This window comes from Mytilus edulis, chromosome 6, assembly GCF_963676685.1.
Source record: "Mytilus edulis chromosome 6, xbMytEdul2.2, whole genome shotgun sequence".
Taxonomy (NCBI): Eukaryota; Metazoa; Mollusca; class Bivalvia; order Mytilida; family Mytilidae; genus Mytilus; species Mytilus edulis.
In genome coordinates, this window is record NC_092349.1 from 8,108,953 (window position 1) to 8,236,177 (window position 127,225).

Below are 127,225 nucleotides of genomic sequence, written 5' to 3' on the forward strand. Positions count from 1 at the left end.
TGCAGGAAAACAAGAAATATTTTTTTACAAAATTTCCTTCTAGATACTAGCTTTTCATCATAAACAAGCTTCGTATATAAGAAAGGTATTATTAAAATTTTCAAGACTTTAACCAGAGTGAATGAAATGTTAACAGGCAGAAAATCTAAGTGCATTTAAATGTAAAATACGGATAAACAGGATTTTTTTTTACAAAATTCTTATTTCTGGATACTTTCTTAAAATGATCATAAACAAGCTTCCTCTCCAAGTGTGGTAGACTTATAAGTTCATTTATAAGTAAAATACGGATAAACAAGATTTTTATTTTTTACAAAATTTTCTTCTTGATACTTTCTTATGATCATAAATAAGCTTCTCTCCAAGTTTGGTACAAATCAAGCTTATCAAAATTTCAAGGACGTACAAAAACTTTAACCACAGGGTGAATATTTGTGGAAGCCGCGGCTTCCGACGGAATGTAGAATCGCTTTGTATCGCTTTTCCGACAAAAGTCGCAGGCTCGACAATAAACGGGACACAGATGATGCCCCCCTTTGCATATCATATAAAGTTATAAAGGGACATAACTGAAGAACCGTAAAAGTCTTGTGTACAAGTTTTATAACATTTGGTTTAGGCGAACTAAAATTAAAGAACGAAAACAAAAAATTCCGCAATTTTTCCATTTGTAAAGGGGCATAAAATATAATAACTCTAGAACGGTTGAAGTGACGCCACCAAAATTTAAACTTGATCTGTGTTTTGTGGTAGTTAGCATTGTTTGTAAGTTTTATGACATTTGGTTGAGGCAAACTAACATTAGAGAATGGAAACCAACTTTGGGGCGTACTGACGGACAAGGGTAAAACTTAATGCCGCCTCCCCTAAGGGGAACATACAAATACATTTCAAGTTTTCAACTACACTTGTTATATTCAGGAAATAATGGGTGCAAATATATATAATCATTTGCTAGTCCAGGTTATGGATTATTCTCACCTTTTGAAACATAAAATTTCATACAAAAAAGGTTTACACCAATGCCATTTGTTGCAAGACAAAAAGAATCTATGCATGCTTTGGTAAATTCAATTAGAAATGTCAAAACTGACCAAAAATAACTTGCACCAAATTGCAAGTCTAACTGTCTTATTTTAATGAGCTATTAGACAGAACTTTATATCAAAAACGAAAACTAAGCAACATGGTTTTATTACATAGAGTGTTTTAACAATGCATAACAAAAGTATTTTGAGAGTAATTTTACATTTAGTATTTGTTTATGGTAAATAAATTAAATGTGCTGTGAAATCATAATGCTGTTTAATATACACATCACATTAACAAACAAACAACATTGGTATGATTTTCTCTTCTTATATTTAACATGTTTATAATGATCGCAGGTATTTTTTTTTAATTATAATTAATAAGCAGAATAGTTCTATATATATTGATCTATTTTATTATGTTCGCCGAACTTTTAATGTATATTATTTCTATTTTTTGTAACAAATGTACAATATTGGTATGATTTTTTCTTCTTGCAATATCTAGTGGTGTTAGTCCTCTCCATTTAATGTTACAATCTGCTTCATGTTTTAACAACAATTCAACAACCTTTACATGACCTATATAACAAGCCATAAATATGGGGGAAACTCCTGTTCTAATACACTTATTAATGTCAGCCTTATTGTTTATTAACATCTGTATTACTTCAGTATGTCCATTACAACAAGCAATGTACAGAGGTGATTCACCAGTATCTTGACACTTATTAATGTCAGTATTATTGTTTATTAACATCTGTACTACTTCAGTATGTCCTTCCTGACAAGCCATGAACAGAGGTGATACTCCATCATTATCTCTACACTTATTAATGTCTGTCTTATTGCTAATTAACATCTGTACTACTTCAGTATGTCCTTCCTGACAAGCCATGAACAGAGGTGATACTCCATCATTATCTCTACACTTATTAATGTCTGTCTTATTGTTTATTAACATCTGTACTACTTCAGTATGTCCATTATGACAAGCCATGAACAGAGGTGATACTCCATCATTATCACACTTATTAATGTCTGCCTTATTGTTAATTAGCATCTGTACTACTTCAGTATGTCCATTCTGACAAGCAATGGACAGAGGTGGTACTCCATCATTATCACACTTATTAATGTCTGCCTTATTGTTAATTAATAGCATCTGTACTACTTCAGTACGTCCTTTCTGACAGGCAATGGACAGAGGTGATACTCCATCATTATCTCTACACTTATTAATGTCAGCCTTATTGTTTATTAACATCTGTACTACTTCAGTATGTCCTTCCTGACAGGCAATGAACAGAGGTGATGATCCAGTATCTCTACAATGGTTTACATTACTGTTACAATGATATAAGCACCATGTAACCAGCTCAATATCTCCAATAAAACAACACTGTATTAATGGTGTGTCTTCATTTTGTGTGTTATATAGACTTGCCAATTGTTTCTGTTTTGATATTTCTATTCCATTCAAATGTACAAGGATTCTTTGTCTGAAGATTTGATCATTCATATTGATGTTACAGAAGACATCTTCTATCTTTCCTCTAAACCAGTCATCTATCATTCTATTTATATACATTTGCTGATATCTTTCTGATACATCTATTAAAAATTCATTTCTTTTGTCTTTTTTTTCAAAAACAAACCTTTCACGAATAAAATGACTTGAAGCATTATTAATTAAACAATAAATCATAACACTGCCAAAGTAAAAAGCAAGAAAGTCAAACAGCTTGTCATGAATAGTTCTGTATAAATCACCATCCTTTCTGATAAATGTATTAGTTAGTGAATCCAGCTCATCACGAAGTACCAATCGAGATGTTCCTTTGACTACTTTACAAGCTTCATAGGTGTTCTTTATAATTGTTTTGATATCTTTATCAACATCTTCTGTGAGCCATTCTTCTTTAAAACGATTGTTAAACATGACACAAAGAGCAAGTGCACAGTATTTGACATGTGCTCCCTCTGTTTGTAATTTATCTATCTCTTCTTTGTAAACTGTAAATGGATTCTTAAAGAAATCTTCCATTATCAGATTTTTGTTATTGCTGTATAATTGACATAAAAGAGGAAAACAGTCAAACATGTCATAAAATATCTTGATCTTAGACGCGTTTGATTTCAAGTAAAGTTCAGCAATAGATTGTTTTTCTGTTTCTGATAAGTGTTTATCTTCTGACAAAAGATTACATTCACAGGACTGATTAAAAGATAAAGATTTCATTTTTTCATCCTTAAAAACCTGAAGTCAGTACAAGACATGATTAATTTGACTGTTTTTTTTTCTATTAATGTTTTGATTTTTTCCATCAGATTTTTCCAGCTTTCTAACTTCATAGGATTTATGGTATATGTTCCACAAAAGTCATCAACAACAAACAGGATTTTCTTACTTGGATTGTACCACTTGATGATTTCTTCAGGGCTTGTTACCGGTAAAATAACAAAGCCTTCTTCTTGCATTTGTAGAGCAACATGACGCATCAATGATGATTTTCCTGTTCCCGAACTTCCGGTGACAACAACACAGCCATTTTCTTTAATACATTTTAATACACTCTTTGCTCCATTTGTTTCTATAAACATTTTATCATCTTCTGTCCAAGTTTTTAATTCCTCTTTAATTTGACCTAAAAAGAAAGAATTTGATATTTCTTTAAAATTTACAATTATTTTGAGACTCACTTCTGTGATTTTGTCATACTGATATGTACTCATATACCTTATAAAATTTATAAAACTTTAGGACTTGAGCTTACATGATCAAAGTTATTCCTCAATAAAAGATATAATGGTTTTTATATCCAAACAATATCTTTTTATAGAACAAGCTCTCTGTGAGTATTGCATGGCAAGATATAGTCCACTGCCGGTTAAAAATTTATTGTATTGAAACAAAATTCTAACTTGATCTATAACTTGTCATGGTGTAAACTAAATTATTACAAATATCAAGTTAATATCTTCAAGAATGACCAAAAAAAACGTGCGGAAAACTGATTATTTTAGTGAATTTTAAAGTCCAAGCTCTGCAGAAAATCATCAGGCCGGAACAAAATTCAAATTTGAACTGTAACTTGTCATGACAAGAGTGCACACACTGAAACGTCTCCCCTTCTTTTCTAATCATTGATATTATGTTGATAGTCCTAAATATAAAGCATTACTACAACTACCACATGAACTTAACTTGATCCAATAAAATGAGGTCAAGGTCATATAAACCAGACAAGAAATACATGTACACATTACAATCATTCTTTACACTAAGTATAGTTGACCTATTGCTTATAGTTTCTTAGAAACAGACTTAACCAAGAAAACTAAACATTGACTACTGAACCATGAAATTAAGGTCAAGGTCAGATGAACCATGCCAGGCAGACATGTACAGCTTACAACTCTTCCATACAACAAATATAGTTAACCTACATGTATTGCTTATAGTATAAGAAAAACAGACCAAAACACAATAAAATGCTCTGCTAGGTGCAGCTTAATACGACCACAGAGTTTGAACCCTGAACAGTTTGGGCTAGTATGGACACAACATTCAAGCTTGATACAGCTCTGAATTTGAATTGTGATTAAATATTTGACACAGCATAATTTCTGTCACAGAATGAATGTGGTCTAAGAACTTAAAACATATTAGATTAACCTAGTATGGTCCAATATCCAAAATCAAAATACATTAGATTCAGCATATCAAAGAACCCCAAGAATTAAAATTTTTATGAAATCTACCAAAGTTTAATTTTGGACCCTTTTGACCTCAATGTATACCAATTTGATAACCGGGCCAAAATATAAAAAATCTAAATTCATGGTTAGATTCAGCATATGGAAGAACCCCATATATTCAATTTTTGTTGAAATCAAACAAAGTTTAATTTTGGACCCTGAAATGGACCAACTTGAAAACTGAGCCAATATTCAAAAATCTAAGTACATGTTACGATTCAGCATATCAAATTCAATTTTTGTTAAAATCAAATGAAGTTTAATTTTGGACCCTTGGGACCTTAATGTAGACCAATTTGAAAACGGGACCAAAAATTAAGAATCTAAATGCACGGTTAGATTCTGCATATCAAAGAACCCTAATAATTCAATTTTTGATGAAATCAAACTAAGTTTAATTTTAGACCCTTTGGGCCCCTAATTCCTAAACTGTTGGGACCAAAACTCCCAAAATCAGTCATAATATTTCTTTTGCGGTCATAACCCATGTATTTAAATTTCATAGATTTCTATTTACTAATACTAAAGTTATTGTGCAAAAACCAAGAAAAATGCTTATTTGGGCCTTTTTTGGCCCCTAATTCCTAAACTGTTGGGACCAAAACTCCCAAAATCATTCCATACCTTCCTTTAGTGGTCATAAATCTTGTCTTAAAATTTCATAGATTTCTATTTTCTTATACCAAAGTTATTGTGCGAAAACCAAGAAAAATGCTTATTTGGGCCCTTTTTTGGCCCATAATTCCTAAGCTATTGGGACCATAACTCCAAAAATCAATCCATACCTTGCTTTTGTGGTCATAAACCTTGTGTTTAAATTTTATAGAGATCCATTCACTTAAACTAAAGTTATAGTGCGAAAATCAATGTGTCTTCGGACAACGACGACCACGCCAATGTCATACCAATATACGACCACAAATTTTTTTTGCGGTCGTATATAAACTTAACACTAAGCAATGAACTGTGAAAATGAGGTCAAGGTCAAATAAAACCTGGCAGACTGACATGCACATCAAAAAATATTTCCATACACCAAATTTAGTTGACCTATTGCATATAGTGTTCGAAAAACAGACCAAAACACAAAAACTTAACTTTAACCACTGAACCATGAAAATGAGGTCAAGGTCAGATGACACCTGCCAGTTGGACATGTGCATCTGACAATCATTCCATACACTTAATATAGTAGACCTATTGCATACAGTATTAGAAAAACAGTACAAAACACAAAAACTTAACTATAACCACTGAACCATGAAAATGAGGTCAAGGTCAGATGACACCTGTCAGTTGGACACATGACAATCATTCCATACACCAAATGTAGCAGACATTGCTTATAGTATCTGAGAAATGGACTTGACCACGAAAACTTAACCTTGTTCACTGATCCATGAAATGAGGTCGAGGTCAAGTGAAAACTGTCGGACGGGCATGAGGACCTTGCAAGGTATGAACATACCAAATATAGTTATCCTATTACTCATAATAAGAGAGAAATTAAGAATACTAAAAATCCTTTTTTTTTTTCAAGTAGTCACTGAACCATGAAAAAGAGGTCAACAACAATGTACATATGACAGACGGAAACTTCGTAATATAAGGCATCTATATACAGAGTAGGAACGGTCCAGGTCTTCTACCTACTGAAATATTAAGCTTTCAAGAAGTTAGCTAACGCCCCTGCTGCCACTGGATCACTATCACTATGTCCAGCTTTCTGCGACAGAAATCATAGGCTCGACAAAAATCAACAATTCAGGATTGGGAAAGTAAATTATAAATAGGACAGATTTTTCTAAAATATTCAGGGTAGATAGAGTTTGATATGCTAACCATATTTCCCCTTTCAGTTTATCTCAACTGGCTCTTGTTTTCTAGATACTAATCAAAACTGTAGTGTTCCCCCTATGTTATATTTTTATAGCCATAGTGGCCATGTTGATTGCTCAGACTGGAGGAAAATTTCAAACTATATAGTTGACATCCTTTACACATGATACATGAACAGACAAACTTTGGTTTCAATCAATTGAACAGTTTAACAGAAGGAGAAGAAAAGTTTAGAGACAACAGACTTTAAGATAAAACAAAACTTACATCTATGACAACTAGCCCAGTTGTTAATTTTAGAGTAGAATGTTTTACACTTTACCTGACAACAGACAACAACAACTGACACAAAGTGACAACAATAGCTCCTTTGATGCTTTAGGTCAGGGGAGATAAAAACCCAAAATACAAGAAATATAGTAAATATTGAAGGTAAATTCCCTTGTTTCACATCCTTAGCTATATAACTCTACAACCTTTTCTATATGAGTATAATGTACCTCTGATGTTCCACGGTATTGGGTCTTTCAATAGTTCTGTGACTTCCGTGTGTTCAGTCTGTAAAGCAATGTGGGAAACTTGTAACTTCCTAAGATTATCCGTCACTTCTGAGTGCTCTGTCCCTAATATATCCACTGTTTGTCTAAGTTCTTTTATCTTTTCCTGTGATTGTTTGATTTCCAGCATAATTTCCTGATTTGACTGATCTAAGATTTTCACCTTTAACTCTTGGCACTCTTGATTCATTGGCTGACCACCCAATCTACTTACTGCCTACAAAAATATATGGAAAAAATGGAGAATGTGTCCCCATGGACACAAGAGATGCCCCCACTTGCATACAACATTATTTAATCAAATTGCTTGAAAGCACTGAACAGTAAAGATTGCTTCAATTTATCAGTGGGAAGTAATATTAAATATGGCATTGGTTGTAGTTAATTTGACAGATATTCTAGACAAAGGAAGATAACTCCAATTTAACAATGACATAATTTATATTTTTAGATAAGATACTGTAAATTATTGCATGCATTTATTATTGCGATTTTGTTATTTTACACTAAAATGTGATTTTAATTTTTGCGATATTGAGAAAAAATCTGTTTTATTCATATGAAAAATTTCAAAATGTGAGTTTAAATTATTGCGATTATAACCATGTCGCAATTTTCGCAATAATAAAAATATCGCATTTTGAATTTACAGTATTAGATTCCTGCATCTTGTTATGTAATTTTTTTGTGCCTTGAATATCTGAGCATATATTACATTGATAAATTTCTTGAAAATTTATGGATAGGATGTATATATAGAATGTTATGATCAATGCACTATATTTTGTGTATCAAAAAGGTAGGGATAAGCCTTGGAACATTTATATATCAAGTCAGTCTCATAAGGTTTTGATTGCATTTCATGCAATCTTTACCTAAAAAAAATGCTTTTACAATTCTTAACTTTCTTTGAAACAAGCTATTGGCTTAGGGATATTGGTTTGCAGAAAAACCTAATTAAACCTCCACTTTTGATTTATACTAAAAAGAAATTGAATTCCCTCCATTTGTATATAGCATTTGAAAAAGTGTAGGAATCAATACACAGCTAGTACTATATTAAATTCTATCAAATTACTTCTTCATGCAGAAGATGCTATATTCACTATAAATAATTTATCAGTGGAAGGCAAAATTAAACATTGCATTGTATAAAGCATTGATTGTAGTTGATTGGTGCTCGGCAGGGGGGAGCTTTATACGACCGCAGATGTCGAACCCTGAACAGTTGGGGCAAGTATGGACACAATATTAAAGCTTGATACAGCTCTGAATTTGGATTGCGATCAAATTTTTGACATAATTTGAGTTTATGACACAAAACAAATGTCAAGATCTTACAAATCTATTGCACAATATTGTGCAATTAAAGATTTCTTCTTTTAACTTTTAAAAAATTTGGAATTTGAGAAATTTGAAGAAGAAAAATTGAAAACCATTACCACCCCCACTTTTTTTTCAAGTAGACCAAAACCTGGCATTTCTTTATACAAAATATACAAGTAGTGTAAGGGAGGTAAATCCGAACATACGAAACATTGTATGTTCAATGTTTTAAAATTACCTCCCTTACACTGCTTTTAAATTGTCTAAATCGTCCATTGACCAGAAATTACAAGTTTTTTCCCATTTTTGCCCCTTATTCCGAAACACTTTGAGTCATAAACCCCCAAAATCAATACTAACCATCCCTTCATGGTATGGAAACTTGTGGTTCATTTTCAGAATGATTCATACACTTAAACATAAGTTATTGTTTGAAAACTACAAAAATGCTCATTTTGGGGTTCATTTTTTGCCCCTATTTCCTAAACTCTTGACACTATAACCCCCAAAATCAATCCCAATCTTCCTTAAGTGGTATTGAACCTTCTTGTAAAAGTTTATAGAGATCCATATGCTTAAAACACAAGTTATTGTCTGTAAACTAGAAAAATGCTTGTTTTTTGTCACTTTTTGGCCCTTAGTTCCTCAACTGTTTGCCTAATAACCCCTTAAAATAAATCCAAACCTTCTACTTTTGGTTTTAAACATTGTGGTACAATTTCAGAACAATGAAATGCTAATACACAACTTTTTGTCTTGAAACTAGATAAATGCTGTTTTTTGCCCCTTTGGGCCCCTAATTCCTAAACCTTTGGGATCATAACCCCCAAAATCAATTCCAAGCTTCCTTTTGTGGTTACAAACATTGTGCTAAAATTTTAATGATTTCTTTTTACTTATTCAAAAGTTAGTATCCAGAAAATCCGTCTTTGGACGACACTGCAACGACCATTGATACTTTTAGAAGAAAAAAAATGAAAAATTTAGCAATTTTTCCATTTGTAAAGAGCATATCTCTAGAACAGTAAAAGTGACAGCACCAAAATTCAAATTTTATCTGTTTTTAACGGTAATAAGCATTGTGTATAAGTTAAATAACATTTGGTTGAAGCAAACTAAAGTTAGAGAATGGAAACCAACTTTGGGACGTACATACCGTTCAGATAAACAAGGGTTAAACTTAATGCCCCCTCCGCTTGTAAAGGAGCATAACATAACAACGGTAAATGTGACACCACCAAAATTCAAACTTGATCTGTGTTTTGTGGTAATAAGCATTTAGTACAAGTTTCATAACATTAATTTGGTTGGGGCAAACTTAAGTTTATAGAGAACAGAAACCAACTTTGGGACGTACGGATTGACGGACGTGCAGACGTACAGACAGACAAGGGTTAAACTTAATGACCCCTCCGCTACGGCAGTGGCATAAAAAAAATAGTATTCAATCAAACCTCCATATAATTTCATTGCTCATTGAAATTGTGAAGAAAAACAAATACATGTTGGATCAAGGATTTTACAAGAAGGCACACATTAACATTTTCACTTGTAACAGATCCCCTGTCCCCTCATAACCTGTCAATGCTATGTATAAAATCACTGATACTTATGTAACACTTACATTAGATATATTACTCCATGCTGTATTGAAATCAGCAGTGGCCATTTTGTTACTATCATGATGAGCTAATATATTTCTGTACCATTTAATCCTGGCTAAATCAGCTCCTGGAGTTGTTTCCACTGGTAGTGGAAGTTTGTCAAATCCATTGATTGGCTGAGTAACAGATGTTAAGTTTCTAATCAAGCAAATCATCAATGTTACATCAAATGTTGTGGAAACGGGTGCACCTATAACATCGAAAGAATTATAATTAATAACATCTATAACATAAAAAGTAATAAAATCGGGTACACTGATAACATCAAAAATATTTGAATTAAGTTCACCTGTAACATCAGAAGTATAAATAGAATCAGGTACACCTATAACATAAAAAACATTGAAATTAAAAAGTAAAATCACAAAATTACTAACCTCATATTGGAAAATCCCTAATCACATGGCAAAATCAAATGACAAAACACATCAAAAACAAATTTACAACAACTGTCGTATTCCTGACTTGGTACAGGCATTTTCAAATGTTGAAAATGGTGGATTATTTTCGTCATGTTCCTTGCACTAAATAATTAATTTGTTCAAACTGAGATAAGATTTTTAAATATACCATATATACAACAGTATTTTACCATAGGATGTCAATGGTTTATTGTACAACCAAAGGAAAGAAGCAATATCAATTCTGAGGTGTATTCAATCATACATATACCGGTACTCTCTATATTAACATGATTAACATAAACTCATCATTGATACCAGGACTAAATTTTATACATACGCCAGACGCGCGTTTCATCTACAAAAGACAGTGACACTCGAATCCATGTTAACATGTTAAACTTAAATTCGTTACATTGGGGTTTTCTTAGCCATGTAACATGTATAAACATACCATTTGTTGGAAACAACAGATTCCACTGAGCCTGGTTCAAAACTCTCTTTAATTTCAAGTCATCAAGAGTGTTGTAATTTGTGTTCAGTGTTGAAGGGAGATAAGTAGGTGGAAATTCTCTGTCAAAGTAGGAACGGACTGCTCTTGGTGCCACTCCTTTCAATAACAAAGCTAAGCGTACATAATTCTCTTCTTCTTCCAAGAGGGGTGCCATCATTCTAAAAGTCCTTCTATTTACAATTTAAACCTATACCATTCTTATTTAATGGTTCATGCGGTCCTGAAAAATAAAAAATAAATCTACAAATGATATTTCAAAATAGCAAAACCTTAATCATCAACAGAGCAATAAGCTACATTTCCTTATTTAGAATATTGATAAGAGGGTTTTCGCTCCTGCTGTGTAAATGTATTAGGAACAATGTGGTAATCTATAATACTTAAAAAACGAGGTCCAATTTGTTGCATGACGCAACCAGATGCTCCGCAGGGCGCAGCGTTATACGACCAAAGAGGTTGAACCCTGAACGGTTGGGGCAAGTATTGACACAACATTCAAGCTGGATTCAGCTCTAAATTTGGATTGTGACTAAATAGTTGACACAGACAGCGTAGGTTTCGGACACAGAATGAATGTGGTCTAATGAACTTGAAATATTTTTTTTGCCTTTGAGCAATTCACTATGCTGTTGAATATTAATCCTCTCAAAAAAATGTTTGAAGAAATTTTCTTTTTATTTATGAAATCTGAAATGAGAAAAATTTAACCCCCTCCCCCCATTTTTTTTCACATCCCCCTTTCCCTTTTTCCAAAACTGATCTCAATTCAAATTTCTAATGGAGTTTGCAACAATAACTACTCATTTAAATACATCATAAAATATTAAAATGTAACAAAAGGTGCTTGTTATCACTGAATGGTAAAGATTGTTTTAATTTATCAGTTGGTAATAAAAGTGAATATACATTGTATATTGTATAAAACAATGATTTAAGTTGATTCAACTACTATTCTGGACAAAGAAAGATAACTCCAATCAATTGAAAATTTCTTGCTATTGAGCAATACTGTGCAATTGAAAATATTTGCTATTGCTGAATACTGTGCAATTGAAAATTTCTTGCTATTGCACAATACTTAATATAATAATTTTGGATCCTGATTTGAACCAACTTGAAAATTGGGCCCATAATCAAAAATCTAAGTACATGTTTAGATTCAGCATATCAAAGAACCCCTTTCAGTTTTTGGTAAAATCAAACTAAGTTTAATTTTGGACCCTTTGCCATGGCCCTTAATGTAGACCAATTTGAAAACAGGACCAAAAATTAAGAATGTACATACACAGTTAGATTCGGCATATCAAAGAACCCCAATTATTCAATTTTTGATGAAATCAAAGTTCACTTTTGGACCCTTTGGGCCCCTTATTCCTAAACTGTTGGGACTAAAACTCCCAAATTTTCAATTTTTGAGGTCGTATAAAAATGAAGAATCAAAGAATTCAACTAATACAGGACAATACTGTTGATTAAAAATTACACCATTCCAGGCCCTTTTGTTTTCCAAATAATTAGTATTACCGATAGTTAACAAGTTATGGGTCAAATCCAATACTGAAACAAATAGACCACTTTCGAGTTCATCCGTCACTGGGAAAAAATCGTCAATTATGCGCGCCTTCATGACGTCATTTACCAGATAGAGGGGATTGCCTGTATCCCTGCACTGTTAATGTTCATCAAGTGTCTTTACAAGTGATCATCATTGTGCAGGATAAACTAGAAATAATGTTTGTTTTGTAAGTACCTAATCACAATTCCCTAATGATAGCAGTGCTGATTTTCAATTATGAGAATTTAATTTGTCGAATAATTCGTGCAATTATAGTATTTTAGTATTCCAACCACTTGCTCAACATTGGAACAAAAGTGGTGATGCACCTATAAATGCACGAATGATGTTCACTAAAACCAGAGTTTTTGAAGGAAATGCATGGAACTCGAAAGTTGTCTATAGCCATGTGTCACATGTACATGTAGTTTCAGGTTGTATGTACATGATGTATGTATGTTCTGTATATTCCTCCTCTATTGGGAGCACTACCAAGGGTTATGATGTAAAGGCGGACATTAAGCATGTACACTGTACGGTACAGATTTAATGTGAGCATTTGCCTTCCCAGTTGTAGTAAGAAAATTAGGATGGGCCCAAACAGATAGATCTTGAAACAGAGAAAAATGCACTTTTTTGGGATGTTGTCTCTTTGACTCATTCCTCATTTCTATTCTCAATTTTATTTTAAAACTGTTCACCTTATAATCAGCATGACTTTATCAGATGACAATACAAATACTATAACTCCTGACTAAACATCAGCTATAGTCGTTACGGTATGTACTTTAATTCAGTCATATCCCAGGTGTGTTCTAGTATCATACATTTTACATTCCTGCTTGGATTTAAGACAACAGACTACTGAATTTTCTTAACCATAGATCAACAAAATCAAAACAGTGATGTCAGTTAAGAGATAAAATAGTCCCAAACATGACAAAACAATTCAAACTAAAGAACAATCTATTATATATCCCACATTGCCCTAGCTAGCAGATAACACATTTTTTCATCTTACCACTTTTCCATTTACATGCTGAAGAAGTGAACGAAAACGCAATAAATAATGTTTTAAATTAGCACGGAAGTAAAATATGTTGATTCAAGAAGAAAATTGGATTGTCAACTCTTATTTCTGTTCATATTCTGACTAAAAGAAACATGATATAAGTACCAAATCATGAAAAAGAGGGTACAATTTATTTTTAAATATTTTGACAATACATGGACTAGAATATATCTATACTTTGACACATTCCCCATTTCCATTCTCAATTTTATATAGTACTAGAACACACCAATGATATTGCGGGTGCGTGACTGAATTAATTAAAGTATATAACTATACATGTGTATAAAAAAAATATCTGATACTAAAAGTCATGCCAATTATAAGATGCACAGTTTTCTCTGCTTTCAAAATCTTTCTGTTTGAACCCGTCGACCTGGAACTTATCAATTATTGGTAATATTAATTATTTGGAAAACAAAAGGGTCTGGAATGAAGTATATTCTAATCAACAGCATTGTCCTATATTAGTTATAAATAAAGTTGAATTCTTTGATTCGCTGTTTTATGGCATGCTGGCTAACAAATTGAAAACTGTACCTTATAATACGCCTTAATTTAAGTCCAGATTTTTAGTATTCGTATTGTCATTGAAAGTCATACTGGTGAAAATACTAAAATAGGGAACTATGTGACAAAGATTGAATTTAGTAGTGTCAACCCTGTGGTTATGACCCATGTATATAGCAAAATCCTAAATACACTGTATGGTGGTGCGCCTGTGTCAGATGCGTACAGATAAGGTAATAGGTAACAGGTGAATATACTATTGGTTTCGGTATCAGATTCGACCCTGAACTTGTTAATTATTGGCAATGTTAATTATGTGGACAACAAAAGGGTCTGGAGTGGTGTAATTTTTAATCAACACCTGTCATTGTCCTATATTCATTTGTGACATTACCTATAAATAAAGTTGAATTCTTTGATTTGTCGTTTTTACCCAATGACGGCTGACAAATTGGACCTCGTTATTTTAGTATTATAGCAATGTATAAGTAAGTAAGCTGTTTCTCATGTATGAATTAAGTTAAATTATGTCCCCTTACATAATCAATTTAATAATACCTTTTTGGTTTTTTTCGGGGTCAGAAAATTAAAACAATTCATGACCTTTGCTTCGAAAATAAATAAACTATCTAATCAATCTGACATACAACATTGTACAATGGTAATGACATTCTTTGTCCCAAAAAATGATCTCATGTATGTAAAGAAACCCCTAATGCTAACTCTATTTCTGCAAAATATGGGGGCTCATTGAATAAGTAAAGACCCCTTAACCACTTACTTCTCCACAACCAAATGCCCCGCAGGGCGCACCTTTATACAACCGCGGAGGTTGAACCCTGAACGGTTGGGGCGAGTATGGACACAACATTCAAGCTGGATTCAGCTCTAAATTTGGACTGTGATTAAATAGTTGACACAGCATAGGTTTCTGACACAGAATGAATGTGGTCTAATGAACTTAAAATTTTTGTTTTGCCTTTGAGCAATTCACTATGCTGTTGAATATTAATCCTCTCAAAAAAAATTGAATCAATTTTCTTTTTATTGATGAAATCTGAAATGAGAAAAATTTACCCCCCCCCCCATTTTTTTTCACATCCCCCTTTCCCTTATTCCAAAACTGATCTCAATTCAAATTTCTAATGGCCCCAAGCAATAACTACTCATTTAAATACATCATAAAATATTAAAATGTAAAAAAAGTGCTTGTTATCACTGAATGGTAAAGATTGTTTAAATTTATCAGTTGGTAGTAAAAGTGAATATACATTGTATATTGTATAAAACAATGATTTAAGTTGATTCAACTACTATTCTGGACAAAGAAAGATAACTCAAATTGAAAATTTTTTGCTATTGCACAATATTGTGCAATTAGATATTTCTTGCTATTGCGCAATACTGTGCAATTGAAAATACTTGCCATTGCACAATACTGTGCAATTGAAGATTTCTTGCTATTGTGCAATACTGTGCAATTAAAAATTTCTTGCTATTGCACAACACTGTGCAATTGAAGATTTCTTGCTATTGTGCAATACTGTGCAATTAAAAATTTCTTGCTATTGCACAATACTGTGCAATTGAAGATTTCTTGCTATTGCTGAATACTGTGCAATTGAAAATTTCTTGCTATTGCACAATACTTAATATAATAATTTTGGATCCTGATTTGGACCAACTTGAAAACTGGGCCCATAATCAAAAATCTTAGTACATGTTTAGATTCGGCATATCAAAGAGGCCCAAGAATTCAATTTTTGTTAAAATCATACTTAGTTTAATTTTGGACCCTTTGGACTTTAATTTAGACCAATTTTAAAACGGGACCAAAAATTAAGAATCTACATACACAGTTAGATTTGGCATATCAAAGAACCCCAATTATTCAATTTTTGATGAAATCAAACAAAGTTTAATTTTGGACCTTGATTTGGACCAACTTGAAAACTGGGCCAATAATCAAAAATCTAAGTACATTTTTAGATTCAGCATATCAAAGAACCCCAAGGACTCAATTTTTGTTAAAATCAAACTAAGTTTACTTTTGGACCCTTTGGACCTTAATGTAGACAAATTTGAAAACAGGACCAAAAATTAAGAATCTACATACACAGTTAGATTCGACATACTAAAGAACCCCAATTATTCAATTTTTTATGAAATCAAACAAAGTTTAATTTTGGACCCTTTGGGCCCCTTTTTCCTAAACTGTTGGGACCAAAACTCTCAAAATCAATCCCAACCTTCCTTTTATGGTCATAAACCTTGTGTTTAAATTTCATAGATTTCTATTTAGTTATACTAAAGTTATGGTGCGAAAACCAAGAATAATGCTTATTTTGGCCCCTTTTTGGCCCCTAATTCCTAAACTGTTGGGACTTCAACTCCCAAAATCGATCCCAACCTTCCTTTTATGGTCATAAACCTTGTGATAAAATTTCATTGATTTCTATTTACTTATACTAAAGTTATGGTGCGAAAACCAAGAATAATGCTTATTTGGACCCTTTTTTGGCCCCTAATTCCTAAATTGTTGGAGCCAAAAATCCCAAAATCAATCCCAATCTTCCTTTTGTGGTCATTAACCTTGTGTCAAAATTTCATAGATTTCTATTTACTTAAACTAAAGTTATAGTGCGAAAACCAAGAAAATGCTTATTTGGACCCTTTTTGGCCCCTAATTCCTAAAATGTTGGGACTAAAACTACCAAAACCAATCCCAACCTTCCTTTTGTGGTCATAAACCTTGTGTTAAAATTTTATAGATTTCTTTTCACTTTTACTAAAGTTAGAGTGCGAAAACTAAAAGTATTGGGACAACGACGACGACAAGGACACAGACGACGACGCCAACATGATACCAATATACGACCAAAATTTTTTTAATTTTTGCGGCCGTATAAAAAGCTCATGCTGATGTAATGTTACCAAAGAACTTCCAATTAAACCCATAGAAATCTAATATAGCTGCACTTGTGTGAAGAAAAACTAGAGGCTCTTAAGAGCATGTGTCACTCATCTCAGTCTATGTGCATACATGTATAAAACAAAGGACACAGATGGATTCATGACAAAATTGTGTTTTGATGATGGTGATGTGTTTGTAGATCTTACTTTACTGAACATTCTTGCTACTTACAATTTTCTCTATCCTGCTATCTATAATAAACTTGGCCCTTTAGTTACAGAGGAAAATATTTTGTAAAAATTTACAAAAATTTACCATGTTTACCTATAAGTAATGAAAAATTAAAAATGACTATAAAGGGCTGTATAACTCCTTAAGGGGTCAACTGACCATGTTGGTCAGTGTGACTTATTTGTAGATCTTACTTTGCTGAACATTATTGCTGTTTACAATTTATCTCTATCTATAATAGTATTCAAGATAATAACCAAAAATAGCAAAATTTCTTTAAAAATTACCAATTGGGGGCATCAACCCAACAACTGTTTTTCCAATTCATCTGAAAATTTTAGGGCAGATACTATATTGACTTGATAAACAATTTAACCCTGTCAGACTTGCTCTAAATGTTTTGGTTTCAGAGTTATAAGCCAAAATCTACATTTTACCCCTTCATTGTATGTTCTATTTTTAGCCATGGCACCTATCTTGGTTGGTTGGCTAGGTCACCCCACACATTTTTTAAACAAGATACCCTAATCATGATTGTGGCCAAGTTTGGTGAAATTTGGCCCATTAGTTTCAGAGGAGAAGACTTTGTAAAAGATTAAAAAAATTACAAAAAATAGGTAAAAAATGACTATAAAGGGCAATAACTCCTTAAGGGGTCAACTGACCATTTTGGCCATGTTGACCTATTTGTAAATCTTACTTTGCTGAACATTATTGGCATGTAGATTTTTATTTTAAGGATTCATAATCCTGAGTGTAGGGTAATAAGGGTGCCATCAAATAAATAGGTGAGAATGACAATTTAAGTCATTGAAACATTAAAAATTCAATTGAGTGTATAAGATTCAAAATTCAATTGAGTGTATAAAAGTCTGATTCTTTTTCAATTTATGCTATAGAATTTTTTTAAAGTGACTGAATTTATTGCAAGAATATTTATTGAAAGCGTAAATTTTTATTATTTTGACAACAAATTTGTGAAGAGATATTTTGTATTGTTCTTGTGTGCGTTGAGGCCATATATTTTGTTGACAGTAAAAATATGCATGCGAGTTAAAAACGAGATGTGTTAATCAAAGAGCTGAAAGCTCTGAGGAAAAATGACGCCACTGCCTCATATTGGGATATTTTTATGCAGGCTTGATTTTCACATACCGTAATAAGTTTAACATTGCAACATGTCTCGTAAGCATATAATTGATATTTGTATATGCGTGTGTGAAGTGAAGATGACAACTGACTGGTTTTTTAATACAAATGAACAGATCAAGAGTCAAGACTACCTGAATGATCTACAGTATCCAATGACTACTGGCTGGTTTTTTTTTTTGTACAAATAAATAGGTCAAGACTACCTGAATGATCTACAGTATCCAATGACTACTGGCTGGTTTTTTTTGGTACAAATAAATAGGTGATCAAGAATACTGGAATGATCTACAATATCCAATGATTACTAGCTGTTCTTTTGTACTAATAAAAAGGTCAAGACTATTTAAATGATCTACAATATCAAATGGCTACCGGCTGTTCTTTTGTACATACTAAACAAAGACTACCTGAATGATCTAAAGTACTCTAAGTAATGTGTAATTTTTTTCTTGCAATTACATTTTTCTAAATCAAGAATACATACTATAAAAAATAAAAGAAGATGTGGTATCATTGCTAATGAGACAACTATCCACAAAAGACCAAAATGCCACAGACATTAGTAACTGTAGGTCATCGTACGACCTTCAACTATGAGCAAAGCCCATACTGCATAGTCAGCTATAAAAGGCCCCCATAAGACAATGTAAAACAATTCAAACGAGAAAACTAACGGCCTTATTTATGTAAAAAAATGAACGAAAAACAAATATGTAACACATAAACAAATGACAACCACTGAATTACAGGCTCCTGTCACTTGGGACAGGCACATACATTAATAATGTGGCGGGGTTAACATGTTAGCGGGATCCCAACCCTCCCCCTAGCCTGGGACAGTGGTATAACAGTACAACATAAGAACAAACTATAAAAATTAGTTGAAAAAGGCTTAACTCATCAGACGGACAAATATACAAGTGGATTAGTATCCTTTCAACCCAAATGATTATGAAGAGCCTGTTGTAACAAGCTCTTATACCCCACTAGTCCTATAACATATGACTTCGCATTCTTATTAAATTTTTAACGTTTTTATACTGATATTTTCATTAGTTTTTTTAATTTTGAATGCGAAGTGTGACACATTGATAGTAAAAAAAAAATATCAGAACAGTAAATAGAAATAGTAAATAATGCTCCCGAGGTCATATGTTATAGGACTTAAATTACCCACATACTCATTTAATAAGTTACTAGTGACATAGTTATTTTATGTTACTTGAAGCAAATTCTATTTCTGTAGATTTATACAATAGCATAATATTGTTATACTTGTCTTATTTCACCTTGAAGATTAGACAAATAGGGATACTCCTTTGATTTTTTATTTCATGTCAGTCAGGTCCCTTTATATGAAACTTGAAACCACTTATCTGCCATATTGATATTTTATAACAACTCTGCTCAATTTGATATTCATTCTTTATAACCATATATCATAGTAAGCTAATTTTTAATTTACACTAATCCACAATCTTTCATGTCAAATTTCTGTCTCCATTTAAGTTTATGCTTTTGAACCATCATGGTATTAAATACAATTCCAAGTAATTATGCTGTTATAGTGGGTCATCATATATTCAACTTGGGTGGCATTCCAGTTATTGAAATTTGTGTCAGATTGGATAATGAACTAGACCTTTAGGAATTGATCTCATTATTTAATATGGAACGATAGTATGGGAACCATACCCGGTAACAAAATAAAACATGTCAAGCGGCAAAATTTATCACCAGAGATTACAAGTCAAGAGAGGATGGATAAGTCTCCAAAATGCTTGCCAAACTGGAAATTCAACAAGATCTCCAGACAAGGACGAACAAGGAATTGAAGCCAAAGTTAGTATTTATGTAAAAAGTAGTTGAGGGGCTGATTTACGCTATTGAACCAAACGAATTCCTCAAAAAAGCATGTCCAAAGAGAACCATAACTGCAGAGAAATTCAAAGAATACCACGCAACAATTATTGTGGAAAACAATCGAAAAGCAAGTAAAGAATAACTCTTACTGTGAGTTTATTGACATTCCACTAAGTAAAACACTGTTTTATGCAAACTCATCCTTTGTAAGACAGTGATCAGGTGATCGCGCCGAATCAGCTATGACGACACTGTTGTGCACGCATCAAACGTAGAGAGCTTCAAATCTGTTCTCCCGCCCCGCCAATAAATCGGCGGCGCTCTCTCAAACCGTTGTATTAAAGCCAGCATCTATATCGACAATTTATTCTGTCATACAGATACAGTCTGTTACAGACTCTACAGGTGTAACTTTGTAAACAAAGATGGATTTCCGTCTTATAACTAGTAGAAAGTGGACCAACACGGACATATTATATTTTCTTATAAAAAAGGCAGTTTTTTGTAAAACGAAAAGACTATCAAGTATTCCCCGATTAATTATATATCTTTAATGTTTAAACAATGTTTTAGTTTTACTTCACATAATCAATAAAGTTATAAAAATAGATTTATGAGTATCTTAACTACATTGGTTGGTACACTTCGATCTTTTTGGTAATAAGAAGGACCGGAGGTATGTAAACTGGTTCCCGGTTGATTATATTACTACACATGATAATACAAGCCGATTCCAGTTTGTATGTAAAATAGTAAATACGAAACCAAGGCGGAGAAATGTAATGGGGAAGAAAATATACGAAACCAAGCGCGGAAGGCAGAGAAATGTAATGGAAGTTCAGGTCAGCAGTATTGGAACAAGACGCTGAAAGCGTCATTTTCCAAAAAAAATAAACATATATCACTTATAGCCATAAACGAAAAGGGGGTGGGGTCATGTATGTAGCAGGAGCAATTCTGAAGGGGATGCGGACCACAGCTTGTTCTAGTTTGTGAATTGATATATAAGAACAAGATGGATGCTTAATATAAAAGCGCTATCTAAATAAAAAAAAAACCAAAAAAACAATGAAAACAATATATAATTTATTCAATAAGAACAATGCACTAACCTCATAGGGAGATTTTAGTGCAGTTCAATAATTTAATTTAATATTAAATTCCAAACCACTTATATAAAATGATTAAGTCTCTCAACGAAGGTTATAAATAATATAATTCCAAACCACTTATACATGTTATATAAAATGATAAAGTCTCTCAACGAAGCTCATAAATTATTTATAGCAACAATGCAAATACTAAACTTTAAACATAAATAAATATCTTTAACATGTTTATGTTTTTCTTTGTTGTGATGTTATGCTATTGTTTCAGAAAAAGGGAGAAGGTTTGGATCCATTAAAACGTTTAATCCCGCTGCAAATGTTTGCACCTGTCCTAAGTCAGGAATCTGATGTACAGTAGTTGTCGTTTGTTTATGTAATATATACGTGTTTCTCGTTTCTCGTTTTGTTTATATAGATTAGACCGTTGGTTTTCCCGTTTGAATGGTTTTACACTAGTAATTTTGGGGCCCTTTATAGCTTGTTGTTCGGTGTGAGCCAAGGCTCCGTGTTGAAGGCCGTACTTTAACCTATAATGGTTTACTTTTTAAATTGTTATTTGTATGGAGAGTTGTCTCATTGGCACTCACACCACATCTTCCTATATCTATTAACAAATGAATTCAAAAAAGCAATATCTATTCAATTTACCAAACATGTACTGAAGAAGTATCATGTAAATCGTTAAATATAGAAACAAGCAACTTATATTTTTTTAAACAAGGGACATAACAATTACCTATAATCCTGTCTGGCAAATGTATTTAGAAACAATTACTAATTAAAAAAAAAACACACACTGAAGCTAACATTTTTTTTAGTTGAGACAAATTTATTGTTAATAAACAACTGACAAACTGTACCAGAAACAAACACTGTTTTTGGAACAAACTATACACTAAGAACTACAACTTGAACTAGTGATCATGTTAAGTTAGGTCCGAGTACACAGTACTGGAACGTGCCAAATTCAGGCATTTTTAAGAAAAGGGTTTACTAAATGTGTTCAGTAAAATTTCAGCATCGAGTTAAGAAAAAATTCAGAAAAATATTTTCATGAGGGTATCGTCCTTTGATTTTCGTTGTCCACGAGTATAGTCCTTATTATCCCCGGCTTAGTATATATCTAGGATTTTGATTGGTTAACGCACGTCGTTACAAAACCCATAGCCCCTGGGTGTTGCTAACCCATATCCCCGGACGTTGCTAACCATTATCCCGGGGAACTTCACGCAAGTTTTCCTTAGTTCCATGATTGTTCCTTGTGAAATATTGAAATCTGTAGATTATCTATGATGTTTGTAATTAAATATTTAATTCATTAACGATTTTGTCCTATTATGCCGATCATTTACACTCATTTCATTAAATGCATCACTTGACTGCCACATTTTCAAGGAATGGGACTACTGACATGCTATGCAAATTACCCACGTTGACGTCACACCATCTATGGCGTAACGCTCACAACATTGAGCGCCAAATTTGACTCATTCCAGTTTCTCTGTCTCCGTATTAAAAACGTCTTATATTTGACTACCTGTAGGGTTCTACCAAAGGTAGTACCCTACACCCTGTAAAAAATATGTAAAATTTCCAAATTTCAATAAAACTTTTTTAGATAATGAAAAAAACGTTGTTTTCGCGTTACACTTTGTACCCGAATTTCCATAAAACTCGCCCGATTCGGACTAAGACCGGGGATAAATTCGTTATCTACGTTCATATCCGTAGATATGGATATTTTAACACCCTTCAGTACCCTGTACACCCTTCGGCTACGCCTCATGGTGTACTGGGGTACTTCAGGGTGTTAAAATATCCATATCTACGGATATGAACGTAGATAACTTATAGTGTGGACAGTGTGTTACTTGCCAAATTTTGTTATACCCCTTCCAAATTTATTTCTCCATGTTTTATGCCTCATATAGCAAGTTGGGGGGTTAAATTACACTGTAAAAAAAATTGGGTCATAAATATTAATGTAAAGTAGTGATTAGGTCCAGTTGAAAAAGGTAAAAAATTAGCACTTCGGAAGCTGTCAAAAGATTTCAAGACCCCCTTAACATAAAATTGTCCATATTTTGAGTTAGAGCTGATGAAGTTTTCTATAATTTTGATATAATTTATCCCAAAAGTGGTACAACACACTGTAAAAATATTATTGAGAAAGCGCAGGTGGGATTTTTTTAATTTTCATTTATTGTCTAAAAGAAATGCACTACGAAATAACTGTGTACTCGGACCAGTAAACTCTTACAATGTCTTATTTGTTGATAATATAAACAAAAATTGATTTAAAACAAGAATGTGTCCTCAGTACACGAATGCCCCACTCGCACTATCATTTTCTATGTTCAGTGGACCGTGAAATTGGGGTAAAATCTCTAATTTGGCATTAAAATTAGAAAGATCATATCATAGGGAACATGTGTACCAAGTTTGATGTCGATTGGACTTCAACTTCATCAAAAACTACCTCGACCAAAAACTTTAACCTGAAGCGGGACAGACAGACGGACGGACGAACGAACAGACGGACGGACGAACAGACAGAGGGACGGACAGACCAGAAAACATAATGCCCCTCTACTATCGTAGGTGGGGGCATAAAAAGTGGTAATATGTAGCATATAATAAAAATCAGAATGTTGTAGTAAAAATAATTAGGAATTTGATCTGCTTTGCATCCCAGAGATGCCGAAAAGTGAACTTGTACAAAATCATGTTTTCCGGGGAAGTGATGATGTACTTGCCAAAATAACAATTAATTCAGGTATCTAACATTGCTAACATATGTTGATGTCATGATAACACATTGATAATACTGTCTTGTTAAATATACCTTATTGTCAAAGAATGCAGCAATAGTGTCGTTATGATGGCCAAAGAAAAATGGTGATGATGAAGCATGAAATTCTGGAAATTGACCGTCTCCGAAAATATAAAATTCTTAAATTAAGTTATCGGCCTTTTCGCGCCAGACAACTATCATGACTATTGAAAAGACTAAACATTCACTTTAAATGTGTTTGGATTACCTCCCTTACACTGCTTTTAAATTGTCCATTAACCAGGAAACCCTTGTTTTCCCCCTTTTTTGCCCCTAAATCCTTAACGGTTTGAGCCATAACCACCCAAAGTCAATCCTAACCATCCCTTTGTGGTATGGAAACTTGTGGTATAATTTCAGAGAGATTTATACACCGTTTCAAGTTATTAGATGTAAACTAGAAAAATGCTTATTTGGACCCTTTTTTTACCCCTAATTCATAAACTGTTAGGATCATAACCCCAAAAATTAATCCCAACCTTCCTTTTGTGGATATAAACTTGTGTTTAAATTTCATAGATTTCTATTTACTTCTACTAAAGTTATTGTCCGGAAACCAACTGTCTTTGGAAGACGAAGACGTGATATCAATATACGACCTCATTTTTTTGTTGCTGTCGTATAAAAATTTAGTACTATATGAAAAAGGACGAGTTGGCGAAGGTAAGAGTTGACATCCATCCGATGACGAGGACATGTGAAATCGAAAGTAGACTTAATTTTTACTGTGTTTTGTGTTTTATGTATACCTTACCATCTGTTTCAGTCTGGTTAAATTATATTTATTAAACTGCTGCTGCTGTAAATCTTTACTTTGACTGTTCACACTGTGACAGTTAAAATTCTACTTCACACAGGTTGAGTGGGACGATTACCAAACAAACAAATCAGATAATTGTGCGACCTCTAACGGTCTATTTCTTTAACTGGTACCCGAACGTTATTGACAAGCAAGATTGACAATTTTAAAAAGTAGCCATACTCACTGAATATTTTACGCAGGGAACCAACACAAGCGCTGACTGACCTAAGGGGGGCCCGCTCCAGTCATGCTTCAATGATTCCCTATATAACCAACCAAATTTTTCCCACGAAAGGGGGGGGGGGGGCGGGCCCCCCAGCTCCCCCCCCCCCCCTTGGATCCGCATATAATTGGTAACGGTCTGTCTGTTAAGTGATCGATTATAAACACGTGTTTGAGGGTAAATTATATGGCCTTCCAAATGTACCGTTTCGATCCCTAACATCATTTATTGTCGAAATCAAGATCTGGTGTACAAACAAAATAATTGACACCTTGTGCATCATAAGGCATATGCATGTATAAAGAAAATTGCAAAAGATTTATATATTTTTTATTAGATACTATAATCAATAACAAATAAGAATAACAATACATTGAAATCATTTGATTTCTCTGAATCAAATTTCATTTTTTCATCTCTATACATGCTATATGTTTACATGTTCAATAAATGTTCAATATATGTTCAAACTGTTCAATCACACAATGAATAAATTAAATATACAAATTTATTATTAGCACAAACTCATCAACAATAAATGGTTAAGGCTCATCCCAGTTAACACAAAAATATTTTGTTTATGTTTTTAAAACATTTTGAAAAATGTTGTGAAAATATCGTAGAAAATATTAAAATAACGTGCCATTGTATGGTTTCACAAATATTTTCAAAACATTTTCTATAACATTTCCAGAATATTTTTAAGACATCATTAAAACGTTTCTAAATTTTGTTGACAATGTTTGTAAAATGTTTTATAAATGTTTGTTTTATATTAAAATATCCTTGAAACATTTTTAAAACATAAAACAAAAATGTTTTGCAGGAAATAATGTTGTGAAAATGTTCAAAAAACATTTTACAAAATGTTTTAATAATGTTCATATTCTCAAAACATCATTTAAATGTTATATGAATATCATTAGAAAAATGTTTTCTAACATCATTATTCAAACGTTTTATAAAATATTATAAAACAGTTGATCGTGTTTGAATATGGGGAGATCCTGGGTCCCCGCATGGAGCTATAATTATGGTTTATCTAATTCCAACTATTTCACTTCAACTTTGTCTAGTTTAGAGCATGTGGCCACTTTTCTCATAATCCTAGATCTGCATCTGAAAAACAACTGCTGTCATACTGATCTTTACCCAACATCTCATTTTACAATTGTTTGTTGATTACAGTTGAATCAGCATATATTTTATTTACTTTTGTCATATTTAGATTGATATCTCATTGACATAACCCTATTTTTTGTATTTATTGAACACGTAATATTATATAGTTTGTCATGGTTTTACTTACAGAAAGGTATTCTTTTTTTCTGATTTTAAATATCTTTGCGCATTTTTTTTAAAAGTATTTCTTGATCTCATGTTTGATCACAGGTACCCTCAGACATTTTTCTGCTTCTGCATAGTTTTTTAACTGTTTTCTCTGCTACCTTATAAGTAATTAGTCAACACTATACAAGATAGAACTACAATTATAAATGCAAAACATTTATTCAATATTTTCATATCACTGTTCTTTTTCAAAGTTTCCTTTGTTCCATTCTTTTTATTTCCTTTGACATCTGCTGGCTTCTGTAAAATAAAGTGTAAGCAAATTAGTCCTTCAGTTTAGTGATTAAACAAGTGGCTGAAATTTCAGTTAATTTAATCAAAATTACACTATAAACTATTTCTCTTCATTAAATCCAGCGGTTTTACAAAAATATATTGAAAAGTGTCAACTTATCAGTGTTAATTGATTGTGAAGCAACAATTGTAGCTATTTTAAACATCTAGAGGTTTTTATTATTATTAAACAAGTGTAACGGTAGATTTCACCAGTTTTTAAAATAAGACACTATAGTTTTCTCAACTATAAAGAGTAGCCAGCCATGAAGAACCTGTAACATTTTCTTGGTCTTCCATAAAAAAAAATATTTTGTAATGGTTATTGTATATTTTTGTGCAAATACATGCAATGTAGATTGAGGATTTAAAATAATAAATACCTTCAAAAAATTTGCTCTTCCAGGATATTTGTAGTCATTTCTAAGCTTATATTCTTCTTTAAAATCCCCATAAAAATTTCCATTCTCCATTTTAATCTGCATTTCAGAAAATTTATCATAAATTTTGGAACGTCTAATTGATCCTACAAAAGTTAAAATAAACAAATGAATAAAATATAAGTTAGAAAAAGTCACAGTGTAATAGTCAGCTACAAAGGCCACAACATTTAAAAGTGAACAGCTGCTCCATGTATATAAACAATCCAGTGTTATTCAAATTAGTTAAAGCTTTTTTGAGTTAGTGTCGGACATGTTGACGCAACAGATAGAGGAACGAACAGGCCGACCGACAGACGGACACAGTATACATTACCATAATACGTCCTGTAAAGTCGTATAATTTAAACAATTCTAACAATGAAAGGAATGGCATAATTTATAAAGTTTAACGAAAAAACAAATTTGTCAGAAATGAACCGGCAACTACTGAATCAAACTCCTGTCTTGGGATCGGCACATAAATAATTATCTGGCTGGGTGATAGGTTGTTACTTGTAGGGCTCAACACAAAAGTACAAGTTACAAAAACATAAAACAATATATTATAGAGGCAACAACACTCGCTTTGTCAAATAGCAAAAGCTTTGATAATCATTGCGTATTTGAGATTCCCTTGATAAGTAGATGTGTAGCCAGCGATGGAGCAAATAAAGTATTGCCCTGTCTGTTAAAGCAAATAATGGGCTGACTTGTAATGCTTATAACAGAACTTTTCAGACATGCTCAGTGGTTACAAGTGATTGCATTTATAGACTTTAAAATAATATAAAAAAAGCCTTAAGTTTAACCCTGTTTGTATAATTCTAATGTTCACTGGACATACACATCACAACATCAAGGCAGACTAAATTATCATCATCCCCCCTTTTTGTATTATACTTGCTTACACTCGTATTTATTGTTTGAATATATTAAACAAATTAACCAAGATATTTTTAGAAGCATAACAATGATTTATAAATGTGAACTAGTGTCATATCTTACCAGTTTTAACGCATGATAAGGTTATTCTTTATTTTGTACGTTTCCTTTGTCTTTGTTTACAGCATGGCAATAATTAAAACTTCCGGTTACTGGTTTCAAAATTCCTTTGGATCATGTCCGTTGATCATCGGGAACAGTTAGATTTTAAATGTGTAAACGTTTGATGTCGGTAGTGGAATATAAAATCCGGAAAATAGCAGTGCGTGCACTATATAATGCTATATGTATATGGGATCGAGGTACAGCTCCAATCTCTGTCATTTATTAAATAAAATAAAGTATTTTACATAACCTAAATCAATGTTTGTAAAATATTGTTAAAACATTTTCTATTAAATATTTTTTTGTAAATGTATTCATAATATTATTTTAGAATGTTGTTAAAATATAAGCAACAAAATGTTTTATAGAGTCATTTTCTCAATATTAAATGCGAAACGTTTTTAAAATGTTTTGGGGTAAATGTGTTCATAATATTATTTTAAAATGTTGTCAAAATATTAGCAACAAAATGTTTTATAAATTCATTTTCTCAATATTAAAAGCGTAACGTTTTCAAAATGTTTTCATCAAATATTATGAAGAAATGTTGTTAAAATATCTCAAAGGCATGTTATTTAAACATTTCATGAAACATTTTTAGAAAATATTTTTAAAACATCGGAGTGATATTGTTAAGAATGTTCTACTTATATACTTTTAAAATGTTTTTCAGAGGTAGAACCTACATATCTTCTGAACATTTATAAAACATTCATACAAAATATCTTAAAAAATATTATCGAAAACATTTTTATGAATATTCTTACATCATTGTAAAAATATTTTCAAAAAATGTTTTAAATAAATGTTTTAAAAATCAAAGAAAAAATATTCACATAACATCACGAAAATATTTGTTTGACAACGTTTTGATAAGACATTTATACAACCTTATAAAAATGTTTTGAAAATGTTTTGTGCTACCTGGGATGGTATATGAATTACATAGTTGGTCAAACATAATAAGTATTGCAAATAATGACTTTATTAATATGTAATATTATAATTATAAACAATGATTATGAATTAGACATATTGACAATTTTATAGAGTTTGTTCTGCTTTACAAAGGTTCAAAGTGTCTGAGATGAAAGAGGAAGTCAATTTTAGGATTGTGTATGAATTATTATTTAATAAAAAGATTATATTATTTTCATGTTTTTGAAATTTTGTAGGATCAACGATTATATTTAAAACTTTATGGTTAAATATGGCCCTTTTAGTTGAGTACAACTGACCACTGAGCGTTTTTCATTCAGATAACGAAATGTCTTTTAATCAGCTGACGGACCGCACATACGGATAAGCTGACTAGCGGTTAATTCCCCGTCTCTATACTGGTCCCACAACTGGAAATACTTGGCTTGTAGGTACTTGGAGGTGGACCTCTGTTGACGAGTCAACTTACACTCTGTAACCATCTTCAGCTGATTAGGGAGAAGTTCAGCTTCTTCTTTCAGTTTTGGAAGCAGTAAGTAGAAGGGCTTCTTCTCTTCTGATGATTTCTTCTACATACTTAACAAGACGCTGAAGTGGGTCTGTCTGTAGGTCTTTCAGGCGCCTGAAAGCTGGTCTGATGTGATCTGCTGGAAGGAAAGACAACGCCATCAGCTTGCGGACATACTTGAAAATGCAGTCTTGCTGGCGGTAGGCAGACTGGAAAAAAAATAGACATAAAATATGTACATAAGCTGATGGACCTGTTTGTATTATCATTATACGGGGGTCCGCTCGACAGTCCGACGGTTCGATAGTCCGACGGTTCAATAGTCCGACGGTTCGATAATCCGACAGTTCGATAGTCCGACGGTTCTTTAGTCCGACGGTTCGATAGTCCGACATATCACACCGAATATGATATAAATAGGTTACACTACAGACCTGAAAATGGTCCCTTCATTAAACTAAAATTTAATTATTTTTAGGAAATCCATTGAAGAATTAAAAAGTTACTTTAATTTTAATATATCGACACATATACGGGCCCAGGTCATTTCATGTCCACTTTCAGGTCTTTGGTGTATCCCGATATGGACTACTATAGCCCCTAAGAAAGACCGTATACAATAAAGATCGACTTGTTTTGGAAGAGAAAGTCGCTTGATTACACCACATTCGCCAATTAGTTGAAGCGTTAAATAAAGAAAGATGCTTATTAAACACAGGGTACATTTTATATTTTAAAAACCTTTACAGTTAGGTATATGTAACCGGGAGACTGGCTACTGGTTTGAAGTTGAGAACGAGCTGCAACCCACGACCGGTTGCAGATGTTGGCGATGCCAACATTAGATAATGACTAGGATCTAGTCACTTCCATGTGAATACTCGCTTTAACTCCACTTGTAGAATTAGACACAAGTCCTATGCAGTAGTTAACAGTTTAATAATTCAGGATGGAATACATGTAGTTTTACAAAATGATGTACTTTAACACATTGAACAAATTGATACAAATTGACAAATAGAGCGGATGTTGCCAGTACGAATGCCCGACTCTCACTGAAGTTACAAACTTCAGAAAACATATTTAAATCAAGAAATTACATGGTGACAATTTCATAATAGAAAGGAGATAACTAAATGACAATGAAATAATACGATAAGAATTAACAAAAGATTATAACAAAAATCTGTCGTTTGAGCTTTAGGCTAAATAGCGCCGTAATTGAAATTACTAAAGGATTAATTATTCTTTACGTAAGAAAACTTAAGAACTATGTAAAGCTGTGACTTTATCTATTATTTACAAAAAGAATTATCTTGAAACAAATTTCTGACTTTGTGAAAATATACTTGACACTTAATTATTACTTATAATACAACAAGCTTTATAAAGAAAAATCGTTACATCATAATGAAATTACTTTGACGGACAAACATTGCAAATAAAATGATTACGATAAAATAATGAATAGTTTAACAATATATGACCGAACAGTTTGTCAGTGAAAGTTCAAAAGTATCAGATTTATGAAGAATACACTTTTTAAATAGTTCCAAATGAAGATGCATAATTTACACAAATTATCCCTATGACAGATTCCCTCCCCTTTGAAATTCAAAGCGTCCCCGCTTTGTGGTTGAATTAAACTATCTTCTGCGGTAATGTCTGTTTCCTCGAAAAAGTTTGTTGTTATTAGATGATTGACCATTTGTCTGTTGTTGGATTGATTTTAAGCGATAATTTTCATCCGATAATATTTGAATAGTTTTATAAAGTTCATCATGACGCCAAATGAGTCGGTCCTTTTCGGTTTTGTGTTTTTCTTCCTGTTCTGTTATCCATGTTTGAGTTTGCTTGTTAAGACCTGTTATTATGTTAACAAAATTTTCACTATCACTGAGTTTAGATTTAAGTTGAGAAACTTCGTCTGAATATTGTTTGGCAGTTTTTGATTCTTGAATTGCTGAGTCTTCTATTTGCTTCTCTAGACTGGTGTTTTTACGCTTGAACTCTGATAGTTGGTCTTGCAATTTTATGATATCCTTTCTGTGTGTGACTTTACATTCTTGGAGTTGACTTTTTACAGACTTAAGTTCGGAACGAAGAATAAAAGTAACGTCCAAACAATTTTGAAAAGATGTAGATCTTATGCCTGAGAATGGCAACACGCACATTGCATTTTTTCTTTCAAAATATTCATTAAGTCTTTTGGTATCGCGTTCTTTTTTTCGATGTGATTTCTGGACGCGCTGTAACTTGTTTGAAGATTGATTCGATTTATTCCAACACTGCCTTGAATAATGTCCGAATTTGGTGCATTTGAAGCATTGTTTATCGATTGCTGAACATATTCCAAAGTGATGATTTTGTAATCCACATCTGACACACAGTAGATTTTGACTGGGATAAAATGTCCGCGTTGTCCACTGAGGTCGAAAACTATATTCCATCGCTGAATTAACGAAGATGACGGGAACTAGCGATCATAATGTCACTTGCTGCTTGAGATACTGGTACCGTGTGTCGAACTAAAAAGTCGACACGCCTCTGGGTTTGCTCCACCATTAATGTAACCGGGAACGAGCTGCAACCCACGACCGGTTGCAGATGTTGGCGATGCCAACATTAGATGATGACTAGGATCTAGTCACTTCCATGTGAATACTCGCTTTAACTCCACTTGTAGAATTAGACACAAGTCCTATGCAGTAGTTAACAGTTTAATAATTCAGGATGGAATACATGTAGTTTTACAAAATGATGTACTTTAACACATTGAACAAATTGATACAAATTGACAAATAGAGCGGATGTTGCCAGTACGAATGCCCGACTCTCACTGAAGTTACAAACTTCAGAAAACATATTTAAATCAAGAAATTACATGGTGACAATTTCATAATAGAAAGGAGATAACTAAATGACAATGAAATAATACGATAAGAATTAACAAAAGATTATAACAAAAATCTGTCGTTTGAGCTTTAGGCTAAATAGCGCCGTAATTGAAATTACTAAAGGATTAATTATTCTTTACGTAAGAAAACTTAAGAACTATGTAAAGCTGTGACTTTATCTATTATTTACAAAAAGAATTATCTTGAAACAAATTTCTGACTTTGTGAAAATATACTTGACACTTAATTATTACTTATAATACAACAAGCTTTATAAAGAAAAATCGTTACATCATAATGAAATTACTTTGACGGACAAACATTGCAAATAAAATGATTACGATAAAATAATGAATAGTTTAACAATATATGACCGAACAGTTTGTCAGTGAAAGTTCAAAAGTATCAGATTTATGAAGAATACACTTTTTAAATAGTTCCAAATGAAGATGCATAATTTACACAAATTATCCCTATGACATATATTCGACGTTCCGAATCCTCTAGTCCTATTATATAAACCTTCGTAGGTATACATCGTCTTCATTCGACGTTTTTAATCGGATCTTTTTTACTAACTATTCTGAACCACGAGACTTTTGATTGTTAAAAAAAAAATTCCGATTAAAAAAACGTCGTATAAAGACGATATGAACCTACGAAGGCTTATATTATAGGACTAAGAATTGTCAGGCGTTAGCCATATGTGCAATTGTGCAATTTTTAAACTATGATAAAAAATTAACTGATAAAGATTAATGGTTGGATTTTAACTTCATATTCTTGCTTTAATACATCAAAAATGCGTCGCATATGTTTATAAAGAGGGGGGGCAAGGGGGGTCCCCATAACAGCAAAACAGTGAATTGATTTGGTGGAAAACAGATAACAAGGAATTGAAAAGGGATAATAACAGATAACAGTAAATGAAATATGAAAATAAATCTGCCCAGGACCAATCCAGTAGATGACTCGTAGATCTTAGTATATAACTTGTGGTATGGACCTAGAAAATTTTAATTTGTGTAAACAAGACGTTTCGGCCGTTGAGTCAGTTCTGCCTTGGTTGATTTTTTCCCGTAACTTGTGCAATAAGTTATAGTATGATTGTTGAATTTTTCTGAACGAAATTACTAGTTTCTGTTTTTGATATAGGGATATTTTTAATCTAGGGCATTTGAGGGACCAATTGTTAATGATTTAGGTTTTTTTATTTAATTTTTGAAAATAGTGCAGCCAGTGAATTTATTATCAATTTGATTTTTAGATTTTTTCCTTCTGAAAAGCAATATATATACTTTACAAGTTTTAATGACCTCCTGATAAAACTTACTTATAAAATAAAAAAAATACCCAGATCAGTTGAGACAGGACATGTAACTGAAACAAGCATACCAGTTATGGTTCTTCTGATAATAGAAATTGCCCCAAGTGACAATTCTGATAGTATAATAGAATTTGGACCTAGTGAAAATTTGGATGACACCAAGTGAAACACCAATCATGCCTCTTATGTGAAATTATAGAATATGGAAAATTTGGGTACAGCATGGGAGAAGCTGTAGGATTTTAAAAAGGGTATTTATCGAAAAATTAAACTGAAGACACATCTTTATTTGCATCAATGGTTTCAGAGCTTCAATTTTCGCCATGTGAAGCAGTTAAAAAACTTTTAAAAATATGGTGGTAGGGTTCTCTTTCATGTAAATGAAAAGAGAGGGAGTAGCACTTATAATATAAATGCTAAAAGAAAAAGATGTTGTATAATTTCAAAAGCCATAATTCAAACCCATACCACTTAGTAATGTAAAATAATTCAAAGGAGAAAACTAACTGCCTAATTTATCCACAAAATAGTGAATGAGAAACTTAGTAACACAGTAACAAACTATACAACCACTGAATCCAGGCTCCTGACTTGGAAGTAGGCACATACAGAATGTGATTGCGTCAACGTTAGCATGCTAGTTGGTGTCCAATCCTCCCCTAATCAGGGACAGTGGTGTAACAGTACATCATAAAGATTATTATGTGGTCATTGAATAAAAATAATCTATAGGGTGTACCAATGCTTTTTTATAACAAAATCCATACTATAAGTTATTGTACAAGTAATAAGTGAATTATGATTTGTACAAAATGCTACATGTTCACAGACAATGGAATTTAATACAAAGTATAATAATAATATATACTGGAATGGTCCTGGGTCCAATTGCTTTTAATATGTTTATGTGAAGTATGTTACTGAAATTCTTCTGCAAATACAGGGCCACCCGATATTACCAGTAGAAAGACCCCAATAGATATACATTGTAAGAAGATGTGGTAAGCGTGCCAATGAGACTATCATCCATTCAAATCACAATTTTCAATTATCTTCAAATTCTACGGAAGATTGGCTGTCAAAATGCTAACATTCCAATTTTCAATAACAGTAACAGCAAATACATTCTCACAATAACAGATAACAAAATAGATAATAGTCCTATAACAGCTAACAAAGAATAAGTCAATAACATCTAACAATAAATATATTTTCAGAATAACAGATAACAAAGAATTAAAATGCCCCATAACAGCATAACAGTTAAACCCCTTGCCCCCCCTCTATAAAGATATAACTTGTTTAAAAAAAACCGAATATTGATACTTAAATTATCATAAAAGCGATTACAATTGCAGACACGTGTGCCGCGGATTCCCCTTTTTTATTTATTTTTTATAAGAAAATATTCTTTCATATTTCAACCTATTTTAAGCTATTCAAGAATTTCTCACTTTGCACGTGTGTAAAAACGGTGATGCGCGTTACCACGTTGATGATGCAAGCACAGGAAGTGTCAAAATATGGCACTGCATTGGCCCCTATTCCTTATATAGAAATATCAATTTTGTTTTGAAATTGACATCTTTGAGTAAATTGAAAGTTCCCATGAAAAGAAGGTATATAAAGGACTCTGCTGCCCTTTACCATTACATCTCTATTGGGACCGTTCAATATTTATCAGATGGATGGGCCGGTGCAAAATGGGACGGGGCAAGCACTTTTTTGTGGAAATATTTGGATTGGCAAGAACTTTTTTTTAAATATTTAGTGGATGGGCCAGAACATATTTTATAGGAAAAATGTTGCTATCAATTTTATTGGTTTGTAGGATATTTCTTTTGCGGGCACTCAAAACATGTCGCAACAAACTGGTAGCTTGGCTCATTTCTGTCAATTTTAAGGATTTAATTAAGGAATAAAAAGCTAGAATTTTCTGTTCAGACCATATTGTTTAATAGTTTGGTGTATTGCGATAAAATTTATGGATTTAAGTAATAGGTGTTAAATGGCTATAAATGACTGAAGTGTTCTTTGTACAATTTTAATCTAAACCCACCAAGTCACTGTAAATACAAAGATACATACAAATAGAACTAAAGACTATATAGACTAAACTATGATATCTAAACTACTAAACTAAATAGTTAACAATAGGTAAGAAAAAAAAACTCAAATTTTTAGATAAGGCTAAATTCAGATAGTAAACTTTAAATTTTTTTCTAACTTTTTCAAATCAACTTGGATTTTCCTAAAACTCTACAGCTATCTCATTTATATATTGATCTTATAGAAAGCCAGGTTGCTTGGTAGTTAGGTGTATTGCTGGTAAATTTATAGATTTAATTAATAGGTAAGAAAGAAAAAACTCAAATTTTAAGTTTAGGCTGAATCTAGATAGTCATCTTTGATTTTTTTTATAACTTTTTTAAATCAACATGGACTTTCATAAAACTCTACAGCTATTTCATTTATATATTGATCTTACAGAATGTCAGGTTGAATGGTAGTTTGGTGTATTGCTGTCATTCTTATGGATTTAATAAAAAGGTTAAAAAAAAAAGCTCAAATTTTCAGTTTAGGCTAAATCCAGATAGTCATCTTTAAAAAAAATTATAACTTTTTCAAATCAACATGGATTTTCATAAAACTTGACAGCTATTTCATTTATATACATGTATTGATCTTATAGAATGCCTAGTTGTTTGGTAGTTTGGTGTGTTGCTGTTATTCTTATGGATTTAATAAAAAGGTTTAAGAAAAAGCTTAAATTTTCAGTTTTTGGTTATTTCAAGATAGTCATCTTTAATTTTTTTCATAACTTTTTCAAATCAACTTGCATTTTCATAAAACTCTACTGCTATATCATTTTTATATTGATCTTACTGAATGCCAGGCTGTTTAGTATTTTGGTTTTTTGCTGTCATTTTATGGATTTAGTTAATAGGTTGAAAAAAAGCTACAATTTTAAGTTTAGACTAAGTTCAGATGGTCACCTTTCATTTTTTTTATAACTTTTTCAAATCAACTTAGATTTTTCATATAACTGTACAGCTATCTCATTTATATATTGATCTTAAAGAATGCCAGGTTGTTTTATAGTTTTGTGTTAAGCTGTCAAATTTAGGGAATTAATTAATAGGCAAAAAAGGCTGCATCATTAAAGTCAAAAACATGTCTGCCTATATTTGCTTAAAAAGACCATATTAAATTTCTTTTTTGAAAAGTAGAATAGATAAAGGGACATTGATATTTGAACTATAAACATGTTCTGTTAGGGGACAATAATTAGTAATTCAGTATATGATAATATGTTTACTAGTCCAAGAGTTATTGTCCCTTAATTTAAATCATTTCCTTTATTTTAAATCAATATTGTATTTGAGGCTGTACATATAAAATCAAATCTGTACATGTATATTCATACTGGTTTTGAAAATCGATAAAATGTATGGTTCTGATACACACATAGATATATACATATATAATTAACTAGCACATTTTAAATTTTGTATAAAGTCTATTCTTTGATTTCAAGACATAAAAATTTAAAAACTTAAAAATAGAAAAAGAACCTAAATAATTTTTGATTGTCTTTATAGAGTTTTAGAGGGGCAAGGACTTTTTTTATAGATTTTTTTAGATGGGCAAGGCCTTTTTTTCAGAATTTAAAAGGATGGGCAATAACTTTTTTAATGAAACAATATTAAGAATGCACCGGCCCATCCATCTGATAAATATTGAACGGTCCCTTAAAAATGGCAGCTAGGGTCATTGCTGGAAATCGCGGAGGAAAAGTGTTAATATACAACGGTTTCAAATACCAGAAAAACCGACAGAGGATTCATGCTATATACTGGCGATGTTGCAGGAGTGCAGGGCCAATCTTCAAACAAATATGTAGGACTCAAATCTATGGTGGGTTCCAAATCTATGGCAGATTCCTAATCTATGGCAAATGTGACGTCATGTCATCCCAAATCTATGGCAGATTTTTTACAATCCTAATCTATGGCAAGTTTTGTAATTTCCTAATCTATGGCGGATTTATGTTCACGGATTCCAAATCTATTGCAAATGGAAAATAATGCAGTACCTATACGACCAATGATTTGTCTTAAACAAGTGGACATGTACAACAACGGGAGCATGTCTATAAACATTTGTGAAATAAACATTCCATAATGGTCAACCAAATCGTAATGGTAAAAATCAAACGTAAATGACGAATTCATATACATTGTACCTTAATACAGACTTCAAGATTGAAATGATGTGCTCCTTAAAAATAAACATTTTCTAATCTTTGCATGTTACCTGTTTATCCCTTAAATTAAACCATGTCAACTAATCTAGTTAGTCCATTAACAAACAAGAAGGTTTTTTTTTTTTTATAAAACAGAAATGATAAATAAAAATGAACAGTTTCAATTTTCAAGTACATGTAATATTTATTTCTTCGTTAATACATCTTTTTTTTTTAATTTAATGACGATTTAAATCAAATTGATATTCGTTTTTTTTTATCTTTCACTTTATAAACTTTGCCAGCCGTAGGCAGTAAAATGTTTTCTATAACTCCTTTCTTTAAAAATTTGATGAAAAAAGCGGTGCCGTTGTTCATCGCGGGCTTTGGCCGGTACAGCACATTTCGCCTGCCTTCCGGATACTAGTAATAGGTCACATCTTCCTTGAGACTATCCGCAAATTTTTGTCGAGGGAAATGCCTATATCTGGAATGGTGTTCAAATCTATGGGTTCCGCCAACGTTTGCAGGGGCGACGATGTAATATGGCGTTATTTAATTGTGACGCATTTCAAAGATCTGCCATAGATTTGAGTTGTTTGGCGTTTGTAACGTCACATTTGCCATAGATTAGGAATCTGCCATAGATTTGAGTCCTACAAATATATTCAACTTAGATGACCAAGCACCTAATATAACTATTTTGCAAGAAGGTCCCCATACACACGAAGAAGACGACACGGTTATAGGAGTCGATACAACATTACAGTCTTTGCGTAGTGCAATTCAACAAGACCCAAGCGTCCCAATAAAGCGGGTATACAACAACTTTGCGAGAAATGTGGCACAAGGAGGCGGGGATCGAGAACATATTCCTGAATTCCACAGAGTCCGTTCCGCAATGACACGAACTCGACTAGCTCACGTCCCCGCTGTGCCTCATGATATTGAAAACGAACATGGTCGGAAGATAGATTTCTGTTGTACAAAAACAATGATTGGGGTGTTCTGATATATGCAACACATGAAAACTTATTGAATCTTAGACAATGTAAAGAGATATATTGCGACGGGACCTTCAGAACTTGTCCAAGGCCATATTCACAATATTTTACCATTCACGGCCGGTACCGTAATAGGGTGATGTGTTTTGTAAACTGTCTAATGACTGATCGCAGTATTGGTGACTATAGACATATTTTAGAAACACTGAAAGTCAAAATTCGACAAATCACACGGCACAGATGGCGCCCAAGAAAAGTCATCTGTGATTTTGAGCTCGCATTGATATCAGCAGTAGAAATTAACTGAGCTTCCACGCGCTCAAATTAGTGGTTGCTATTTTCACTTCAATCAGAGTTTGTGGCGAAAAGTCCAGAACTTAGGTCTTGCGGCAAGTTACCGACGACGACCAGCAGTAAAAAGCCTAGTCCGTAAAGTTATGGCCATTGGATACCTATCAATTGCTGTTGTGCGCCAGAAATTTCGTTTGTTGAGAACATCCCGTAGAACTCAGAGACTCTGCAGGCGGTATAATGGACTAAGGGACTTTCTTGACTACTTCGAAAGGAACTATTTGAACGGGTTGTTCCCTCCCCAGATGTGAAATGTTTATGAAAGAGATATGAACAACAGAACAAACAACAGCGTTGAAAGTAAGTGTTATCTGTTTATTTCAAAAGTTAATCTGACGAGAAAAAGGTCTCAATTTAATAAACTTCACATTCAGAATATTTTTTACTTAAAACGATTTAGATTTAAATTTTCGCTTGGTATATATATAAATGCACTTATACAGTTAAACTGATATGAAGGGGTTCGGGGGGCTTTAGTATAAGGTTAAAAATTTCGTAATTTTATTTAATACACAATTTTTCGTTTATTCTTTAATTATTAAACATTCTTTTTCTAAAATAGTGGAGACCATTTTACCCCCCCCCCTTTTCCGGCTACCGAAGGTGTTAAATGATTTGATTTATTATGTATAAAATCACGTCAGTACAAGTATGTATAGCTGTAGCGTTTGCTTCTCCGTTCCATATTACGAATTTGGTTTTATGTTTAAGAAAATCTTAAAAAATATGAACATAAGTGCCACCAATACGTCTATATAAACATAAGAATATGTGATATGGTTGCAAACGGGACAACTCTATCTAAAACCTAATTAGGTAGTAAATTTAAGCAATTTAAGCCTTGACTCACACAGCAAAGTAAACTTTCAAGGGCTACAAAATGACAAGTGTAAAACAGTCATGTCAAACACAAAGACGTATTTAATTATGTATCACATATTTTTACTTGATATTAATAACACTGTTTCGGTTAGACACCCTTCTTTGTGGACTTTCATAAAGACCAACAAGCAACTTTGGAGAACTCCGTGGAGGCTGTCGATAGGGTATAGGGCGATCCAGCGCCGAAAAGAAAAAGAAAATGGCGAAATCTAGAAGCACGGATGATGAGATTGAAAGAGGAATATAATAATGGAACGAGAAATTTAGACCAATACTGGAACGCAGTGTGCTATGGAGTGGTTCAGTTTTGACACTTTGTTGTATTTTCTTTAAACATTGTGTAAATTTAAAAGTGAACTTTTTGATAAAACTATTTAGTTATGAAAACTACTGAATTTTTGCTGACAATTTGTGATATTTTTCAAAGATAAATAATTCCAAATTTGATTAAAGTGTTTTGCATATTTGATGAATGAAATGCATCACCAACAAATGCAAAAAAAAGAAGCACACACAGATTAGTAACACATTCTTCTTCTAATGCAAATACAAGAACTAAATGCCGTTACCCCCCCCCCCCCCCCCCCCAAAAGCAAAGAACAAAAGAAATGTTTGCGGTAACGCTATACCACTAAATTACACCAGGAAACGGACTAATTGGTACTGTATGTTTTTATTGTGTAATTTTTATCAAATCATTTGATTTATATTATAATTATTAAATGTTTATTTGGCCTATATCAATTTGATGATTTTGGTCGTTTTCAACTGATTTTTATCGTGCTTACACCACTGCTGTCTGAGGGAATCTTGGATCCAGAAAAAATGTTTAACCCGGCTGTGGATGAAATGAAAGACGATATGAAACCTGGGGATATTACTATCGATACAAATATTCACACTAATGCTTTTTATCGTTCTTTTTCAAAGATTTTCAGAAAATTGTGCTCTTTATATGCGACGTCATCAGGCAAGGTCGCCTTTTTTCATGACGTCACAATAGGAAAATTGAGAAGAAAACAAAACATTTTGACACAATTTTCTGAAAATCTTTGAAAAAGAACGATAAAAAGCATTAGTGTGAATATTTGTAAAACTAAAGTGATGGTTTTTAGCAAGAGAAAATCGAAAATGGATTTTGATTTTAAACTTGATGGTACATCTCTTGAAATTGTAGATAGCTATACATATCTTGGTCTTTTGCTTAATTATAATGGGTCATTTGTTTGTGCAAAGAAAAAGCTTGTAGAACAGTCGCAAAAAGCACTTTTTGCTGTTTATACAAAGATTAGAAATTTACATTTACAACTTAAATTGTTTGATTATCTTGTCGAACCTATTTTATTGTATGGATCAGAAATATGGGGATTTGAAAACATTGATATAATTGAAAAAGTTCATCTACAATTTTGCAAGAGAATTTTAAATGTGAGATCAAGTACTCCAAATGTCATGGTATATGGAGAATTAGGAAGGTTTCCACTAGAAATTAAAGTAAAATTAAGAATGTTATCGTTTTGGAGTAGAATGGCTAAAAATGAAAACAAACTTAGTAGTTCTATGTATAAGCTTATTTTCAAATTACATGCTGATGGTATTTGTGAATTTAAATGGGTGTCATTTGTAAAATCTATATTTGACAACTCAGGATTAGGTTATATGTTTTTTCAACCAATACATTGATTATTCAACTTTCAAACCCGTTATAAAACAGATTCTTCAAGATCAGTTTCTTCAAAAGTGGTCCAGTAATATTGATAACTCGTCTCGTGGCGAATATTATAAGTTATTTAAATCTCAGTTTGGTCTGGAAAATTATCTATTACGTCTTCCAGAGGATAAAAGAATCTGGATTTCAAAACAGGATTAGGGAAAAAATATTCTTGAGATACACAATTTATATATATCAAAAGTATTCATGGAACATGTGGAATACAACATTATACATGATAATACGAAATACGAGAGGAGAATGATTATACTTTTTCTGTTTAAATTTGACGACATTTTTAAAAGGATATATATAAAATGACAATTATGCTTCAATTTTAAAAAGATAAAAGATATGATAACATTTAGGAAAGGGCCCTTGTTAATTTGCAAATAAACGGCACAATTACGATGGTTAAACAATGTTTGAGGTAGTGGGCTTAATTTCTACAGAAGAATAAAACATAAATCAACTTACCAGTTTCACAAAGACGATGCTGCCAGTTGTCACATGTGTCACATTGAAGAGCATCTTGTCGAATCGTAACCGTCTTCTTGAACATTACAACGTGGACGAACCATGATTGCAATTGAAGATGATCATACATTTCACCATAGTTTATATATTTTTTCTCAAAGCTTGATTTTTACAACGTTTAAGCCATGCATTTTCTTTTCGGTGAGGATGGTGATTGTTTAAGTATAACTCAATGGCCTTTGATGTTCATAGTGCCGCACTCATACCGAATTTTTGTTTTCATTTACTTCTCTATGTTTATTCTACTTTTAACAAATCCATTCTATTTTTGTAGGTATGTTATCCACTAATGAGCACTGATTAGTATATTGTGTACTCATAATTATTTTAATGTGCATATCAAATGAATTGCCGTCTAAACAATTTCAAACAATCAATTCTAAGGAATACTAATGATTATAACGATTAGCATTTGATAAGCTTATTTAAAACAATTATAATTGCATTTTATTAACAATGAAAAGTTTATTTATATGTTGCTATATAATGATATATACGAAAGAAAGTTACAATAACTATGCATATAAACATGATAAATAATATCAAATAAAGCATGGGTAAGAGTTGGTAAAAATAGGGTACGAGTTGCCGAAAGTACGAGTTGTCGTGTACCCGACTAAAAAATCTAAACTGAGTGGTCTCCCTTTGCCATGGCGTCAAATATGTTTGGGACAAAGACATTTGGTGAAAAACCTCAAAAGTTTCAGATAGAGGAAGGCGAAGAATATTATTATGTCGGATCAGAAGTATGAAATTACATGTTGTTAAAGATCTCAGTCGAGAAAATTTCAGATTTAGTGTAAAAAAATCGTTTTTCTATCGAGAATCGTAGAGTACCCATGGCATAATTTATTTCTGTAACTGTTAGTGTTACTAAATTTGTGGCCTTCCTTATCTAAATTTCATTTATGGTTAGAGTTCGTTTAAGGGTAGGCATTTTGTCAGGGTTAGCACCCGTTAGACCCAAATTTGAATATTCTTGTTCTGTTTGTGACCCTCTGACACACAACCAATCCGTATGCAAAATTGAGATGGTCCAACAACAAGCTGCTCAGTATGTCTGCAAAACCAACATGAGTAGTGTTACAAACATGCTCACAACATGGAATTTACCATCACTAGCAGAATGGAATGTAAACTACACATAAGATTAGTTATGATGTACAAAAATCATGTTGCAATACAATGAGTTCGTGGTCTAGTGGTTAAGACCGATGGCTACAGTGCTGAAGGTCCATAGTTCGATTCTCACTCGGGGCGCTAAAAATATCAGTACGTCAGAAGGGTAATTTTCACCCTCTCACACACATCACTGGTACCCAGACCGGAGTTTAAACTAAAATGGGTACTTTGGGGGCCTCGGTTGGTCAAAGTTGTTCCCTGCTTGACTTCGAGATCAATCTTCTGATATCTCTCTGGTTTGTCTGTTTCCACCGAGTGGCCCGGTGGTTCTCTCCGAGTACTTCGGCTTCTTCCACCATAATAACAGACTTCCTGGTGTCCTAGCACTCCCTCGGTGTTGGATGGGGATTGAGTTGTCCTTGTAAAAATAATTGTCGTATAAATTATACGTTAGTGACACATCTCCATTAATCCCGATAGGGAGTGTACATGGATGCCACTGTACCCTCACATGTAAACCAGTCAGGGGACTTACTGAAATAAGTGATTTTTAAATCACTTATTTGAGTAGCAAATTCGAGGTTTTGTCACAAATTGGGATTATGTAGTTTTTTCAAAATTTGAAACACATAGGTTTAAATAATATCTTTTAATTAGTAAAATTTAAAAAAAATGAACTTTTTGCTTCTTTTAAGTAGCAAGGTTTATGCCTTTGATGCTATCATTTAGCTGAAAATTCTATTTTAGTTGAAAAAATGCTATAATAATGGCTTTACATAATGAACTGATACTTTCTTAAAAGATTTTTCCCAGCAGTGGGAGTATTTTTCCTGTGAAGTTCAAGGTTTCATCTTTCAGATTATGTAATAAAATTCTACTGTTCGCAATAAAAATTTCACTGTTTGGGGATGTTTAAATTAGTGGGGGTTATTAAAAGAATGATACTTAAAGAAGTGATTTTTGGGAAGGAAATTGAGGTCTGATACTTAAACAAGTGATTTTTATGTCATTATCCTAGATTCAGGACAAGGTCATCACCTGAAATGACCTGGTCATCCTAGACAACACAGATGTTGGTTCTGATAAGTTTAGAAACATAATTAGTCCCTGGATCATTAGTATTCTATATTTAAAGCTACAATAAAATTAAATCACTTCTTCTAGTGATTAATTTGTACTACTTAAATAGGTGATTATTAAAGAAAGACAACTCTAACTTCCAATCTTTATGGAAATAATGTTACTTGAATCAGTGATTTAGAAAATCATTTATTTAAGTAAGTTCCCTGACTGTAAACATGTAGAACATGCCTCATATCATAATTTCTCTTGCTGAGTTGCTGAGATTATATTAATGCTGTAAATAAACAAAACAGAGAACAGCTAAAGTGAGCTGTTCCCTGATGCTTTCAATGGATTGTGCCTGAACCAGTACCAGAGGGAGATCGTTCCACTGTGGTATTGTCATGAACTGAAATTATGAACATCTGTACAAGTATTTTGATGTATGAATATGCCTATATGAAAGTGGATGTTTTTTTTTCTAGTTCTTGGGTCTGCTTTTATGGGGGTTGCCCGGATATTCCGACACCCTGTTAGTCTGATGGAATACACCTTATTGCTTTTCCAACTTGACAATAGAGTGAGTCCCGCTTGAACATGTTGAACTTTTGACATCATACAAACAACCATTTTTTTCATTGTGGCATCAGATATTTCCTATAATGACATCTAAACTTTATGGGAACTAGTGTGAAGTCGAGAAATAAACGTATTTAAACTTTTGGTATTTAGCTGTATCTTGCCTCCGAATGACCTTAGATCGACTCAGAATCACCTTTTGACATCAAGCAACAATTACTTTATTTCAAATTGTGACGTCAAATATTTTAAATTATGATGTCAAAGTTTATTGGAACCTGTGTGATTTTACGTAATGGTGGACAAATTCATTTTGCATACAAGTGTAAATATGTCTATGGCGGACAAATAGCAATAAGGTGTATGTATGTATGTACTGGTAAATGCCTCCGATATCCGAAGAATCGAGGGGTTCTTCGGATATCGGAGGCATTTACCAGTACATACATACATACACCTTATTATGGAAAGCCAACGGGGTCAAAATTCTTAATTCGTAACTTGTCAATTCGTAACCGTTGTAACTGTGTAATTTCTAAATTGTTAATTCGTAAATTGTTAATTTGTAACTTGTTACTGTGAAATTCATAATGCTTAATTCGTAAATTGTCAATTTGTAACTTGCACCTTTGTAGTTTCAACATTCTTAATCGGTAAATTGTCAGTTTGTTACTTGTAACTGTGCAATTTCATAATGCTTCATTCGTAAATTGTCGATTTGTAACTTGTATCTTTGTATCAAAATTCAACATTCTTCATTAATTGTCAATTTGTAACCTGTAGATTTCAAAATTCTTTATTCATGTTATTGGTAAATTGTCTTTTTGTATATTGATGTTTTGTAACTTGTAACATGTGACTTGTCGATTCGTGAATTGTCGATGTGTGAAATGTAGAAGTGTTAAATGTCATCGTTGTATTATGCTAACGATCATTATGACGACAGATGGCGCTCGGGTTCTTCTTCGGTGTATAATCCTCCTGTAAGTCGGAGTACCTCCATGTGGAATATATACCTAAGTAATTTTAATCCATTAATTACAGCAAATGCGTCTAAAAAAAAGCAAAACAAAAATTGCATGTTTACAGGATCCCAGTTTTATTTTTATTACTGACGTGGACTTTCGCTAGGAAACTATATAAAATAAACATCCCGACTAGTTCAGTCCCTCAAAATAATTGATCTCTCCTAATTACGAGGTTAACATGGTTAATGAAATAGTCGTTGGTCAGTGGAATATTACGACTGGATTATTCAGGTATATACAATAAGGAGATGTGGTAATAAACCGTATGATTGCCAATGAGACAACTACCCACCAACGCGAAGTACAATTAAAGTCCATGTAAGCAACTATAGGCAACCTACTGCCTTCATCAATGACAAAACCGTATACCATATAGTCGGCTTTAAAAGGCTACATCATTACTGAAAACCCCAGGTACTAGTAATAAACGATTTCTATTAATCATAAAATGCTATTATCGGACCATTTTATTCTGACAGGAAGGGCTGACATATATATTCTATTCTGCTGTTGTCGGTTATATGGTCGGGTTGTTGTCTCTTTGACACATTTCCCATTTCCATTCTCAATTTTATGTATTAATATATATATGCCTACTGAATTTTCTGGACAAGAAGCTTAAAAATTGCCGCTACCAGATTTCCTACAATAAAAATGTACAACCAAAAAGACTAAAATATTCATGAGTCCCTCGATCTCAAAAGCTGCTTAATGCCCCGTACTCCCGATATGAACCCCATCTGGTGCCACACCTCCTTATAGCCCGGCAACCTTACTAAATCTAACATGTTGTCAATCGTTAATTAACTGAAATGATTCACGATGTTAATCAATATATCTATTTTTTTTTTAAGTTGCATGTCAAATATAAAATAAAAAATCATTTGCAATGAATTCGTAACATCCTAATATCCTATTGACAAACCAGGTTGTATTCCGCCTGGCTCTTCTGTCGAGCAGTCAGCCAGGATCCCAGGCTATCATTTTACTCTAAAAATTACCAAATACATACTCCTTTGGCCAAACCCCAAATAATGTGCAAATATTTTCGTGGAGAAATAAAATTAAAGAGCGCGCTCACATGCCCCACGTCCCCACATTGTCACTGGAGGAATAAAATAACTGTAAGAAAAAAATGTTGTATAAGAAGAAAAAAATGAATCATAATTTCCTGTCGATATGTACATCTACATAGTATGTCCTTATTGTCTACAAGGTTTCATGAAATTCTGTGGTGTGGTTTCAGAGGAGTTGCGACGACAAACTATTGCAGAGGTATATCGAAGCACATAAGTTCAAAGGGGCGTAACTTCTAGAAAAAAAATGAATTGTAATTTCTTGCCGATATGCAAATCTACTTAGTATGTCCTTATTATCATGAAATTCTGTTGTGTGGTTTGAGAGGAGTTGCGATGACAAGAAACAGGACCGATGGACTGACGTACGGACGGACAGGCAGACAGACAGACGGACGGGTCAAAACATTACACCCTCCGCAACTTCGGGGTATAATTAGTGTAAGCATATAAGAGATAATCACGGAGTGCCTCTTTCATGCAAATAGCGATATGGCAAGCTCTTTTCTCTGACAAGTCAGAGGGAGAGGGCGTCAATTTGTTTAAAAGTGGGAGTATTAAGAAGGGGGGTTTGAGATTTCAAAAAAACACTGGCCTTTGTTAGTCTTGTATGATTTTTAATTTTTGTTTCTTGTGTATAATTCGGAGTTCAGTATGACGTCCGGTATCACTGAACTAGTATACATATTTGTTAAGGGGCCAGCTGAAGGAATCCTCCGGGTGCGGGAGTTTCTCGTTACATTGAAGACCCATTGGTTGCCTTCGGTTGTGGTTTGCTCTATGGTCAGGTTGTTGTCTCTTTGACACATTCCCCATCTCCATTCTCAAATTTATGTAGGTGACGCGTGTAGTAAAAAATAAACAGTTTCATAGTTTAACGATCATGGTCATTAAAAAATATAGAGGGGACACCTCCTAGTATATTTCGATCTTGTACCATGATCCTTTTAGATCTGTATCTGTAGGAGAACGTTTTGGATACAAATACCGGCTTCAATACAACGGTAGAGAGAGCGCCGTCGATGTATTGACGATGCACGAGAGTAGTTTCATAACGGCTGTCAACGCTCGGTGTACGCACTACGCTTCTTCAATGTGGTCCTATATTCGAATACTGTTTATACGAGAATATTGTTGTATTTTACTCGTTGAAATCTCAAAACACTTCGTGTAGTTTTTTATCTGCATGTTTGTTCACAACATTTCTTGACTGATAATTGTCAAATCGGGCCCTTGACAGCAATTTAGTGTTCTTTTTGGACGAGCTTTTTTTTTTTAAATTGTCTGGTTCTATAGCACTGCGACCATCTCGTACAGAAATATTAGCTTCTGACTTGAACGTCCTTGTACTCTCCTGTTATAAATCTCACAGGTTGTCGCTGTATTCTTTCAAGCTTATTGATGATTGTAGATGTGAACTGGTCCCATACTATTGACGATATGATATCCCATTATTGACCTGACCATAAAAATATATGCGGTTTTCTCGCATTCCGGTTGACAATATCTCAAATTTTAGGGCCTAGATTAGTTTTTCTGGTTCCTTTAGATTTTATTACAAAATAGTGCATATTCAACACAGTTTTGATATATAGTATACATTAACTAAGTGGCTCATTTAAAATATTTTTTCATTCAGTTTGTTTTACAAAAAACTGATATGATATCATTAAACATTTTTTATAGATATAGGAAGATGTGGTATGAGCGCCAATGAGACAACTCTCCATCCAAATAACAATTTATAAAAGTAACCCATTATAGGTCAAGATATGGCCTTCAACAAGGAGCCTTGGCTCACACCGAACAACAAGCTATAAAGGGCCCCAAAATTACTTGTGTAAAACCATTCAAACGGGAAAACCAACAGTCTAATCTATATAAAAAAAACCAAGAAACGAGAAACACGTATAAATTACATAAACAAACGATAACTACTGTACATCAGATTCCTGATTTATGTTCATTACTCAGGAGCCAAATAAATAAAGACTGTTCGTCCATTTGTTTCTTGTAGTAAAACATATCATTAGAATAAATTATATTCTTTTCTGAAATTTTAATATTGAGATTATAATATTAATGAATGATGGTTGTCAAACCATTTCTGCCATTATACATTGAGTCCTAATTTGCGGGCCCAGGACAATATTAGTATTTTTCCAGCACCGTCTTATATTTCATATTTTTAGTCTTGTTTTGACCCGGTTAAATATTAATATTTGCGAAGTTGATAAGGAAGCCCGTTCCAGCGACACATCTATATACCTTAATAAAGGAAGTGACACACCTAGCTCATTGCAGGTTTGGTGACAAGTACAGTAAACAAACATGTTTATACGAGGTTACCTCAATATAAAACCGAGTCCCTTTTATACATGCCATATAAAACAAACAATGTATTTATAAGGGTTTGGATGGGGTTAAATGATTAAAGAATAATGCCTTTAAAAAATTAAGATTAGAGAATAATTGGCAAAAAAATAGAAGATTAGAGAAAAAAGGGGTTGATTTTTTGAAGATTAGAGAAAAAAAGGGGTGAAAATTAAATGTTTACAGAATAACAGACCCCCCATTCAGACCCTCATTTATCTATTTGTTATCTTTTATATGTATGCGCTGTACATAATTGATTTATACTCCTTTGGTATGTATTCCATATGGCGGTGCTCCTACTTACAGGAGGCTTATACACCGAAGAAGAACCCGAGCGCCATCTGTCGTCATAATGATCGTTAGCATAATACAACGATGACATTTAACACTTCTACATTTCACACATCGACAATTCACGAATCGACAAGTCACATGTTACAAGTTACAAAACATCAATATACAAAAAGACAATTTACCAATAAAGAATTTTGAAATCTACAAGTTACAAATTGAAAATTAACAAATGAAGAATGTTGAATTTTGATACTCAGATACAAGTTACAAAGCGACAATTTACGAATGAAGCATTATGATGAAATCGCACAGTTACAAGTAACAAACTGACAATTTACCGATTAAGAATGTTGAAACTACAAAGGTGCAAGTTACAAATTGACAATTTACGAACTTTAACAATTTAGAAATTGCACAGTTACAAGTTACGAATTGACATGTTACGAATTAAGAATTTTGACCCCGTTGGCTTTCCATACCTTATTGCTATTTGTCCACCATTACGTAAAATCACACAGGTTCCAATAAACTTTGACATCATAATTTAAAATATTTGACGTCACAATTTGAAATAAAGTAATTGTTGCTTGATGTCAAAAGGTGATTCTGAGTCGATCTAAGGTCATTCGGAGGCAAGATACAGCTAAATACCAAAAGTTTAAATACGTTTATTTCTCGACTTCACACTAGTTCCCATAAAGTTTAGATGTCATTCAGTCAGAGCTCAGACATAAACAAGTCGATTTTTGTTTTTGACTTAAAGAAGTCAAAACATGTATTTATCATAAAAATGTGTTTTCAATTTTAGACTTATCTAAGTCAGAAAATGAAAGACTTGTTTAGGTCTATTTATGTTGATGAAAAAACTTAATTTCACTTGGTGGCCAAACTACACCCCCTATGACAGCAAAAACCTGTCTGAGAGTTCACAAGGACTTGAGCTATCTATATTTAATTGTCTAATTGAACATCCTTACTAAACACAGATGTTTTACCTCATTAAGTGAGGTTCCAGGTGGTTGCATTGTAAGGTTAATTAACATTATCTCCGATTTTTTAGACTCTCATTCATATTTTTCTTTAGAAGACAAAGCATTGTCTTTCAATGTTGTCATTATTTGATCTAGATGCATGACCTTTTTATTAATATGCGTGGGTCTTGAAGTTCACCAATTTTGATCACTTATCGACTTGTAGGAGTCGATATTTGCAACTTTTTGATTCTGGTCAATTATTTCTTGCTTAACAATATTTGACTTATTAAAGTTGTATTTTGTCTTGCATTAAAGGGAGACAAATCCTAAAACTTACAAATTTAGACCTTTATGAGTCAAAAGCAGATTCAGACTTATTTATGTCTGAGCTCTGACTGTCATTATAGGAAATATCTGATGCCACAATGAAAAAAATGGTTGTTTGTATGATGTCAAAAGTTCAACATGTTCAAGCGGGACTCACTCTATTGTCAAGTTGGAAAAGCAATAAGGTGTATTCCATCAGACTAACAGGGTGTCGGAATATCCGGGCACCCCCCATAAAAGCAGACCCAAGAACTAGAAAAAAAAACATCCACTTTCATATAGGCATATTCATACATCAAAATACTTGTACAGATGTTCATAATTTCAGTTCATGACAATACCACAGTGGAACGATCTCCCTCTGGTACTGGTTCAGGCACCATCCATTGAAAGCATCGTGGAACAGGTCACTTTAGCTGTTCTCTGTTTTGTTTATTTACAGCATTAATATAATCTCAGCAACTCAGCAAGAGAAATTATGATATGAGGCATGTTCTACATGTTTCTTACAAGCTCTAAAGTCTATTGATTTTACACAAGTGGATTTTGCATTTTTGCTCTTCTTGAGAGGTTTTCAGTCTCAAACATGTCAAAGTCACATGACTAACCATGCTAACCATGTGTTCACCTCTCGCTTTAGTGGGAAAGGGATAGAAACAGATCAACAAGCTAAGCTCCATAAAGAGTTAATTGCAAGGGTTAACTTCCTTTAATTACATGTAGGTGTATGTTAAATATATAGAAAGCTGAGTGCTCTTCCAAACACAGGCCTCAAATTCAACATGAAATTGATAAATGACAAAATTGTATACTTTTTACAGGTTGGAAACTATTTGCGTATGTTCCGTGGATCCCTTTATAAACGCTATCCCTCCTTATGGAGAAGACTTATGACAGTGGAAGAAAGGAAGAAAGTTTCCACCTTAGGTAATTATAATTCTTCTGGACATGCCTACAGCAAAGTCCAATGAAATCGTTGTGAAGCTCACAGTTAAAGCTGTAAAATTTTCCTGAAAAAAGTTTCAGAATTGTCTGAAATAATAATACCCATTTTCATTTAATATGTTTAAAATTGTTTGTTTTTTCTCTCATATAGATCTAGACTGCAAATAAATATAACTGTCTTAAATAAATTTGTTTGTATAAATTTGTGTTTGAGTAAATTCAATACCTACTAGTACTGTACATTTCAAATTAATTTATCTATTTATTTTGATGATGTTTTGTTTTTCTTAAAATCAACAGTTTGCTCCACCTACATGTAGTTATATATATATAAGATTACATAGAAGACATTATAAGTATGGCTTTTTGCTATCACTCAGGGTAAAATATTTGTCATAAAGGGCCAACGCATGGTAAAATCACGATATATTCAAGCCCCCATGAATTATTTTGGATCGAAGAGCTCTAGGTGGAGGCAAATATTTGCTGTTCCCATAAATAAAGGCACAATTGGCGTAAAAGAATAGAGCAAACTAAATTAGTGAAAAATTGTTTGTTTTAAGAAATAATTCAGGGGGGCTTGAATATATAGTGATTTTACCACAGGTTGTCCCTTTATGCCGATATTTTACCCCTCGCTATCGAAAAATTAAATATTTGTCATAAAGGGATGAATTTAAATGATAATTTACTTATAATGTCTTATATGTTTAAAAAATCAACATATTGAAACAAATGTATTACAAGGTTTCTATGTTGTTTTCTGCTTTATTCTTGATTTTAGGAAGTGGACAGCCTGCATTGGCTACAAATATAACTCTGTTGAAGGGGTCAGAAGTGGACCAGATATTTGAAGGCAATGATGAAAAATTTAAATCATTGTCAATCAACAGTGACACTGCTTTTAATACGTGAGTAATGATTTAAAAGCTAGATGGATACCTACCAAAATGAAGATGTTTAACATTCAAACATTAAAATTATTTTTAAAGATATTGATGGCACGAAACAACACATTTACACAAACAAGTTGGTTGTCTATTTTAAACACAATTGGAAGTCAAGCGTTTAGAAAATATAAGTTTTGCATGATTGATTTTATGTAGAAGTTGAGTTTTTCCCAGCGTCAAGAGATATCCTGAAAGTATTGCATTTGTTGTCACATGTCACTTTTGGCGGGGGAAATACTTGGGGAAACACCTACTGGTAAATAACAGACAACCGTGTCTGGATATTTATAGATATTTATAATATACAGCTGATAAAGCAGTGCCAAGAAAAAGTTAAAATTGGTATATTTTTGTATATAATTTAACCTACACCAACTAATTGGGAAAAGGGTGTAAAGGGGAAGGGGTTAATTTGTAGTTATTATTATTTTTTTTAAATTTTGATAACTAAAAATCACCAGACAAATTCTTTTACTAAGTTTATTATTAAATAGTCCATTCATATATTTTTTTAAAACAAGGACAAAAAAAAAACCTATCGGCTTAATCTATTTGATGGCTCTCTGACTTAGGCAAACAAACATTTTTTTAAATGTGGCCTCACACCAAGAATTGATAGACCCAGAAAAAAATCTGTTACATGTATATGTTTTGAAATGAACAATAAGTATAATTTAGAGATCATAATTTTTATTGATATGATAAAAACTACCAATCCAACACGTATTGTTTAAGTTTTCATTTCGTCATATTTCATTATATTAAGACATAAAAAAATACATGCATCCTGGACTCATCAAAATCTATTGGGATTCACCATTTCTCAAAATGATGAGTCCCAGGGTTCACCATGAAAAATTCCTATTGAGAACCCTGATATATGTCATAGTGCCATATAAATTTTAACTTGTCAGGTGAAAATTTTTTGATTGGGCAATCAAAAACAATAATCATGTTAATTGAAAGAAAAACAAGACAGTAATTTAGCCAAAATGAAAATTAATGAAAAGACAATCAACAGTCCACAAAATAGTACACATAAACCTAAATACCTACATGTAGCAACACAAAACCCACCATAAATGAATGCTCTGGAAGAGAAACATATAACATATATACTCAATTTTTGAATTATTTCATTTCAGAAGTGGGTTGAAACAGAAAAGGGGAAGTAACTGGGTCCCAACAGTACCAAGTAGTTCTCATCATCTTGATGCTGTTCCCTGTTCTACTCCTATAAATAGAAACAGACTTGGAAAATCTAAAGTACGGACATTCCCTACATGGTAAGTTTTGTCCTATAAATAGAAACAGACTTGGAAAATCTAAAGTACGGACATTTCCTACATGGTAAGTTTTGTCCTATAAATAGAAACAGACTTGAAATCTAAAGTATGGACATTCCCTACATGGTAAGTTTTGTCCTATAAATCGAAACCGACTTGGTAAATCTAAAGTATGGACATTCCCTACATGGTAAGTTTTGTCCTATAAATCGAAACCGACTTGGTAAATCTAAAGTATGGACATTCCCTACATGGTAAGTTTTGTCCTATTAATATAAAATCTAAAGTACGGACATTCCCTACATGGTAAGTTTCGTTCTATAAATAGAAACAGACTTCGAAAATCTTAAGTACAGACATTTTTTACATGGTAAGTTTTGTTCTATGAATAGAAACAGAAGATTTCAGTTGTTCATACTGTAGGTCAGTTTCTTATAATAATCTGTCAGTATGGGAAAACATTCTATATACCCTAAAAACAATTTATTTTTGTGGATATTTTTTTCATTTCAGAACATATTCATTACAATCTATAATAACATTTTTTTTCTGCTTGCTAAAGAAACGTAAATAAATCACAGAAGAAAAAAATAAATGGTTTATAGTTATTAGGTAAGTCTTAAATCTAATTTACTAATAATTTTGATTTGATTTTAGTTTTGACGACTCTGATCCTGCTCAGATCCATGATAATTCTAATCAACCAGAACAGCTGATACCAATCAGACTTGACATGGAAATTGATGGACAGAAACTTAGAGATTGCTTCACTTGGAATAAAAATGGTATGTTACTATGGGAAGAAAGAGAACTTGTGTGGTTTGATCATAAGGATAAAAAAGAAACGTTCTAATTTAAAGTTAATTAAGAATTACATGCACTTTTGTATATTGTACAGAAAAAGTAGACAAAAATGATATTTGTATATTTCCTGAGCATAATCTTGAACCTTTAGACATTTATTTCTGACTAGTAAGTCTAACTGTGTATAAAGGCAGAAAATGGTTGGAAAGTTTAAATCCCATATTATACAAACAATTGTTACAAGTATTGTTGAAATGATTTGAAACGGTAAATTAACTACTTACACCACTCTGCAACCAATTGGCATACTGAATAGATTACATAACAATAGAAATGTGTACCAAATCAGGATTGAAATTGAATTGAAATATTTGTTACATGGCTATAATTACCAAGTGCTGTTCCAAAATTTATTGAGTTATGGGATTGTAGGCAACTATCTCCTTAGATATTAAGTACAGGGGTTTCACTTCATTTTGTTTGAAGGGGCCAATTAGAGATTTAAGCAGGCCCAAACCTAAAAGGGGGGGGTTTGGGGGGGCTTGCCCCCCATCGATTTTTTTAAAATTAGACGCAAAATCCTGCATTCTGGCGCATTCTGGGCATTAAATTATAGTTCTGAAAATGTCACTTTTACCACTAGCCCCCTTGTTTTTTAAACAAAAAGGCTTAAAAACCTGCATTCCTGGCATAAAACTATAGTTCTGAAAATGTCATTTCTACCCCTCAAAGATTTAAAAAAAAAATTAGACACAAAATCCTGAATTCTGGCCATGGCATAAAATTATTATTGTTCTTAAAATGTCACTTTTACAGTACTACTGTTAATGTAGGCAACCTAAAGTTTTTCTAAGTCAATGAATGAATTATTATCTAACATCACCAAGTCAGAAAGTATAATATTGAAATATTTTCATTTTTATCACTTTAATAAGAGATTAATTATTATAATGATTGATGGATACAATTCAATGACACTTATGTATAACAACTTGTTATCCATGCCAAAATAGAGTTCACCAGCAACAATCGTCCTCAAAATCTGATTCATCCTCAGAATAAAAAAATACTACATTGAGCATCATAATTTATTTCTGGCTTTATATTGTTGATAAAAGGTTACATGTACATGAAGTAGCAAAAACTCTGAACCTGACAAGAGGTTAATTTTATTTAGATAGGGACTTGGGACAATAAGAAAATTATGGTGCTATTTACATTTAAAACCAGATTCTTGTCCTACCTTTGAGGACCCCTAAAAAATTTGGACAGCACTTCCCCTACACGCAGCAGTTTTAAATATCCCCCTTCCCATTATCCCGGTGGTATGAAAAGATGTGTAAAGAAAGAAGAAGAAGAAGTGCTGGCCAGGCTCATTTATAAGAAAACATGAGCTTCCACTTCTTCTTAATTTCATTTGATAGCTTTTAAAAGGGTTACATACCTCACAACTGAAAGTATTATGACCAGAAATATATCTATGATTTGGAACGGGACCTGTCAATGCAACTTTTCATCGATGTACCCTGCCCCCTTTTCGGATGCTCTGTAGTTGCCGGCAGATCGACGGGGCCAGTTGTAGACATCAATTAAACAGTAAAACTATAACGTCATTAAAACTGTTCCAAATCTTGTCAAACTACATAGTAATCCAAACCTTGTTACTCTTTGACGTGGTAGTTGTTAAAGTGAAAAAAATCATGTAGTGTTCTGGGTGCTCCGTAAACGGAGGGATCTACGTACATACATACATAACGAAGACTCTAGAGCTGCGAGGGTACATACTATTCATTCAATCATAACAACGATAAACACGTGTGTCAAACAGGAAGTCTGAAATAACAGCCAATGAAAATCGTCGTTGCAACCGCATGTCGGTTTAAAATATAAACACAAATCTTCGAACTCCCTCGAACTCTGTTGTCATGATTTTAATATAAAAAGATCTCATAAAAAAAAAAATAGGACTTTTTTTTTTTTTTATTCAGGACAACTGAACCGGCCAGAAATTGAATTGAACAGGTCAAAATGGCCGGCGGCCGGTTCTTAATGAAAACACTGAAGTAAGAATTAAATTCTGTAATTTCTACTATTATTTTTTTTTTTTTTAATATAGAAATTCTGACTTGGAAATTTAAAACTAGAAAACTTAAATACTGACTAATTATAATTGTCTTTTTCAGAGGGTTTGGTCTCGCCTGAACAGTTTGCCGAGATCCTATGTGATGATTTAGATCTAAACCCTATTAATTTTGTGCCTGCTATATCCCAAGCTATCAGACAACAGATTGATGCCTATCCCACAGATAATTTGTTAGATCAGCAGTGTGACCAGAGAGTTATATTAAAGGTATATTATCAAATAACAAGAATGTGTCCATAGTAAACAAATGCCACACTCGCACTAACTATCATTTTCTATGTTCATTGGACAGTGAAATTGGGTTCAAAACTCTAATTTGGCATTAAAATTAAAAAGAACATTTCATAGTTAACATGTGTACCAAGTTTCAAGTTGATTGGACTTCAACTTTATCTTGACCAAAAACTTTATTCTAATGTGAGGCAGACAGACGGACAAATGGACAGACGCACAGACCAGAAAGCATAATGCCCCTCTACTAATGTAGGTGGGGCATAAAAACATAATCTTATTGCATTATTATTTCAATGTGTGTGTCATTGGAAATTCATAATAAATTCTCCGTTAAAATTTGAAAATAGTCATCCAAAGTTTTAAGTAACAGTTATATACTACATTTAAATGTTAAATCACAAATATATCCAACTTTGTATCAGAGCTCCAGATAAGAATTCACAAATTGAGTTTTTTACCCACCATTTTCTTATATAATTGGGTGATAATGTTTTTTAATTGCATTATCAATTCCAATTCACCCCTCATGTTAATATCAAATTGGGTTTTTCACCACCAAGCTCCTTATTGTATTGGGTTTTTTCATCAACACAATATTGAATATTTAGGCAATATCAACCCCAGATTTTTTTCCATCTTAAATATGTTTCTTTCTTTGATTAGCTGTTTTATTTGGTTTAGGGTTAGGATTATTTGATAGCTGTTTTATTTGGTTTATTCACTGAGGAGCAATTGTAGGTTTAATTTTTGTTCCGTTTCAAACCTTCTGCCAGTTTTGTATTTTCTCATATATACTGTATAAAACGGATATGTGTATTCGCAGGCACTTGTCTTATACCTTTATATAATAAATTCTGAGACCAGTGTAAAATGAAACAAAAAATAGTTTATAAACTCTAATTATACTTGAATGTTTTTGTTTTATTCCAATTTTCATAAATCTGGGTTTAGTTGTCTTTTATTAGAACTTTTGGTTTCTGATGCTTTATCATGTCATAATTGATTTGGCCTCACGTGTTTGGCCTTTCACTTTTTCCAACTGATTTCTTTTTGAGGAAACCCTGTTTTTATTAGCAATGTTCTCGTTAAGGTCCGCACACACGCCCGTGTGTTCGACGGCTTCCTAAAAACACTGGCTGAGTCTTGTTATCATCATAACTTTCCCTCAGCTTTTCAAAAGAAGCAGAAAACATGCTTCTATTCAATATTTTAACCGAACATTCACTTTCGTTTTAATTCAATGTATGTTGTGATACATCCCGAGCAATGCGAAAGAAATATGACTACATGACACATGCTAATTGGATAAACGTCGAGAAGATCGAAATGTTTTCAAAAACACGTGTACCTATTGAGCAACGGCAAACTCTAACAGGGATCTATTTTTAGAACTAAAGGAAATTCCAATTATAAAATATTATGAAAAATAAAAATAGTTTACGCGACGAAGGTAAACAGATAAGGGTAAACACCGCAAATGGTAGCCGATAAAAGGGTGGAGAACTCATGGTTTTGGAATATAATTGGGTTTTCCTTTGAATTAGTTGGGTTATTGAACCCTGCAATGGGCAATTGCATTGGGTTTTTTATTATTTGTATTGCGTGATCACGCAAATACGCAGCTTATCTGGAGATCTGTTTGTATGGTTTCAGATGAGTTGCGTCTCAATGAATTGGTCTCTTCCTTTAGTAGCATAGATTTTGATTCTTTACCAGGCAGAAAAATTTGTATTACTTAAGAAGGAAAAAATTAACATACCATATACATGTAACGTCAGCAACTTTGTGATGGTGTCAATAAAGTCAACGAAAAGGTGTTGGTTGAGTAAAGATCAATTTGGATAAATTCTATTAGCATAACTTGTGTATAATTCCAAAAATAGCACTAATAGATTTCACGCTTTTGGCTCTATTTGAAAATTCTTATCAATAAATGCACATAAATATTTCTGAATTAACATGATTAACAGTAAAACGTTATTTTGTATTTTTAGCTAAATATCCATGTAGGTAATATATCCCTGGTAGATCAATTTGAATGGGATATGTCTGAACCAGATAACTCACCAGAAGAATTTGCCAATAAATTATGTGCTGAATTAGGTAAGATATTAGAACTGCTGAACCGGATCTGGGATTTTCAGAAAGGTTTCTAGCGGTACCTAACAAAAAAGTCAGTAAAAATCAAAGGTGTACAAAAAAAATTCTAAACAAATCGGGGGCTGGGCCTCCTCCTCCAGAACAGTATACATCTATAATTAAAATGAAAGAAGCCACCAAACGACACAACTATGACTAACAAGAGAAATAGGTATATTATATATCAGTCAAATTCCATGGTCTGTTTTCACATATGTAATATAAATGTTTTTTTTTATTATTAGAGTATCAAAATTATGCAGTTTTCTAACAATTTGTGATGTTAGTGCTATTGTGACTTTGAAGAGGGAAAATTCTAAAATTTTGTTAGAAAAGTTTAGTACTAAGAATTCAGAAATCTGTGAAACCTTTTTTTGAAAATAAAGATAGAATTATTGTCACACAAATTAGTTGTATATAAATAAGACATAGCTGAGAGGGTGATAGAGAAGCTTGTTACCCTGAGACATTGTCAACAGAGGTGAAGCCAAGGTCTTATTAAGGGGTAACAATCTGTTCTATCACCCTCTCAGCTATGTGTTATTTAATTTATGATTCTGAATGATCAGTTATTCCTGTCAATCAAATTTCAAATTCAAAGTAATAAACTATGATGTCTTGTACATATTTACAACCATCCATATTTAATAAAACACCAACTTGATCAAACATCTCCATGAAAGTTAATAGAACTTTGCCTGGGAAAGAGTAAATTATCTCCCTTGTATTAACCAATCAAAATCGTTCATTATTACATAAAGTATTATAAAACTAGATATTACATTCTGGCATTTAATGCAGCATTTCCATATGTGTCATTAACAGAACAGTTTAAAAAATAATGTTTAACTATTGGTACATCATTTTAACCATACATTTTTGGTTTTAGGTCTAGGCGGTGAATTTGTTACAGCAATCTCATATAGTATAAGAGGACAGTTAAGTTGGCATCAAAGAACTTATGCTTTCAGGTAATTTTAAAAACACTTCTAGTACTGTAAATTCAGAAATTCTTGCAATGTTTTTAATATTGTGAAATATACGACAGGGTTATAATCACAAAAGTTCAAACTCGCATTTTGAAATTTTTCAAATGAATTAAACAACATTTTCCTCAATATCTTAAATGACAAAATCACAATAATAAATGCACACAATAATTTCTGAATTTACAGTATTGTGCTAGGATGATTTACAATATATATTTTTTTTCAAAATCCATCAAATACAGTGCTCTAGCTAGAAATCAAAAGGGGCAGGGTGCCAGTGGAGGGCAGGGCACTTTTTATGATAAGACAAGGCACTGCTCATTTTTTTGTCTACGTTTCTGTGTGTATCACGAGTTAACGAATCTCTTTTTTTTTTTACTGTATATGGTTTTTTTTTTAAATAAAGATGCTTTTCAACTATAGTCTTTATTTCATTGTTTGTGTAGTTATGAATGATATAGTACATCTTCATCAACATATTATGTTTTTACAGTTTAACTTCACTCTACCCATTATCAAAGAATATGTGTTTTTTTTTTATCTATAGAGGAATTATAGCTTTTAATAAATCTTATGATCAGAATCAAAGAGCATTACTAATTTAACAATGTTTAGAACATGGATTGCTAAAAGTATAATTATCAAATAGAAATTGCAATATATATTTTTTAATATGTTCAAAGACAGTTAATATCTTTAAGGTAACATTATTATGTTATTATATATTCAATTGGTAATTTATTCCTTTTTTTGATACCAGATAATATTTTTAGAGCACAAATTTGTAATAAGCTAAAACAGGGGAAGTAACTCCAAAATCAATTTCCACCACGTTTGGGTTAATTAAAAACTGCGCTTGTCGCTAACAAGTTGAGATGGAAGGCATTTCTGTAAAGGCATAGTTTTATTTTGATGACTTAAATTCAATTCTAAAGTCATGAAAGCAAGGCCGTAACTACCCTTGAGGCAAGTGAGGCAATTGCCTCACTAAAATTTCGACACTGATTTTTTTTTTATACATATATATAAATATAATAGTCGTTTGTTGTTCTGTCTCAACCCTGATTTCTATAACTTGTCATCATTCCTTTTAAACTATTCTTCCTGGATATAACTCAGCATCTCAACGAGTGATGTTTCTCGATTACATTAACCTAGTAACGATAATCATAATGGATCTCTAGTTAAAAACAGGCTCTTGCAGAAAAAGGAAAAGCGACACTGAAGGTAAATAAGGAATAATTCTAGTAAACTAGTTTTTTGGTGAACAGAGTCTGAGTATTGCATATAACTTCATTATTGCAATCCAAAAACGATAAGTAGACTAACAAATGAAGTACTGGTCTTCGGAAGGGGGCAGTCCTGTCTGCGTATTCATTTCTCCGTTTCACCAACTTTGACAAATCAAGTACTGGGCATCGCAAGGGAGCAGTCCTGTCTGCGTATTCATTTCACGAACTTTAATCTTTCTCTTTACAGATAAATAAAATATAAATAATATGAAACATCCATGGATTAGTTTTTATCCATGTTTCTTTAACCTTAAAAATTGAAAGAATATCCCATATTCCAATTTGATATTATTGAGGATCGAATGGTAGAATCTTTAACACAGGATTTTGTCTTTACTTATTCGGGACTACGGTATTTCGTTTCTTTATATTCGGGGTTTCGGAATCGGACACCCCAGACCCTAACCCCTAAATTTATAGATTCTGGAACTAAAATACCACCAACTATTTCCAGAAATAATTGGAAATTACGGACCTACATGTAAACGTCAAAAACTCCAGTCGAATTTCCCCTGTACCCATACCAGATATACTTACTCTATAGATAGAATCATATACCTGTATCTTATCTCATTCTATCCCTAGTTTGTCTACTCTTTGTCAGCATAAAAGCGAGTTGAATATTTTGAAACTGCGACTGTATGATGGTTCTTACAGGAAAGCTTAATTCCCTTTTGCAAACAAAACTGTTACTACCGATGCTGCTACCGAATTGCTGATTGAGAAGGAATTGGAAGAAGACATTGATCATTGTGTTGATGATAATGTGCTACCTTTAGAAACACAGACTGCCCTGAAACGACTGAAAACTTGGAAAAGAGCATGCATGAGTGGCGAGAGATTGTGCGGTCTTGCCATGCTCCATGTTCATCGCGATAAGGATACCAGTAGACCAAATTATGATTCTGAAACGATTTGACTGAACCGGCAATAGAAAAATTTGGCAAACTCTACTGAATCGATGTTTGTTCTATGTTCTGGCAGCAGACTCAAATCAGTGATATTTGGATGATTATCTTACATATAAATTTAAATAAAGTTGTTGGTGTTAGTAAAAGTCTTAAAATATGAAAAATTTATATAAAAAGTGTCCAAATTCAAAACATTATCAAACTCTCTAAAAATGCCTAGAATGCAGGATTTTACACCATTCATTTCATACCCTTAAAAAAAATTTTTCGCCTCGCTTCGCTCGGCTCAATTATTTTGCCTCACTAAAATAAAATGCCTAGTTACGGCCTTGGAAAGTCTTCATTTATATACCTCTTCCACAAGCTAAACACACTCGCTGACACATTCATCAAAAGTATGACAAAAAGATACATTGTCCTAATTAAATTACCTAGTTATTTTAAACACCTTTGAAGTCTTTATCATTGTAATTGATTGTGATGTCATGATTAACCTGGGGGCAATCACACAGGTGTCATATATGTAATTAACTTGGAGATCAGAAATCGATGAAACAAAATTTTACCAAAACGGCACAAGATAATTTTGGAAAAAGACGTCAGGGCAGAAGGTGCGCGGATGAAGGCACCCAGGGCGCGGCTGAGGGCACCCAGGGCGCGGCGCCCTTCTATTTTAGGCTAGCGAGACCACTGAAATAGATACGTGTGTTTTGAATTGTTTCATGTCAAATAACATGACTGTATGTACTCCATGATAGTGCTTTAACAATTGTGCACAAATATTAAAAGACTAGAGAAGCTTTAATTAGACTCCTACCAATGAAGTCGAAGGGGACTTTAGGTTTGCACTCTGTCTGTCTGTCTGTCCATCCGTCAGTCCAGCAAATCAGTTTTCTAGACTTTTTTTCTTCATGCTTGTTAATTCTATATTTCCTATTTTAAACTTTAAAAATGTATCTTTGAGCATGTTGAGAATTGAATGCTTCTTTTTATTAATTCTAATTTATAGGCTTGTAAAGGTATTTATCACACATATATTTATAGTACAAGAACTGTTATGCTTCATGCAGAAAAGGCAAATAAAGAAACAAGAACTATCTTTAAAAAAGATATCCGACGTATTTAAATTTGAGTATATGTTTAAAACTATCATTTCGATAACCTTCAGAAGCACAAAGATACCATTTAAATAACGTTTTCTCTGTTTGTGTTCAGTATTCTCGGTCCTCGTATCTTTCTGTTTACATTCACCAAAACCCTGCGGAAATCTCACATGCGTAGGTGCGTTCTAAAAGTCATGTACGTTCGTACAACAAAGTTTACCTTAAAAATTATATAATTGTCCCGAATAAACAGCTGTCATGGATGCAAAGAGCTATTGGAGAAACAATTATTTTAATAAAAATATAAATCTTTGTAAGATCTAGTTCAAATATTTATAGTTTTTCACTTGCTTTCCATCACGATATAATTAATGAGACATTTTTTTTTACACAACCAAATCACCCATCATGACAGCATTTTGTCCAATCACAGAAAGGATTTTCGAGCATGCGTATTCTGTTGCCATAGTTAAGCGTCCTTAACTTCAAAGGGCACAAACCAAAACTATACCAACTACGTGGGAAAAAGTATTCAATTCTTAAAACCCCTCAATATTGTTACACAGGAAAATGAAATTTATTCAAATAACAATGTATATGTATTGTTCATCATCAGCAATATAATTATTTTATGATTTTTTTTTTATTTAAGTGAAGCACCATTACCAACAGTGGAAGTAGCCATTAGAAACCAGAATGAGGCTGATTCTTGGTGTCCATTTCTAGAAACATTAACTGATGCTGAGATGGAGAAAAAGATCAGAGATCAAGACAGAAACACAAGGTCATTAAACATTTATAAATAGTACAAAACATTATACTGAAATATCAGCCCACTCTGTAAAAGGGCAGGGATGTTTCTACTATATCTTCTTGAACAGCCTAGCAGCCCTAAAATTTGCAAACAGCCCAAAATGAAAAGATCCCAACCAGAACAAAGGAGTAGGTTCAGTAAGACCCTTTTTGGCCCAAAAATATAGCAGTTTTCGAAATATTTAAAATGTAAACTTTGTGCTACTTATTAGAAAGTAGAATACCTCTGTTACATAAATATAGGCTTTTTTTATAATACAATGCACATGTGTCAGGTACTAGCATCATGAAGTCATGCTAAATTACTGAAATCTTCACAATTTTAGCATTTGAGTTAATTTTTAGACAGAAACACAAGGTCATTAAACAGTTAAAAATAGAAACATGGGACAAATATAATAAATAACACAACAGAATTGTTTCCCAAACGCACATTATTCTATTCTTTCCTAAAACAAAAATAGTATTGTTAATAAGATTCAAATACTTGTGCAAAAAACAAACTTAGAAAGAGTTTAGTTCCAATATTTGTTTTGGTTTTTGGCTGTTTTGTATACTGTAGAAATATCACATAATTTCATATGTACAGTTATGTTTGCATATTGAAATGTCAGGTTTTAGGATAAATTGTTCAGAATGCTGTTTGTGTTTTGGTGGAGATAATACTACTAGTCAAGGTCAGCAATAGTGGTGATTTACTTGATATAATTAAACTTCACAAAAAAATAAAGAAAGTAAATGCAAAATCCAAAAAATAAATTATCAATCATCTTCATTGTTTCTTTTTTGATTGCAGGAGAATGAGAAGATTAGCCAACACAGCTCCAGCATGGTAGAGAGAGCATTGAACAAAGAAGTGTTTATCATCATCATTATCACCACTACACAATAGCTTCTGCTACCCACCAAATGTGTTTGACATTGTACATTACAAATAAATGTGTGGATGCACATTTGAACAATATGTTTCATAGATGTCAGATTTGATTCAAACTTGTGTGTATAAGTGTGTTTGAGAATAGTATGAAGAGGTCCATTTTACATATGTATGTAAATTTAGTTAGATATTTGAATATCTGAACACCGATTTTCTCAGCAGCTACAAACAGTAATGTTATATCTTTTTGTGGTGTAATAGGTCAACAGTTAAATGATTCACATCAAATTTCTATAATATTTTTCACTCACTGCTTCACTATTTGAAGGCATTAAATATTCATCCATGTTATAAACTAGTCCTTAAATCAAAATATCATAAAATTGTGCAGGAAACTCATGATATCAAATATTTAAGATTTTCAAATAAGATTTGAAAGATCTGCAGAACCTCATGAAATTTACTAGCCATAAAACCTTTAGCTATTATTTGTAAAGACTTGGAAAAGTATGTTCAATAAAATTAATAATTTTATGTCAATATGTAATGGATTATCTCCCTTACACTGGTATGTTCTAGATTTTCATGAACATCAAATATTTGTATACATGTACCAGAGTAAATATCAAATAAATATATAGGAATTTAAAACTTATAAGATATACAGAATCACATTGAATTTTTATAGCTATAAAACCTTAACTATTATTTGTAATGACTTGGAAAAGAAGGTTCAATAAAAACATAAAATTTCAGTAAATATCTAATGGATTATCTCCCTTACACTGTAATGTGTTCTGGTCACTGGAATGAATGTTGAATGTTATGATTTGTGTGTATTATAATGTGCAATAAAAATAATTAATCTCTCACTTATCTCGTTTTACATTGTTTTACATTGTCATATCGGGGCCTATTATAGCTGACTATGCGGTATGGGCTTTGCTCATTGTTGAAGGCCTTACGGTGACCTATAGGTTTTAATGCCGTGTCATTTTGGTCTTTTGTGGATAGTTGTCTCATTGGCAATCATACCACATCTTCTTTTTTATATTAACTTTTTATTTAAGTTGGGGGAGCAACACACTAATTGAAACATCCAAGTGGGTTTAAAGGAGGTTTTTCATTTCTGCATTTTGTCTCGCCTTGACAGAGTCAAAAAGCGAGACATAGGTATACTGTTTATGGAGCAGGCGTCAACAATGTATTAGTTTGTGATAAGGTCTAGTTTATGGTGAACCACTAGTGGTAGGTCAATGATATTTGGTATGCAGTTGTATTAGCACTGGCACATCTCATTACCATTGAGATTATTTGACCCCACCCCCTCAGTCATGGCATGGTCTATTGACTTTGAAACTGTTGTTTATTTTACATGTATTAGCTTGTGATTAGATCAGTGTATGGGGAACCACTATTGGTAGGTCAATGATATTTGGTATGCAGATGTATAATTATTGGCATATCTCATTTCCATGGAGATTATATGACTCCGCCCCCTTAGTCATGGTCTATTGTTTTAAAAAATCTGCACAAATTAGCCAATACTGTTTAAAGTGGCGTTCAAAACCGAATAATCATTCAATATTAAGCTGTATCCCCTCCCTATCAGATGATTCCTTAGCACTGTGTGAGTGTTATACAGCTGTGGGATTGCCCTTGAAAAGAGCATTGACTTTAGTTATGAAAGTTCAAGATATCAGACACCTGATCAACATCCCTTTCCAGTTGCACTTGATCAATACAGACACATGCAATAAACAAATTTGTGGGTAAAATGTTAAAAGTGAACCAGGAATTAAATTATTTGGTCAAAGGCATGTCCTAGTATGCAGATTTTGGAAAAGCAGAAAAAAACATATTCAGCAAACATACAATCCAAAATAATTAGCCTAAAAATAATTTTAAATTATCTGAATTATTCTATTAACTGAATGTGATAATGATTTTTAGGTGTATAACATTATAATTAGTATACCATGTATAACTAGCTCACTTTGTAATGCAATGAATGTGTGTGTGCTTTCTTCTAGACCACAAAGAAAGTCATATAATGTGAGACAGGAATTAATATTTGTCTGCAGCATAAACTTCTAGTATAAAGGTTATATTTCAGAAGGTTAAAGGCATTAATGATTAACACCTTATATGCAGATTCAAAAAAATTTAGTTGTGAATTACTCACTTATTTATATCCCATGCAGAGGAGGCATTAAGTTTTACCCATGTCTGTCCATCCGTATGTCCAAAAATTGGTTTCCATTATCTAACTTTATTTCGCCTTAGCCAAATGTTATTAAAATTAAACACAATGCTCATTACCACAAAACAAAGGTCAAGTTTGAATTTTGGTGGCGTCACTTTTACAATTCAAGAGTCATGTCCTTTTTCAAAAGAAAAAGTTGCTGTTCTAAAAATATAAATGAAGTCATTCTTAAAATCTTTTTTGAAAATTAGAGTTATCTTTCTTTGTCTAGAATGGTAGTTGAATCAACCACAACCAATGCTTTATACAATGCAATATTCAATTTTATTTCCCATTGATAAATTAAAGCAATCTGTACCATTCAGTGCTTAAATTACCATTCTAAGGTTATATTTTTTATTTTCTGTTCTCTAACTAAAATTTTGTTCAACTCGTCCCTATGGACACATTCCCCATTTATTTAAATAATGGGATAATTTTATTTGAAATATGGGATCCGTGTAAGGTCTATATGTCTGTCCCAAAAGATTCACTTGACCTCAACCTCATTTCATTGGTCCGTGATCATGCTAAGTTTTCGTGGTCAAGTCTGTTTCCCAGATGCTATAAGCAATAGATCAATTATATGATGGTGTATGGAATTATTTAGTCCGAGATTACTCTGACGTTCAACAGCAGTTTTGCCAGACAAGCTGGGGCCGTGTCCGAGATTACTCTAACGTTCAACGGCTGTTTTGCCAGACAAGCTGGGGCCGTGTCCGAGATTACTCTGACGTTCAACAGCTGTTTTGCCAGACAAGCTGGGGCCGTGTCCGAGATTACTCTGACGTTCAACAGCTGTTTTGCCAGACAAGCTGGGGCCGTGTCCGAGATAACTCTGACGTTCAACGGCTGTTTTGCCAGACAAGCTGGGGCCGTGTCCGAGATTACTCTGACGTTCAACGGCTGTTTTGCCAGACAAGCTTGGGCCGTGTCCGAGATTACTCTGACGTTCAACGGCTGTTTTGCCAGACAAGCTGGGGCCGTGTCCGAGATTACTCTGACGTTCAACGGCTGTTTTGCCAGACAAGCTGGGGCCGTGTCCGAGATTACTCTGACGTTCAACGACTGTTTTGCCAGACAAACTGGGGCCGTGTCCGAGATTACTCTGACGTTCAACGGCTGTTTTGCCAGACAAGCTGGGGCTGTGTCCGAGATTACTCTGACGTTCAACGGCTGTTTTGCCAGACAAGCTGGGGCCGTGTCCGAGATTACTCTGACGTTCAACGGCTGTTTTGCCAGACAAGCTGGGGCCGTGGGACCGAATTATTTTAAGGTGAACATATCGGACAGGCAAGTTTCATTAACAGTGACCTCATTGTCATGGTTCATTGGTTCATTCATCGAGACAAGATTTCGTAGTTTTGACTCTCAAACAAAATCGTAAGATTGCTTATGACGTTTTTGGTATACTTAAACAGTTTTTTGGGTATTTTACAAAAACACCTGATCAAAAGATTGTCTAGAGGTTTTAATTGGTACATATAGAATATTCTGTAATGGTTTTTGCTCTACTGCAATAATTTATATAGCTAGATTGGCCACACAGGTTAACATATTTGAATGCAAACTAGTAGTCATTATATGTGGATCCAAGGGATTAACTGGAGCTACCCCATGTCCATTTTCCGACTGCCAGTAAAAACTTTTCAAAATTCTTTTAGGCTGTATGGGCTGTGTAAATTTCCAGACACGTCCAGTCATAATGGGAAGTTAAATACAATATCTAGTTTAGAGGATGTGTGCAGATTAATAAAGTTTGCAACAACTCTTTAAGGGGTCCGTCTGCAGCATGGAGCAATGCTTAATATCTATACCCAACCCATCCAATATACCCTCTTTTATCAGTGGTATTTCAAATATCCCTCCCTTCTTCTCGGTCTATCCTTTATTGACCTGCATATAGTATTTTTTGTTTGTGTCTTGAACATTCATTTTTTTTTTACATAAATAAGGCCGACGTTAGTTTTCTCATTTCTTATCGGGGTCTATTATAGCTGACTATGCGGTATGGGCTTTGCTCATTGTTGAAGGCCGTACGGTGACCTATAGTTGTTAATGTCTGTGTCATTTTGGTCTTTTGTGGATAGTTGTCCCATTGGCAATCATACCACATCTTTTTTATATGAAATATTTGACACTGTCTGGAGGTTAAGCAATCCTGTTTCAACTTAAAATTTGCTTTGCATATAAATGGTTATCACACCATTGTCCAATTGTTAGTCATGGGTAAATATTGAATACTTTTTTAATTAAAGATCAGAGGTAAAAGTCATGATCTCGAGATACGGATTCAGGACTTGAAATGGGGCGGGGCGCGGGACCCCGAACTAGACAGTTTGGAGGGGAACCGGTAAAAAAACCGGATTAACAATCCATAAGGGTGGGCATTATTGTCCGCCTTAATCCACCTCTGATCTCAACTGATAATATGACTAGAATCCCGGTATTGAAATTGAAAACGTACCCTGTGCATCCAATCTTTATGAAAGCTGTTGATTATGTAAAGGAGTAGGTTCAGTAAGACCCCTTTTTGGCCCCAAAATATAGCAGTTTTACAAAATTATGAAATTGTTATCTTTTAGCTATTTATTGGAAAGTAGAATGCTTTTGCTACATAAATATATGCTGTTTTTGACAATACAATGTACATATATCGGGTACTTGTATCATCGAATCGTGCTAAATTACTGAAATCTTCACAATTTTAGCATTTTAGTTAAATTTTAGACGGTTTCCGTCTGAAATGAAAGTGGCCGCATTCGTGTTCATTCATAATATTGAAATGTAAGTTGTATTTGATGATACTACATAACATATATAAAGGTTGAGGATGAACACGGATGCGGCCACTTTCAATTTTGACCAAAACCATCTGAAAAGTGACGTTTTTTGGCATATTTGCTAGATTTTTCATATTTATGCTTGAATCGGAGCGTTTTTTATGACTAAATCAGTTAAAAACTTTCACAAAAACTAATCAAATCAATTAAAATAGACACTTAAGTGTTTAAAAAGTGTCCAAAATCTTTCGTCAGATGAACCTGAAATTTGAGGCCAAAATCGGCCCTTACCGGACCTACTCCTTTCAAAATTCAAGGTAACAAGGGGTCAATCTGTAGGTATTATAAAGCGCAGTTACAAGATTACTAATATATGGAGGGTAAAATTTATATAACCAGTACAGACCATGTGGAATAGTCTCTATAATTATGAAATAAAAACAGCGTAAAATTTTGAAGAAAAACATATGTTCATGTGTACATTTTTTTTTTATCAAAATTGACAGAATATTGTTATTGGTAATTGAAGCTATCAAGTTTTTTGGGGGTATTTTTTGTAGAAACGTTTGTAAAATAAAAAGAAACCAACAATATAGTATTCGTTTAATGATGAAGCATATGTACTTGGGACAATGATTTGCCCTCCCCCTTGTTTCTGAAATCTGCTTTTTGTTTCTTTTAATTTCAATGATTTTCGATTATTTTTTACTCTACTTATTAGAATTTATTAGAAATACTATTTTTTTTTCTATGAAATGCAAGTAAACTATTTACAGCGGCCATTGTTGATATCATAGTTATGTCATTCTAGCTCTATAACAAAAAAAATGCGAAAATAGTGGAAATTTAAAAAAAAAAATACGGTTTTCAACAAAAGTTGGAATGGCGGGTAAAAATTGTCTTGTCCACAATTATCTTTGCAGTGAAGTTGTTGTTCCGCGACTTAAATCGTTTTTAACAGATGCACTCTACACAACTGAAACGCATTTTACTGCACACGCAAAACAATTCAACTTTTGTTTTTTTTTCCACTTTAAAATAATTAGATAGAATTTGCACAATTAATCTTACATGTTAATTCAGATTAAAGCATCCAAGAGAGAAAGAGGGGGGATTAAACTAAACTCTTAGCTTTGTATAACTGACAATCACTGACATCAATTTCCTGTGCCAATTTCAGATGTGAAATCGAACAGGTCAAAAGTACATTTAACCTTTTTAAAAGTGCATGAAAAGTACATCATAAACAAAACATTTGATTGGTCATTTAATGTGTAAAGATCTCAGAAACAAAGGTCAACTTTCATTCATTTTTTTTTGGACAATAATTACATGCGGCATTAATTTTACCTGTTCAAAGGTACGAAAAACTTGTCGATTTCATGCTTATCTTTTGCTTTGAAGATGACCGAAAACTACATCAATTTATTTGAAAGATTGTCGAACACTGAAAACGACAATTTTATTGAAATTGTCCCGTTACTCGGAGAAGTTGCTTCTACGCTGATCATAAATTGTCTTTTTGATGAATTTGGTAAAATTCTGATGAATTTAGATGTTTCGAAATTAAATATTTTGAAAGATAATGAGAAGTTTCTTCGGGCAATGATAGCATTCTACTATGAAAAGAAAATGTATAGACAAGTCTTCGAAATGTTGGCGGTAAGTAGAATAACACAACTTCATTTCAGTTATGAAGGTTTTTTTAGATGTGAAAAAGATTTGAAAATATTGTGGAAATGGTATTTTTATCTTTACACATTGCCGGGGTCACTTGTTTAATTCTCAGTGGATTAAGATTCAAAAAGACTTTTTTGTAATTTTAGAAAATTTATATTATCTTTAATTTACTTGTCTAGTTATAATTAATATTGAAAAAAAATATTTATGTAGTAAGCTGCTTTATAGTGTACGTTTTTTCGTTGAAATACAATAAGATGAATAATTTCATTTCATTACATATTAAATTATGTAAGGCTTTATAAAAAGGCTTGCTGTTTTCATTGAGTTTTCAGAATAGTAATTGCGATCAAAATATGTTTGTATTGTGGATAATCAAAACAAGTCCAAATGAGGAAACAAAATACATTCTTTGCTATTTTTTTTTATAATTATTTAACATCTACTTAGATTTATATTCATTTTACAAAGTAAAAAGGGAAAAGAATTAACCAGAGTGGTTGTTAGCAATTGTTTATTTAGTAAAAAAAAAATGAATTTTAATTTTATTTATTACATACAAGTGGCGTTTTTAAAACAAATGTGGACCCTTCACCAAATTTAATTTGTACGGTAGCTAAAATATTTGACTGAATAACATAAATGATATTTTTGTTATCTCTATAGTTTTGTTTTTATCTCTAGTGGTGGGGTGTGTTTATAATTGGGAAGCAGTTCTTTTGCGCCAATTACTGTTTTTCAGGGGTATAATTTGCGCCAAATTTTGTTTTCCAAATGTATCAATTGCGCCAATATTCGGTACTCATTTGCGCCTATTAACCTGTACACATATCTATCATAAATATTAGTGAGTAATATACAACAGGCTATTATTTGAACTTGGAATTATTTTCAATTATGGAATTTGCATAATTTCTTGTGTTTAAAATTTTTAATAAATTCCATGTTTATTTGGTATTATAATCTTTTGAGCGGTTAATAACACTTTCCATACAATGTATTTTGGTTAGGTAGTGTTGTGCGCGGCACAGTACATTTTATTGAAAATATACTATTTTCTTAGTAATAGAAAGTGATGTGCTCAGCACAGAACCTTTCAGTACAGAATAAACATGGAATTTATTAAAAAATTCAAAAACAAGAAATCAAGCAAATTCCATAATTAAAAATAATTCCAAGTTCAAATAATAGCCTGTTATATATATTTATTCTTATGTTTTGGCTTAAAAAGTATCATATGTTCGAATATTTCACCATAAAGAAGAGCATCTGGAGAGAAACGACCAAAAGTAATATGGACAAAATGTTTCCAATAATATAATAAGCTTTTTTTTAATTAGAAGATAAATATAAGTTTAAGAAAACATTGCTTAAATATGTAAATTATATTTTTTATGGTAAATATCCTCCAAAGTTACTCGTCAAAATTGTCCTCACAATTATAAAATTTACTTGAAAAAAATCGGAATTAAAACTTGAAGTCTTGAACTTATATTCATGCCAAAGTTAGACTCGAATGTATTTTGCCTAAAATATCCCTTAATTTGTGTTAACACATTTATGAATATTTAATTATTATCATATTTAACCAATAAATTACTAGGAAGAAACTGATTTCGGTTAAATAAAAGATAAAAGTTAACAAAGAAATTATTTTCATTTCTTAAAACAGATTTATAATACAGTACCAAGAAAAGATATTCGTGGCGTGGTTAGTGCTATAATATATAAACTCGGAAGCATTATTTTCTATTTGTGTTTTCTTCTGAATTTGCTATTTTTCTTTCTTCTTTTTATTATCAATGTACACATTTAAAAAAAAATGAAAAATATCAGCATGAAAACGTTAAATAGTGAAATTAATTTACTTGTTTTGTTCAAGGTCAGTTATTTAAAAAAAAAAATCATGTAACTTTCACTTATTTTTGAGTACAAAACGGGGTTTTTTGTGACGAAAGAAGAAAAAAATATCACTCCCCAAAAAATATTGTAAGGCTTTTTGAATAATTTTATAACTCAGACTGGTTATATTCAAAATATTCCAACACCAAGAGTAGTAAATGATCTTTCCAATAACATTTTTGTCTGTAAAATAATTCCATTTTTATTTTGTACGAGGTTAGGGTTAGTGGACATGGTTCCATATTTCAGGCAGTTTAGAAATAATATTTTTAGAAAAGAAATGATAACTTGTAATTTGCTTAATTTGAAAAATTAAGGATAAGTTTTGATTATTTATTTGTTTGAAATATCATAAAATTCGACAAAAAAGTTTGTCCGTATAAAGCGCTTTTAATTCTTGAAATTTATTTAAGTATGGATTATTATAATATGCAAACGAACTACGCTGAGACCGAATTTAGGTGCAGTGTTAAACTAACAGAGAGGGGAGATAATTATTGCTCCGTATTGAAGGCCTCAGTGTACCTTTAAAATACTAAGAACAACGAAATAAAGCGCTGTCCCTAAATTGCTGTTTGTGTTGTTTTTCTTTGTACTGTGCATGTTGCTGTTAGGTTTCAAGTTTGGATTGTTTTATGTTTGTCATTTGGAGCCATTTTTAAGCTAAATATATGGTTTGGGCTTTGCTCATTGTTGAAGGCCATACGGTGACCTATAGTGTGTTATTTGGTCTCTTGTGGAAAGCTCTCTCATTGGCTTAGGTTTGTTTGAATATCCATACCAAGGCGGATCCAGGGGGGCGTCTGTCGTCGTCGTTGTCAAAACTATATATATTCGGAATCATCTCCTCTGAAACTACTGGACCAAAATTAAAATACTTCAAACTTAAACTAAATGTTCCTCAGGGTATCTAGTTTATAAATTGCATTCACTGTTTTGATCCATCAACAAACATGGCCGCCATGGCTAAAAAAATTGAACATAGGGGGTCAAATGCAGGTTTTGGCTTATAACGCAAAAACTAAAGCATTTAAAGTAAATTTGACAAGAGGTATACTTTGCTCAAGCATTGTAATTAAGATTTGCGTATGCTATCATTTTCCCAAAGAGGCGATTTGCGTATGCTATCATTTTCCCAAAGAGGCAACAAGCAAGCCAACCACACCTTCAACTAACTAGCATTTATTTAGGATAACAGCTTCAGATGTTATTGTCCGTTAAGTATAATGCAGAGTTAATTGTAACATAAAAAAAATCATAATTAAAGACCATACATGCTACTCTGTTGTCAAACTCATTACGTTATCTTGACCGATGTTTATATTCACTTGTATTTTGGTCTTTCTCAATGGTTTAATGGATTGAAAATTGTTTCACATCTGTTTTCTTATTCAATGAAAATAGTGTATTGTTGTATTCTGTTGAAACAGTGAATTGCGATGCAAAAAAAACATAACATATTTTGCAGAAGTGCAACTAAAGAAAACCAAAAGCATAACAGCTTGAAATAGTTACGGTAGTGTTTGGAGCAGTTTAATCTTGTTTTAAACACTGATGTAGTGGAGCAGGTTTGTTAAGAGTCTGCTTTAGTGCCAAATATAGCTAATTTCTTTAACTTTGTCCAATTATCTTTAAATAATAAAAGTTCAACGAAATCATAAGTCGATTCCATATATAGGACTTTCAGCTCCCTTATTATCATTTGTTTTTAGTCTAGGCCTATTATTTTAAAAACTATAATCTATGCAGAGAAACTAAAATTGTAAAAATTACTAGCAGGACAAGATAATTATACAAATATGTCGAATTGCCGAAATTCCTTGTCGACTCATTATAGGAATTATTGACCTTTATTAATGGTTTTACTTATTTTGTTTTGCATATTTTACCAAAACACTTGTTGTAACATAATAAAAATGCTTGAGCAAACATTTATAAAACCAAAGCAAGCAAGCAAACCAAAAATTTAAATTACAAGCATTAGTAAAATAGCTCTAACAAAAAATTCATGTAGGTGCGTAGTTTGAAATAAAATTGGCATAATGACAAAAAAAAAGATTTTGTTATAAAAAAAAATAATAGATTCAATACCCCCAAGAGAGGAAAGCCAGGTACTGTCTTACAGATACAAATTGATTCATTTTCTAATTCCATCAACACCAACAGCAATTAAAACTGTAGAAAGTGGAGGAGAATACCAATTTTACTGTTTATATAATCTGTTGTTTATATCTTTTGTCCTATCAGTTTATTTGGATGTTTATATCTTTAATCAGAAATAATTTGCATCAATACAGACTTTTTTTGATTCAGACTATATTATAATCAAATTCCAATATTTCTTTTTATTTTTGTAGACTGGTAAATTTTCAGATAATTCTGGTTTAATCGAAATCTGGGACAATGCACAATACGCACTGAAAGAAGAACAAGTGGGAAAACCTCTCACATCTCTGATGAAATTCCGCACACGACAAAAGTAAGTAATCAGAACAAAATTGGCTAAGAAATTACAGCAAAATGCCTTGAGCGTGTATAGGTAAAGGTGAAATGTTTGGTGAGCTTGCTTGCTAGTTGAACCGTGAAGTTATTATTAGGCCAAACAAAAACGTATGTGTGTTTACAGTAAACAGGGTAGGTAGGTAGGTTTTTTGTTTGTTTTTTTTTTAAATATTTTTTTACATTGAGTTTCTGGGAGTAACATTGTGACCTTAACAGTGCTTAATCAAAAGTTGTAAAAAAACTTTAGGATAGGGGAGAAAATGTAGGGTAGGTAGAGATACAGTAAACACACATACTTTTTTGTTTGGCCTTAGGTTAGGTTTACTACACTCCTTCAAAGTAGACTGGTCCGACAGATCGCCAATCTATCTGTCTGTTAGGACTAGACTACTCCGGAAGAAGGGTAGTATAGTTAACCTTATAGGTAATGATTTCACGGTTCAGCTAATAGGCAAGCTAGCCAAAGATATGACACATAGCTACACACTCAATGCATTTTGGTTTAAAATTCAAATCTATGAATCAAGTTAAACAAATTGATGACTGTCCAGATGTGTTGGAAAATCGTTTTGGGAGTAATGAATATCCACTTTTTGGAGGGACTGATTTTTCTAAGGACGTTATAAAACGATTTGATCGGACACTCCCATGCACTATCATATTGTGTCCATGCAGTTCCTAATTACTATCAAAATAAAGAATAGAAAAAATGACAGGGCCAAAAAATCAAGAATACAGAATTATTGAGTGCAAACAGACATTTATAAAGAATAGTGAATAAAGAATAAAATGAAGAATAAAGAAAAAACAGGCGTGGCCAAAATACGCTAAAGAATTCAGAAATGAAAAGCCTCTCTCCCATATTAAGACCCTTGTATAAGTACTGTGGAACTTTCAGCTCTACTTTATCTAAACATTGGTTTGAATATATGTGTGGTCGAGTTGAGTTTGAATTGGAATTGAAAATGTAAATAAGCAGCCGGATGCAATTTCCTTGATAACGACTTAAAATATTGAAACAATGTTCTTGTATATCTATAGATATCCACCACCTACTAATATCAGCCCTGGAGGTAGATCTACGGCAAAACTTTCTGATCAGGCAAAAGCTGTACTGAAATCATGGTGGTCAGAAAACTCACAAAACCCTTATCCTACACAAGCAACAAGAGAGGAGATTGCAAATCGAGCAGGACTTACACATTATCAGGTAAAGTCAACTGGACTTTATATCAATTGCACTTAAGGTTCATGTGGACCCTATGGCTAAAATGGCAGTATTTTCACCTCAAAATTTACTCTGAGTATAGACAAACCTGTGCATCTGTAAAAAATTTCAGGCATAGCATGCCCTAGATAAATAAATTTCAAATATGTTGTATGTTTTAGAAAAATAAAAACTTACCAGGATTTTGCCGTGCACTTTTTTTCATTCCTCCAGAAGATGCCAAAATAAACTAAGTTGGGAAACAGGTTTGAGAACTTCCCCACAGGTTATTATTGAAGTGAGCTGTATTGCTTGACATGGACATGAGATGGACAATAGATACCTGACAATAATTTGTTATTTAAACTGTGTACCTGAGTGGACCATATCAAGGTAAACTCAACTGTTTGTTAATTTTATCATCTTCTGCAGGGACGAAAAAAAGTGTACGGTAAAATCCAGTTAAGTTATGAATTTTCTAAATCATACAATGCGTTTGAATTCTATTTATCTAGGGCATGCTATGCTTTAAAACTTTTCCAAATGCACAGGTTTGCCTGTACTCAGAGTAAATTTTGAGGTGAAAATACGGCCATTTTAGCCATAGGGTCCACATGAACCTTAAGGATTGTATACCCTTGTGTTGATTCATATCAATGCTATAAAACATGTGGAAATTTTAAAGAAAATCCATAGCCTTTCCCCTTGTACTCTCATATTTGACAATTCGGTACATGCTAGATCGAGGATTATAATATTGCATGCAGTGCTAGCAATGATTTCCTTAAAACAAGTTTACAAATTTAGATATTGGTTAAAACAAATGTAAATATGGACCAATTCAAGTACACCTTCTAAGGTGCACTCGACTTAAGTGACTCAGCACGAGGTTTTTTGAAATTTGAAGGTTGTTTAGGACTTTTTGTAAAAAAAAACCGCTAGTACATCATAGAAAAACCAGTGAGAATCTTTGTTTAAAATTTTATTACAAAAACCTCTGTATTAAAATTTTTATTTTCACCAAATTCTCTTTTTCTATTAAAAATGCAATGAAACTGTAAATAATTTTGCTTTGCACGAAGTTTCCCCTTGGCATATGTACAAAATGGCCCATCTCTATTAGTCATTATCTACTATTGCAGTTTGAAAAGTTTATAATTCACAGGCCACAGAAAGGGGGCATAAGCCTAAAAAAAACCTTGTTAAAGTTTTTATTAATTTAAATTTCTCTTATGGTTGTAAAGATTGAGAGAAAGAAATGTTTTTTGAAATTATTGTGAATATGTTCCGATTTAAATTTGTTTCCCAAGTATGTGCCTTCTTTTAATCTTCAACATATTGAAGTTAAGAAGTATTATGTAGATGTAGATTTAGAAATGTCTGATGTTAAAGTTTGACACCGGAACCTGACATATGATGTCACATTGGTATGTACAAAGACAGTAGGTCAAGGAATCGTGGAATTTTCTTTTTAACACAAAAAAAAATTACAACATAAATATAAGAGATAAATATTTGAATTGTAACAATAAACTCGCCACAGACTCTTTTTTACTATGAAATTAAAGAACTCAATTTGATATCACGCGATATCTTATTCTCACTCATATAAAAATCGTTCCATCATTATTTCATATTATGAAAGTTAGGAGTTGGGTTAAGATTGCCAATGATACAATATCATATGCGAATCAAATATTTTGAGAAAGTATCGGCAAGTAAAAAGTGTATGCATTAACCATAAATGTAGCTTCATAAAGGGGCCGATCGGGCTCAAGGGGATAATCTACCAGTTGCCAAATGAAATACAGATCCTGGGTTCACGCTAAGGTTCAGTTTGACAAATAATTTGAATGTCAGTAACTTTAGGTCTCTGTATGACCTTCACAATGAGCAAATATCATAATGTATGAAATGTAAAATAATTAAACGAGAATGAGAACGTCCTGATTCATATTTAAACAGTATACGTGAAAAAAACGTGAGAGACAGCAATCAACGACTATCACTAAAAAATACAAACCACCAAAAGACAAAAAACATCGATGTAAAACAAAAAGTATTCGCAGTTACTGAAAGCTAGTTCAAAGTCAATTACGACTTATATGTTTTAACAGTCTTGAAAAATACAAATCGATACATATCCAATGGATTCAGTGTAAATATTTCATAAATAGCCTGAGAAAAGTTATTTATCATCAAGCAAATCTGCATTCTAAAACAGAACATGGGATGTTAATTAAAATAATTTAGTGGTTAAGACCGATTTTTTACTACAGGCATTAAAGAAAATAAAACATCCAGCCTTTTTTGACTAATAAATTAATTTCTGACAAATTTGAGCACTGCGCAGATAGATTGAAAAACAATTATACAATTCAAATACTGATTGACCATTATTTCGTAATATTTTCTTTAATTAGTATGAACTAATCGCACTGGATTGTCATCTTTTCATATAAACTATTTGACACTGGATTGTCTTTTATAAGAATGAACTATTTGACACGTGATTTTTCGTACGGGTATGGATAGTAAATCCCATATTGACAGAAACAAGTGCCTGTGTTTCTTATGACTTTAATAACAGATGTGACAGAAAGTTATCATCAAGCGCAGTTCTCTCTAGGGGAAGCGGTAAAGACCAATAATAGCACAATAAGCAGATTATCGGATTTTCTGCGCAAAGATATCGTAAGATATAGGACGCTCGACACAATGTGAAGCTTTTAATCTCGTTTCCTGAACTCACTCGCCGAATGGGTCAGTTTTAGACTGATATCTTAAGATACACAGAGAAAACCCGATGTCGCGGATAGAAATAATACTTGGGCAAATCTGCGATTGCCGTATTTCAAATGCAATATCTAATGTTTTCGTGACAAATATGCGTAAGATATAAATATTGCTTTTTTAATTTTAGGTCAAAACTTGGTTTGCAAATGCTAGACGTCGACAGAAAATGAGCGCAGAGAAAAACCAATTGAACTATGAACTGTACATGAAAAAGAAACGTGAACTTTTGAGTAAAAATGGTACACAAGCAATGACTAGAAACACTAAAATAGATGAATCAAGTGGATCAACAGAAATGCATTCCACTGACAACGTCAATCCACATGATACAAACACAATTGTTATACCACAATGCGCAACGAGCAATCCACATCAAGATTTTCAAGAAACTTTTCAGAGCAACATTCAAGATCGACATCCGTCACAACCTTTCAAGTATTTTGTTACCATTCCAAAGTTGGTGCCATTAGACTATAACAATAATTTTTCGTACGGTAATATACCATCAGTTTCTCGACCGAATTTTAACGAGTCTGTAAGCACAAACTGTATTCAAAACTTAACACAACTATGTCGACACATTGATTCTAACGCTGACGCCGACATCAGTGTATACAAAGACTTCCAATCAAGAAATCCTGTTTCACCCAATAGTGGACTTCTACCATTTGTCAACGTTCAGAATAACTACCATCATGCATTTCGGTATCAGAATATTGACGTTCAGAATAACTACCATCATGCATTTCGGTATCAGAATATTGACGATACGCGTGTATCATTCGGACCAGAAAATCAGTTGAGTCAAGTACCTAACTACAGGCCACATGTACGAAACCCTGTTCAGAAATGCGCACAAGTAACCGATCCTTGTGGGATAAATTACATTGATGGTAGAAATAGTTTACAAATGTGTAACCATAGTGATAACAGACAGCCTTCTGACCTTTTTAACACAAGGACAGTTGTAAGCGATCAGACATTCAGTAATCCTGTGTGTTCATCTCAAAATAGAAGTCCAAGAGTACCAACATTTACATTCCAACAGGAGAATTGTGCAACATTTGATCCGGACCAAAGTGTAATAAATACACCCATGTTAATTTCATGTGCAATAGATATCTCTAGCAAAGGACTAATAGGTAAGCAACAATTAAAGTAACTGAAAGGAATAGAGAGGGGGTGTGATTGTCAATATGTAAATCAGCATCAGGCTTGCAGAATTGCGTTATTCGAAACCTTTTTCTGGGTGAATATTATGTGGAAAGTTGTTGCATAATTGGCAATCAAACCCCCATTTAAGTAGTTGCTCTATGTCTTTTCTTTAATCACTCTTTTTATTTGTCCTTGTGCATAATTTCTATCTGAATAGTTAAGTTCATTTCTTCTAATTTTTACAGTTAATGGTAATTGTTCATAGCTGTGTTCTTTGGTCATAGTGGATAGTTGTCACATCGGCAATCATACCATGTCTTCTTTATATAGGTTTAATTTGTTGTCCATCTGAAAAATCATAATACATGAACTATTTGTCACTGGACAAACAATTAAGTACAGCATTTCCCGCGATACCAGGTTAAACTTAGTTTAGAATTTGGATATGTATATTTGAGGAAATAAAAGGCTTCCCATAACGCTTAGAAGATTGTTTGTTCGAGTTTGCAATATTTGATTCATTGTTTTCTTTAACATGTTTAAGGTTTTGGTTTTCAAATATTTGGTCACGAGCATCGTCGATGTGGAATTTTCATCTGATACTGTTTAATATTAATTCAAAAATATTTGATTAACCCCTAAACTTAGCCATGCAATGATTGTCTTTAGTCGTGTCCAAACATGTTGTCCTTACGAATTTTATGTCAACGGCGTGCCTTTGACATTCTTAGGTCATATTCGCCGACTATGTACACGCGAGCTATTTGTAATTCAAAATGTTATCATTTTATATGCATATTTCATTAAATACTTGTGTAAAAAAAAAGAGAAATAACATACTGTAATAATATATTACTCTTTTTATGTCTATTTTGTTGAACTCAACTTTGGGTATGCCTCATCATATTTCTTGACTCTGTTTTGTAGGAAGCAAACAAATCAATAACTCTAATGATGGACTTCGAGTAGAAAATGGCAGCAGCCCGATGCTTCTTTCTCGGCCTAGCTCCTGTCCACTACCGACCACAGAAAAGTTACGATATTTATTGACCAGCGAACAAACAACAAAATCTCACTATCAAATTAAAGAAGCATCTTATAACAGAAGGTAATAAGAACTCTAATGCCTAATCAAGGTTAAAGATACGAAAAAAACCCGTAAAATGTGAACAGCATACACAGAAATATACATGGGAGTAAAAAAACAACGTTTAAGCATATTTGGTACATGCTTTTGTATATCAACATATTGAACCTATCTCTTTGACAAAATAATTTTACCTCATGTTTTAGGAAACGAGGTTCGGAATATATTTCGCTGAAACAATGAATAAAAAACATGAAAGCCAAAAAGAAACGATATAGAGGTGCTTGAACGATATTGAATTAAAGACAGCGTCCACGAGACCCAAGATTATTGATAGAAAATCTGTTTTCTTCAAGCGCTCTGCAGTTTTTTGTTTTTTTCTATTATTATTTATTAAAGTCAAACCCGTAGTGAAAGAGTGCCATGATAGACAAACCAATCATTGATACCAGTGTTAATATTTTTACGCCAGAAGCACGTGTGTACACACAATGACAATGTAGCATATGACATATATAATAATGTTTTCTTCTTCTTTAGATACCCAGAGCAACCGGAGAAACAAATTCAAACTAATTATGAAATAAAACAGGTTTGTAAATAATAACTAATATGAAAATTAAATAAATGTGGTATATGATTGCCAATTATAGATTTCTCCAACAAAGACCAAATGATCGGAAGCAAGGTATAAAAAATGACAAAAGCAAAATAATTCAAACGAAAAACTTTACGGTCTGATAAATGTACAAAATGATAAAAGAAAAAAAAATTGATTTAAACAACAACAACTGAAACATGTATGATGGTATATTTTGCACGAGATACATGTAGGCCGAAATCTGATTGAAATACATTGTACTTACCATGTATCTAGACACTATACTGTTCGATAACAAACAGTGGTCAATTTCGATCAGAATTCGTAGAAAACAGCAATTTAATAGTTATTTATTCATGGAATAATCAATCTTTCTTGGAGGTTGCTAAGAATTGTTAACTGTTTTCTGTAAGGATTTTTCATCTGACACGTTGAAACATCTTTTTCTAAATACGGGTGTTTTTTTATTTTTTTATTGATTGGTAGTCTAACGCGACCTCAGAACACATAAAACATGTCGAGGCGAGAATACATTTGCAAAATTCCTCAATTTAATTTTTTAACTTGTTGCCAGTCTGCATTCATTTGCAAATGAAACGAAACCAACTATTGTGGTTTTGTCATAAAATTTTGATAGGGACTTTCCGATGGAATTTTCCTCGGAGTTGAGTATTTTTGTGATTTTACTTTTGAAAATGACGTAACATTTTTAACCCTTACAGGGATAGCAGTTTTATTATTTCCTGATAACAGGAAATTCATCAATCTTTTAAATATTACAACTATGAATAAATGGATCACTCTACACTTACAAATCAATTTAATTTCAGGGTAATGAAGAAAATGATATTGCCAAAGTCCTACTCGACTTCTCCAGTCAGTCGGTCGATTCCTCTCAAGACAGTAGCTGATTTGAAACCACTAGATGCCAATTATTGACATTACAAACAGGCTACATTTTGTAGTTGTGCTGCTCTGTAGATATTGCGTACGAGGGATTGTGCCACCTTTGTGTTAAGGTAGACACTACCTCCATTATATGACTATGCTTTCTTTCGAATTCGTATTGATATCACAACTTATAACATTTGCAGAGATTATATGCCAAATAATTTTGTAGCTTTTTATGCTCCATTTATGGGCATTATGTTTTCTGATCTGTGCGTCCGTCCGTTCGTTCGTCCGTTTGTTATTCTGTCAGTCTGTCCGCTTCAGGTTAAAGTTTTTGGTGGAGGTAGTTTTTGACGAAGTTGAAGTCAAATCTACTTGAAACGTAGTACACATGTTCCCTTTGATATGATCTTTCTAATGTTAGTGCCAAATTAGAGATTTTCCCACATTTTCACGGTCCATTGAACATAGAAAATGATAGTGCTGGATGGGGCATCCGTGTACTGGGGACACATTCTTGTTTTCCTTTGTTATTGAAAAAAATGTGTCTTACTGTCTTAACGTTAGTAGAATATTAAGAATAGTTAATTGCAATCTTTATTTTCAAGTTCTGAATGTATTACAGCCGATTGCATTGAGTGTGTAGGTAAAGGTAATATCTTTGGTTAGCTTACTTGCTAGCTGAACCTTGAAGTCATTCAAAGGGGGATAGTTTACTTAATCTAACAATGGCTTCAAGGTTCAGCTAGCAAGCAAGCTAATTATAACCAACGATATTACCTTTACCTACACACTCAATGCAATCGGCTGTAAACATTTTTGTAGATAAGTGAATGCAAATGTTATAGTTTTTGGTCTTTGGACTTGGTTCACAGTACACAACATGCATTCATAGCTGTTTTGTTTGTTAAGAATGAACTCCAAGCCAAGGAACGAAGTATTGAATTGGTGTATCCTTTACAATATTGTTTGCTTGTTTCAATTTTTAATGCATTAAAGCTAAATATTTTTAAATGTTGTAGACTTGTTATTGAAAAGAGAAACTTCTTATGATTTTGTAACTTTGCATTGTTAGATAGCTATCGGTTTTTTGTGTTCCTGTTGCTCTCTTCACGGATAAAAAGAAATTGACATTTGTGACTTGCAGGTACGGTACTAAAAAATGTACAGCGGAAAGAATAATGGAGAGAAACAATACGGTGTTGGTTTGCTCGTTGTTAAGGCCGTACCGTGACCTAAAGTTGTTCATTTCTGTGTCATTTGGTCTCTTTTTGGCAATCATACCACATCTTCTTTTTCATAATTATCAGGATGATGAACTGGTCTCCCCTTTCTCTTGTCATCCAAACCGCTTAAGAATTCCGCTATAAATCTTAAAATTTGAAAAATGTCCACCAATTGCGCATGCAAACAACACTGTGTTTATTAAGGTCGTTCGCTCTCTTACAGAATTCCACAACCTTGGTTAACTTGATTAACTATGACGAAGTGAAAGTGTTTTGTAACCTGTATAACTCTCAGGTATAACTTATTTAAGTACAAACGTACTACTAATTTTTTTTACTATAGTAGGGTTGCAACCATCCCTGTAGTCACATGCACAGGAAAGATCTTAAGAGAATTTGTCACATATAAGAGGACTAGGGGGTTCTTCCTTTCTTTATTCTTCAACTTTCCAGACCATTTTCATCTATTCTTAATTAATCTTATTCTTATTCTCTTTTCATTTTATTTCAGCACCTTACTATTCTTTGTTCTTTATTTTAACGTCCTATTTTTCTTGATTCTTTTTAGTCTACCTCTTTATTCTACGCTCTTTATAAATACATTAATCTCTTTTCTATAACCCCCAAACAGACCCTTATAGACCTCATATATATATATAACTACAAATTTCTTATACATGAATTTCATATTGAAAAAAGAGAATGTCCATTGACTGTTTAAATTGCACCCGACAACTTTAAAATGTTATTCTTTCAATCACAAAAACTATATTTGTCAGATTTATCACACCCGGTTAATGTTGTTTACATAATTAAATGACACGTACAATGATAAATAAAATCACACACCCGCTTCATCAGACCCGGATTCAAATAAAAATATTTAAAATATACTGTTCGAAAAGGGTGCGTACCCGGAAGTTTGGTATACACAAATATTTTCTTAATATTAATTTAATCAAATTATCAAACATTTAACACCACTTGTAATAACTTTGAGGACGACCAAATATTTCGGTGAGGTAGCTGTTCATAAATAATCCACATTTGTCTATTCCTGAATCAAATTTCAGTTGATTAAATTTCTCTAGATTGTCACCATAGGTCTCTTTAATGACATCAACAATCCCTGGTATATCTGTATGTCGCTTTGCCCAATGGGGACGTATTTTCTCTTGTCGAAATTGCTGGACAAACTAAAAAAGTAAAGAAATAAAACTTGGTGATAAGCATTTTCTCCTGTATATTCTAGGTGAATAATTTTTTCATGTTTTGTATTTAAAATCATAAAATCAGAGTGCTATTACCATGATTACCAATATGGAATAGTATGCACTTCACTTTTTATGAATTTAAGATATTTTGTTTTTCACCGACATTATTTATCCTCCAAATGTGTAGAGTATTTCTTCATCCTACACATGACGCAAGTGACATTAAAACGTAATCTCTACTTTAGCTACGGAACCCGCATATCTCGTATAGTTCTGATATTATTTTTTTTATTTTTTTGAGACTGTCATATAGTCAAATTATATAGTAAGGGCTGCGATTCCGCAGCCATGTCTATCCAATCTACTCTTGTCAGTGAAGATGTTTGTAATATTTGCCACTGACTGTTAACCATCTAAAATTACACTCGGTCTTAAATCTTTTGCTTTTGGTCAACAAGTGAAATAAAAGTTTTTATCTTTCCCTTGACAAAGAATTATAACTTGGAGGAAGGAAATACGTGTGAATATATCGATACTTTTTTTTCGATTTTTATTTCAAAAGGTATATCATGTTAATGCTGAAATACATAAATATTCTGTTATATATCTTAATGCCACAAAAATATCAATTCACCACAATGATGATTCCGATATACCATTTAAATCATACCTTGCAAAGTTACAAGATATTGTTTAGTATATGATGGCTAGTGAAATGATTTACTATGAGGTTCTGGATTTACTATGAGGTTGTGGATGGCGTCTACTTCCAGAATTTCATAGCAGGGACCGTCAAAAATTTAAGAATACAAAATGAACGACCTACCTCCCTAACTAACCAGACACTTGTTTATAATTTTGGCCAAAAAAAAGAAGAAAAATAAGTTTGCCACAAAACTTACGGATTTTTTGACACGGATCTATGAATAACATCCACGACAATACATCGAACGTACCATTTTTCTATGCATATTTCATTCGGATATTCAGATTTATCTTCATCATAAAAATAAAGCCCAAGTAAATCATACTATACGGTATTTATATAGTACTTACATCTGCTGCTGTATCATAAAATCCGAACTGTGTGGGCGGAGCTAGAAAGTCGATCACCATAGAACGTCCAGAATCGTCGTCTTGCCTAATCCCGTTGTTCCCAAAACACAACAAACAATCCATGTTTTGTAGAAATCGTGGAAGGAAAGCGTTCATTGGAGAGGATCCTAAAGATTTGATTTGGTTTTCTACTTTTTCTGCCATAAACTGCAATAAAGAATATCATGTTTCTTCTTAGTCAGTCTTTTATGAAAAATATTATATGGCACGTTAACTGATGTTTTTTTGTTTTTTTTGTTTTAAATAATAAATCTACTGAGAACTTTCGTATACCTCGGTGTGGTCTAAGTTGTCGAACGTAACTACCTCTGGCCAAAAAACTGATGTTGTGAGTTCGAATCCCGCACGTGACAGGTGAGTTTGACTTTAATATCTTTGACTAAGGTTGTCAGTTTTTTTAACTAAAATCTGTGTTTTTTCTGGCACTCAGGCGTCCTCAACCACTGACAACTGACCGCCACAAAATAGTACTGATAGTGGCGTTAAACACAAACCAATCAATTGTTTACCTTTTACATGCAGGGAAAACGTGGCAATACATTTGCAACTTAAAAATAATTTCAAAATTGAATTGTATGAGTTGCTTGATCTTTTTTGACTGAAAGGATAAATCTCTATACACACAACATCCTAAATAATTTGGATGAAAGATTGACATTAAAACTAATTTAAAAGCTTTCTAAATATTGACATACAAAGTATTCTTCGAAATTAAAAAAAAAGTTTCGTCTTCAAATTATGTTTTGCATCGCTACGCTCGCCCGTCTTTATTTTGAGAATAACGCTACTTTACCATCAGCCTTGGACCAAAACATGTTTGTGTTTCAGTATACTTCCAAGCCTACTCTCTCAAATTTACCTTGAATGCTCGGAGTGGACGTGAAAATGAATTATCAATATTCAATACAAAAGCGGCACTGGTTTCCGATCCATGCTTTGGTGGTAAAATTGTTGGAAATGCATCTACCAAGTAATGATAACTCACAGACGGAAGCAGCTTTGCTATGTTCAATGCACCCTGCAATTAAAGCAAAACGTATATCAGGTTGCCAAGTATTTGTATTATTCTCTTAATTTTTATTGTCATAATTACCAAATGTTTTTGCCCTTCGAGTCCCCTGTAATTGGAATAAATATTCTTCTGTTGGCTTGCATTTAAGTAAAGAAATCGAAAGAAAAAACAAACTTTTTTTTCTTTTTTTTTGTAAATATTTTGTATGGTTTAGTTGTTTTATTTGGTAGAACTATGTTAGGATTGCTTACTAATACCAATCTTCTTGCTATCTTGGCACCGTCCTGACAATCATAATGTGTAGGTTACGCCTTGTAGATTTAAAATTAAGAAACTGAATCATGAATTAAACAAGATAAGAAGTCAATGGTGTATCTTGGTCATCAAAGACTTTTCTCGTTGTGTTGAAGACCCATTGGTGGCCTTTGGCCGTTTTCTGTCTTTGGTCAGGGTTTTGTCTGTTTGACACTTCATTCCCCGTTCCCATTCTCAGTTTTATTTAACTGACCTTTCCTCTCAATATTCCTGTTTCATTTCCGCCAGATATTGATCCCCCGGTTGGCAAATAGACTGGACCTTGTATCACGTGGTCATCAGGTACAGCATCAACCAATACAATTGTTCTGTTGAAGATAAATCATCTTATTAGTTCCTGGTACATGTACGAAAAATAAAAATATCGGTCAGAGTCGCGGTAATATATATTTGTAAATCGAGGCGAAGCCGAGTTTACTATAGTTTAAGGAACTAAAACTAAAAAAAAAAAGTTTATTCGATAGTTGAACTTATTTATTTGTTTCTTTTTTATGATCATGCAATTTTTGTCTAGTCTGTTGAAATAAATTCGTCGAACCATTATTATTTGTTACCATTCAGCAATCATCTTATTTAAAAAAAAATAAGACAAAGGAGATCTCATGAAATAATATGATAATATGCAATTATAAGATTCAACGATGAAAAGTTCATGATACCTATAGAAGTGTGATGTTCATATCAGTTTTTAAAGACACTAAAACCCTACCTTAGCCACACAAGGTCTCTTCTTACGGTCCACGAATTAAGAACTGTTTTATTGTGTCTAAAAACTGCCTCCTCTTCTGGATTCACAGAATTGAATGGATACCAAGATATTTCTGTTAGGAAATGTGACGTCACTACGTTTTTTAAGTTAGTTTGATTATAGAACAAATCTTCCAACGGTACATATTGATTTTGAACTTTAGCAATAAGCGTCCCGTTGACTTGGATTATGATGTCATACATGACTCCCATCATTCCTAGATTACACATAAGTGCCTCCATAAGTTCTGGGTGTTTTTCTTTGGAAAAACGTCGCAATCGACCGCGAGCGTTTACTAAGCGCATCTCCACCACATAACCACTCCAAGTTGGAGCACTCCAGGATGAACCCTAGCGATAGAAAAAAATGAAACTTTATATAAAAAGGCAAGGGAACTTTTACCTGTAGTAATATGTATCGATCGAGAAACAATCTTTTAATAGACAAAACCCAAATAAAAGAAAGGTCAGCACAAATGTTTCTGTTATTAAAAGTAAAAATGTAAGTGAGCCCGCTTAGCTTTACTGTCATTAAAACTGAAAACACGTAGATATTTAACTATGAGGTATAATACTGCACCCATATGATGCAATTATAATGTGTCTGTTACTTGTACTTACATGAGTAGATGAGGCTACCATTCCACCGACTGTGGCGTTGACAATGAGGGGCTGTGACAACATGGAGAGACCATTCTTGACCAGAAATTCATTCAATTCATATTCTAATACTCCAGTTATTACAGTGACGGTCTGATACGGCCTTTCTGAGTTCTAAAATAACATACAAACATGAATTATGTTAATGAAAGTACGAAAAAGAAATGTTTGTGAATACAGAAGAACTCGGACACATGAGCTACATCATGCCATCTTGTTCCAGACTGAGTGTCAGTCAACTTTCCTCCTTTCGACACTCCAATTTGTAAAAATCTGACTACAGGGGCACTAGCTAGGAGAATCATGAAAAAAACTTATATACTATTTTTTGGCTCAATCATTAATGAAATGCAAATAGTGAGATAATAATTCTCTTTTAGCAGCCAGTATGGTTTAATTTTGTCAAAATAAGCTAAAAAAATATTGATTAAGAATTAATCACTTGCAAGTGAATAATTCGACCTCATTGATTCCGTATTCATGTGAACTTCAATTCAACCCCTTAGCTTGAGATGGACAACACGTGAATTGTATGTGTATATAAAGTTATCTAAAGGAAAAGAATGTCAACATTGAAAGTGAAACACAGGAAAATCATTTGATTGACTGATTCGATCCACAAAATGTTTTTCTTATACAGGTAAAAACGATGATAAACATTTATTTTTCATCTATAATATGAAATTAAATAGACCTAGCAAAATCTAACAGCACGAGTTTGCTAAATCTATTTATATCTTTATTTATGCTTACATCGCTTATATTGCCATCGGATGACTTAAAGAGTTCAACTCGATAGTTAATTAGATGGCATCTAGACTAAAATACACACGCAACGAAGCTATTTTTTTTCACGACCGTACCCTGTTAATTGATTATTTTAGACTTTTATAATTTGGATAAATGTTTTACATTGTTATAAATCAAATATGAGAATTTGATTAAAATCGATGAACATGAATTGGACAGCTATAATAGTGCCCCTTTAATTCATAAGTTGTAATTTTTTCTCGTCCGAGTTAAATTGAGCTTGCACGAATGCTTTTGAATATACATGTATGAATCGAATACTAAATATGCATCAATCGTAGAATGAATTAGAATGAATATGTATGAATCGTAAACTGAGTATGTATGAATCGTAAAACAACTATACTTTGTATGCATGAATAGTATATACTGAATAATTATGATACGTATATAATACTGGATATGCTTGAACCGTATACTAGACTAGGATTGCATATGTATGAATCGTATACTGAATACAAATCAATCGTTATTAGTATGCATGAAATGATTGCCAGTGGCGGATCCAGAACTTTTCCTAAAGGGGGGGGGGGGGGGCGCTGACCCCCCCCCCCCCAGGTCCCCCCCTGGGTCCGCCTATGATTGCCTCACCAAAAGATTCATGATAGGTAAATTACCTACATAAATCGTATAGGACATATTTTATAAAATAAGATACAAATGTGGACCATTATTATTTATCGTCAAGACAGTAAATTTGGTCCGGTAGTAAAATTTTATCCTAGTTAATCAAGTCCATGTCCATGATTTTACTAGGAATATAAGTCCTAGGACAAATGTTCCAAGGAAAATAAGTCCATAGCTAGTAAAATATGTCTGGCACTTATATTCCTAAGAAAAATTGTCCCAAGACTTGTTTTTCTAATAGTTTTATTACATCATAAAAAAACAGTCAAAATAGAAAAAAAAACTATTAAAACAAAGGACATTTCCTTCATAACCTAATTAAAACATGAATATTGAGTTTCCATTGCTTATAACATTTTCCTTTTATAATAAAACACATGGACATTTTTACCTAGGAATACTCATGACATGGACATGATTTCCTAGGAAAATAAGTCTGGGAACATAAATAATATTTAAAAAATTGATACACAACTCTTTAACAATATCAAAATATAACATTTATATTCACCTTTTAAAATTAAGGGCATGCACATTTTAACCAAGAACTATTATTAATGACATGGACATGATTTCCTAGGAAAATTGGTTTGGAGACAAATTTTATTAAAAATATTGATACACAACTCTTTCATTTTGTCCTTTAACAATTTTAAAACATACATTTATCAGCTGGGGACATAAATTTTATTAAAAATGTAACTATGGAACTTTTAAAACATTACTAAAACATAACATGAAACATAAAATTTTCATGGTTTAAATTATTTGAATTTATTTTGGATTATAGGACATGATTACCTAGGAAACTTAGTCTGGGGACATATATTACTAACATCGGACTAAATTTACTAGTAAATTCTGTAACCTTGGACTTTTTATACTAGTAATATTTGTCCGCCCAGACATATTTTACCAGGACAAATTTATCACTTACATTTACTGGTGCTATAGATTTAGATTGGACGAAATTCTGAATTAAACGTATCGACGTATAGTAATACTAAACATTGCTTCACTAACATGTACTCTCTGTAAATATTTATTAAAATTGTTTGCAAAATAGAATCTACGGAACATCAATCGAAAAAATTTACACTTGCAAATCTTGTTTTGACCGTTACGGAGAACTAATATGATATAGCCAAGAATATATTACGTTTGTGTTTAACAGACATCTATCATTTTTCGTTTTTAATTTTTTGATTTATAGTTAGTGTTAGTATCTTGGTTTTTTATTTTGATTATAAGTAAATTAAATACATAATATTCACCGGTTTGTGAAGTTCGATTCGAGGACCATCATGACGTTCTAGCTCTCTGACATCCATAGATATCTGACCTTCATCTGGGTACAATGGAGAACGTGTATGACCGCCTCCTGTTGCCCGTATGTGAATTCCTGTCAGGGCCGCTGCATTTACAACTCTTTGGACTTCCCAGATTGTTTTAGGTTTGACATAGAATAAATGGTCAATGATGATAGTTTTGTCCCAGTTAACAAACTGTCTTATATCTACCCTTGGACCTTTAGGCCCAATGAAATAGTCCAACAGTCTTAACTGACTTCTCATCCGGGCGTAAACGGCTGAAATAAACACGAAAATACTGAAAATCTCAAAATGTTTGAGTCTATTTAAAATTCTCAAACAAGTAATATCTTTAAAAAACAAAAAAGATATTTGACAGATGTGAGCAAAGAGTTTACAACAAATCACCGATCTTTATCAGTTACTTTTATCGGCATAGTTTTAAAAAAACAAAATTTCTCACAATTTGACGGCTAAAGCCTGGCGATTCTAAAATTTGGGTATATGCTCTTCAATCTTAAGATTTATAATATATATTTTTGCGTGGTACTGGCAATAAATATATGTAAAGGTATTTTTAAAGAGATTGACACGATTAGGAATTTCAAAACAAGCTTAACCCCCTCCTCCCTCTCCCCAACCATGCAATATCGGATCGGTCTTTTTACTGAATTTTGGTTTGCGATCGAAGGACGCTGAACTTTGATATCGGCATGCATGATGTCACAAATCTTTACTTTGATTAGAAGAAATTACGGAATTTTACAAAATGCTCAAGTGCTATAAATTTATCCTATAGATTTTGTGTACTTGCAGTCTAAAACTTCAAAAGTATAAGAATTATCTCAAAAGAGTACAAAATATTATACTTGAAATGAAAAATGCCAAAATACTTATTCTGCAAATTCAATGACTTGTCAAAAGCTGTATTCTAGATATTAATCTCACATTGGCGTCCATCTGGGCCCGATATACACTCCTAAATAGGTTTGAAGCACGCCTCCGAGTGCGAGATTTTCTCGCTGTATTTAAGACCCATTGGTGGCCTTCGACTGTTTTTTGCTCCTTGGTCGGGTTGTTGTCTCTTTGACATATTACCATATTTGTATCTCTAACTTATTAAGTTATGTTTGACATATTATAGTAATATTATTGATATGCATGGTTCTAAATTGTTTCAAGTTTGTAATTCATTACAGATTATAACGTATACAGTAATATCTTATGTTTATGTCTATTTCACAGGTAGGTGAGAACAGCTTTAAATGTATGCAATTTCAATTAGAAGTTGAATAAAAAGCTTACCGTCACTTCTTGCAATTTCGTCCATCTCGGCAACATTGTCCCCGGCTGCTCTATGATTTCTGGTGTGGTAATTTTCTTTTAGTTTATTCCCTGATGAAAGCAACACAAATAAAAGCAGAAGCAGTAATTTCAGAGCATTCATATTGTATATTTCAATTTCAGAGATATACAAATGTTTTTGTAAAATGAATCTGTATTTGATGGTCTCAATAAAAACGCAAATAATAGCAAAAATTAAATTTTGAATATTCCTACTGGCCAGTTTCAATTTTATCCTTATATTTATTTCTAAGCTCAGAATAAAATGGTCTATGATGCTTTTATTTATATTGAAATAACTCAATTATCCGGTTCGCCGTGTCACGTTACATGTGTATGTCTGATAAAAAAGGGGTGCACACATCCTTGTTTGGCGCCACACTAACCACAATAACTTTGACCCAGGAAATTCAGAAACAAATTAAAATCTGAGTGTTAATTGCTTGGAGCACTTCAGTCTATCAGCCAAATGTACAGAAAAACAGACGCAACAAATACATAATAGAACAAGAATGTGTCCAAAGTACACGGATGCCCCACTCGCATTATCATTTTCCATGTACAATGGACCGTGAAATTGGGTAAAAAATCCAATTTGGCCTTAAAAGTAAAAAGATCAACCAATAGGGAACATGTGTACTAAGTTTCAAGTTGATTGGACTTTAACTTCATCAAAAACTACCTTGACCAAAAACTTTAACCTATAGTGGGACGAACGGACGGTGTGACAAACGAACGGACGCATAGACAAGAAAAAATAATTGCCATAAATGGGTCATAAAAACAGAGAATAACAAGAATGTGTTCCCAGTACACGAATGCCCCACTCGCACTATCATTTTCTATGTTCAGTGGACCGTGAAATTGGGGTAAACCCTCTAATTTGGCATTAAAATTAAAAAGATCATATCATAGGGAACATGTATACTAAGTTTGAAGTCGATTGGACTTCAACTTCATCAAAAACTACCTTGACCAAAAACTTTAACCTGAAGCGGGACAGACGGGCGGACGAACGGACGAACAGACGCACAGACCAGAAAACATAATGCCCCTCTACTATCGTACGTGGGGCATAATCAGCAAAAAATATAACGAATGGAGAAAAACGACATACAAAATTTAAGAATACTGAAAGGTGAACATTATTAGAGTGCATTGTCTCTCTGAATACTTCTTCATATTAAGAAATGATATTTCTCTGTTTGTGTGGCTAATAGACATTTACGGAAAGTCTCGGTACCGACTGTTGACACCGACTCTGACAGGTAAAATGTCAGGGGTCGTCTCAAAATAATAAAAGGTACTAGTAAATTTTTCGATGTAAAATTTAGTTAAACGAGAATTTATATTACGATTTTTTTTTTGTCCTCTGTTTACAAATCCTGGAACAGTCTCCACAATTTGTCTGAGTTTTTCTCTTGGGTGCCTTCCACAAAGAGTTACTGAATATTCGACAATAATTCATATTCGGCAACGATTCTATTTAACTTTGACCCTTGCATTTCTGGTGATCATGTTTTGTGTTGATTTGCTGTCGCGTAAATGGTGTAATTACAGGATAAAATTGAGAATGGATGCTGATTTGGATAAATGTTATCCATTGAAGAATGATCTGAATCATTTTTTTAGAAACTCCGTTAAATCAGGAGGGTGAAGATTTAAAACAGGAAAAATCTGAAGAAACTTTTGTTTTCTAACAGGATCCATTAATTGTTATCTTCAACTTAATTTTAGAAATTTAATTTCAAATAGCTAAGTGAGCATGTTCATGTACACGTCGTTTGAAGCGAAATTCTGACCCCCTCCCCCCTCCCCCCCCCCCCAATTCAGATCCATACATTTAAAAAAAAGGGCCGGCTACATTTGTTTCTTGTAAAAAAGACCGGACCATACTCTTTTTAAATTTCCGTTACCGTTAACGGGTACCGGGATCACTGGTATACTTTTAAATCTGCTTCTGCCACTTTTTTCCGTAAATTTGTAATTGTAAATCAAATTGAGCTTCTTTTGCTTTGAACTTTTGGAGTTATGATTTACAAAACATGCCTAAGTACCTAACCTTTTAAATATTGTACATGCGAGCTGATTTTTTTTTTTTGGAGAGGGGGGACGACAATCGAGCGCACCCTTTTCCGTTAAATTAAAATTTACTTTAATTCCACGTGTTATCGGCATACAAATTGTCAACACGGAAGACTGATAACAAGTCATTTTGGGATAAATTAAACAAAGCAAACATTTTAAAATATCTTTGCCACAATTATTTTATCTCAGAATTTAAAAAACAAATTGATATTCTAATTGAGTAAATCGTTTTGATTGAAAGATTGAGATATGAAAGATTTTTTTTTGTATATCAAAGATAAGTTTAAATACATTTATATAAACCTATGGCCGCATAAATGAAGAAAAAGAAATCAATCAAAATAACGTGCCAGGGTTAATGTGTAGGAGCTAGAAGACTTATCCGATTGAAATGTGCTGTTACGAAACTCTTGATTCAAATTTTGATTCTTATTTTCGGTGGAGCAATAGTATGCTCCGCTTATGGACAACTTATGAATCTAGTGTACCTCTAAATTAATTTTTAAGACAACCCATGTATTTTTTCCTGTCAGAGTCGGAGTCAACAGTCGGAACCGAGACTTTCCGTAAATCTCTATTTACAGCATGACATATGATACAATTAAATAGTTTGGAAGAATTGTGACCGTAGCCACATTTAAATTTTGCCAAATCACAATCATTGAAAAAAAAAGAATTATTCAGTATAATCTGAACTTGGAATAAGCTATGTAATTTTGTTTTTGCTTAGTTTGTTTTCAATGTTTCTTGTTGGACAATAAAGTGAAGTTGCAAGGTACTACATACATTAAATTGGGAAGTATCCATGCAGCAGCAGTAAAAAGAAGATATGTTTCAGAAAAGGAAACATTTGCCGTGTAAACTGCTGATTCCCAGTCCGAATAAAGGAGGAGGGGAATCATTTTCTTCTAATTGGCGCAATCGTATATATTTTTGGCGCAAATGATACCATGTAATTTTAAAACAGGTGGCGCAAACGTAGCATTCTAATGCAACAACGTTTGTAACGTTCATTTTGATTGGATAACGTCACTTTCTTACATGGCATCAATTGACAATTGATGCTATGGGACGTTCGCGCAAGCGCAGACGGCATATGACAGATTTTAAATACATGTTTTAACGTTGTTTTCTGTCAGTTTCATTAGAATGGAGATAACAATATTGTATTCTAAGCTCCGACGGCATCAATTTGGGATTTGATGGTCGCAAATACCCGTTTACTGTCTCCGCTAACGCGTCGCCAGTAAACTTAATTTGCGACCATCAAATCCCCAATTGATGCCGTCGGAGCTTAAAATACAATACAGTTATCTCCTAATTGGAGAAAAAAGTTGTGGCGCAAAAGGACGCATTTTTGGCACAAACGGATCTCTCCCGTGTAATCAGGGGTGTACATAATATTACACCGTTGTTCAAAATTCATACACCCTGAGGTTCAGCCGAATGGGTGAATGAATTTTCAACAACGGTGTAAATCCGAACATCCCGGATTACACCAAGAATACGAATTTATTTCTTATGAACAATTCCTTTACTCATTTTTAAACTGGGATGTAAAAATGAAATATGATAACGAAAAATTTCAAGTGTAACATTTTTTCAACGTCGATGTTGCTGCGCACTGTCAAATACTTTTTAGGAAATTCAGAAAAAAAACTTTTGTTCTTTTGAATTTTCGGGAAATAAAAAAAAATGAAAAAAAACTTTTACAAATGGTTGTCCTTAATTTTTTTTGTTTTTTACATTTTATTATTTTATTTTGCCAATTTTTTTATTTTTCATATTTGGCAAACATTATACTTATGATAGGTGAACAAGGTCGGGGTGTTATTTACACCGGGATAATTAACCAATTAGATTGCAGTATTTTTGCTGCATAAGAAATACAAATGATTACTTTCGACAAACAACAAAAGATTATAATTTTTTTTAAGGGGTCGTCTCAACAGACGTTTAGTTTTTTTTCTATTGTAAGCATAATGCATTATGTAAAGACAAATACCTATGGATACCTATGGATCTTCAGAACGCTGGCACTGTTGCACCAATATATTCTGCTCTACTTCATCGTTATATTTAATTGTTCGTTTCTCACTTCCGGATAGAATTTCGTATTCTGCTTCGAAAGCATACATTAATGGTTGGTTGGCCCAAAATTTATCTAATCTGTTTTTGAAAGTGTTTAAAGTTTTTGCTGAAATAACTTCTTCAGGGAGGCTGTTCCATATATCTACTACTCTGTTGGTGAAAAAGTACTTCCTGAGATCCAGACGACTTCGTTGTTTCATAAGTTTCTTCGAGTGGCCTCTTGTTGTGTTTGTTGTGTTGTGCATCTCTAGCAGACCACTTGTGATTCTAGTGTCATATAACCCGGTCAATAATTTGTACGTCTCTATCATGTCACCTTGCAAGCGGCGGAAACGGAGGGTTGGAAGCTTGAGTTTTCGTAAGCGGTCTTCGTATGGTAAGTCTCTCATTGTAGGCAGCATTTTGGTCGCTCTCTTTTGCACATTCTCAATACTAGTAATGTCAGCCTTCCTGTAGGGTGACCATATACTGTTTGCGTACTCCAGATTCGGTCTTACTAGTGCCTTGAATAATAAGGTAAATGTATGATTGTCTAGGTGGACAAAGGAACGGCGAGTAAGGCCTACGATCTGGTTAGCTTTATTGACTTGGTTTTGGATATGTTTTGCAAATGTCAGATTTGTGTCAATAGTTACACCAATATCCTTTTCTGATTCCACATTTTCAAGGTTAGTGCGTCCGCCTTCATACTTTTTCATAGTGTAGTTTGGGTGTTCATGTATTGTATTCCTTCCACTAATCGGTAGAACTTTACACTTGTCTGGGTGGAATTTCAGTAGCCAAGTTTTGCTCCAATCAAATAGGATGTCGAGGTCTTCCTGAATAAGGTTTTGATCGCTCTGATCGACTATTTCTCTAAATAGTTTGGTATCGTCTGCAAACATGAATACATCGGATATAACATTGTTTGGCAAGTCATTAATAAAAAGAACGAACAAAATTGGTCCCAATACAGAGCCTTGTGGAATTCCACTGGTTACGTTCCTCCAACTTGATCTTGACCCATTGACCTGTACGCACTGTTGTCTATTACTGAGGAAACTTTTTATCCAGTTTGTAGTTTGCTCACTTATACCATAGTGTTTAATCTTGTGTAGTAGTCTCATATGTGGCACCTTGTCAAACGCTTTCATGAAGTCCATATAGATAGAGTGTAATATACCTCCTTTGTCAAGTACCTTTGTCCACTTGTCTAGGACTTTTAGCAACTGAAGTGAAGTTGATCTACCACCCATGAAGCCAAACTGTTGATTGCTAAATAAATTCTGTCTATCCATGTGTTCAATTATTCTCTTTCGGATAAGTTTCTCCATAATTTTACATAGAATGCTGGTGAGACTAACTGGACGGTAGTTTGAAGCTGATTTCTTATCTCCCTTCTTAAATAAAGCAGTTATTATAGCGATCTTCCAATCCCCAGGTACCTCCCCATTTACAAATGAGCTGTTGAAAATCATACATTACGGTTTGTCAACAACAGAAGCTAATTCAAATAGTAGTTTTGGATGGACTCTATCTGGTCCTGGTGATTTTGTTATATTCAGATTTAGTAACAATTTTCTCACTTCTTCTTTATTAAATAAATCATCACTTGACTGATGGCTATAATCTACCTTTTCCATTGCCGGCATATTATTGTCATTTTCATTAGTAAACACACTACTTAAAAAATCAGCAAGAACTTCTGCTTTGTCTGAGTCACTACTTGCCACTGTTAATGTGTTGTTCTCTGTTTTATGTAGTTCTGATACACCAGATTTGGATTTCCTTTTCGCGTTAACATATTTCCAAAAGTTTTTACTATTAGTTTTTGCTGTTTCTGCAACTTCTCTTTCCTTATCCTTTCTCTCTTTTCTTGATAATTTTTTAACCTTGTTTCTTGCCTTGCAAAATTCCCTATGGCTCTCTTCACTCTTTTTTTTCCATATATCTTTCCCAAAGTCTATGTTTACGTCTAACACTACTAAGAGTCTCTTTACTAAGTGTTGTATTACCTTTGGAATTTTTAGGTCGGCTCTTTGGTACATGTTTACTCACGGCCTGGTTGAACTTATCCATAAAAGTTTTTAGCATATCATTTATATTTTTATGTTCTAGTTCTTTTTCCCAATCTATATTTAGCTCTTGCCGCAAAGCAACGTAGTCTGCTTTATAGTAATTTAATCTTTCTATAGCATATAGAAGCATGATAAAGTAAAGATTTCATTATTTTCAGCCAATTAAATCGGGAACTCTTAGTACCAACCCAGCACACAGTTTAACACTCTGATTTACTTAAACATGCTTCTTTCGCTTTGTGAATAAATCCGTGCTCCAAATCCAATAAAATGTGTTTTCACATGCGTATATTGACTACTGCGGAATAATGTATTTTATCAAATGTGCATGCATTTAATATATTTCATTAACTTAAAACACTTTCAAACTCTTTTAAAAATAATGCACATGTTGTTACTAATTCATTTATCATGACTGTAATGTGTTGCAATTATCGCTCGGGCAAAAATAATCACGAATGTAATGCCTACGGTACCTATGTTGCATCAGTAATTTCTTAATTTAAGTCTGCGAATAGGGGTAAAATCAGTAAATAAATATACGTCATCAGGGACCGCCCATTAGGAGGAGCTTTCTGTACAAAACTGAAGTCATGTGCTCTTCTGATTGGTAGATAATGATTGTAATAAATATGTTTTAGTAGATGGATCGAAACTAGAGTTGAAAAAAGATCAAAAAATAAATGCTGAATGTACTAATTTTTTTCCCTACAGGGTTGAAAAGTTATGAGGGGTCAGTATAGGAATTCAGTGCGAATCTACATTGTTTGTAAACAAGGTCATGTGAATGCCCAAAATGCCGCATGACTCTATGGTTTTATTGTTGCAAAAGATTTGTACTTTCATGAATGGTATATGAAAGTTTTTAATTTCTAAAGGTAAATCAGGTATAAATTTATTTCCATACATAGATTAGCATTAAAGTCAATGGGAGATTTTTTACTGAATTTACCCCAATAGCATGGTTCGACATTAGCTCGTCATTATTGGATAATGGTTAGCATATTATATTTTATCAGGTTTATATAAACTGGTTCTCTATGAGTTCAGGTTGACGTCCGTGTTCCTATTTCGAGTATCGAGTTGAATTATTGTGCATCATTTTGTTGGCCTAGGAAACCGCTGTGTATCGATTTGATGAGTTTAGCCATTTTCAACTGATTTTTATAGTTTGTTCTTATTTTGTGATTTAACACCACTGTCTCAGGTAAGAGGGAGAACTGAGCGCTCACAAACATGCATAACCCAGCCAAATGCATTATGTGCCTGTCCTGAGTCTGAAACCTGTAGTTCAGTGGTTGTCGTTGGTTTTATGTCTGTCATATTTGTTTTTAGCTTATTGTTATGTTATAAATTAGGCTGTTAGTTTTCTTAATTGAATGGTTTTATATTTTTCCTGTCGTGGCCTTTTAAATTCGACTATACATTATGTTTTTTCTCATTGTTGAAGGCCGTACGGTTGCCTAAAATTGCTTACATTCACTGTACTAGTATTTGAACTTTAGTGCATAGTTGTCTCATTGGCAATCATACCTCATCTCGTTATTTTTAAACTGGGTGTGAATATAGTCCATATGTCTGTGTATGGAATAAAAATGTTCCTGTGGCTCATTTTGCGGCGATAAATTGCATGAGATGTACCGTCTATTGCCGCCACTGCGTTTGAAAGTCTTGCAAGGACAACCACTCGACGACCAATCCAATAGAGAAAAATATCTCCCACAACAACGGTATTATACCACCAACTGTATATGACGTAGTGAATAAAAAAAACATCAAACTACAAAAACGAAATCGAATAAGAAGAATAGAATTAAGTACTCAGCAACAAAATTACCACCAAAAGGCGATTTCTGGGGGACCAGTTGCATATGACCGATTCATAATGAGGCAAGTTCCAAAAATTTTAAAGGCTTTTGGTATTGACTTAGAATCTGCTTCTGCTTCTTATCCAAATAAACGCAATGTCATTTTTTTTTGTTAATATATCGCTATGTCATAACACAAAAAAAACATATAAGGACGTTCGTTTTCATTTGCCTCTATCCACTGAACTGCAAAACGTTATCGTCGAGTGAGATACCATTGGCGGATCTAGGGGCTTGTAACTCAAATTTGTCTTCCGATATTTTTTATATTAACGGGCTTTATTAACAACATCACCGTGTAGCTCGAAGATTATGATCTGATATCTTGTTTTTGTCAAGAACTCTACAGGTACACATGTTTGAATTTAGCTTTTGAAATTTCATAATTTGATATACTTAGTACCCGATTTATTCTTTTCAGTGCTTAATTGAACAAGGAATGTTTGACCACTTTATGTCTTGACTACATCATTAAATATGACGATCAAAGTTTTCTCGAAAAGAGAATTATAAATGATATACATATTTATAGGTCCTTATATATAATGAAAGAACTAGGTGTGTGCAGTTTTTTTTAAAGATTTCTTTCTGGGCTCTTTTGTGTCAATGAGTTCTTGTCGCAATTCATACTGTGCCATTCAGACGAAAAACTGTTTGTTTATTTGTTTGTTTGTTTTGCTGAGCATGACTTGTACTGAATTTTGTCGTTTTTCTTTGATGTGATAATTAAGATACGAAGTGAAATACCCTCTCTCACTCTGCCGTGGAAAGTTAACTTGGAATTTATAGTACAAAAATAAAACACAATAGGCCTAAGTACATTGTTCATACACTTTTATCCGGGAATAATTACATTAGGTGTATGCTTCATTATAATACTTTATTCTGATTGGCTAACTGCACATCACGTGTTATTCCTTAAGCAATTGCATCACTCAATAAAAAATATCATTCATGATAACACGTGGTCCCACAATAAAGTGCACAGGTGAATTAAACTAAAAAAAATTATAAAATTCGTGTTTTCATGATCATAGCTAAAAAATGTAATTATAAGTATTGAACATGTTGAATGCTTCTTTTTGTAACTTCATTGGGATGTAAAAGCGTTGACTCCGTGTGCACATTTTTAGAATGGCTACCGCGCTTCATACAAAATGTACTTCGGTCAACGCTTTTACATCCCAATGAAGTTACAAAAAGAAGCATTCAATTTATAAATGGCTATTTTGTAACTATTCATATTACGTAAATTACATGTTACATGTGTCAAAAAAACCAATGGCAATCATATCCCTCAGAGCATTCTGCTCTTTGGTTATTCTAGGTATTAACATCACTTTTTACAAGTATAATATTGTTGTTGGAAAAGATAAATTTGTTGGTAACAGCGAAGACTAAATATCTTGAATTTTCAATTCTGTACACTGTTATGCAATAAACTTTGCTGTGTTTCATTCTTAGGATAATTTGTACTTTTAAAACATCACTAATTACAGTGGCGGATCCAGAACTTTTCATAAAAGGGGGGACCAGTCATGCTTCAGTGATTCCCAAAATAATCAACCAAATTTTTCCAACAAAAAGGGGGAGGGGCAGGACCCGTTTTTGAATATTCATAGGGAGAAAAAAATATAATGGTTGACCTAGAAGCAGATAGACATGCATTACATGTACACGCCGATTAAAATCAGCTTGTACCAAAATGCTACATATCATGATAAAGAAACTGTGACTGTTCGTTCGAATTATCAATGGATTCTTAAATACTAGTAATTCATTTTTCAGATTTTAATGCAATCAGAAAACAGGATAACAACCATTTAAAACATTTTGATGCAACTGCATTTTCTACTAAAGATTAAAAAAAAACTTAGCAAAGGTGGACGGAAAAAAATATTTTTAGAAAGCGGCACATACCCGCCGAAAGATGCACGCTAACGCAAAAAGTATTAAATTCTTCAGAATATTTTTTTACTTAATAAAATTATATATATACTGTAAGTTTGCTTTTACAGAAATTTTATTTAGGATTGCACTCGATAAGTTTCAAATGTTATCTATTTTAAAGATGTTATCATAAATAAGCAAAACAGATCGTTTTGAGCTTCGACACATATTAGACCCTTTTACTAAAGTTTAAACTACCACTATGAATGAATTCTTCCCGGATTTGCATATTTGAAGAAACTTCAAACGGGTATGAACCAGGAACTGAATCACACAGTTAAGGATACTTGTTTATTTAAGTCCATTGACAAGTATCTAAAGGAGTGTATCAAAGTGATTTAAATAAACATAACGCAATATCTTTACAAGAATTTCTTTTTCAAACCACTCCTTCCAGACGTATTTGTTTTAAACAAGGAAGTTTCGAACTCTTGCAGTTTAAATATTGCAAAATTCTACCAATATTAATTATACTAGTCAGCAGTTTCAAGTTATATTTATATTTTACTACTATTGCTTTTTTTCAACACGCTATTTACAGATGCACATTTACCAGAATGAACTAGTAAACCTTACCACAAGAATAATCTGTATGAAATTACTCAAGTATCTTACACTTTACAAACGTTTTACTGTACAGTGTATAATGATTAACCATATAGGAGAATTTGCGATTAAAAGATTAGTACAATATGTTTAGGGTTCAAATCATTGAGTGTTAATGGTAAAAGATCTCTTTTTTTTCTAATATGAACGAAATTTATGATTTGTATAGTAAGATTATACTATACAAAACCTTGACAAAATGGAACGAAAAAAGTTTTACATATTATGATTATCGCTATTTTACGAAATTTCCTTTAATTTACTGACTGATATATTCCTTTCTCGGCACAGTAGATCTGGAGTGATATGAAAAATTATCGCTAGAAACTAAGGGAGCACGTACCCGTTGTTAATAAAATAAAATTAACAACGTCGTCATAAGTCAAATAGCGATATTCGTAATCTCAACCCGATTGCTTTTCTAACTTTCACCGTACCGGCTCAAGCGAGAAAATCAATCTGTTCAGATGATCGATAATCTATAAGTATAGATCAAAAAGAGAGAAAAACAATTGTAAGAAAATAAATTTAAAATCACTAAATTCTATATCAAAATCTTTGTTAAAAACCAACAAATTAACGCTAACACCATTTGAAATAATTCTGAGGACGTCCGAAAATTTCCATTAAATATTTGTTCATGAAGATCCCACATCGATCTATTCCAGAATCAAATTTTAGTTTAGTGAACTTGTTTATGTTGTCTCCGTATGTCTCTTTTATTATATCCACTATCCCAGGAATATCTGTGTGACGTTTTGCCCAGTGTGGTCTAATTTTCTCTTGACGGAATTTGTGAACAAACTGAAATACCATGATAGAATATAGCAGAAATTGTTATGATTATTAACAAATACTAGTATAATACATACCATGACAGTTGAAACAATTTGGTCTATTTGAGTAATATGTTTGGTCATCCATTAAAATTGAAAAAACTCTGTCTATTTAGTAAACGATTTGGTCATTCTGCTGTTCTTATTAGAGTTTCACTGATTGATTCTCAGACGACGAATATCGTTACTGGCGTAGCGTTATGATTTTTCAGTGGGTTTTTTTTACCCGCGGCTGCGTATTTATGTATTTGTCTTTAGATAGGGTTTGAGTGCCAGATGGTTGACAGCTAGGGAAGACCATATGTATGTACCACACAGCTAGGGAAGACCATATGTATGTACCACACAGCTAGGGAAGACCATATGTATGTACCACACAGCTAGGGAAGACCATATGTATGTACCACACAGCTAGGGAAGACCATATGTATGTACCACACAGCTAGGGAAGACCATATGTATGTACCACACAGCTAGGGAAGACCATATGTATGTACCACACAGCTAGGGAAGACCATATGTATGTACCACACAGCTAGGGAAGACCATATGTATGTACCACACAGCTAGGGAAGACCATATGTATGTACCACACAGCTAGGGAAGACCATATGTATGTACCACACAGCTAGGGAAGACCATATGTATGTACCACACAGCTAGGGAAGACCATATGTATGTACCACACAGCTAGGGAAGACCATATGTATGTACCACACAGCTAGGGAAGACCATATGTATGTACCACACAGCTAGGGAAGACCATATGTATGTACCACACAGCTAGGGAAGACCATATGTATGTACCACACAGCTAGGGAAGACCATATGTATGTACCACACAGCTAGGGAAGACCATATGTATGTACCACACAGCTAGGGAAGACCATATGTATGTACCACACAGCTAGGGAAGACCATATGTATGTACCACACAGCTAGGGAAGACCATATGTATGTACCACACAGCTAGGGAAGACCATATGTATGTACCACACAGCTAGGGAAGACCATATGTATGTACCACAATCAACATTTGCATACAGAATTTCGGTGTTGGTGGCTGTTTTTCTGTGATCTGTATGATTTTTGTACACCTTGTATAGATTTGGTGTATTTAGAATTTGACATAGTCGTATACTCCTTTATCTAGATGTACACTTTGTTTCATTATGGTATATGCTCGTTGAAATTTTGATTTAACATTGTAATTTTTAGAGTAGGCGAAATTGTGTTTTGTTTTACTTTTGCCTCAATTTTTTCTACTTTTAAAGATTTGAATTCCTTATCTGAATAAAATGAGTAAATTTCAGTTGCCGATCCCGAGAATTTTAATAAGGTGTTTGGAATGTCCACTATGAAAAGAGACTTGTTCCTGTCTGACCTTTTTCGATTTTCCGACGTGATTCTAAAAAAAATCAAATAAATATTCCAACCCCCGTTACTTAATTAGACAACTTCATCCGCAGATATAAAATTGTGAATCATTTGAAAGTTTAGAATCTAAAGTCGATGGGTAATCTCATTGTTCACACACCAAATGAAAATAACTTCGCGTCATTGGTTGAATTTCCACTGTTTATGATGTTTTAAACCAATGACAACGTTTTGGTGTATGCTTTTTGAGTATATTTCCCAGAATGCAATAGATTCTAAAACAGCAAATTGCTTCAGGTAAAGGAAAATTACGTCTGCTGCTGTGTCATAAAATCCAAACTGTGTGGGCGGAGCTAGGAAGTCAATCACCATTGAACGTCCAGAATCGTCGTCCTGCTGGATTCCGTTGTTTCCAAAACACAACAAACAGTCCATGTTTTGGAGAAATCTTGGTAAAAAGGCGTTTAGAGGTGACGAACCCATAGTTTTAATCTGACGTTCCACCTTTTCTGTCATGAACTATGAAAGAGAAATTATCATCACAGATACAAGATACATCACATTTTCACATCCGTGTTATATTTATGTAAAATTGCCCCACTTTTTGCAATGGCGTATGCACAAATCTTTATTTTTTAATCAATCTATCAATGTTTTATTTGCAAAAACTAGATTAAGGTAGCACATGTTTCATTTTAGTTTAAGGAATCACCATGATTGTATGTCTGCAAAATGTAGCTGTTTCTTAATTTTTGTTTTTCATATTACCCATATCGAGATTGTGTCGCAAGTTTCAAACAATTAGAACTCAAGACAAAGGATGTTTTTATGTAAAATAGTTGTATATAAAGCATACATTAACTTTACCTGAAATGCTCTAAATGGCCGTGAAAACTGGTTATCAATGTTGAGTACAAATGCTGCGCTGGTTTCTGAACCGTGTATTGGTATATTCAGGGTAGGAAAGGCATCCACTAAATAATGGTAACTAACAGATGGAAGTTCCTTGGCTATAGCCAAAGCTCCCTGAAATAAATTATATATATATATATATAAATTGGTAAGATACTGAAATATGCAATTAACGCAAAAAACTAGTAAAACTGACATAAAAGATCTCAGTGATTGATTTTATACTTAAATCGAAAAAAACCTGTGATGGATTTATATAAGTTCTTCTTGTTTCTGAATCCCCGTGGTTTTGTTTTTATTATATAATTGTAATTTGTGCACTTTTGAAACAATCAAATATTGTTTAAACTTAATAAAATGTGGTAGTTTCTTACATCAGGCCAAATAAAACAATATGTGTGTTTCCTTTTTCGTCCTACCTACTCTTTATTTTAAGCTTAAAAATAGCCTACCTTAAAGTATTTTTTGTCATTTTGCTATAAGCACTGTTAAAGTCAGAACGTCTCTCTCATAGATATAGACTCAATGTGAAAAAAATTATAAAATAAAAAAAAATCCCTACCTTCCTACCCTTTTGTTTTCAAAGATGTAATAGAAAACACACATATTTTTTTTTATTTGTCATCAAAATCATTTGTATTATAGAAAAAAATATCCACTCGCCTTTCCTCGGAGAATTCCTGTTATGTTTCCTCCAGACAGAGATCCGCCAGTTGGTAAAAACCCGGGACCTTTAATAGTATAACCATCTGGTACACTGTCAGCTAAAACAATTGTTCTGAAAATAATATAACAATTAAAAAAATTGGGTAACGAAGAAATTCAGAGACATTACGATTTGAATGAACACTTCACTGTGATCGTTTCGTCTTTAAACGTTAAAATACAATTGACCCTGTAGAATTAGCTATTCTTCGTAAAATACAAAAATATTTTTTCTAGCATGCAAAAAGTCTATATATATGGAAAGAATAATTGCTGTTATCTTTATCAAGTATCATTCTAATTATGTTATCGACCATGATAAAATCAAAAGTGTGGACACAGATCAGTGTGGATGGTAATTGTTTTATTTGAGATACTGATTGCAATGCTGACCAGCTATGCCGTTCGTTCTGTAAATCATCCGTCTAATTGATTATACACTGAGGAAGCACTGGATTATCATACTTAACTATTTACCTTAGCCATACGAGGTCTCTTCCGACTCTCCACGAATCAAGAACTGTGTTGTTATGGAGAAATACCTCTTCTTCCTCTGGTGTGACGGAATTGAATGGGTACCACGATATTTCTGTCAAAAAGTGAGACGTCACAGTTTCTCGAAGATTTGTCTGATTGTAGAACAAATCTTCTAAAGGTATAAACTGGTTCTGTACTTTGGCAATTAGAGTTCCATTTACTTGAATTGTGATGTCATACATTATTCCCATCATCCCTAAATTACACATGAGAGCTTTCATTAATTCTGTGTGACTCTCAATGGTAAATCTACGCAGACGACCACGCGCATCCATAAGCCTCATTTCTACAACATAGCCACTCCAAGTCGGAGCATTCCAAGTTGATCCCTAAAACAATCAGTTAAGAAAATGAAACTAAAATCGATTCGTTTATGTCAATTTTTTATTCATTTATTTGTGTCAGACACATTATATCATAGAGTGGTAACATATCTCTCCAGTTTCAATTCAAAATATGTGGGAGATGGCTCTTCCTCGTGCTTTTATCATATCATTATAAACAGGTGGACTATCTGTCAAAACTACTAACCTTAGATGGATTGGACTATGTTTTTATAGACAATATAGCTCTTCAATGTTTTCGGTACTTATACATCCGTGGCTTTCAAATATTCGGCTTTGAGCATTCCTGGAGAAGGTAAATCTAGAAAAGTGCGTGGGACGCATGAAATTTTTAACGTGTTGTTTTTATATTTAACATTGCAGCACTTTCATTTTGAATGCAATTCGACTATTCACTTCCGTTGTTGCGTATAAACAAGGAATAAAAAATAAAGTGGTAAACATTGATTAAGGTATATAACTCTTTACATCAGTAATGCGTTTGTACAAGCCAATTTCATCATTGTCTTTTTTAATCGCACTTGTGTGAAAAAAAGTAAAATATTTTTTGTTAGTTAGAATCTTAGAATATGTTAATCAGAAAGGGTTTTTGTAGAGTTGTGTCCCCTAACTTTTAAATAACCTATCGTTTTATCAAACCTACATGTGTAGACAATGCCAACATTCCACCAACGGTTTCGTTTACATTGAGTGGTTGTGATAACATTGATAAACCATTCTTCACTAGGAATTCGTTTAAATCATATTCATAGACACCAGTTATAGCTGTGACTGTGTAATATGGCCTCACTTGGTTCTGAAAAGATATGTTACTTTGGGTGCATTTCATTCTTACACTAACGATACAAACGACTAAGCGCGCTAATGTTTTGATCATTCGTTTCTAACATACGTTTGCAAAGTTTACATAAACTTTGACAAACTATGCAATCGCTGAAGATGCGCCTATAGTTTGTCGTTCGTCGTTTGTTAGTACAAACTCGTATCGGCATTTTGTTTTCTAACCGCTCAGATAAAACAGAATGTACGATGTTAAAACGTTAAAAGAATGAGCTACTGTGCGTTGAGAAAATATGTATTGTCGTGGATAACTCATTTGGTTAGCTTAGTCTTCTTACAAGCCTGTAGAAAATTTATACTTCGTTTTAAAACATTTAAATTCATTGTACACCTTTACACACGAAATGAACGAAATTTGTATTTAGCGAATAATTATGAATCTACAGAATGTAATAATATAATAAAGTTTATTTAATTATTTAATATCCTTACAGGTTTGTGAAGTTCCATGTCCGGGCCATCGTGACGCTTGAGGGCTCGGACGTCCATCATTATATGACCTTCGTCGGGGTATAACGGTGACCTCGTGTGTCCGGCACCCGTTGCGCGTACATGAATACCTGTCATAGAAGCAGCTTTTATCACTCGTGCAACTTCCCAGATAGTTGCTGGTTTAACATAAAACAAATTGTCAATAACTATGGTTTTATCCCAGTTGATAAATTGTCGTATATGAATTCGAGGTCCTCTCTGACTGATCAAATATTCCAACAAACTCAGCTGACTTCTCATCCTCTTGTAAACTTCTGAAAAAATGCAATGGTGTTTTTATGTTGATTGTATTGTGTATAAGTTTTATATACTCATGACTATTAATAACTTGACCACTGTAAAAAAAAAAAAAAAGAGAAACATACATGTACAAAAGGGTATTCAAACTCACAAGTCGAAAACAAACTGACAACTTCTTTTTCAGTGAAGGCAGCCGTGTAGAAATTCTTGTCCTATTAAAGGTTGAAGCTGAATTTTCTCCATTTGACGAACGAAATTGTTAAAAATTTATAATGAAAAGCACTCGCACTATCATTTCCTATGTACACTGGACCGTTAAATTGGGGTCAGCACTCCAACTTCATCAAAAACTACCTTCACCAAAAACTCTAACCTGAAGCGAGACAGACGGACGAACGAACGGACAGACGAACGAAAGAACGAACGGACGAACGAACAAAAAGTCAGACTGACGAATGAACCAACGTACATGTACAAATAGACGAGCAAACGGACACACAGGCCGAAAAACATAATGCCCCTATTTGGAGCCTAAAATAAAACTGAATATGGGAATGCTTGTGTCAAAAAGACGTCAAAACAACCCGACCAAAGAGCAAAAAATGAAATACTTTTAAAATTAGGTGGTGAAGTCATCATGGTCATAGAAGGATAGGTAACAACAGCAATACGAGAAAGGAAGGAGCCTAATTAAGAAATGTTTATCTTGAACAATCCTTTGATTGCTCGAAAGATTGATGCAGATATAATGTCTAACAAAAAATGATTTAGGACATCAACATTATATATCAAGGTCACTGGTGTATAGAATCTAAAATATGGATTTATAATGTATTGTCAAACGGGATAAAAAAAAAAAGATCGTCTTCTCCGGACTTATTTCACTTAATAGGTGGTTTAGGATAAAATGTGAAAAAATACTATAAATGAAAACTAATTATAACACAATGAGAGGGAACTAAATGTATGAAGATGATATGAATATTTAATTTCTGTCTAAATGAAAAAGAAATGCATTTTACATGAGGGGGGGGGGGGGGGGGGTCGGAGGGGTCCTGATCCCGAAATCCCGGGCGTGAAAACACGAAATCACAAAGTCCCGAATTTAAATAAATATAATTCCCGACATCCCGAAATTCGGAAATAGAATTCCTGGATTCCGAAAGGGTCAATCCCGAAATCCCGAGCTTAAAAACACCCGATCCCGGAGTCCCGATAAAGGTCCTATTCTCCCTCTTTCATGTACAATTAAGCTTACCGTTGCTTCTTTCAATTTCGTCCATCTCGGCAACATTGTCCCCTGCAGCTCTACGATGTCTTGAATGTTCATCTTTGTTTACTTCAATCCCTGATACAAGTAGAATAAATGAAAGCAAAAACACTAATTGTAATGCTTTCATATTGTATCTCTTATTTTCAGAATCTATATTGTAAAACTAATCTGTATAGGTAGATGTTCTAAAAACCTCAAACGAGAACTCTAATTAGGAGATCTTTAACGAACAACCTAACAAAAGACTCCCGGTTTTTTCTACAACCTTTCTGCGTATTTTAAACATATAAATTAAATGGTATATGATTCAGTTTTATATAGCTAAAACCACAAGATCATTAAATCCCGTTCTTAGGTGAAAGAAAATGTAAAAAGAACACACATCCTGGTACTGTCATGACTGTATCACAGATATGACCCAGGAAGTTCAGAAACAAAGTACTAGTAAGAGGCCTTTAAACTGACAGTTGGCTTTTTTTTTCGGTCAAGTCAAAATTGTCTCACCTGTGGGAAATTCCCCAATTGTTTAATATAAAAACACATTTTTCATCAAAATTCTACTGAAACTATTCCCAGCCTAAATTAAAAGATTTTTTCAATTAATACAGAAATGTCCTCAGTTTCTTGCAAAAATTATGAAATATGAAATATGTTTATGATTTATATTTTTAATGAAATCACTGTTTAAAGACAAATATGAATTTCTGCACACATTCTCTGGATGCCTACATCTTTTAATCTTCCGACAAAATACAAGTAAAATGTTTTGGCATTCAAGACATAGTATATTATACGATTAAGGTGTCTTCAACATATGAAAAAAAACCATTTGAAAAAGAACGCAAGACATTTGGGTTAAATCATAAGCCGGGTGACTATGGTATCATTTGGGCCAAAATATTTGAAGCCAAATATTCTTTTGGGTAATTATTTTCTTAACCTTTACCCGTTAAAGGTTTTAATTACAGGCCTAGGTAAAGTTTATCAATATCAATGTTTGATATGAACAGGATGTGATTCACTGTCCACAACACCATGCAGTTATACTTTTACTTTCTGTACGTGACTTTACACCGACGAAGGTTATGTACCAAGTCAGGAATATAAATCAGATATAGATTCAATATTTTATTATTATAGTCTCACCACAAACAATTACATTTATTCACACAATAAAATATTCATTCAGGTACCACATAAAACATACATGCATATGATAACAACAAACTTAAAATTAACATTGTATGTGCCAATCTTAAGGATTATGTACCCTTGTGTTGATTCAATGTTAAACATATGGAAATTTTATAGAAAATCCACAGCCTTCATCCTTGTAATCTCATATTTGGCAATTTAATGACTGATAGATATAGGATTGTTGCATCATTGCTAGCATTGATTTCCTTAAAACAAGTTTATTAATGTAGTTATTGGTTAAAACAAATACAAATATGGCCCAAATCAAGTACATCTTTTAGGGTGCGCTCGACTTTAGTGACTCAGCACGAGGTGTTTTGGAATTTACAGGTTGTTTAGAACTTTTTGTAAAAAATAAACACTAGCCGATCATAGAAAAGCAAGTGAGTAATCTATGCTTCAAAATTTATAACAAAAATATCTGTATTAAATGCTGTGGATTTTCTATAAAAATCTTGGTTTATTTGCCACAAAAGCCTCTTTTTCTTTTAAATGCAATGAAACAGTAAATAGTAGTCTTTGCATCAAGTTTCCCCTTGGTATATGCACAAAATGGCATATCCCTATTATTCATTATATCTGTAGTTTTGATATAATTGAAGTTTGAAAAGTTCGTACAAAAATTGCTACAGAAGGGGTCATAAACCTTAAAAGATTTATGAGACTGTACAATTTTATAATGCAATATTAGAAAAACAATTCGTTATTGTACATATGACAGTTGTTATCCATTTGTTTGATGTGTTTGAGCTTTTGATTTTGCCATTTGTTTACGGATTTCAGTGGCGGATCCAGAAATTTTCATAAGTGGGGGCCCACTGACTGACCTAAGAGGGGGCCCGCTCCAGTCACGCTTCAGTGATTCCCTATATAAGCAACCAAATTTTTTCCAAAAAAAGGGGGGGCCCGGGCCCCCTGCCCCCCCCCCCCCCCCCCTAAATCCGCCTCTGGATTTTCCGTTTGGTATTTTCCTCGGAGTTCGGTATATTTGTTATTTTACTTTTTACAGCGATGACAGTGAGGGCATTCCGGTGTATCGAGAGCTTTTTCCATTACGTAACTTTCTTGTTTGACTGGTAACCGATCTATAATCTATAAATACGCGATAAATCATCGAGTGAAAAATGACATTCCTTATGAAATCGCTTGTTATAAATTCATTTCTTCAATGAATACTCATAAAATATTTTTTTAGAACATAAATTAATATACTAGTCAACAAAAGAAACGATACACGGCAATGTTTTTTTCCATATATAATGAAATTGAATACACTGTACCGAGGTAAATAATTGCCCTATTGGTCTAATTTTTACAGAGTATTATCTTCTCATCAAAACCATTGATTTAAGGCAAAAAATGAGAATTTTTTTTTAAAGAATTTTAGTTATTTCAAAAATCGTATTTTCACCCAAAAATTCAAAAATCGATATTAAAACTTAAAACTTTTAAACTTAGACGTGGCCTCCTTAAAATTTTGAACGCCTTTGCAAATATTTGAATACTTAATTTTCATCTTCGAAATTAATTTTGTCATCATTTTCCGCAAAATAAATTTGATCCCTGTGTTCAATAACTAGGAACTTTCAAATTTGGTCAAATTCTTTTAACCATATGCATTTGCTCTGTAAATAAATGTTTTTATTGTATAATTTGACAGTTTTTCCTATGTATTATACTTTATGATAAATTTAAGTTTAAAGTTGTGTATCGTTTCTTTTGTTGCCAAGTATAATATGAAAATGTTTTGTTATATAGTAAAATAATAAATATATGCACATGCACAGAAAAGTTGTGTTAACGCATGAGGAAGAATATCTCAAGAACGTTTGCAATCTTCTATGCAGAGTTATCGGTCCTTGCTCTCTCTCTCGGACCGCCGATAACTCTGCGTGGGAGATTGAACGTTTTGCTGGAAAATATGAATGCCTTCTCAAATCCTGTTTACTGATTTGTATCACTACAATATAATAGTTTAATATTAGGACGAGGTTGAATTTCCTGTCATTTATTTATCATCCACGCACGAACTTGTCTCAGATTTTTTTTTATATCTGTACATTAACCTCACTTTCAGGTAAAGAGATGTGATTTTTTTTCCTGAGACAAGTTACCATCCACAAGAACTTGCGGTCATCCTATATTCAGTACTTCAGTACTTAGGTTGCATTAGTCACGAATTAGTCCGTTGTTTTCATTTCAATACATTATAGCTTCAAACTCATACTTACTTGGACGAATACGGCAAAGATTCGCTCGAAAACGAACTTCATGAAAATTTTCATTTCGGTTACTTGATAATGTTTAATTCCCTTTGTTTATAAACATAGTTTGAGGTATTGTTAACGGAACATAATAAGACGTGTTATACAATAGCAAGTGTAAAATTTAAATAATGTATTTACTCAACCCTGTGACACTTTGCTCTGAAGAAAACTCAAGAAAAATGAAAAATTCGTAAGGGTTCCGCGGAACCCAGTGTCTCGCTTCCTTTGACATATATTATTTTTTTCCTCTAGATAGTATCTTTCGATTGTAAAAAGCTTCTGCCCATTTTAGTAAAAATCCAAGATGGTTTATGAATCTAATAAATAAGTCCATTTATAAGAAATATACGGATACATAGAAAATATTTTTTTACAAAATTTTCTTCTAGATACTATTAACTTGTGATCATAAACAAGCTTTTGTCCAAGTTTGGTAAAAATCAAGAATAGTTTAAGAAAGTTATTTAAGTTTTAAAACTTTAACCACAGAGTGAATGTAATGTTAACTGGCAGAAAAACTAAGTCCATTTATAAGTAAAATACGGATAAACAGGAATTTTTTTACAAAATTTTCTTCTGGATACTATCTTATGACCATAAACAACCTTCTGTCCAAGCTTGATAGAAATTCTGGATAGTTTAAGAAATTTATCAAAATTTTAAAAACTTTAACTACAGAGTGAATATTTGTGGACGCCGCCGACGACGACGACACCGACGACGGAATGTAGGATCGCTATGTCTCGCTTTTGCAACAAAAGTCATAGGCTCGACAAACAGTTGTTTCAGTGATTTCTGTTGTGTTATATTTTCGTTATATTTTTTCTCGATCTTATAGCATCTTACAATTGTCCTCCGACATGATGTGATATTTCTTTCTTTGATCGCGAATATTATGCATAAGATTTATTATTTATATATTTTTCTTTTTAATAGTTTACCCGCAGTCGAAAAGTTGAGAGACATTTAGAGTCGTATATACATACGAGATCTTGACTAAGTTAACAGTTTTACATTAGACTCAATTTTATAATAGATCTTCGCATAAGGACTCGCTTGTATTATAGTTCTTTGCTTATTTAACTGTCATAATATTAGTTGTGTGTTAGTTCTTCACATAAGGACTCACTAATATTAGTTTTTACCTTATACGGTGGCTCACTATAATTTCTCATACATGCTCACTTTTACAACTAGTACACGAGTGTCTTAATATTTCACGTACTACACATACGTATATATTACTCTAGTGTGTTTTCATATTTGTTTGAACTTTTTGGATGCTATTTAGAGCAAAAAATGTCGATACTAAATCATGCCCCATAATTAGTGTTGTTTTGCTATGTTTATTTAAATGATAATTTAAACATCAAATTTTAAAATTGCATTTGTGGTTCGTGAAGTCATCAACGAAAATCTTTAACGTGTTAACCCAAAGTATGATGGACTTCAAATCTAAACACAAATGCCTACAGTGCGCGAAATGATGCTCAACCAATTCTTGGCTGTGGTACCATAACACATGCAAACCTTCAGATTGTCTTCAGAAGTTGAACAGTATGTTTAACTAACGGTCGGGTGATTGTTATTTGCAATGCATGCAATATAAAAATGGCGAATTTATTTTCAGGAAAGCCACCACGTAAAGGACAAAAAACAACCAACCCAGACACTTGTCAGATATGTGTAAAAATCGGACAACATAACGGTGATAACCTTGAAATATATGAAATGTCCAAGTTTTTAGAAGTGATGGAGGAGCATCTTATTGAGTCGCCAAGGCTAATCCCACCACAGTTTTTCTTTGCGAATTGCGTTGTATACGATCGCGGGACAGGAGACATTTCGTCTCAATAACATATAGTATGCCACATTGCTCTAAGGAAAATCGCCCGCCAACGCGATCTTCGTCAAATTCCCGACTTTTGTGTTAATATTTCCTTGCCAATCAAGAGCAGGAATACCTTCCACTATCCAAAGAAAGCTACGTCTGTAAAACATGCAACAATACTATATCAAAGCTCGTCAGGAAACAATCCCTCAATTAGGAAGCAACCATTTAACTTCTAAAAACGGGGGTGGGGGGGGGGGGGGTATAGTTTTCTTGTCTGAGATCGAACATTCTTTTTTTATTTCCGACTCTTATCAATCAATTATTCTTGTAAATTTAACACTATAAGGTATGGGGAAAATCTGTATTTATAATACATTTTTTTTGTCATTTGCTTGACAACATCATTTTTTTCCATCGAATTGGGGATCAGAATATTTTTTTTTAGGAAAAAATCATACTGTTTCATTTATACAAGAGTAAGTCATTTGTTTTTAAGAAGACAAAAGGAACTATTATCATGTTTTGAAAATATCGACAATTTGCTTGACATTGACAAATCAAAAATTTAAGTCACATGGTAATTGTTGGGGATGCTAAAACCTTTGACATATATACATTTTGTAAGTTGAAAAATGAATATACTTAGAGCTTTCTTGGGTGGTTAACATTTCCGATGGACTGGCATATTTTGAAGAATGTAAAACCTGTTTTATTTTAAATTTATTTTGATGCTGGTCTTAAAAAGATAGCAAAATTTAAGCAAAAATTTCTTGAACAGGGCTCCAGTTTAAATAAAACAGAGTTCAAATGATCAAGTTCTTGGAACAAAGAGAGAGGGAAAACAATGACACTGCTATATCATCTCAACAATTAAATCACAAAACATTAGAGCTTGTGTTAGAAATTAATAAATGTGTGAAGCAGAAGAAAAACAACTGTGTATGCATCTGAAAATACCATCAGTATTACAAATGTTTGAAGGAGACTGTTCTGTTATGGATACGTTTGACAAATTCTGCATGAAGAAAAAAAAAAGACAGTCCCTATTGTGTGATAATTTTATTCATATATATTGTTACCCCGACATATCTTTATATATTGCTTTCCATAGTTCAAATTTGAATCTCAGATTAGCACCACTTAAAAGCATCCTCCCCTATTCCATGCCTTTGATTGGAATATGTACTTGAGACATTGAATAATTCCAAGACATCTGACTGTCAGATATAGCAGAACTTCCACACAATATTTTAACGTGCTTTCAAAATGGGGGCTATTCAACCAGTGTAACAGGTAAGGCATGTCAGCAGCTTGCACTAGACGACGCTCATGAGTCTCTTATAAACCGTGATGTTAAGTAATCTGTTCGGAAACCATCTCCATAACTTCTTGATAAAATTACTGTCTATCTTCCTTTGCGAGCATTACTGCAAAAACAAATTAAACAAGCAATTAAATCGAGGGTTCCAACCACATGTTCCCCATACAAACGGATTTGAAAACAAAACTCTAACCCGGATCTGACACTGGATTTATACATCAGATACATCACGAGATATATACATGTCATGATACAGTATATATGAATTAAAGACAAATATAAATCGATAGTGTAATTTTATTATTCTTTTATTCACAATATATATGTGGTTTTTGGCTTGATTCTGACCAATGTTTATATTCCAAATATATATGTATACGCCGCTATTATTGTTGTTGTTACCAATTATGTAAATCAATTGTATCTGACTTAATGCCCTTTATGGGCCCTGTTATTTGGGAAATAAAAATATAAGAAGATGTGCCAATGAGACAACTCTCCATCCAAGTCACAATTTATAAAAGTAAACCATTATAGGTCAAAGTACTGTCTTCAACACGGAGCCTTGGCTCACACCGCACAGTAAGCTATAAAGGGCCCCAAACATTACTAGTGTAAAACCATTCATGTCTATATGAAACCACAAGATCTTACATAATTGCCCAAGTTTTCAAATCATATCAAATGTTTTCATTGGTCTTTACTTGTTGGAAAAATGTACTGGATTCATTGTTAGCTAAATTATCAATGTTAGGTTATTGCATATTCTTTAGAGCTGTCTGTTTAAATGATGAATTGAAAAAGGGGGGATGGATATACATACTTAACATTTGGCTATATTTTCAACATATCTAACGAATATGTGAGAAAAAATAGGTTTAGAATACGAACTATCTCTCTTATTCTGTAAACAATTGCAGGTATTGTAGGATTATTAAGGTATTCCAGTGGTTTTTTTGTAAAGCACCCCCCCCCCCCTTTTTTGTAATATACACCAAACACATTTAGTTAGGATAAAGAACCAATAGCCCGGTAAATAGAATAATTAACAATGAGTCCATGTTTGTGATAAGCGCTTTTTAACAACTTTATGTATTATACAATGTTACAGTGTTACAAACCTAATCAAACAAACCCGTAAAAATAACATTATCTCCCTGAAAATGCGAAACAACAAAACACCAAAAACTGCTACTTTTTTTTTTACCCTATATCACATAATTATGAAAGCACATTAGATATATAGGGGATACTGTGATTGTGTACATGTTTGAATGTGTATGTGGCACACTCAGAACGATCGTCTGTAGATTTTTTAAAAATTTTATACCTTCGGTTTCCGGGTCATCGTAGCAACACGTTTCTTTTCCTTCCAGCTATTCCTGATTATGAATTATTCTCGACTACAACATGCATTCAGTGGCGGATTTACCGGGGGGGGGGGGGGGGGGGGGGGGACAGGGGGCATATGCCCCCCCCCCCCCCCCAGTTCAGGTCACCAACAAAAAATTTGCAAGCTTAAATTATGGAAAATACATTTACATGTTGATTGGAATAGTAAGTGGTTTATAATACAATACAGATTAAAATCGATTACCAGGTGAAACTTCTGATCTGTGTTTTTAAAGAATAGGTACAAATTATATGTTTATGTCGATAATGTTGGTATACATCTATTTTTAGGTTCTTAGTTTCTCTCCATTCCAAAATACAGTACTCACATTACCATTTTATTTAGAATTATGTTTTTTCTCTCTTCAAAACGGTCTTTTTGTGAATTTATTCAGCAACAAATCAAATCATTTATTTTTTAATACCATACACGTTTGTTTTTTAAATGGAATGGAATGTCCTATTTACTTCCCTCTTATTTTCAAGGGAAATCGACAATTTGTCAAACCCCCTTTTTTCACCGGTCTAGGACAAACATGATGAATTGACATTTTCTTATAAAAAAAATCATTAATAAAATGCTAAATTATTTTCCTAAGATCTATTTTGTAACTGAATCTGGGACTTAATCATTTCTTTAAATGCCCGAGCATACAGTTATATTTGTTTATTTTTATTGTTTCAATTGCCATGTACATGTATGAGGCTAAACAAGGTCACCATTTGTAAGGATATGAAGGTGTTTTATAGATATTAGAATAATGTACAAAAAAGTAAGTCTGGAAGCAAGGCCAAACAAATATAGAGGTGATGAAGAAAATATTGATTGGTTGTATGTTGTTTAACGTCCAGTGGCAAATATTTGATGCATGTTGAGGACAAATATAATAACAGATCAATTGGCAGGAAAAGAAAGTATAAAGTGAAATAGTAAAAACAATAAAATCAAAGCAGCAAAGGCGCTGTAGACAGTTAAGTACAAAAAAAGGAGAGGCAAACTTGGCAGAAGTTAAGACGAATATTGTTGAAAAATTGGTGAAAATATTATCTCGGCTATTTCTCAAGTATTGAATAATGTTTGTACCCTAAAGTTTTCACTATCCAATCCTGCCACTTAGAGTTAAAATTGTGCCTGTCCATATTGAGGACCCAGTAATTTGGTAATTGTTGCTGTATATCATATCCATTTTTCATAATTGTTTTGTACATAAATCAGGCTGCTGTAGTTTTATTGTTTTACATTTGTAATTTTCTGGTCTTTTAAAGCTTACTATGCAGTATACATGTAGGTTTTGCTAATAGTTACAAGCTGCATGGAGGATTATTCTTATCAGATTAATAATTTCAATAATGGGGTCCAGCAGTGGTGTATGGTTTAATTCAACTATATTCTAAAGTATGAATATGCCATATTAGCAGTTTTAGTTGCATCAGTTGGTGCACCTACATTGTATGCACAAGCATCAAATCATAGCTGAAACTATCTTAAGTGGTGTAATTTTCTTGTAAGTTATAATGCAATAAATGCTGATGTTGTTATAATGGCCTAGCAATGATACAACATTTTTTGAAGCCTAACTATAATTGCTTACTTTCTTCATTTATTTTGGTGGATATACATATAGTTGTCTCATTATGATGCATTGGCTATCATTCCACATATTCTTATCTTTATAATAATTGTACATGTCTTATCTATAATCAGCTTTTAATACAGAGACATGTTTTGCCTATTTGTTATTTTGATAATACAACAAGTGTGGACACAGATGAGTGTGGATAGTATGTTTGAATGTTTGACAGTGTTTTATGATAAATGTAGTTCTATGATTTTCCTAAATGTGTTATTAACTGTGTTGCACAATGACAACCAACCGGAGCATTAGGAGTATTGTTTATTTTATATGAAGTTTAGTTTTTATGTTCAAGACAGGCATGGAAGAGACACTAATTGCATTAGCTACCAAATGATTATGATAGAATATGTTCCACATCTTTGATTTTGGATACATTTTATAGCTAGGAGAGCAACACATAATAGGTTCAATTTTTCGTGATTTTTTTAAATTGGGAGATGATATCTGAGAACATGATATAAGGAGCCTGTAATTCAGTGGTTGTCGTTTGTTTATGCGTTACATATTCGTTTTTTCTTTATTTTTTGTACATAAATAAGCGTTATTTTTCTCCTTTGAATTGTTTCACATTGTCATTTTGAGACCTTTTATAGCCGACTATGCTGCATTAGCTTTGCTCATTGTTGAAGGGTGTGTGGCGACCTGTAATTGTTAATTTCTATGTCATTTTGGTCTGTTGTGGAGAATTGTCTCATTGGCAATCATATCACATTTTTTTTTATATGTATTTGCTAACTATTTGTATGGTTCTATTTATATATACTGAGTGCCAATGAAAACGCAACACTTGGTTTTTCAAAAATAAAATTTATATTAGAAATCATGATCTTTCAAAATGAATTGTTCTTGAAAATTAACAATTCTAACAATAGATCGATATCAAACAAAAATGTTTCATTGTCATCTTTCGGGCGCAATAGCTATATATATAGATAAACGAAACATCCAATGTCGAATCATCAAATCACAGTCCTAACAAAAAATGTTACAACCCTGTTGTGCAGCGCAATCTCGACAGCGCCGCGGAATTGATCATCCCGGACGTTTAATGTGATCTCGAGAAATGTTATTCCACTTGTCCCGCAAAGCAAACTCAAGCTGACTTTTTGATATTGGTGGTGGTTTTCATCGTCTAAACCATGTCAAATCTGATGCAAAATTTGCTCTATCGGACTTAAATCTGGCGAAACGCATGACTTTTGGCCAAGGCGGGTGCCAAACGTCTATGTAACCACCACTGACGATGTTTGGTACATAATGAATGATTTTTGGTCTACAGAATTCGATGTTTACGCCAGACGGCCATTAAGATGTCGGCTGTGGTGTTCTTTAACTGTTGAATTTCTGCGCAAATGGTGCTTTACTGAAATTGCTTCAGAGGATCTACCTTGACTACCATTGAACTCTCGTGACCTTTGGACATCCATCAGAGTCGATATCGGATATGTTAAAGACCAAATGTATCGGTTTTGCTGAGCGTTTCTTGCTTTTTGAACCCCGGGATGTGGCTTATCATTAACTGATCCATTTTTGTTGAATTTGTGGATGATTTGGGTATTGTAGAGGCTACAGTCTTCTCGAAATTGTATGCTGTGAAAGGCTTCATTGGATCATGCCAGAAACTGCATGTCGCTGGTTGTCAGAAAGTCCTGGCATTTACTCAGATGTTTATTGCAGTTTCCTTACAATAATGACAAAATCGTGAAAATGGTGCGTAGATTGAAAAGCGGTGAACTCGGTTTATGTCCGTTCAAAATAACCCTTACTTCGCATTTGTTCCAAAAATCACCCAACCGTAAAGTTGTCGACAATTGTCTTTAAAGTCATTTTCAACCAACTTTACAAAGTTCTAATATAAAATAAATAAAAATTATCAGACTTTTTTGAAAAACAAAAGTGTTGCGTTTTCATTGGCACTCAGTATATCTTAAATTTGTGGTGGCTTGTCAGTATCATTAGTAAAACACTTTAAAATGTTGAATTGATCCTCAGATTAGAAGAAATTTATTGGATTTTAGTAATGACAATGCCTAACATGATGCTTGGGCCTGATGAGCTAGAAAGTAAGCTTCTGTGCTGTTTTCTATCAATTCTTTGATAATATCTCCTTCAAAGCTGGTGAAAGCAAAACAAATTTGGTCAATGGACAAATAATGTTTGGTTCAAACAAAAAATAAAATGCTTTTATCTCCCTGTTACTTACATTGTACATAGAAATGATAATGCATGGAGACATCCTTGTACATGAGAGTTGTCTGTAAAATCTTTACTTCACAAAGAATGAATTGCATAACAATGAACCGAGCTCAAAGCAAAGCACTTTAATAATACACTTAGACAGAGAGCTCAATCCAGTGATATACTTTGTACTACAGGTCCTTCGTGAACATCCATCAACCAGAACCATATCTCAATAACATGCCATTCTACATGGTTGGATAAGAAGTCCTGAAAAAGACATGATTTTTTTTTATCGTATTTAAAGTATATATGCATAGGTTAAAACTTTCACAAATTTGAGGTATAATCATTCAGTGTCTGGCAACTATCAATCGCTTCATGCACAAACTGATATAGGTTGAGCATGAGTGCCCTCTGTTGGAAATAAAAACATACCTCCACCTAATTTTAGTAAACTGATGAAGAAACATTCAAAACTATAAAATGTTATCCAAGACTTGTCAGTGTCTATATATAGCTATTCACCATCGCCACTGAATCAGTGATATATGTACACATAAATACATGTAAGACTAAAATTAAAGTACATATATAAGACTAAAACTGACATTCAGTCTTTACCTTCATTCCCCAAGTCCTGTTCAAATCTAATTCATGATAAAATAAAATTACAACCAATGAAATCAAAGGCGAATTAAGAGCCCCCCCCCCCCCCCCCCCCCCCGTCTGGAAAAATATGGTTGATTATTTAGAGGACCACTGGAGCATGATCAGATCTAGAGTGGGCCCTCTCTTAGGCAGTCAGTGGGCCCGCACTTATAAAAATTTCTGGATTCGCCACTGGAAATATCCCTCTAATAGACTAGCATTTAAATCCCAGTTTTCTAATATGGTAGCTAGGTGGAACCTAAAACTAAAAAATTTGAAAAAAAATATTTTAAATATATTTCAAATGCATGTATATAAGTGATAATATAAATTATCCAGATTTCACTGTATTTTCCCTTTTGATGTTTTTCAACTACAGCCAGTTTGGTGTGGGTTGATGTTTGATTGTTGTACATGTTATATATCGACATGAGATTTGTTTATATACATAATACTTATTTCCCTAAATTCAAATATAATAGATGTGAGAAATTAAAGGAAACCATATGCAAATATTAAAAAAATAATTTGCATTTGTTCTGTTGATTGATAGTGGTACACATATGAAGAAATGGTGAAATCACTTATATATAGTTCTGATCAAAAGTTTCATGATAGACATGCATGGTAAATAAGTAGTAGGTTGTTTGAAGTATGCAGCATATTCAACTTTGAAAATCTTTTTCAGGTCTACAATCCATATAAAAATCTGTATATATGTGGTATAATTTCCAATGAGACAGCTTTCCAGAGGTTAAAATAACAAAGTAATTATAGGCAACCATACAGCCTTAATAAGTGAGAAAAAAACAGTCTAGACATGTTAAGTAAGCAACAATTAATGTAATGGCCTGATTTGCAACTTATAAACAACAGGTTTGGAACCCTCCTCCCAAAAAAATCAAAGAGCAGATTGCTCTGACGGATACGATTGCCGTTGTTTCGTTGACACATGTACATGTATACATGTAGCTGGATAATATTATTTTCAAAACTAATTCAACTGCACATTTAAAACAGTTACAAAATAGCCAATCCCGGATAAAAGTGTATGAACAATGCGATTAGGCCTATTGTGTTTTATTTTTGTACTATCAATTCCAAGTTTACTTTCCACAGCAGTCAC

The 127,225-nt window shown here is 33.1% G+C and overlaps 6 protein-coding genes and 1 long non-coding RNA gene across 8 annotated transcripts; 2 read left to right on the forward strand and 5 right to left on the reverse strand.

Annotated features, from left to right (window-relative positions):
- Window positions 1–1,178: 1,178 nt before the first annotated feature.
- Window positions 1,179–25,249, reverse strand: LOC139527053 (uncharacterized). Its single transcript, XM_071322309.1, has 5 exons — window positions 25,088–25,249; window positions 11,035–11,314; window positions 10,140–10,369; window positions 7,133–7,406; window positions 1,179–3,679 (listed from the first exon to the last, which is right to left on the reverse strand). The coding sequence occupies exons 2-5, from the start codon at window positions 11,249–11,251 to the stop codon at window positions 3,270–3,272; spliced, it is 1,131 nt and encodes a 376-aa protein (XP_071178410.1). The 5' UTR covers window positions 11,252–11,314; window positions 25,088–25,249; the 3' UTR covers window positions 1,179–3,269.
- On the reverse strand, window positions 1,441–3,078 carry LOC139529045 (ankyrin repeat domain-containing protein 50-like). The gene has a single exon (XM_071325281.1). The coding sequence runs from the start codon at window positions 3,076–3,078 to the stop codon at window positions 1,441–1,443; it is 1,638 nt and encodes a 545-aa protein (XP_071181382.1).
- Window positions 25,250–26,848: 1,599 nt separating the features above from the next.
- Window positions 26,849–28,524, reverse strand: LOC139527054 (uncharacterized). Its single transcript, XR_011665249.1, has 3 exons — window positions 28,409–28,524; window positions 27,365–27,507; window positions 26,849–26,948 (listed from the first exon to the last, which is right to left on the reverse strand). It is a non-coding gene; the product is annotated as an uncharacterized lncRNA (long non-coding RNA).
- A 14,943-nt stretch (window positions 28,525–43,467) lies between these two features.
- On the forward strand, window positions 43,468–67,048 carry LOC139527052 (SWI/SNF-related matrix-associated actin-dependent regulator of chromatin subfamily B member 1-A-like). Of its 2 annotated transcripts, none has more exons than XM_071322307.1 (10): window positions 43,468–43,598; window positions 52,512–52,617; window positions 53,420–53,546; window positions 54,731–54,871; window positions 55,529–55,656; window positions 57,859–58,025; window positions 60,047–60,155; window positions 61,081–61,162; window positions 65,139–65,270; window positions 66,096–67,048. In XM_071322307.1, the coding sequence occupies exons 1-10, from the start codon at window positions 43,503–43,505 to the stop codon at window positions 66,133–66,135; spliced, it is 1,128 nt and encodes a 375-aa protein (XP_071178408.1). In that variant the 5' UTR covers window positions 43,468–43,502; the 3' UTR covers window positions 66,136–67,048. The 2 variants fall into 2 exon arrangements, with proteins under 2 accessions (XP_071178408.1, XP_071178409.1); XM_071322308.1 differs by having other exon boundaries at window positions 54,734–54,871.
- A 5,459-nt stretch (window positions 67,049–72,507) lies between these two features.
- LOC139529046 (uncharacterized) lies at window positions 72,508–85,177 on the forward strand. The gene is made up of 7 exons (XM_071325282.1): window positions 72,508–72,866; window positions 77,144–77,265; window positions 78,330–78,498; window positions 81,419–82,433; window positions 83,374–83,554; window positions 84,074–84,125; window positions 84,965–85,177. Exons 1-7 carry the CDS (start codon window positions 72,609–72,611, stop codon window positions 85,043–85,045), a joined length of 1,878 nt encoding a protein of 625 aa, XP_071181383.1. The 5' UTR covers window positions 72,508–72,608; the 3' UTR covers window positions 85,046–85,177.
- Window positions 85,178–87,022: 1,845 nt separating this feature from the next.
- LOC139527049 (uncharacterized) lies at window positions 87,023–95,578 on the reverse strand. The gene is made up of 8 exons (XM_071322303.1): window positions 95,368–95,578; window positions 94,027–94,340; window positions 91,277–91,429; window positions 90,618–91,006; window positions 90,102–90,216; window positions 89,441–89,599; window positions 88,522–88,728; window positions 87,023–87,447 (listed from the first exon to the last, which is right to left on the reverse strand). The coding sequence occupies exons 1-8, from the start codon at window positions 95,507–95,509 to the stop codon at window positions 87,226–87,228; spliced, it is 1,701 nt and encodes a 566-aa protein (XP_071178404.1). The 5' UTR covers window positions 95,510–95,578; the 3' UTR covers window positions 87,023–87,225.
- An 11,000-nt stretch (window positions 95,579–106,578) lies between these two features.
- LOC139527048 (uncharacterized) lies at window positions 106,579–114,031 on the reverse strand. Its single transcript, XM_071322302.1, has 8 exons — window positions 113,608–114,031; window positions 112,050–112,363; window positions 111,421–111,573; window positions 110,374–110,762; window positions 109,855–109,969; window positions 109,147–109,305; window positions 108,592–108,798; window positions 106,579–106,870 (listed from the first exon to the last, which is right to left on the reverse strand). The coding sequence occupies exons 1-8, from the start codon at window positions 113,747–113,749 to the stop codon at window positions 106,649–106,651; spliced, it is 1,701 nt and encodes a 566-aa protein (XP_071178403.1). The 5' UTR covers window positions 113,750–114,031; the 3' UTR covers window positions 106,579–106,648.
- Between the last annotated feature and the right edge of the window lie 13,194 nt (window positions 114,032–127,225).

Excerpts from the sequence above, each read along its gene's own strand:
- LOC139527048 (XM_071322302.1), bottom strand. The coding sequence starts at position 113,749 with ATGAAAGCATTACAATTAGTGTTTTTGCTTTCATTTATTCTACTTGTA. Across the intron at positions 109,970-110,373 it reads AGAGACCTCGTATGGCTAAG|AACAATTGTTTTAGCTGACA; the intron begins GTAAATAGTTAA and ends TATTATTTTCAG. Across the intron at positions 106,871-108,591 it reads TTTATGACACAGCAGCAGAC|TTTGTTCACAAATTCCGTCA; the intron begins GTAATTTTCCTT and ends ATGGTATTTCAG.
- LOC139527049 (XM_071322303.1), bottom strand. The coding sequence starts at position 95,509 with ATGAATGCTCTGAAATTACTGCTTCTGCTTTTATTTGTGTTGCTTTCA. Across the intron at positions 91,430-94,026 it reads GAATCGAACTTCACAAACCG|AACTCAGAAAGGCCGTATCA; the intron begins GTGAATATTATG and ends ATGTTATTTTAG. Across the intron at positions 90,217-90,617 it reads AGAGACCTTGTGTGGCTAAG|AACAATTGTATTGGTTGATG; the intron begins GTAGGGTTTTAG and ends TATCTTCAACAG.
- LOC139529046 (XM_071325282.1), top strand. The coding sequence starts at position 72,609 with ATGACCGAAAACTACATCAATTTATTTGAAAGATTGTCGAACACTGAA. Across the intron at positions 72,867-77,143 it reads AAGTCTTCGAAATGTTGGCG|ACTGGTAAATTTTCAGATAA; the intron begins GTAAGTAGAATA and ends TTATTTTTGTAG. Across the intron at positions 82,434-83,373 it reads CTCTAGCAAAGGACTAATAG|GAAGCAAACAAATCAATAAC; the intron begins GTAAGCAACAAT and ends TCTGTTTTGTAG.
- LOC139527052 (XM_071322307.1), top strand. The coding sequence starts at position 43,503 with ATGGCGTCAAATATGTTTGGGACAAAGACATTTGGTGAAAAACCTCAA. Across the intron at positions 61,163-65,138 it reads CAAAGAACTTATGCTTTCAG|TGAAGCACCATTACCAACAG; the intron begins GTAATTTTAAAA and ends TTTTTATTTAAG. Across the intron at positions 65,271-66,095 it reads GATCAAGACAGAAACACAAG|GAGAATGAGAAGATTAGCCA; the intron begins GTCATTAAACAT and ends TTTTGATTGCAG.
- LOC139527053 (XM_071322309.1), bottom strand. The coding sequence starts at position 11,251 with ATGATGGCACCCCTCTTGGAAGAAGAAGAGAATTATGTACGCTTAGCT. Across the intron at positions 7,407-10,139 it reads CATGGAGTAATATATCTAAT|GCAGTAAGTAGATTGGGTGG; the intron begins GTAAGTGTTACA and ends ATATTTTTGTAG. Across the intron at positions 3,680-7,132 it reads AATACCGTGGAACATCAGAG|GTCAAATTAAAGAGGAATTA; the intron begins GTACATTATACT and ends CTTTCTTTTTAG.
- LOC139529045 (XM_071325281.1), bottom strand. The coding sequence starts at position 3,078 with ATGGAAGATTTCTTTAAGAATCCATTTACAGTTTACAAAGAAGAGATA.